This window comes from Eleutherodactylus coqui, chromosome 8 (assembly GCF_035609145.1).
Source record: "Eleutherodactylus coqui strain aEleCoq1 chromosome 8, aEleCoq1.hap1, whole genome shotgun sequence".
Lineage (NCBI taxonomy): Eukaryota > Metazoa > Chordata > Amphibia > Anura > Eleutherodactylidae > Eleutherodactylus > Eleutherodactylus coqui.
This window is the reverse complement of record NC_089844.1, coordinates 76628894-76762399: the sequence shown is the minus strand read 5'-3', so window position 1 is coordinate 76762399 and position 133506 is coordinate 76628894. Positions and strand designations below refer to the sequence as shown.

Genomic DNA, 133506 nt, shown 5'->3' with positions numbered 1-133506 from the left:
TCCTACATGATGAGGTTATGTCTGTGTGTAACAGAGACCAGAATTCCTGCAGTTCAATGTGTATAGTCTATAGAACAAAGTACAGCAGCCAGGCTCCTCCCACCAGACCTCAGAGGATGGAGAATCTGATGTACACCCTGCAGAGGGGAAAATAGGGAAACTGTAGGGTACAAGTCATATAATGGCCAGAAAGAGTGCTATTCCGCATTTGCACCCACACACCACAGCTTTTGATGACAAGTCATCTGAAAACTCTGGTATGCTCTAAGCTATTTAATCAGTATAGTAGCTGAGGGGGTGTTCAGAGGTGAAAGATTCCATTAAAAATATGTGGTTCAAAACAAGTGGACTCAACTTTATAGCAGCATTTTTTGTCCAAAGTTAAAAACATAAATTTTAAGAAAATTAAAAAATGTGCAAATATAAATATTCTGGTATTTTACAGGAAAGGGAATCCCTGCGGGCAAAAGGTTCAGTGGACGGAGCCGAACACCACCAAGCAGACCGCATTGACTATAATGGGGTCCGCCCGCTTTACGACCCAGCTGCCCAGTCTTGGGACGTAAGAAAAAGTGCTGCATGCAGTGCTCTTTCTTCGGTGTTTTGTACCGGATCCGTGACATAACCTCTGACAGGTAGTTCCAGTGCAGATATGAAACCACCTTAGTTTGGTCAGCAACAGTTTTTCTGGAATCTGCTTTTATTTGTAAGACAGATTTATATATATATTCTAAGATAATTTAACATTGCAGTCACATCGACTTGCATGACATGCCTCCAAGCTGAGCTGGTCACACCATCACGCTCAAATGATCTCAGATTTGTTGTGTCCGAGGGGTTTCAAAACACTGTCCTTTTCATGACATAGTGTACCTTCCAGCTATCCATGTCCTTATCATAGGCCCTTTGAAGAATTAACTCTGTGTCTATCATTGGACAAATGACAGTGTTACTATATGGAGGCACAGGATCAGGAAGAAAGGTAGGAGCTACCTGTAAGTCAAACACAGGTGTGTGAGCTCAGATGGGAAATCTGCAGAAGTTACTATACAAGGTCCTGCAAAACCTGACACTAACTATAAACTGGATGGTGGATGATTCAACCCTAGCGATGAAGTTGAAAGTAGTTTTATTTATAACATAAGGCAGACAATGGGTGTTGCATAAGGCCAAGATAAAGCCCTTTATCAAGTGGCTGCCTTATCTTGGCTGCTCGTTCCTCATTGTTTATGAGCCATGTTATAAATACAAGCTCATAATTCATTAGAGCCTCTGGATGTGTGCTGGATCATCTCATTTTTGGTTATGCTTTATGGAGCAGCTGGCTGTCTTTTTGCCTGAGGTCTGGGCCGGGGTGTAGGGTTTTGTTTACAGCTATACAGTCAAAGCAAGATTATTTTGCTGAATGTAACTTACCCGTCAGTAAAGTTATTTTATTCGTTCCACAGTCCTGTATCAGCTGCAACGTATGAACAGATATAGAAGAGACACAGTAAGCAAAAAATGTTTCATTATTTCATCGGTTTGCTCGGCTTTTCTTCTCGTTGGTAAAAAAAAAAAAAACAATTGCTGATGGTTTTCAGTTTTTGGCTGCCTTCACACACACGCTTTTTCTGTTTACTCGTGAAAAACGCCATAAATTTAAAGAATTTTTCATTGCGTTTTTTGCAAGCATGTTTGGTGGCATTTTTTCACTTTCTTTCATTTTGTAACGTTTTCAAGTCCTATTGTGATTAATTTGAAAAACAAGCCATTGTCCCAAAAGTGCTTTTAAAAAAAAAACGCCAACAACAAAAATGCAGTTTGTAGTGTGTTTTACTGTTGACGTTCATGCAATGTCTGGCTGCGGCGTCTTGGGCCATTTTCAGGCAAGAGTATTGTTACACATCCATAATACGAATCTATATTGCACACGTATCGCGGATGACATTACAGCCGTGTTTGTTGTATTTTCTTAGTATTTGATCTGTTTTGACCTTTTGTATGTTTTATTTTCTATTGACTAAATGCAAGCCGAACAGTATAAGACTATCTCCAAAGACCTTGGTATCCCAACTTCAACAGTTTAAGATGTTATCAAGAAGTTTGCTACTCATGCAACAGTTAAGGACCTTCCAGAGCTTTGTGATAGGTGGTTCGAAATGTAGCAAAGAAACAATGCACAATATCCAAAGAACTTTAGGCTGAGTTGGACACATCTGGAGTCCACCCGTTCCATATGCCACACACTGAACAAAAAAAAGGGCTCTACAGGCGAAGGACAATGAGGTCCCCACAGTTTTCCAAAAGTTACATAGACAAACCACAATTCTTCTTGGAAAATATTCTATGAACAGATTGAACTAAACTAGAGCTCTTCAGCAATGTGTACCAGCATTGTTTATAGTCAAAGAACATGATGAAATTGCCTACCTAATGGAGCCTTGTGTGGTGCAGAGTGTTAAGGCAGCAGTTGAAGGTTGCGGGTTCAATACCCGCTTGGTTCAGGTAGCCGGCTCAAGGTTGACTCAGCCCTCCATCCTCCTGAGGCTGGTAAAATGAGTACCCAGCTTCCTGGGGGGGTAAAAATGACTGGGGAAGGCAACCACCCCACAAAAACAGTCTACAAAGAGACTCACCCTAGGAGTCGGTTACGACTCGGTGCTTGCACCAGGGGACTTTACCTTTAGTTTTACCTACAATGAATCATGATGGAGGATCCATAATGTTGTGCGGCTTCTTTGCTGCCTCTGGGACAGAAGATCTTTGAATATGTTACAGGAATATGTGTTTCAAGTGTAAGAAAACTGGGTTTGACTCAAACAAAATGGATCTTACTGCAGGATAGTGACCCAAAGCACACATCCAAAAGTACACCGACATGGTTAATAAGGAAACAAATTGCCTTTTCTGTTCTTCTAAGTGGCCAGCATTGAGTCCTAATTAGAGATGAGCGAACGTACTCGGATAAGCACTACTCGTCCGAGTAATGTGCTTTATCCGAGTACCTCCCCGCTCGTCCTGAAAGATTCGGGGAGCGCCGCGGAGCGGGGAGCTGCAGGGGAGGAACGGAGGGGAGATCTCTCTCTCCTTCTCTCCCGCCCGCTCTCCCCTGCTCCCCGCCGCAACTCACCTGTCAGCAGCGGCGCTCCCCGAATCTTTCAGGACGAGCGGGGAGGTACTCGGATAAAGCACATTACTCGGACGAGTAGTGCTTTACCGAGTACGTTCGCTCATCTCTAGTCCTAATCTCAATCCAATTTAAAATCTTTGGAGAGAGCTGGGAAATGGAATCTGCAACCATTCAAGAGCTTGAGCGAATTGCAGTTGAAGAAACTCCCAGCAGAAAGGTGCAAGAAGCTTACAGATGGATACAAAAACCATTTACTGGTTGTCATTGTTGCCAAATCTTGTGATATCCCTGAGATGGGATCTTGTATTCAAATGCTAAGGCTGTGATGCCCTGTAAACAGGCTGACTGCCACCTGTAAACACAGACCCAGCATGGAGAACCGAGGTGCAGCGCTGGACATGCGGGGATCCAGGAGAGGTGAGATTAGCCTTTCTCAGTATGTTTAGCCATGGGCAGTAGCAATTTTAGGATATAGTATTACTCCCCTGTTATCCTGGCCATGTCATAATACTAGGGTTATTTTATTTCTTTTTTAGAAATGTCTGCATGCACGTTGGCAAGTAAACTTTTTTGTTGAATTTGTTTGGAATTGCTGTTAAAATATTCTAATGATAGAAAGTTAGTACTTATTAACTTATTTCTGGAGATATTGACTTTTTTATACTAAAAAAATCAAAGACGACGATAATGTTGACCACATCTATAGCTGTCTTCCCTGACCTTGCCTGAGTGGAGAGGGGAACAAGCTGCTGCCAGACATTTCTGACACTGAATTAAAGAGACTTGCCATTAGAAATTGGCCTATTTGTTTATATTAAAGTTTTATTGTAAACCTTTTTTTTCTTGCACGTTTTTTGTCAAATCTGAGCCTCATATCAAGGCTTTCACAAACTATAAGGGTGGTTTCACATCTGTGTCTGTCTCTCAGTCTTTATTTTTTGTTTTTTTTAATAGAAAAATTAAGCAAACTGAACATAAGAGAGCAATACTTTTTTTTTGCTCTCCATGTGGGTTCAGTTTGACTCCATTCCATTCACTTCCAGTTTTTTTTTTTTAATGGAAAAAAGTCCAGCTTACAGCGTTTATTGTTCCTGGTAGGTACTGTTGTATTATGTCGCCACCAGAAGTAAGGGGTGGCAACATAATGCAGCTGTCAGAAAATTTATTAACACTCCCAGCCTCTGATTGACTGGGGGTTTGTCACCGGTAAAGCTGGGAGCGGCAGCCTCACCTCTAAAGCTGCGGCGCTTAGGGCTGTGGAACAGCCTGTCACATGCTGTCCCCAGCTTTAGCGGAGGCACCCACTGATGGCAACTCTGCTCCCCTGCCTCCACTGCCTTCAGCAGCTGTCACGGGCGCCGCTGCCGAGAGGACTATGGGGAGCTGAGTAGCCGTCAGCGGTCGTATTTTCCCCCACGCTCCAAAGGCGCTGATGCCGACAGACGCACTCCTTTGCCCAATGGAGCACAGGGTATGGATGTTAGCACTTGCAGCCAGGAGCACAGAGGGGAGACCGCTGGCGGGGGGTAGACTGCGCGTTCGGCCATATGCGGTTACACCCCACCCCCGGGGACTGTGACAGCTGGGCCGCCGATAGCAGAGATGCGAATCCGCCAGGGGACTAGTGAGAGTGGACCTGCGAGAGCAGGTGACAGCAGCGGGGTAGGGAGCTCCGTCCGAGACGCCGCAGGACACCAGCCTTTGAACACTGACAGCGCCAACAGGGACAGGGCGCTTTTCAGTGTGATGTGCAGCCGGCCCCTCTCCATCATGCTCCCCTCTGCGCTCTGTGGACCCTGCTGTCGGTGAGTATGGCCCTCGCCTTCCCCACTCTTCCATAGTGTGCTATGCAGCCAATCGGTAGCTAGGGGCCTGACAGGGGCATTCCCTCCTGCTAAGGGCTGTCAGACCCCTAACTTCCGGTAGTGTCAAGGTACAATAATACCAGCAAACTGAAGGGCTTTTGTCTGCCTTCACTGTTGAAAAGCAAAATAGTAGGGGACCTCAGAGGGGCAGGGATGAGGAGGGAGAGGGAGAGGGAGAAGCCCAGCCACCATCCACCAGTCAGGAGTGTGCATTGTGTATTTTGTGTATTGTGCTGGCTTGGGGGAAGAGCTCTGGCAAACCTCCCAAAGTGAGACTTGTGGAGTGTGCTCTGGCCTGCATATCCAATAATCAGCTACTCTACACAAAAAAATATATTTGCATGTATACATCAGTTCTGCTTCAGTTTGTAATCGGTCCACATTCAGTTAAAAACTGATCAGTTTTAAAAGGACTCCAAATACAGATATGAAACCACCCTGACTTCAAGTCCATATGTAATGGGGATTTCCTTTTAAGTAGTTGTACTATTTTTCTTCTGTAACATTTTATTTAAGTTGTGTACTTCCAGAGACCAGGGAAAGGACATAGGATGGTTGGGATGGAATTCGATGTGGAGAGGAAAAGACGTTCCAGTCAATGTAACAGTGGTATCCTATGTACGCTGGTTACTCAGGAGTTTTTTGTGCCGCTACATTGTGCCATGAGAAGCTTCATGTGAGGCCTCTTCTGGTTGTCCCCCAGCCTGTGAGCCCTGGAGATGTGTTGGATCCAGAGCAAATCGTAAAGGTGCACTGCTGCTATTTTCGCCATCCTGATCCGGAACCGAGACAAATCGGACTGAACCACAACGAGTTTATTGCTGTAACCATTAATAAAGAAACTTACTATTGGAGCATTCATCCAGAGATGTCATCCTTCCAACCTGCCACAAACCTGTGCTGTCTTGCGATAGAGCTTTCACCCAGTGATTTCCTTTCCTGGAGGTGCTGTTGCATTACTTCCTGGGAAGCCTCTGTGGTCTCTCCTCCACCAAGCCATTGGGCGGACATGCTTGAGGAAGAATATCCTATAGGCACTCACTGGTTTTCAGAGGCGATAGGTAATGGGATCCATTGATGGCCAGGACTGTAGCTGATAATTCTTCAATAAAGCACTGGGAAGAGAGTTCCCCGTACTACATCTTACCTAATGGGACTTAAAAAAATGGGCCCGGGGGGACGCTTCTTTAAGCTGTCTCTTAACTGTTCTTTTCCATGCTGCTCCTATCGCTGGATCTCAGATCCGCTAGGTACAGACTATGGATATAATCAAGGGGCATTGACTTATACAGAGAGAAGATTTTACGTACGGCCTAAACATTTCTTCCATATCTTTGTAACAAAATGTCACGAGGGTCACAAGGTGCATTTTTAAGTGAAGTCGATGGATAAAGCAGTCTATTTTGCTTGCAGTGTTGTCGCTGAACTAACAGAGAAATGAAAGCTGTAAGAGGAATAAAATGTATTAACGATACAAAATGTGAGAGAAATGAACTTTTCAGAAAGTGCCAGTGCATGAAGCTGACATTTCCATATTATGAGTTCTGGTTTGAAATAAAATCTTTTAAAATTGGTTTCAGATAAAAGAAGAAAAACTCTATACAGATGGTTCTACATAATGTCATCGGCACGTCTCACTCCTGCGCTCGGCACTTCGTATGACATTCTGCCGTGTCCTTTCCCTGCTTACAGTATTTCAGAGGCTTTGAGGCTCTGTACACCTTCGGCATTGCTAAAGGAACCATGACAGCTTTGCCAAATCCAATTGTAATACGTGATCCACGTTGACCTTAACCCTTTAGCGACCAACCTATTTTGCACCTCAATGACCACCAATTTTATTTTTATTTTTTTACATCGTTGCGTTCCAAGAGCCATAACCTTTTAATTTTTCCATTGACAGTCATATGAGGCCTTCTTTTTCTTGGGACAAGTTGTATCTTTTAGTGGTGCTACTTCAGAGTACATATAATGTATTGTTTAACTTTTATTAACTCTCTTAGGGGAAAAAAGAGAATTCCACTTTTTTTTTTCTTTTCCGGATTTACAGTACGGTAGGAATGAAATATTCCCTTTTTATTCTGCTGGTCAAGATGATTACAGCAAAACCAAATTTATATATTTTTTTCAGTCTGTGTTCGTACTATCCACAACTAGGTGATATACCCAATTGGGGAAATCAGTGAGTTATATATATTTTCTTATTAGTTTGGCACAATAAAAACCCTTTTTGTAAAAAGAAAAAAATGCATTTTATTTCCATCACCACTTTTCACGGCGCATAACATTTTTCTTTTTCATCAGATAAACTGTGGGAGGCCTTGTTTATTGTGAGCCAAGCTCTAATTACGGGGTTAAATGGTTGGGACTGGAGGTCTCTCTGCTACAGTTTGTTAGAACCATAGCCCAGCTGTCAGTAGACAGCGAGCCGTAGCTTTTGCCGATATAGGACTTCTGTGACGGTCTTAGACTAGACCGCCATGTATTTACAACTGCCTCAGACCCCTTAATGACTGCTGTAAAAACCTGTGGACTGGTCTATACGGGATAAAGGCGATTGCCTGGAATCCAGTATCATTGACTGCAAAACTAGTGCTGCAGGCTGAGCTGTTCTTGCAGCCAAAAGTACTAAAAAGGCAGATGGAGCCCCCAACTAGAAGTGCGTTCAGAGTTTTACTACTTTTCCTGGTGGACATGACGGAAATGAATGGGTCAGCTGTATCAATTTGGTTGCATTATTAAAAAATAGCTAAACATTGGAAGTTCTGTGCTTTTAGGCTACAGTTAAGAAACATCACATTGCAAATGTCCAGGATAATAATTTTGATGCTCATTCACTTCTGATTTTTGGTCATCAAGGGCAGAAACTGAAATGCTTTGGTTTGGCATCAGACAATTCAGGCAGGTAATATTCTAGGGTCATCTTTGATTCACGCGTGAATATGTAGGCATCTATAATTGGTACACTAGTATAAGGCCTGTTGGCGGTTCACTATTATCTGGGTGGATGACACATTGTTATGGGAGCATCGATGATTGACTCAGTGTTAAGGTGATTGCTATTCCTGAAAACAAAGATCTGGTACCGTGTTAGCCAGTAGAGCAAACTGTGATTGTTCCCAGCAAGAGAAACCAAGTAATCTTGTAGATATGATACCTTTTAATGGCTAACAAAAATACATGATGTAGTAATGGCAAGCTTGCGGTTTATGCGTAATTGGGAAGTGTGAGACATTTATTGCTCAGATAAGACCCCCATCAACAGTAATTTAGGGACCATAAACTTTCACTCCCTTATCAGTGTTTAGCTAAGAATGTCAGTGTACCTCTTGTAGCAATTCTAGGCTGCCGACCTTTCCCCCTCCCAACAGTAATTTAGGGACCATAAAACTTTCACTCCGCTATCAGTGCCTAGACAAAAAAAGTTTGTTTGCTGTTGCAGAATTCCTTTTAAGTGCGAACCAATCACATCCATATCTGTGCCTTGTCATAAGTATGTATGTTGTAAGTGTGTATAAATATTCATGCCTCTTCAGATCCAATCCATTTAAGCCTGAAGAAGAACCCTGCATTGGTTCGCAAGCTCGCTATTATTACATCATGTATTTTTGTTAGCCATTAAAAGGTATCATATCTACAAGATTACTTGGTTTCTCTTGCTGGGAACAATCATATTTTGATATTCCTGAGACATAGGAGACTGTTGCACTGTTATGGGGACATCTGTTGCTGGTACACTATTGGGTACAGTTATGGCCACACTTACGGCAGGAGGACACAGTCTGATCAGGATGCGATTGTGATGCATTCAAAAACTGAAAGTAGTTAACTATATGCGTTTTTTGTCACCAAGTTGAGGTTGCATTGCACTGTAAGGGTAGTGGAGATGGTGTGGGGTTTTTTTTGTGCGGCAGAAATCGGCACCAAACTCCACATCAAAAACAGCACCACCGTGGATTTTGACGTGGATCCGCAGCCGACTTCAACTGAAAGGGTGAAATCTGCTGCTGATCCTCCTAAAATGAAGTCAAATTCTGCACCAAAGGTGGCCAAATGCTTAATCAACAGCCGACAAAATCAAAACCTCAATCGAGCTCCGTCTCAATATATGTGCTGCATATCAAAATTGCCATATAAGATAATAAAAAATGGACTTGCTACAGCTCAAAGCCGCATCACAACTCCATCCTGACTGATTCATGTGTCCTTACCCTTAGCTTTCTAGAAATTTTGTTAGGGACTCTAATTTTTCACTAAACAAACTCAATATATTATCACTAGCAAAACACTTGAAAACTGCAATTGACATCACAACCCCTGGGTGCCCACACCTAGATGCACATCACATAGCCCTAAACTGACAGCGTATTGCTAAATCATGTTGTTGTTTTTTTCTTTCCAAGCTGGGCATCTCATGCCACAGATTTTGGGATATATTGAGCCAAGAGGAAAGAGAAGGAAGGACACATCTGTAGATGTGTCAGTGACACATTGTTGTGGAGACATGAGGCTGGAACATTGCTGTTGGCGAATTTTTGGGTAAATGTGCCACATTGGCCTGCAGTTTGCTTGCTCCACTATGGCATTGTGGGTACCATCATACCTATTTTTGATTTCCATATCCCTTCATTGAGATGTTTACACCACTGACTTCAGTCTATTGTACACTATCCTACCAAAAGTATTTGGGCACCTCTATCATTATAATGGATTGTTTCTTATTAGCATGTCACAAGTCTTAAACCAAGCTACAGAAGATGCAGACCCGTGGAGATGTCCTCTCTAGTTTGTGACGGGAACTGCTCGCTGTAGGATGTACGGGTTATGTCGCTGCGCAAAAGCCAAGCAATGCATCAGCGCATCTACAATGGTGCAAGGAACATAGTAGGGGACAGTTAAGTAATGGAAGAACATTCTATGGAGAGATGAATCACACTACTCCATCTTTACACCAGATGGATGTTCCTGGGTGTGGAGGACGCCTGGGGAAAGCATTTTGTTTGAGTGTGTTGTGGCCCGGGGAATGGCTTATCTAGTATGGTCTCGGTTCTTTTGTTGTAGTGGCAAGAACCATGAACATGGAGGTATACCTTGACACTCCGAGTGTGTTGTGCCAACAGTTAAGTACAACGGAGGTTCCATTATGGTAAGAGGATGTTTTATGTGGCGTGATCTTAGTCTGCTGGCTGTAATGGCAAAGACCATGAACATGGAGGTGAACCATGACGTTCTAGATTATTATGTGCTGCTGCCAATGTGGTAATACTCTGAAAATGGTCAGCCATACTCCCAACAGGACAATGTGCTTTGTCACAAATCCAATGCTGTTTTACATTGGTTTGAGGATATGGATCTTCCACCATTGGACTGGCTGCATAGAATCATGACCTGAACACTACTGAACATTTTTGGGATGCACTGGAATGTCGAGTCAGGAAATATGAACAGCGTCCATGTTCATTGAGAGACATCGCCAGACATTTATAAGATGAATGGAGGGAAATACCAGCTGAAGTGTTTCCGACATTCGCAGAAAGTACAGTAAAGAGAGTTTTCGATGACAGGGCTAAAGGAGGCCCCACTACATGTAAATAAATGCTACTTTTGATTCTGGCTCAGGCATCCAATTACTTTTGGTAGGATAGTGCAGCTCTAGTACAAGCCAATGAATGTATGAAATGTATCTATGTTTGTAGCACCCCGACACTATAGCCCTGTGTGAACCCAACCTATTATTATCACATCTCCCATAAATACATTCGGGTTTTCATCAGCATGTAAAGACAGAAACAATTTACACTAAGTAATGACTGTTCCTGGAGCGTGAAGAAAAATATAATTTATACATAAGTGGATTAATAAATTAGGAAAAACTCACACCACATCTTCTATCCCCTAAACACAGAAGAGATACGGCACAGGCAGAATTTCAAATTCGCTCTTATAATGATCTCCCCATATGGATTATCCCAGATTAGGCCTCAGAGGATCATTCTAATGCTTTTTACTCACTGGCTTTCTCTAATAAAATAGCCAACTGGGATTTGACTTTTAGGATTTGGATAATAGATTTAGAACAGCAAGCACTGAATCAATCCTTAAATGTAACACTTTGAAACAGATCCTTTCAGTATAAGTACACAATACCTCAAACAATAACGCCATAAGTGGCACATTGCACCACATTTCTTGAGATGGACCGTTTGTTCGTATATTTTGCTCACCATAAGCATTTAGTCAGTATATGAACTTTAAAGGGGTCTTGTCACATTGAAAATGCATTCTATTCTGCAGGCATGATGTTCTAGATCAGCAGGAGAGGAGCAGATTGATATATAGTTCTGTAGGAAAAGATTCGGTATCCTTTTTAATATATTGATCTAAACCTCTGCACTTTCTGAGTCCAGGAGTCCAGTGGGCTGTCCAACTTAGTGGCTGACAGCTATCCTTGTATGTAAACTCATGTGTGCAGCACTGTGGAATATGTATGCGCTATATAGATGAGTAAAATAAGATAAATGAGTAAAATAAAATAAGGAACAGTTGTCAATCAGTGAGTGAGACCGCCCACTGGACTCTTTAAGTCCAGAATGAGAAGAGGTTCAGATCTATAAATTACAACATATGTGGAATCATTTCCCATAAAACTATATCAGTCCGCTCAGCATTTTTTACTCTGTGCTGCTTACAGAACGAACTGTATTTTCAACATGACCGGTTACTTTTAAGGATAGATTTGCCTTTACAGGACATTGGGTAATTGGCCAAAGCAGTGTAAAAGAGAGGGAAACTGAAGCAAACTTTAAAGTTTCTGCAGTTTATTAACCCTTTCCAATCTAATTTGTATCCTGGTTTTCCTAGGGGGCTTACTCTTTTTCTGACGTTATACAATGGCGCTATCTGCTGGCTAAAGCCAGTACTGCAGGAGTTGACATGTTGGATTGGCTCCGACAGCAGAGAGGCTGGCAATATATAGTAAGAGAACCCCGACGGATGTCTTCCAACATCAGAGCTGTACAGCCTTAAAATAATGTCTTCAGTGGTCAGACAGTGGATTAGAAAGGGTTAAGCAGCAGCCTCCAAAATGTTAGTTGTTACATAGCAAAGGAGAGCACAGCATGTGGGTACTGCTGGTAAATCTCCATGCCCATATGATGTCTGTACGTGCAATCTCTTTCAGAGAGGGTCAAAATGCTAAGTCTTGAGAGGTGTATCCAATATGCAATGATTACTAGACCAAAAGTAGTCCAAGGAAGGAATAGCAGTGAAATGGCGACAAGATCATGTGGGCACTCAACGCTAATAGATGCATATGGGGAGCAAAGGCTAGTCCATCTGGTCCAATCCCGTAGAAGATCTACTGTAGTACAAATTACTAAAAAAATGAATGCTACTTATGATGGAAAGATATGATGCCCAGCTGCGGCTATATGCTGGTTATCCATATGGACCCCTCTCTACCGCCCAAAACACCTACCATGTGCATCTGAGTATTCGCACTGAACCATGTCGCAATAGAAGAAGGTGGCCTGGTCTGGGCAGAGCAGTCATATTTCCTTTTACACCATCTGGGTGGCGGTTTCAATTTACTTACTGTTAAAATAACAATGTAGTAAAGAGTTATGACATTTACTTATATAGTATTGTGCAATCTGGTGTTTTAGGTCCACCTAATGAGCTGAGTGTTGGACAACACACATCCTCAGTCAGAGTCCCCAAAGCACAGTATTCCTCTGTTCCCTACAGAGCAGCCATAGAAATAGCTACCTGCCCTGCCTATCAAGGAATGAGCAGAGACTTTGCAGTACATGTCAGTATAGCTGAGAAGACTTCTACAGGGGAAGTAAGAAGGGGTTATATTTAGCCAGCTGCCAGAGTGGAAAGGAGATTGATTCTGCCTAGAGCCAATCCTCCGCAGCACCAAAAAGGGACACAGCAAATACAAATATGCTAATGAAAATTTTTAATGCTAGAAACACTGCAAAATACTTTGAAACAGCTATTAACAACCTTACAGAACTTTTAGTGTGAAAATGATTTATGAGATAACCCCTTTAAATGGGTATTCCAGTTACAGGACAAATTTTCACCTATATACTGAATGGGTGAAAACTGATAGAGCGGGGGGGACGGTCCAACTTCTGAGACCCCCACTGATCCTGAGAAGAGGGGGCTCGTTTTCCCTGTCTTACTCACTTTCTGGTTGCTTCCCTCACGTCATTGAATGGAGGGCAGGTCACGCTAGTGCACTGCCGATCCATTCACCTTCAATGGAGCTAACGGAGATAGCCAGGTGTATAACACTTGCGATTTTCGTCAGGCCAGTGAAATCAATGAAAAAAACATGCAAGAAATCGTAAGCAGCAATGTTTTTGCAAGAAAAAACAGCGCGAACGCTCAAAAATCGTGGGGAAAAAACATTTTTTTCCGAGGCAAAATCGCGATCACCACTATGAAACCACCCTTAGATGGGAATACCGCTTTAATTAGACTACATCTCCAGATCTGCACTAAGTTCAGTCGCGAGGATTCCTTTACTATACATTACTATTAGAGATGAGCGAACATACTCACTAAGGCAAACTACTCGAGCGAGTAGTGCCTTATTCGAGTACCTGCCCGCTCGTCTCTAAAGATTCGGCTGCCGGCAGGGGGCGGGGAGCAGCGGGGGAGAGCGAGGAGGAACGGAGGGGGATCTCTCCCTCCCCTCCGCTTCTCACCTCTCGCACGCGCCGGCAGCCGAATCCTTAGAGACGAGCGGGCAGGTACTCGAATAAGGCACTACTCATTCGAGTGAGTACGCTCGCTCATCTCTAATTACTATGAAAGGGGCTTTAAAGGCAGACATGTTGATGTAATCACATTGTAGCAGTGTAATTAATAGTACTGGAAAAGTTACAGAGAACTTATTTATACAGGATCATTGTCTTGCTTGGCAGTGTACAATGTCATATATAAAAAGGGGCTTCATAGGTGGGAGAGAGGCTTTTGGCCCCCTTTAAATTCCAGGGCACAGGTGCAATTGCTTCCTTGGCTGCCCCTATGGCTTTGTAACTGCGAATGCAAAAGCAGATTCAGGTATATAATAAGAGGACAAAGTAGGATAAAAACCTGCCTATTTGAGTTCACAAAATGTAGAACATTACTTTTTAAATCTATTTTTTCAGACAGACAATGGAAATGTCAGAAATATGCAAATGCATACTGCATTCTTATGTAGCTGAACTGTATGGAAAGCATTTTAATTATCCCCACCGATTCCATCCCCAGTGGAGCTGACAATCTAATTTCCCAAACACACACTTCAGTTTCATGGAAAACCAATTAACCTCCCAGTATGTTTTTGGACTCTTGGCACGAACCGAAGTGCTGGAGGTAATCATCTGACCACTGGAGGACGAAGAAACTATGCAGATGGCTCATGAACCCAAGGAAGCTGAACTGCAAGGCACCAATGCTAATAACTGTTTTCCTTTAGTTTAAAGGAGAACTCACTGTTGGTCAGTTTCTGTGTCTCAGTAGGGGCAGGTGACACAGGAATCGGTGTACGATGCAATCACCAAGTCTACAAAAAAACTTTTTTTTATTTTAACAAACTTGGAGATGAAGGTAATAAGCTTCTGTTAATAGATAAGCAATATGTGGTTACTCACAAACATTAGGCAAACTGACTCTCACTAATAATATGCTTAACTTAAATGTGAGTGGGGTATAGTAACAATATTTTTTTATAAGTCACAAAGATGAGCAACACCCTTCAACCGTAGAACATGTAGTACCACTGAATGTTTTTACCCAGCAATGGTAATCGTCCACACACAGTCCAAAAGTATCGCAGATGAATATGTGTTCCTCTGGTGTTGACTCGAGCACACGTATTTTAACTAGCAGGCCTGCATTTAAGTCACTACCCATGTGCACACATTGGGCCTTTTTTTGAGGGCCTACCTCACTTACATATCTCCAGCGTGTTCGGTACCGCAATGGAGGTGATGTGTCTCTGAACATCTGTTGGAGATACCCAAATTTGCAACAGCTGCAGGACGAGGTGAATAATTTGTAGCATTCTCTCTAGGTTGATTCCCTGCAGCTTCCTTCTCTCTGTGATGTTGGTTCTGGTGCATTATGGAGCTGCACTTCTCAAACGCTGGCTACCTCCTTTGTTGCACCCCTGTTCCTCTCCAACAGGCACAGATTTATCAGGACATGTCTCAAATGACTCTCTAAGCTGACTCCTCACTCCTTTGGCAGCTCTCTCTTCCAGCAGTGCAGTCTCCCAGTACCACTGGAATTGTGACCAGCTTGCAGCTCTGTATGATCTCAAGTTCTTCAGCTCTCCTACCTGACCTTTGCAGCCAATTAGAAGTCGCATATGACACACCACAAAATACAATGATGTATTATGGCCAGTAGAGATTGCTCTAATACCATCCAAATGACATAGCTATAGGAACCATAACATGGCTCATTACAGCACAAACTCTGTACTGGATCTCCTCACCCCCTAAAACAGGGGCGGCAACTAACCATGGCTTGAATCCATAGCGGCCATGCTGATCTTCCTCTACATTATCTATGAGCAGTGATGTGCTAATTCCAAGATCTCATTAATATTATCTTATTGAATGTCTCCCTTACATTGCAGGTGTAAGGAGGGAGTCCAGGTTTGGGTTCACTTCTACAAAAAAACACCTTGTAAGCAAGCAGTGAGTGGGAAATTGGCCCAACCGTCATGGAAAGGGTGTGTAGGTGTTATGTAATTCGTCTGTCCAAGCAGGGAAAACCACCTGGAAGGACTGACAGCTGACCCGGATGCTCACTCCTCAGCGCGTAGCTGGTACGAGACAGAGACTCAGGGCGAGCAGGAATGGGGTAATAAAGTCCCTGCCTAACAGAGCAGAGTAATTGTCCCGAAAAGGATAGCCCTGAGCTGAAACCTGGGCGCTGAATAACCCTGTCAAGGCCATAACCGGAACAGAACGTACCAAACAGAAATAAGAACTGAGGAAATGAGCAGGAACAGAAGATCTGGGTAAAGCACAAGTAGCTTACAGCTACAGCAGATTTGAGATCTGTTGCCACAAAGATACTGCAGGAGCAGCAGCTGCGACTTATCCTAGAAGAACAACAACCGGGAAGCACTGGATACCAGATCTGAGGAAGCTATATAGGGGCGTGATTGGCAAACAGCCTCCAGCTGGGTAGTTGCTGGAGCAAAATAAATACAAACTCAGATAACAGACAGGGCAGAGCAGCAGACCTGTCTGCTATACCTAACAGTAGGGGAAAAATAACACCAGCCTCTTCTATCCTGAATGGTATGGTTTAGGCACATGATGATGGTCATATTTTAATATTTGCTATCAGGCCCCTGTTACGATATGCCATCCGTAACAGGTATTAGAACCAGCGTGGTGATATTACGTCAGCCTGGTCCACGTGGCTATGCCTTTAATTCTGCTATTTGCCTCTTACCTGTCACTGCAAAAAATCCCTATGACATTGTCTGTTGGAAATACCTCACTGAGGCCCTCCTCTCCACTCTGCTAGAACATCTCCTATGGTGTATGGACTGATTGGTGGACAGGGAGGTGTGCCCCCTGGTTGGCAAATTAGACCTGGAGTGAGTATATTTATCCCGGTCCTGGGTATGGTTCATTGTGGAGTCTGGCTGCTTGTGTGCTGTGCAGCTCTCTGTCTGGATCCAGTTTGGTGTGGTAGTCTAGCTCTATGTTGTGTCAGATGGGTGTACTCTGCTTGTTGGTGTTTGAGTCTAGACTCTATGTTCTGTTGGTGTTTGCTTGGATGAAGATTAGAATTCATGTCTGGTGTTGTTTATGCCCCTCCATCCATAGGTATGTAGATATCTGAATCCTATCCGTCCATAGGTGTGTAGATAAATCCCATCTGCCCGTAGGAGTGCGGACACCTGAATCCATGTCTTGTGTGATGTATGGTATGAGCATGCCACATCTGTGTGTTGAGTACCTATGGAATTGGTCTTGTTCTGTTCTCTTTCCATAGGGACAGACTTGGACCTTATGAACGAGATGCAGGGCCATTCTTGTTAAGATAATTGCCCTGCTTTTAGGCAGGGTCCACATCCCCAAAAGTTGCTAGAGATAACTTTCCCTTTTTACGCATGTTGGTCTATCTTGTCCATTTTGGATCATTGCGTCTTGGTGTGAACTCCTTTCTTAGTTTGCTCATGCAGACAAGGTGGATAAGCCCTGCATCAATGTAACAGTCCCTCTCTTCTATGCTGATTGTATAGTGGACATAAAGTTCAATGTATCTGGTGCCTTCATTTCTGCTGCCAACTGGAGGTCAACAGTGGATTCCCTTTAGATCATTTTCAGATTGCTCCTGTTTTTAAAATGTCAATTACAATGAAACTATTATTGTATTATGGAATTGCTAGTTATGCAATGCCATACTTTCCAACTCTCCCAAAATGCCTAAGAGTTTCCTGGAAAAAGGAGAGATCTCCAAAACCCCTGAAAGAGCCAAGAAATCTCACAGGTTCTTCACCTCTCCCCTGGCTGAATGTTGCAGCTTTGCACCAAAATTAACCCCTCTTCATCAACTGTGTACTTTGCCACTCAGTTTGTCCAATAGTACCTGGAATATGTTGAATTGGTCAGTCCTAGCTGTCCTTGTTAAGCGATTGTTGCAGTGGTTTTAGGATCTGTTCCTTTCTAGTAATCTGGTTCAGATCTTGTATTTGTTTCTCTTCATCTTCTGGCGGGAGTGGTTTTTGGTGAGACTTGTTGAGTTTCATCTGTGGGTAATTTGGGAGTACCAGTTAACCTGGCCTTGCGCTTAGCTTATTGCTGTTTTAATTCAGTCTCCCTCTGTCTGTGGTGAAAGTCTGAGTTTGGTGCTTGATCTCCTGTTTTCCTGATACTTTACAAAGCTAAGTACTGAGGTTACTATTTTTAATATTTTGTTCTCTGTGGTTTTCTCCTCTCCGACGTAGGATCTGCTATTGGGCTAGGTACGTGGTCAGGTTCACCCTTGTTAGGGCGGGTTATCTGCGTATAGGCAGGTCCCTTTCCTAGGTAAAGGGTTTATAGGGACAGTGTTTCCCTGGTGTCTGTTTTCTTTATTCTTTACCACTGTTTTGTGTGCAGTCGCAGTCTGTTTTGTTCACAGCCCATGAGTCTTTCAGGTTTTCGGATCCATCGCGTCCAGATTGGATGTGATAGTGTTGAGATCCTTGTCAGGTCATAGTAGTATGATCAAGGTTCTAACAGCATATACCAAATAGTGATAGATTTTATAAATTTACAAATAGTGGAAGCCCTACCATATCCACACAGCTAAGCCAAGGCAATAGACCGCTGCAGTCTATGTGTTACAAGTAAAGAAGTGCTTCTCAAAAAAGACTAAAAATATCTGGGGTCTAAATGTTTTAGGGGGTCTGGTCTGGTGTTTGTAAACAGCAGGTGTCTGACCTGGAAATTGTATACAGTCGGGACAAGTCTGGAGTCTATAAGTGGGAAACAGGAGAGGTTTAATCTAGGGTCAGTATACAGTCGCTAGTATACAGTCTGATCAGGGGTCTGTATAAACCTTGGACTAGTCTGGCATCTTTATACAAGGTGTCTTGTCTTGTATCTGTAAATGGCGGTCTGGTCTGAGGTCTGTATTTTTCAGGGAGTCTAGATTTATTGGGTTTGTATTTAGAGGCTCTGGTCTTTGTATGATATTATTTTAGGGGGTCTTTATTTCAGAGACTGTATTTGCTTAGGAATTCTGGCCTGGGGTCTGTAAATAGAAAGGGTCTAGTATGGGGTTCGTATACTGTGGGGAAGACTGGTCTGGGATCTGTATATAGGCAAGGTCTGACCTGGGGCCTGTAATTCAGTTGCGTGATATCCATTCCAGTATCGGCTTGATACTGACAAAGCTGATACTGGCATGAATATCACACAACTGCAAGAAGCAGTGCAAAACCGAAAAACATGGAGGGAGCTCGCCTCTGGGGTCGTGAACGACTAAACGGCTAACAACAATACTGTTGGGGACACTGGTCTGGGGTCTGTATATAGGCAAGGTCTGACCTGGGACCTGTAAATAGAAGGGGTCTATATACTGGGGTGCGAATTGGTCTGGAGTCTGTATATAGGAAGGGTCTGGCCTAGGAGCTGTAAGTAGAGGTCTGTATTTTTAGGGGTCTGAGGTCCCTATTTATTTACTGAGCCTGTGGTCTGTATTTATTTACTAGTTTTCTTATTTAGGGGTCTGTTCTGGGTACTCTATTGGTTTACAGAGAGTCTAGGAGAATCTGTATTTATTCATGGATTTGGATTTTGTTAAGAGGTCTGACCTGGGATCTGTAAATAGGATCGGTCTGGTATGGGGTCTGGATACAAAGGGACTGGTCTTTATATAGGGAGGGTTTGGTTGGAAGTCAATATTTGTTAGGAGATTCGCTCTTAGGTCTGAATTAGGACTTCTACCTACTAGCGTTTTTTTAATGCTGCAATATCGCTGCGATTTTAATGCAATTTTTTTAATAAAGGGGACATGGTGTGGGCTTTGTATTTGCTTAGGGCGTCTGGGGTGTGGTCTGCATTTATTTTGGGCTGTTCTGAAGGGGGTCATATATACTATATGAGATTGAAAGAACAAAATTTGGGGGGTGTTTTATGTTAATGAGTAGAGCTTGAGAATAAAATACTGCATGCGTGATGCTTTTTCTTACCCTCTTGAGAATGTCTCTTCTCAAAGGTTGGCAAGTATGTGCAATACCCTGAATATGATCCTTAAAGGTGCTTCTTACCTGCTGTCTCATCCTGGATCAAACTTTTGCCAAATGTTTAACACCATCATCTTCATACTTGCCATTACCGAAGGCTGCCTGTCCACCGGTGTTTTTTCATTGCGTTCCCCGCAGCAGTAATCTGGTCGCGGGGAACGCAGTGCACGCTTTCCATAGAGTTGCTACGGAAAGCGCAGCCCCCCTGTGCACGAGTGGAGAATCATAGCGATTCTCCACTCACGGGTGGCAATTTCCAGCATGCTGCGAATTGCCGCAATTCTCCACGGTGAGCCTATTTGTCAGAAAGGCTCACCGTGGAGATCCGTCTGCTGGCTCCTGCTCCCGGGCGGCGGCTCCCACGGAGGAGATCCGCCGCGGGATATCGCAACGCCCGTGGACAGGCAGCTTAAAGGTAAACCAAGGCCATGTTTCATGCGTGTGACAATCTACATCCACCTATAACTGATTTATCAGCAATGAAAAGGCTCTGGAATGTACCTCTTTCTACTGAAACATTTTACGATGTACTAAATAAAATGAATGGAGGTAAAAGTCATATTGGGAAATCACTGCTGTAAATCTAGGAAGACGATGATAGTAATTATTCAATGTGTAGGGGGGCGGCGATACAGTACATGATAGAGTGATAGTAGTAGGCACAACCTTGTTCTGTGTTTAATGGCCAATTGACCAGACTTTGCCAGTAGTTTGGCCTAAAATGTGAGCACTAGGTAAAATGCAAATGGGATATCTTTATTAAATATAAACTAGTTATTTTACATTTTCAACTTTTATATACAGAATAAACCTGTCTTACATTTTGGAGAATATAGGGAATTGGGAAATTAGCTTTCATTTGCAAAACAGAAAATTAAGACATACTGCCCTCTAGTGGAAGATTGATTTTATTTTTGCAATTTAGTGTTAAATTTGCAGTTTTTTAACTTTTTCTTACGTACTCCACATGTAGTAGTAATAATAATAATAATAAACTTTATTTGTATAGCGCCAACATATTCCGCAGCGCTTACATAGACAGGGGGAATACAGAAAGACAAAATACAAAAATTACAGAACCACGGTTACATAGTAATCAGTTGGTGGAAACAATAGGGGTGAGGGTCCTGCTCCAACGAGCTTACATACTACAAGTAATGGGGTGATACAGAAGGTAAAGGGGCTGTATACAACTGCATGCGTATAGCTGTAAACTATGCTATTGACTCCCACTAAACCCCATATATTTTTTGCACGTGTTGAAAAGCATAATAATAAAAATTATCTTATTTATATATAGTGCCAACAAATTCTGCAGCGCTTTACAAATCATAGCCGACAACGCTTTCAATATAGTTGAATTGAAGCTATGCTAAGGGTGGTTTTACACCTGTGCTTACGGTTCCCCTATCCTGCTCTGCTCAGGAAGCAGGAAAGGGGAATCCTCATGGTCGAACAGACCACAGTGACTATAATGGGGTGTGTTCTAGACTTGGGGTGTTTTTCTAGACTTTTGGACAGAAGAAAAAGCACTGCATGTATTTTGAGCTGAGTCTGAGATGAAACCTCCAACGCAGATGTGAAACTAGCCTAATATATATCAGCCCAGCCCCAACAGGATACTCTTGTGGCATATGCCCAGCTAATATATGTCTATGGTCAATTTAAGTGTATACATTCAACGAGGAGGTAAGTTCTAGACTGGACCAAGGAGAGTCATTGGATCTTGTGTATCTGGACTTTTCCAAAGTGTTTCATACTGTGCCGCGTAAAAGGTTGGTATATAAAATGAGAATGCTTGGTCTGGGCGAGAATGTGTGTAAGTGGATAAGTAACTGGTCAGTGATAGGAAGCAGAGGGTGCTTATAAGCGGTACATACTCTGATTGGGTCCACCTGTACTGGTAGAAGGATTGTGCAGTAAAATATCAATATTTGCAGATGACACAAAACTATGTAAAGTAATTAACACAAGAGAGGACAGAAGGAGATTGCAAGAGAATCTGGGGAAGTTGGGGAAGGAAAGGGGCAAAAGAGGTTTAACACTGATAAATGTAAGGTTCTGCACATGGGCAGAGGAAATACATGTCACCATTACACACTAAATAGGAAACCACTGGGCAACACTGACATGGAAAAGGACTTGGGGGTTTTGGTTAACTATAAGCTTAACTGGAGCAAACAGTGTCAGGCAGCTGCTGCCAAGGCAAATAGGATCATGGGGTACATCAAAAGAGGTCTAGGGGCACATGATGAGAACATTGGTCTTCCTCTTTACAAGTCACTGGTCAGAACACACATGGAACATTGTGGACTGTTTTGGGCACCGGTACTCAAGAAGAACATATCAGCGCCTGAGCGGGAACAAAGACGGGCAACTAAAGTAATAAATGGAATGGGTGGACTACAATACCCAGAGAGGTTATCAAAATAGAGGTTATTTAGTTTAGCAAAAAGACTGTGATGATTAAACTACTAATGATCACTTGTCTGTATGTATGTGTGTGCATGCTTCTCATGCTCCACCCCTGGTAACGTTATCGCTCAACCCCCTGGTGACACCATCAAAGGACCTATAACATATATAAAACACAGAGTCTGACCAACAGAAGAACAACACAGTTAGGGCTCTTGGAAGGGGAGGACAAAAATAATACACTGAGAATACAACTAAGCCGTTATTATGTCAGGGTTCTTTACTGTAAGAGCAGTGAAACTATGGAGCTCTCTGCCTCAGGACAAGGTGATGACGAACTCACTAAAAGAGTACAAGAGGGGCCTGTATGCCTTTCTTGAGTGATACAATATTACATGTTATAGTCACTGATTGCTTTAGACGGGTTGTTGGTCAAAGGATTATTCTGATCATCGGATTTGTATTTGGGGAACAACTTTTGACCTTAAATGAGAAAAATTTGCTTGTACCTCATGGTATTATTTGCCTTCCTCTGGATGACAGGAGCTGCTTCACAGAGCAGCAGTCACACAGCAGAGGACAGCGTCATCCATGTATGTGTGCAGAGAGTAAGCCGCAGGACAGAGACACTTGTGACATGGCAGCAGTCACTAATGAGAGGGAGGTGTGATTGCTGCCCCAAGCTGGGGAGCAGGACAGGCATCAGCAAAAAGGCCCTGATGACAAGTGCATAGATGATAGACTAAAAAGGGTTCTGAGGACCAGGGGGCTGAGGGTTCCAGATCAAATATGGACCAAGAGACAGAGCTCCTGTGTTTTGGTCCCATGTGGTGGGACAATCGCATTAGGATGGCATGGGCCAGTAGGGGACACTTAACTCACCTGAAGGACATGTAAGTGAGGCTCAGCCTCAATAAGGTGTGCACACCATGGGACTCTTGTTGATACAGAGACCTGTGACAGGAAGAACAGGTTCATTGTAGGTGTTATTTTCATGTGTTATGTTGTGAGTGATGTACATGTATGATGTAAGGGTGCCGCAAACCCACCTGCACTATGGAGAAAAAAATGTGAAATAGCCTGGGATAGATCTAGATATATTGTCTATGTTACGTCTACAATGCGAGTGTTTCTTGATGAAGCGACACAGCTTAGACGAGGCAGGATAAGGTCTTGTCTACATGCAGCAAATTTGATAATGGCCAACTGAGTGAGCAAGTGAATTGCTGTGGCCCAGAATGGAATGCAATGTACGACTATGTACCAAATGTTTCATCTCACTGTGATGATTATGCCATGTTATGTTTATGTAATGTTCAAGTATTACTTACCCTTCAGTGGAGGGAAAACCCCATTTCAAATTGCTCATGTAAATTAACCCATTGGAATAATGGGTTCTGTATACGCATCACACAGAACTCTTGTTATTCTCGCTCGTGTAAATACAGCCTTACTTGATGGGTTTTTTTTCAAGTTTCACCATCCACTAGGTAAAAACTCACAGATTGGTGGGGGTCTGACTACTGGGACCCCCACAATTACCAAAATAATCTGAAGTTCCCCAAATGAATAAAGCAGTGGCTGGAAGCAATCCGTCAGTGGGACTGCCAGAGTTAGCCGAGCACTTGAATTGCGATTAAAACAAATGCAGCAGTGGTGCAAATGCGCAGCCACTACTCTGTTCATTTAGGAAACTTTGGGCCCCCTGTTCTGATGAGCAATCAAGGTCCCAGCAGTTAGATCGATCTATCAGTTTTCACTTATTCAGTGAAATGGTTTGAGGTTTTATTGCACAAACCTCCAGTAAATACCAATTGCTATAGCCTATTACACCATAAATTATGTGCGACATTGTTTTTATATATGTACTTGTTATAAATGTATCACCAGCTAATATACAGTACACAGGGGAATGATGGGGTTACAGAAGTTATTCTTATATCGCCACAAGTAATTAATTTTCGGTTGGGCAGATGCATCGAGGGCCTGTTTATTAAAGCAGTATTATTGTCAAGTGAGATGATATCGCCCTGCGCGCTGTTATTATAGGGCTCATTCATCACATTGTCTTACATTACTGCCTGATTGATGAATCGGTCCTACTGGATGCCCCGGCATCATGTGATATTATCTCATATGTGATAATATTAGCCATTTAATAAATAAAGCCATGAAGTGTGTGGCATTTGATTGACGGGTTAAAGGAGCAAAGAGTTTTTATGATTAAATTTTTTTTTTCTATGGTTTTTATAATTGATGATCTTGTGACAACGGGGTCCGTGATGATGGTGCTGCGTTATGCATTTCTCAACAAAATGCCTAACATTTATTTATTTTAAAGGTATGTCCGCTTATAAAAGTATTACTCAAATCTCTCTAAAAAAACTGGATTTGGAAACAGTCTAGTAAAAATATCCCATTGTTTTGCGTCCACAGCTCATATCTAGACTCATTTGTCTCCATGGCCATAGACTATATATCCTCTCTAATGCCGTGAAATTTCATTTCGGTTTATTGGGGCTACCACGAGTCCTTCACAGTCACCAAAATTACAGAGCGCTGTGTAGTCTGATCTTGCTCTCATCCACATGTCCCCTATTTCTAGCTAAGGGCTTGTTCACATGAGAGTCAGAGGTTCATTTTGAGTACCTCCATCTCTGTTTTGCACTAGAAAACAAGACAAAATAGCACAGCAAGCAGCGTTACTTTATCCTGTAAATTTTGGCAAAATTCCAGATTGCTGGCCGGAAATCGAATGGACCTCATTATAGTCAATGGAGTCAGTTTGGTGCAGTTCAGGCCTGCCATAACATGGATCCGTTCATCCAGGGGGTTCAGCCTCATGAACGCTGATGATATCCAGCCCCAATCTACTAAATGTAAGATAGCAAGCAATAGGAGAAATGAACATGCAGGATCCGACGACATGGGGTTTGTAGTTTATAACCATTGCAACAAAAAGTTTTCCACTGTTTTCTATATAAGATGGAGTCGTTTATGTTTTGGGCTAAAATAATATGTCTAAGAATGAAACAAACAAGAGGTCAGATGATAGCATCATAGTTGATGGTAGACAGTCAGTGTCTCCTAGAGACCTTGTAGCCTGAATTCTCATGAATCCTGGTCCAACCCAAAAGTTATCGACTTCAGCCAGATGCAATTAATCACATACAGACATGTAGATTCAACAAGCTGGGTCCTTTTCTCATGACATCACAAACCTTCCCGTGTGCATTGATTCATCGAGAAGTACATACATGTCCAAAACAGCCAGGTGAGCTTTGCATCTTCTTGTTAACATTTGGGTAAAAAAGCTCTATCTTGAAGTCAAATGTATTATATATAATATATTATATATCAGGCCAAAAGACATGGGACAGGAACTACTATTGTGTAGGACACCCTTTAGCCTGGCAAAATGGTGCAGCAACTTGATGTGGCATCAATTCCACAAGTGGATGGAAGTCGTCTGGAGGGATGTTGAGCCATGCTGTGTGAATAGCCACCCGCAGCTCTGTTGTATCTATAGGTACAGGATCACATGTGCAAATGCACTTTTTCACCATATCCCGTAGATGCGCAATTGGGTTAATGTCAGGCCAACGTGCAGACCACACTATTTGTACGAACTCTCCAGAACATTCCCCAAACCACTTCTGAACCTGCCGGAATATCCCATCACTGTTGGGGGACACATAAAAATTCATGATACCATCCCTTCTCTCCCATGACCTTTGGCATGTGTGTGTATATATACAGTATATATATGCTTTCCCAAATAAAAGGAGTATGGAAGTTGCTACCTTTTAGCCTTTATAATTCCTCACTGTCCTGGAGATTATGATCAGAATGCAGCCAGAGACAATCACTCCCCTGTTTTAGACAGGAACAAGGTTCAAGTGAATGGGGGTGGAGTGAGTTGGGTATCTTTCTGGCCTATCCGCATCAATTCACTGTAACCAGGCAGTCATCCATATACTAAGCGACTTCTGCTTACACTGAGAGAGAAGCCATTCAGTAGTCACTCCATTTTAGTAAACTGAAACAGAATGACTAGTGACAACTGTGTGACTTCTCACTCAGTGCTGTGTCGCTCGCCGTCTGTGCACTATTGGCCCGTGTAAAGATAGATTAAATGGCATCACATTAGCATGTCATCTTTGAAATGGTGAAACTTCACTTTTAAGTTCTGCATAAGATCAGGGGTGAGTAGAGATCACGGATATTTTTTTTACCTCTCATGGATATCCTCCTCTTCCAGCTATAGCAAAAGCGGTTACAGCAGACAATCTGGCACGCATCAAGTAAGTCTAATCTTCTTTATTTTAGCAGGAGACAATAAAACTAAGGGGTAAATTTACTAAACCTGGTATTTACGAAGCCTCTTCATATATTCAGCACATCCCAGCAGCTCTGAGCACCTTCTCAGAATTGTGCGCCAGGTCCAGCCTGGTGTCCATTTCTGGTATAACTTTATATATAAATCCATTGGTCCAGAGTGACCAAACACCTCCTCACAAGCCCTGCCCAATTTTCAAAAATGTCAGGGCCGACTCATAAAGCTAATAAGTCACAGATTTCAAAAAGCCAGCAAGTGGCTTAAAAGCCTTCATAAATATGCCACTATACGTTCAGGGATGTACCGGACCCTTCCTCGGGTCTATCTGTGGGTAACAGACCTGAGGAAGAGGCTGGTATGACCCTGAAACACAAAGTTTTATTGTATCTTACTAAAATAAAGATGATTATACTTCCCTCCTTGTGGTGTGCGCTGGATCACCTGCTGTGATCTGTTCTGGACTGTATAACCGCATGAGCCCTGTGGATAACAAAAAGCTGTCCTAGCACTACAGACCGCAGCTAACACTATCTATTTCTCTACTGGGCATGGACATAGCAACTGCAAGTGCACAGTAAAACCATCAATACCTGAAAGATTATATTTTAGGGGCTTCACATATAGCGATTCTCTTATATATTTACATGATCTTCAAGCTGGTAGTGGACATGGGTTCTCGTCCTAAACCTTGATAAGACAACCCCTTTCCCTATTTTCCCAAATAGACTCGCTATTCTAGGACCCTTCTTTGAGCCAGAGTGGACAGCTACTAACCTCGATCGGTTCTAACTTTGGCAGTCCCAGCCCATCCATTAATTACATAATTGACCATTCAATGACTACTGTATTATATTTCCCCTACAGCGGTCCACAGAGGGTCGCTGTGATGCAACAGGAAGAACACTGAACATAAAATACCCAGTGTTTTCCCAGAAGGTGTTTTCTGGAGTTTTTATGCACTGTGTTACTTCATACAAGGGACTTGTTACATTGTGTTACATTGTATTAGTTGCATTGGGACACAACGAGGCTTGAGTTCTGAAAAGTAGCAGGTTGTACCTGCAAGGATGTGAGCAGAATCCAGGCTGCCCCTTCTTCAGTCTGATAGAATGTTTTCGCTATGAATCTCAGTCCTTATACAGAGCATAGGATGGATTTTGCTGTACATAGCTCTAAACCCTCATGATACACATCTCACTGTATGTTGGGACTTATCCGTATTGATAAACAAGTGAAGGGTACACTATAGAGTTGAAAGACTTTATAGAAATTCACTTTACAGCCATATTTGCTGCATGTAAGACAATACAGAATGAAAAGCTGGAATATGGTTCCGGAACATAAAATGTGCCCAAACATGAAACCTAGATGAGACATTTTCACTGATTTCATCATTTCCAGTAGACAGGATCAGCCTATAATGATCATATAGGTTTACATAAGTGTACCCTTCTGCTTTGTAAAGCTACTTTAGGCAGGGTGATTATTGCTGAAAACAGCGAATTTGGATAATAATCATCCAGTGTACACGCGGCCGCAGACATGGCATTGAGCGAGAAGTTGTTCACTTGTTGGAGTCACTTGGTTTTTGGCAGAACTAAAAACAAAGCAATTGTAGGCTGTGTAAACAGGAGCCACTCAATGCTTGAGCAACTCCTGTTTGCTATGAATGGAGGCGGGTGGACGGGATGATCCCTGGCTGCTCCGCCATCATTCACTTGAATGACTATCACTGCTGTGTAAACCACAGAACGAAAGTTGCTAGTATTTTTGCCAGATGCTAATGCACCTAACAGTCATACCATGTAAAGGTACCTTAAGGCTGGCTTTACACGGGCATAAGTGCATTTACACGTGTATTTGTGATGAATATTTGCACTACCCGGTCCCCCCCCCAAAATAAGACCTACCCTGAAAATAAGCCCTAGCCTAACTTTCGGGTGGGCTTGAAATATCACCTTACCCTGAAAATAAACCCTAGTCACACTACATTAAAAAAATAAAAATAAAGTTACATTACCTAGCAGGCTCGGTCCAGGTCCCTCCCACTGCTCTCTAGATTTTCGACGTGGTTCCCACAGTCCTCAGCTGCTTGTATAACAACATTTCCTGGTTATGGGATTCATAAATTCAGCGTTGCATTGATTGGTTCTTTGAATGCTGCTCAGCCAATCAATGGAGCACTGGATGAACCAATATGATGGCTGTTGATTGGCTGAGCAGCAGTGGAAGAACCAATCAATGCAGCGCTGGATAAACTAATCACAGGCATTACATTGGTTTATCCAGCGCTGCATTCAATGGCTGAGCAGCGATCGAAGAACCAATCACAGCCATCGCTTTCTGGAAGCGGGATTTATGATTCCCGTAACCACGAAGTGATGTTGTATGAGGGCCCGAGGACACTGGGAAGCGTGTTGTAGCCTGTTAGGTAAGTATAATAAGACCTCCCTTGAAAATAAGACCTAGTGCCTCTTTTGGCGCAAAAAAAAATAATATAAGACAGGGTCTTATTTTCGGGGAAACATGGAATGTGTGTTGCGTTTTTGTGCACACCTGTGCATGTTTTACTGTATTTGTTGCGCACTCATGTCGTGCATATTTGCACACACAAGCATTGATTTCAAAGGGCAAGTATGTTAAATTAGTTTAATATGTGCCCAATCTGCACAAAAATAGAACATACTGTATTTTTTGTGCAATCAAAATGCAGTACAAAATATAGTCATGTGGGCATAATCATTGAAATCAATGGGTTCTATTCACTGCGCAATACACTGAGAAAATGCTTTTGTGTGAATAAGCCCTAAGACCTCATACTGATTTGGGGATCTGTATCACTATAATACATTTCCAAGGGGCTCCAGCTCAGCTCTTTGTTACCACCAACTGAATAGATGTACCACTGAAAAAAAGTAAACTGAGATGGAAATGTTCATTGTGTGCTAACATGCATAATGATGATACATGTTAAAGGGGTTTTCTGAGAAAACAATGAACACAATATTCATCTCCCGCTGCCACAATGCTGCTTTTCTGCAGCTTGCTGTAATCCAGTCTTCTGTTTACAAGCGCTGCAGCAGGCACGTGGGGCATTTACCCATGTGACTGCTGCAGCCAATAGAGGGCCCAATAGGGACGTCAATGATGACGTACCGTAAACCTGACAAAGCTTCTACATTAAACGACGGTCCGCTGCTGCGGTGAGTATATTTATTTTACATAGTTTTGGGCACGGGTGGGCATGGGGGCCCCCAAAACTGTATAAAATAAATAACTCGGAAAACCCCTTTAAATAAAGACGCTTTGCTAAATATGAATTATTACAGAGAGCGCTGTGGATTTTTCAGTAGTTGCGTAGACTTTTATGTGAAGTCTGCAAAGACAAGCAGCATCTCACATCTTAAAACCTCTAAGGACTCATTCACATGACTGTGATTTCCGCATGTGTTATGGCCACGACCCGCTTTGGAAGAAAAGCTGAATACTCTATTCCTGGTGATCTGCTGTTAGAGCTAGGAGAAGCCACTATACATGTCAGGTCTACCAGACTGAGACCATTGGCCCACAGTGGGTGGGGGGGGGGGATGGGCAGGTCCCAAGGAAGATACTCCTATCTGTATAGGATAACCATCTAATAGGGCATTTGGAAAGGGTGGTCTTCATGAGGCAATCCTTTTAAAGTAGATATACACCTATTCTGCAAAACTGCAATGTTGGTGTAAGTTGTTTTCTCCAATGGGTCCTTAAGGAGGTGCCATTATGCTTTTAATATCACTCCTAAAATGCATAGAAAATAACATGCAAGCAATATGACAGTAATTTTCATAAGATTTGATGAGTCTCATAATTGTCCAGCCAGATACAAGTGAATTATGGAATGCTGACACTTTATGAAATCATTAACCAGGAGGTCAACAAGCATTTTGAATGTAAGAATTTAAGGTGGTTGATGCAAGGGATGGGAAATGGGGATAGATTTCTAATAGGCATGAACCTTTTTGTATCTTGAGGTATTATTGTATAGGGCAAAATGAACTTCAAAAGAGCTCACTGGCACTATACAGAACACATAGAGGTATACTTAGGGGATGCAGGGGTTTACAGTCACACTTGCACACTGGTGCTTCAAAGGTACCAAAGTTCCCTTTGCACCTGAAGCATGCTAAGTGTCCAGAGTCTTGCATTGGGACTTCAGGTTACCCCTCAGAGAAGAAGATACAAGTGATTCTTTCAAAAGTATTGAGCAAGAATCCATTCCAGGTGCCTCAGAAGTCAATTCAAGCAAGTTTTACAGTCATAAAGAAGTAACTAAGTCATAACTAGGGATCATTCCCTTGAGATAATGATGCTGTGTTGCCCCAGTCCTAGTCAAGGAAGAGTAGTTTGTTGGCGCCACGTGCTTACTCCACTTCCTTTAGCACCCCACTGATAACCACGCTCCTCTGTTGAACTAACCTTTACTAATCCTGCTGCCTGCTTCTTCTCCAGGAACTGCTTATAGTAATATATCATCAGCTGCCACCAAGATAGAAGAAATCCACATAATGAAGAAGACAATAAATTAATCTTTTACAGATGATTAACTTATTTTGCTTAGGAAAACATATTTAAGTATTTCCCCTAATCCATAGCTGGGCATATCCCATTGTACGCCTGACATAATCCTACCATTGTTGAGGAGACCCTATGGTACAGAACATACATGAGCAGGACTTATAAACATCCTCATGGTAACATCTTCTAAACCAGTGAAGAGTTTGAGGGGTTAATGACTTTATTTATAGTCTATAAACATAAGAATAAATCCATTGAATTCCTTCATACTTTTGGTGCTATAGACTATTGAGCAGGTAATAAAGCAGAACACTTGCCAGAGGACGGTCTGGATAATGCGCCCAGCAGTCGGGATCACTGTCCATGGTGCTGGACCTTTTCCTAGCCCATCTATAGCAGTGTACTAGGTACATACCAGATATAAAATAATGCACCCAGATAGACATGTCAGATTGCTGCAGAACTGGTCATGCAGTTATGTCTCCGGCAGATATGTAAATTATTACAGTTGTTGTTTGATTAGATTCTAGGTCTTGCACCAGAGGCCATAATGTGCTTCCCTCATTGCCCTTTAAAAATGCTCTTAAAGACTACTTTCGTCCATTGTATCTCTCATTGATAGATCGTTGACCACTGGACGCCTCTACGGTACACTCAAAGACATTTTGCCCTATTAACAGGCATTAAGACGGGGGCATCATTGGAATGAGAGATCCTGGATGGTTGTTTCAATGCTTTTGCCGCCATCTAGGCTGCTCTGGCAAAGCTGTTAGTAGGTGTTGGAACATTTTACATGAGGGCACACACACAGCAAGCAGACTCCGGAGGGCCCAGGAAGACCACCAGTATAGAGGATCATTTCCTCTGCCGACAAACACAAGCAGATAAAACAGTTTTGTTGTTCACCATTCAGACACAGGTGGCACCTTGATTACAGACCCATGTCTCTGCCAGGAACATTTCCATGCAAAATTTGGTGTCATGGCGCTCATTATATGTCCTGCCATTAACATCCCATCACAGTCGCCTCTGTTTTCAATGCTGTCGTGAACAAAAAACCTGAACAGGATCTGTATCATCTTTAGTGATAAATCCACGTTCTGTTTGGTTGCTGACGATGGTCGTGTCCGAGTATGGAGGCCTCGTGGGGAGCGCCTCGATGCTGCCTTTGCTGTGAAGCGACATACTGCCCCCACTGCTGGTGTGATGATCTAGGTGGTGCGATCACTAAAGATAGTCAGTATTCCTATGGTAGTAGTTATCATAGGATAATGACAGCTGAGCGATATGTTCAGGACATCCTGCAGCCACATGTGTTCCTCACATTGTGGCTTCCAAGAGCCATTTTCCAGCAGGATAATGCTCGGCCGCACACACAGGGGGGTCACAGAAATGCCTCCACCAGGTTGCCACACTTTGTTGGCGTGCCCAGTAGGCAAATTTATTGCTGATGGAGCATTTATGGGACCTGCTGGGATGCCAGCTTCAGCAGGCTAAAGAGTGCCGGAACTAGAGGTCTAGTTGCAACATCTATGGACACATGTACCACAGGATAACATAAGGAGCCTGTATGCTTCAATGCCTGCCCAAATCAGATCCTGTATCCAAGCCAGAGGCGGCCCCACAGGGTACTAGGGCCTCTATGCCCACCCATGTCACATCTTGCATCCAAGCTAGAGGTGGTACAACAGGGTGCTAGAGCCCCCATGCCCACACGTATTACATCTTGTATCCAAGCTAGAGGTGGTACTACAGGGTACTAGAGCCTCCATACCCACCAGTATCACATCTTGTATCCAAGTTGGAGGTGGTACAGCAGGGTGCTAGAGCCTCCATGGCCATCAGTATCACATCTTGTATCCAAGCTAGAGTGGTGAAACAGGGTACTAGAGCCTCCTTGCCCACCTGTAATACATCTTGTATCAAAGTTAGACGTGGTACATCAGGATACTAGTGCCTCCATGCCCACCCGTATCACATCTTGTGTCCAGGCTAGAGGTTGTACAACAGGGTACTAGAGCCTCCATGCTCGCTTGTATCACATCTTGTATCCAAGCTAGACGTGGTACAACAGGGTACTAGAGCCTCCTTGCCTGCCTGTATCACATCTTGCATCCAAGCTAGAGGCAATGCAACAGGGTACTAGAGCCTCCATGCCCACCCGTATCACATCTTATATCCAAGCTACAGGCAGTGGTACATCAGGATACTAGAGCCTCCTCTGAATTGTACATTTCTCCACAATAAACTTATGCTGTTGCTCTAATATTGTAACCACTTACCTATTTCATTATTACATTCACACATATAGCGTTTCATTCGATTCCAACAACTCCTTCTTGGTACATTATTTTTTTTTGTCATTGAGCACATTAGATTTTGCTAATAGTTTTCTACTTAATGCTAATTTGATTGTTATATGTATTTCCTTTAATCATATGAATATAAAAAGCAATAATGACAATGCAGATGCACCTTAGAAACTTCAAAATAAGGATCATTTATTTGTAAGACATCTATTGGCTTTGGACAATACAGCAGGAGGCAGGAGTTACTAATGTTTTTCAGATATATTTAATATTCAGGACTTGGCAATGCAGTGCATGTGGCTAAATAATGTCTATGGAGATAGAGGTAGGACCTGCTGGGACTTGTTGTCCCCCACTATGGAAGAATTAGGTTACATGCCTTTCATACAGAACAAATAAAATAATGTGATTACCTATAATTAATTGCTAAGTCTCATTTATTTGTGAGCTTCCTATAAGTACTTCACTCATTTTATTAGTGGGATTGTGATGCCCCCTTGTGTCCATTTAATGACACTGTCATATTCTACTCCACCGAGTGACATTTCAAGACATGTACAGCACAGGCCATTTGGTAATATTAAAGAAAACCTGTTGAAATAAAGAAATCTCTCTTATATCATTTCTACACCCTGTTTTATAGTTGGCAAGTTCCTAAAAATAATATTACAAAGATTATTAAACTGTTCAAATAGTATTTGCTAAGAAAAAAATGTCTATGGCTGCTATAGGGTTAATGAAGATCACTGTCACGAACATCCTAAAATCTAATGAAGGGGGATTCTGTGCAGAGGTGGCTCCCCCTCCTATAGAAAAAAAAACATTCAAGGCTCTGAGCTCTGCAAATGTCAGGCAATACAATATATAGCTCATCCTATCTGGGGAGGGGGGAGGTTAGAATTCTTTAAACATCCCCCGGAAGACCTGCAGGCAACAAGGACCCTACATACAAGTCACGTTAGCCATTTGGATATTGAGGGTGGCCAACTAATAGCTTCCAGCAGCAGTAACAGGAGCAAGTGATGCGGTCGATACACTCATACTGGACTAGGGGAGGCGTTGCACTGAGTCATGTCTATGCTCAGGCATTAACTGCTTGCCTGGCTTTAAAATAGAATAGCCAAGTACTTGTGGAGAAGATAGGGGCAACCCCAATCCATACCCACATCCTACTGAGTCTTATCTCTCTCTGGACTTCTTATAAGACATCGATATTTGGGGGTGAAGACTGCAATATTTAGGATCTGGATGAACTCCTAGCAGTTACCTGTAGTGGGCAATCATTAGGTAAGCATCATTCCCTGTCTATATCTGCAGTGCATATCATTATTTTGTTTGTTATATCATTGCAACATGTAGCTTTTTATTGCAACCCAATATAAAGACATCGCAAGGATATTTCCAGGTAACCTGTTACACCGTCTGCTCTTCTGCTTCCATCCAGGTACACAGCCTGCTATGATACAATGGGATTGTTTTATTGTTAAAGAAACCCATCTACTCGGTAAACTGGGGATCTAACAATAAAGAATTGATGTTGTGATAGTAGGAGAACGAATCTATTAATATAATGATATACTTCATATGTCGTTATCAAGAAAGGGTCAGATAACTGGTAAAATAGGTGATTGATATTGTAATTGGTCATTCATTCAGTGATGTTAGAATTGTGTCTTAAATAATACATGTTACATTAATTTAATCTAGAAGAGGTTTGTACTAAACATTGAGCATTTTCATGTGATGTTATATAATCATTAGATTGTAATTAATGACTGTAATATGTTTGCATTGCATACTGTGAGGGTATATAACTAGTTTGCCTTTTTAGTAAGGCAAGTCATTTTCTTGATCATTTCCCCCTTTTTTTCTGGGATGGACCTGACACAAGTCATTATTGAAGAAGCTCAGTGTTCATTGATATAATTCCAGGAGACTGCATGGTCTGCTGAGCCAGCCTATTCCTCATAGGACAGGAATCCTAGGGACAGGCTTGAGATAGATTTGACTTTAGGCTACCCCTTGATACCTGCCCTAGCATATAGCCTCAATGCTCTACTGTAGGCTTCAACTCCATGTTCTCCACATCAAATGAGGTTTCCAGCTTAGGTTGGATTTAGGTCATTGTCAACAGGAATTGAGATTTCCAAGGTCACCCCAGTACAGGTGGATTTCGTTCTTGCCCATTGCACTCTATAAAGTGAATTTCTTCTTCTTCTTTGAGGTGGATCTCCACAGCTTCCCTGGACAACCAGAAAGGGGATATTGATATCAACTAAAGTCAACTAAACAAAAGGACTTTGTCACTGGAGAAATGGCTTCTTCTTCTCCTCCTTCTTCCAGTGCCAACCAGGACACCAACCCATCCAACCTGCGACCTACAAGTAGGAGACTCATTTTATTTGCACTTATTTGATATGTGGTTTATTCTGAGTTTCTGTGTAATAGATAAATGCGGCTATGGAAATGTTCCATATAACAGAGATTATATGGATGAAAATGCATTATGTGGAAGCCATCTGAAGCAATTAAATATCTACAGCCTTGATTACAGCAAATGTACTGTTATTAGCATTTCAATGAGTCCTTCTTGTTGGTTCTTCCAGGCTTTTAGTGAGTTCTATAATCAACCTTCATTCGGTGATAATTGCAGCTTTTCAGGGAAAATTGTTGTGCGTTTATGGGATTTCACAGTATTTTAGTTGGAGGAGCTTGTTGCATTCAAGTCCACTAGATCTGGTCAGTTCAGGTAATGCTAGAACACACACACATATATATATGCTGTATACAAACATACACACACATATATAAATCCCATCTGTATATATATTGTATACACACACAAGTGACATAATGATAACAGACAAAGAGGAGGAACACAAGACATAAAAGGCTGCCAGCCACTCCATAGCCTGACAGGGCTGCAGAAGCTGTGAGGCATGAACACAGGGTCATTATCCTGATTATTCTAGAGCCAAAGAGGATGGAGGCAAAGTGCACTGAGAAATATTGTATCGTAGAAAAACATATATTCTTTGTATTTGAGGATTTATTCTAATCGACAGAATGTGTGAATATTAATGGATTCCTAAAGAAAGAACATCTAAATATTGTTGGACGTTTTCTACAGATCGTGCAATGCTTTGTATGGGATTGGAAAGTTTTAGTTTTTTATTGCATTGTGTTGTATCTATTGCTTCTAAAAGTAACAATAATGGTCTTCATAATAATAAAGAATGTTTGAGATAGACCATAGATAAAGGCTGTGTGAGAGCAGGCGTGTGTGCATGTAAGAATGGGTAGGTAGGAGAAAAACTGGTAGCATGCATGTATGAAATATGTAGGTGTACGTAATCTATATGTAGCTGTGTGTGTATGTATGTAGTATGTGTGTGTGTAATGTGCCTGCGTGACGTTATATGTGTTAGCATTTTCATATATGTGTATTTGTATGTGCATGTATTTGTATAGGGGTGTATACATGCAATAAGTTTTTGTGTAATGTGTTTGTGTACATATAAGATCAGATGTTTTCTATTTGTATGTGTTCGGATAATGTATTTGGATATGTGTCTATGTATATGTGTTGGTAATATCAGTGGGTATGTGATATTTGTTGTTTGTATATATATAGTGTATGTACTATGTATTTGCAGTTATATATGTGCATGTAATGTGTGTCTTTATTTGTGAGTGAGTGTGTGTGTTTGTATAGCAATGCATCAATGCAATACGTATTTGTGGTGTTTTTGTACATACATGTGTAATATCTGTAGTCCGTATACAATATGTATGACTACTATGTACTTAGGTATTTGTTTATGTATTGGTAATATCAGTTTGTGTGTTATATTTCATTGTATTTATATATGTATATGTGCTTGTAATGCGTATGTAATGTTTGTGTATTTATTTAACATGCTGGAAATGTATGTCATTTGTGAACTTGTGTGTAATGTGTGTATAGGTATATAGAGTATATGGCTAGATTTCAGCAGTATGTGTCTGTCTGGCTGGTGGGACTTGCAACAGACACGCTCTATTTCTCTCTGTATAGGGTCATATATTTCTCCCTGATACCTCATTCCATTTGCTGCTCATATGATGCTTAAAACCACTTTCCCCAAACCAAACGGCTTCTCCCTCACTTGGCAAACTGCCCCTACCTCCCTATACACCTACACGTTCAGCCCCCTCCCCACCCCATACATATAACTAGATCTACAAAAATAATTTCTATAGTTGAAAACCATTCAGTTACGTTCTTATATATTTATATGAATGTATAAGTAGAAAATACTCCTATCTTTATATGTCGCTATTTCGTTTTTGCGTGCAGAAGGCTTAACTGGGTCTCATATTACTTGCAAAATCTTTATTTGTAGTTAGAAACCCACTTATTCTACGAATTATGTATGCTTGAATCATTTATCTGACGTCATTGCAAAATGACGTCATTGGCGTGCACTACACCTCTCCATACATTCTCATGTTCACTCCCCCCACCCACCCCAACCAACATCACCAAAAAGAGCATTTATATTATGAACTGAAAACCATTCTTAACAGGTTCTTCTATTTTTATACAGATATATAATCAGAATATACTCATATTTCCCATTGTTCGGGATTCATTATTGCGTGCCAAAGGCTTAACTGGGAAATCTATTACCGTAACTGCAAAACCTTAATGTGCAGTTAGCTAACCAACTAGAGTATTAATTAGGTGTTTGAATTACATATCTAATGTCATTACAAAACGACATCATTGGTGTGCATATATGTATACACGTTGACACTAATAAGCGTTGCTCTTAATCTTTCTTCCAAACATAAATCCCTCAAGTATGCAATAACAATAAATCTGTCTATTTCATATCTATCTCCCTCTCCTTTTTAACATCTAAATCTATCCATCTCATATCTAAACTATCTACATCATATCTATCAATCTATCTATCATCGATCTATCGATCACTATCGTCTTTATCAGCTCATTCTTAAAGAACATAGGAAGGATGCAATCTCCTAACAATGCTTTTCTCCGACAGCAACGCACGTTGTCGGATCATCCTCAGACAGTGCGATTTTCATGCGCTTGCATACTGTCTTGTCCCACATTGCTACAAGATTAGAAATGCGGAGATAGTTATATAGATGAAGACTTCTAACACATACGTAACTACACTAGATATATATAAATACAAAGGAAGAGATTAAACGTGTGCAAAAAAAGCTAATTAGTTACATGACAAATACAGCTCTGCTACATCCTTTCTATATCGATATATTTCAATGTAAGTCGAATGCTTTTCTCTCACCCTCACACACACATACTGTGCATGTATACATATATATGTATATCAGTGAGCACCGTGGGAGAGTTTTGGAGTTTGGATACAATCATGTCTGAGGACACAGAAGGTGTAAATTGAAAAGATAATGAAGAGCAGTGAACGCAGCAGAATCAATAAAACAGGGCAGTTTAGATAATCTATTGTCTTGTACTTCTCACAGGCATGAATATCATTAAAAGAGGCCAAAACCTTTACCACACAACGTCCTGTAAATAATAGTAGCTGATAATGACAAATACTGTGTAGAAGCAGTGTAAACATACAATATATACATGTGTAGCATGAAACTACATAAACAGACGACAGATAGATAGATAGATATGAGATAGATAGATAGATAGATAGATAGATAGATAGATAGATAGATAGATAGATAGATATGAGATAGATAGATAGATATGAGATAGATAGATAGATAGACAGATATATGCAAAAGAGAGATACTAGAAAGGTGCATTAGAGAGATGGATGCGTAGATGGATGAATAGATAGATACTACGTATATGAATGCATTAGACAGAGATAGAGAGATGGATAGATACTAGAGGGATGCAATAGATAGATAGATACTAGATGGATAGATAGATAGATAGATTAGATAGATGTGAGATAGATTAATGGATTAAAGGTAGGTACATTAGATAGATACATTTGATTAGATAGATAGATAGATAGATAGATAGATAGATAGATAGATAGATAGATAGATAGATAGATAGATACATTAGATAGAGAGGTAGGTTGATAGATACTTGATCGATGTATTGGAGAGATAGATAGATAGATAGATAGATAGATAGATAGATAGATAGATAGATAGATAGATAGATAGATAGATAGATAGATAGATAGATAGATGCATTAGAGAAAGAGAGATAGATAGTAGATGGATGCCTAGATAGATAAACAGATACTAGATGGATGTAATATTTAGATGGAAGCATATGAGAGAGATTTTTATTTACAGTAAATTCTGAGGGAAGGAAAGAAACTAGTAAAGCGTCTCGTACATCAATACATTTTGTAGATAAGGACTATTCACATCTGATCTCTGCATTAATTCGTTCTGTCACAAATCTCCATGTTTCCATCAGGAACACAAATGAATCTCTGAAACTTGTATGTCCCATCACAGGAGTGAAGTTTGGCTTTAACCCTTCATTATCTCTAAATGGCCTTGCTCATTGTAACCTGCTATGGGATATAAGAACATGCAGCCAAATGCACTATACTGTGTACAGTGCTGAACATAATTCTATTGCAGCCATTTGAAGTTATGTAAAATATGTATAATAGTGTATATACTGTATGGTTCGTGCCTCTTTAATTTGAGGCTGTTGGGGTTATGAGTGCAGCTTCTTCCTCCGCATCCTATATAAGCAGTCAGCCTGATCAGCCAGTCAAATACTATTTTTCAGCCAATTAATTCCTGCTCTGTTCCCTGACCCCCATTTCATGGCAGTTTACTTGGCTGGAGCTGAACCAAGGGATCTTAACTGTGCAGGACACAGATGAGATACATTGATGGAGCAGGAATTATCTGGGACAGTCAGTGATTTGCATTGTGTCTGTTTCTGCATAGATAACCTCCCCAGTCAGTGTCTCTGCTCAGTACACGTCTATCTTACACACTCCAGATATTGTTCTCACTTCAATCAACTGATACATTAAACATAATACACATAGAAAACTGATACAAAGCAGATTTTTAAAAATATGCAAGTTTTGTTCAACAAAAAGTTTAAAAAATGACCATTATTTTAAATAATAACAATGTTATGGTATGTGGTGCAAGAAATTAGGGCTTGTTTACATAACTGTTTTTGATTTCCGTTTTGCATTTCCATCAGAGGAAATCAAATGTGTTTTTTTGCATTTTAGTGAATGGCTGAAAGAACTGAATGGAATGGCTTCCATTGTTGACTCCGTTTCATGCTGGTTTCAGAGGAGCATATTGTAACACGTCCGTAATACGGATCCGTATATGTAATAGATGACATACATTACAATATGTCATCAGTATTTGATCTGGATTTGCATCCATACTGGTTTTATTTTCTACTGGGCAAATACTTATCCGTATTCGCCCAATAGAGAATTACACCAATGCAAAGGCAAAAATGGACAAAATTAGGTCTTGCTACACTTTAAAAGAACAGCTGTGAAAAATACAGCTATGTGAATATATAGATTTACATTACCTCCATATTATGGTCCGCAAAACACGGACCAAATACGGAGCTAGATACACTTGTCTGAAAACAGTGTAACTGATCCGTTTTTAAATAAACATGCGCAGTAGGTTAGAAAGACAAGACAATAAAAAACGGATCCATTAAAAACAAGTATAAACAGAAGCAAACGGAAACAAATTGATAGAAAATGTCAGTTTTTTTAACAGATCTGTTTGCTGAATCCATTAAAAAACCGGAAACCATGGTTTCCGTTTGTTTCCATTCGAATTCTGTTTTGCTATCAGTTCCATTTTTAGAAACACCGATCTGGTCTAAATGGAAATAAAACCGCTGATGTGAACGAGTCCTGGAGACTGTCGGGTGTGTTCACACGGTGCACCTCAAAATAGTTAATTCATGCGCTAGTTACCACTGGGATTGCGATTTTCCTTTATGATCACTGCAACAAAAATGTGTTTCCTGATGTGGTTTAGTAATGGTGCCATACAATGTGAATACAACTACCATGATGGCAATGATTGATCTGTGTTTTCTGCATCAATATTGATACAATATTTGCATGACATTTATATTCTGTATTCCATTTGCAGCCTATGACACCTGGTGTGGGGTGGCACATGGATGCACAAAAAAGCTGGGACTAAAGATATGTGGTAGGTGGTAGATCCTTTGTTTCTTGATGTGGACAGGTTAAAAAAAATAGATGTACAGATGTAGCAGAGTTGAATTTGCAGCATGCAATCTGCCATTCTTTTGCAGCACCTTGGCAATTCAATGAGTCAACATAACCCATTAGGTCTACCTGTAGCAATGGAAAACCAAAAGTAGTACATTAGCACAAGCAGTTGTATCAACCGACAAACTCAGTTCTGCTGCATCTGTGTGTGGATATGTATAAACATCTAATGTTATATTGCATTGAAGAAGGAAATATGGTGTAAAGGCAGCCGTGCGATGTTGAAATATCGAGACACAAAAGAAAATGTCTGTTCATGATAATAATGTCATTAATCTCATTTATTGAAATAAATCAAGTCCACTAGATCCATCATTCCACCTTCACCTCACTGACAGCCTGGGTCTGGAAAGAATGACAAATACCACAGCTCCCCCTAGTGGTTTTATAGAGAATAGCTGAACTCGTTCATCAAGAAACAGAAATCAGGCTGAGAAAACAATGATATAGAAACAAACCCATGATAGTCTGTGTGTTGGGTGGTTAGGAATTTGCAGAACCTGTGAGTTTTAATTTCCTTTTTCATTTGATTAGCACAAGAATGGCTTAAAGTAACTGCTTGTCCTATACAAGGTGTAGTCAAAAAGCCTGATCCAGTGCTATATCTGAATACTGGTGTCCTATACTGAAATAACATTATTGTACATAGCTCTCCAAATTTAGCTGGATCTGCCAATGATCTGCAAATAAATAGCTCCTGTCTATGGCCAGCTTTTGTATGGGATAACTTATGGGTGGTAACTCACAGTTTAACCTACTGGCCATGCATTTACAATTGTGATCATGTGTGTACCAATGGAATCACTGTGATGCATCGCTTCATATTCAGGGTGTAGTGAAGAAGACAATCCAGCGCTATATCTCAATATTGGTTTTCTATGTTGAAATAACAATAGTGTACTTGAATAGGAAGGCATGGAAGTGTTACACAATGGTATCACGGGTCCCGGGGGCGCGGAACATGGATTTCAGTTTTGTGTTGTGGCCCCTGTAAGAAATGGAGATTAAAACCCAACTGCAAAGTTGAAGAGTAGCACGTGAGAAGCAGAAAGCCGCTTTATACATCTTTAAGGCCTCCTTCCCACGAACGGATTTCCGCCGCGTAATTCACGGCGAAAATCCGCTGCGTTGCCCGCAGCTATTAGGTTCTATTGAACCTAATAGCTCAGGGCACACGGTGCGGAATTCCACCGTGGAATTCCGCACCGTGAAATCTTCCGTCCTCACCCGTGGGTGTATGCGCTGACGGCTTCCATTGCAGTCAATGGAAGCCGTGCGTTCATGCTATCTCCCGCTGTAACACAGCGGAAGATAGCGTGAAAACGCTTTCCGGCCTACCGCTGCCACGTCATATGACGCGGCCGGCACGTCACATGACACGGCCGGCCGCGTCATGTGACGCGGTGGGCGTGTCATGTGATGCGGCGGCGGTGGGCGGGGAAGCGTCATGCGGGAGCGAAGACGTCGGATCCGCTGGTAGGTATGGGGTCTCTGGGGGGCGCTGTGACTGGCTTCGCCGCGGAATATTCCACGGCGGAGCCCGTCACGCTCGTGTGCAGCCAGCCTAAGTCCTGTGGAACTGCTGCTGTGGCTGAAGTAAGGAAAGCATGCTTGAAGCAACCTCCCTTTGCTACGGCAGGGGCAGATCATCCAGGACGTCATCCACCGTCATCTGCAGGAGATTCATGTACCAATCCGTGTTGAGAGTCCCTGGAATGAACACAGGTCCAAAGAGGTGATCTCGCCAAATTGCAACCCACATGTTCACACTGAAATTTGCATTGTCTTCTGATTGGGTCGTGCTCTTGCATCTGCATTGAATCGGCACTTTGCCATTCACTAACACGGTCCCGCAATGACAACATCAGCCCTGGACTGCACTGTCGAATGGTTCCATGCATGTATTGTAGCAGAAGGAGGCCTCTTCCAGTACGCTTTCCCTTACTTCAATCATAGCAGCGGTTTCACAGGACTTAGAGAGACGTGGAAAGCGGATTTCTGCTCCTCACATGCTACTCTTCAACTTTGCAATTGGGTTTTATTCTCTCTCCAAGTTCCCCAGGGGCCACACGGGACCTGTGCGCCATGCCATCGTGTAGTGCATTCATGGCTTCCTATTCAAGTGCGCTATTGTTATTTCAGTATAGGACAACCGGATTGAGCTATAGGCCTGGATGTGGCTTTTAGACTACACCTTGTATCTGAAAAATTTATCACAGTGATTTTATATGTACATACTTGACCACAACTGTAAACTGTATGGCCCATATGTTAAACAGTGAATTACTACGCACAAGCTATCCCATATGAAAGCTAGCCATAGACATGAGATATTTATTTTTGGATAGCTCTACTTCCAATTTAATATTTATGGTGATGATACATTTAAGGGTATATACATATGGTCAGTATCTCTGTCTGATTTTCAGCCCCCAAAATCGTACAGCAATAGCACCCTTCCATTTGAATGGGTGTATGCACGTGGGCTTTTTTTACTCGGACAGGGAAGTCCAAGTAAACAAAATTGCAGCATGTCCTATTGTTGGATTCCTAGCCGAAAATAGCACATGTACCTGATGCGGGGTCCCATACATTGGACAGCACACGGACAGGATGCGAGTTATGAGATTATTGGGCATGTACCCTAAGGCTGGTGGTAGATCCTATTAAAATAAGCTTAAATATCTAAGTTCTGTAGGCAACTAAAATAGCATTATAACAATTCAGCATCAATCTGCATTTGAATGCAGGTCCAATACATTATCCTAAGAATTAAAAAGATGTCACTTGATCATATTTCATAGTTTTGGTACCAGGCAAGCAATGCACTAATAAAGTATCCATTTGACTAGTTTCACCCATACATCTTGGTATTCTTAAGGGTGACCATATACGGTACATTCAATCTATTGTCTGAACCCGCTGATTTCAGCAAGACCGGACGATCATCTGCTATGTATGGTAGCCTTTTGAACCCCCCTCCCCCGTGGCAGATGTTGGTGAGATACGGATCGGAGTAGTTGGATTTCAACTGCATGATCCTTTTCCTCTTGCAAGATAAGCAGCTGCCAGAGGTGTCTGGCAGTGGCTTTCCCTTCTCTCTGCAATTAAAATACATGCATGCTTGGCTGAGGCCGGGTTCTCACATACCCAGCCATCCAATTTTTTTCCCCTCTGGCATTGAAGTGAAACTCTGGAAGGAAACTGATAGTTCTAGATCTGATCCTATAGTTGTCAATGGGGCAGTTCCTGGTACCAAGCACATCAGTTTTGATGCCGGATGCTTTCCGCTGCTGGACATAAAAATGTTGCATACAGTATTTTTCCTTCTGACATGGACACCGGACCAGAGCCTAAAGTATATCAAAGTAGTCTTCTAGCTTATTGGTTTGAAAAAGGGGGTATATTGCTGTAAGCACCCGAAACGTATTGCCTCTTGTTACCAGACTTGTTCTTATCTGCAAACTATTCCAAATGAGCCCCATCGGCTTCACTTTCCTTTAAAGTGGTTTGTCCATTGGCAACTCTCCCTGGTTAGGGTGCTTTTAGACGAACCGATTATTGTTCAAAAAATCGTGTAAACAAGCGAAAGTGAACAATAATCATTCAGTCTAAATACAGCCAACGACTAGTGATGAGCGGGCATACTTGCTATGGGCAACTGCTCGAGCAAGCATTGCCCTTAGCGAGTACCTGCCCGCTCGAGAGAAAAGGTTCGGGTGCCGGTGGCGGGCAGGGAGCGGTGGTGGAGAGCGGGGGGGGGGGAACGGAGGGGAGATCTCTCTCTCCCTCTCTCCCCCCCCCGCTCTCCCCTGCTGACTGCCGCAACTCACCGCTCGCCCGCGCCGGCTCCCGAACCTTTTCTCTCGAGCGGGCAGGTACTCGCTAAGGGCAATGCTCGCTCGAGCAATTGCCCTTAGCGAATATGCTCGCTCATCTCTACCAACGACCGAACGCTAAATGATAATCATTCGCTTTTCGCTCATTGGTTATTTTCTGCAGGCATAAAAATCATCATTGGCTCGCTCACTTATTGTTCGGTTTAAACAGCGCTCACTCAGTCACTCTCATTCGCTTAAACAGCACATGTGAACAACTAAACGATTTCTCGTTTGAACAAGCCAATGATGTGTAAACAGTCTGCCCGAGCGAACGAGCGAGCTCTGACATCGTTCGAACGACCAATCGGCTCATCTAAAAGGGCCCTTATATGTGAGCATTATCAGATTGAGGGGGGCAATATGGCTCTGCGTATCCACCCTTGTAAAGTAAGTGCATATCATATTCCGCACCTTACTCCATTTGTACTCAACACCCTGAGCGCCATCATTTCGTATGTCCCTATCTAAATGGCATCAGTTATGTCCGCCTCCAGCATGAAAGTACTGGCTGGCACAACCCATGTATGTGAACCCAGCCTGAGTCAAGCCTTCATGTCAGATGGGTACGGAGAGATGGCTGTCAGACGAATGACAATTCGGCCAACCGCTGTGCAAAATTTATGGGCAGCCTGAGGTGGTGAGAATAAATAATCCCGGTGAAGTTATTTATTGCCAACTGTCTCTATCTCTGTAGAGCCTTTGTTTTAGTAGCATGCATCGCACAAAATCATGTTTTTTGTGCGATGCTACTTTAACATAAGAAACCCATACCCTAATGTATCTGGATTTCCGGGAGGGGCTTGAAATATAAGCCCTACCCCAAAAATAACCCCTAGCTGCATTACTTAAAAAAATAAATAAATTATATATATATATATATATATATATATATATATACATACACATACACACACACATACATTACTTAACAGTCCCAGTCCTCCTGCTCCTCTCCAGCGCTTCGGTACAGGTCCTGGCAGTCCTCGCTTGCCGACAGAAGCTCGCTTCCTGGTTACAGGTTCATAAATCTCGCCTCCATGAAGCAAGGGCTCTGATTGGCTCTTGAGCACCGCGGCTCAGCCAATCAGTGCAGTGCTCGATGAACCAATCACAGTGATACATCTGGGTATGGTTTATGTTTGGGGTAGGTCTTATTTTCAGACAAAATCGCACACAAAGTCGCGTGAGAAAGTTGTCATATCGTTGGGAGAAAGTGCAGCGATATCGCACAAAAAACAACCTATTGGAATCAATCATCCATATCACTATCGCACGAAACTCGCACAGGAAAATTGTTTCTGTAAATACACTCCAAGCCATCTGTGAATAAGTCTGAGCTGACACGGATGCAATTTGCAGTGTGCTGGGGCCGTGTCTCTCATGCATAATTGCTATGTGCCGCCAATCACCACTACTGTATGTTGGCATGTGTGCGCTCATAATACGTGGCAAGATACAGCAGGCCTTGATTCTTTTTTTTTTTGCACTTGTACTTTGCGCAATTTGTGTGAGTGACAACATGGGAGCATTTGGGAGATTACAGAGGATTATGCACGTAAAACCTGTGCATGTAATATACTAATACGCTCGTGTCAGCCCGGCCTAAGATAGACTGAAGGGCAAATACATAGATTGTCTAGAATATGGTCTGGCGAGTGCAAATACGCAACACCCGTTGGGTCAATGGATTCGCTCTCATATTTTGCACATTTCATATTTTGGCATTTTGTGCAGAAAACTCCCCAAAGAAGTTAATGAGAGGTGCGCAAATACACAAGTGGATGCGTGAAACACCGCGCAAAATGTGGGGAAAAGAACATGATTTTTGGTGCAAAATATTTGGCAAATGTGTTCAGAAGCCGTGACCCACAATACTGAGGAACAACGTGTCTAACATACCACGTGTGTCGCCCCAAACTGACCATACTGTGGACGCCATACACACGAGCGTTTTTACACGGCTATTAAGCCGCGATAAAATGTCGACTGAAAATCGCGACCATCTGAAGCAATGGTTTTCATTGTATCCGTTCAGATGACTGATGTTTAGCCGCATAAAAACGTTGCGTCGGGACAAATAGGACATATGTGACCGAAACTGGTGACCAAAATTTTTCGCTGACAGAAAAGATAGGTCTTGCTCTATCTTTTGGCTGATATACGCTGCCGGCTCCCATAGACCCCTATGGGAGTTAAACACAAAGAGAGGATGAGGGAATTTATCTGTGTCCAGCGCTGCTAATACATGACAAGTGCCTCTATTTAGGCATTAGAAGTAATTCCGAGGATCTGTGTCGACGAATGAATTCCGGACTGTGGCATATATACACCGCCCCAGGCCATATGAATGAACAAGAAAACACTAAGGCTGGATTCACATGGGCGATATATGCTGCCCCTCTGATGCATTGGTTTACACTGCATCAGTGCACATCAGCATATTTTCCATGGTATAAAAGAGCCTGGCCGGCTAAGATAGTGCATTGCAGCCGGATGCTTTTTCGCCGCCGCCGGCTGCATTGACTCCTATGGGTGTCTATGGGAGCTGCCGCAAAAGGGAGGTGGGAGGAAAATTTTGTAGACTGACTGCTAAATTCCCACCCCCTTCCCTGCTCCTCTCCGCCCCTTGCCGGCTGTTTGCAATGGGAGGGGCGGAGCTAAGCTCCACCCCCTCCTATTGCTGGCTGCAACAAGGGGCGGAAAGGAAGTGGGAGCTTAGCACACTTAGCTCCCACCCCGCCCCGCCTCCTCCCCTTGCAGAGAGCTGGCGAGGGGGAGGGAAGGGGAGACAGCTTAGCAGAGTTAAACTGTCTCTCTCCACCCATCGGCATTCCGGGCTCAACGTATATGCGCCGGGCTCGGGCCATCTGAACGGGTGCAGAAAAAGGTTAGCTTTGTGCGCCAATTCACACATTTTTTACGGTGCCGGTGGGCACACGTAGAAAGGCCAACGGCAGGGTGAATAAACCTTAAGCTCGGGACTTGATCACAGTTTTTCTCCATTCATGTGATTTTCGCCTGCGATGCGGCCAGCTTGAAAGCGCATACGCTCGTGTGAATGAGCCCTTAATATGATATGCTTGTATACCATCTTCCCTGAGGCGTCATTGTACGTCGCACAGGCTCACACATACATAGGAAAATAGAGTAGACTCTATTTTTTTGCACGCGACCAAAAAATCATTAATGTGAAAGAACCCATTAACATCAATGGGCTCTATTCTCTGCGGATTGCGGGCGTATATTTTGCGTGCACAAATACGTCCATCTGAAGGAGCCCTAAAAGTCAAATTACTTTAAAGAATGATGGAATCGGATGATTACGATCCAGCAGCCACTTCATTACGGGCACTTAATGATGTGACGTTAATCAGTGAGATAATGCGAGCCTGCTAGGGCAATCTGAGCGCCGGCATGGGTTAATGTTGTAAATGATTTGGAGACCCCTGAGGGGATCTGGTAGTAATGATGAAAGCAATGGGATCATAGAGTGTTGAAAATTTCTCAAGCTTATCTCCCAACAAAATACTGCTCTCCCGGGAAGAAAGATTAATGAGAGGCGCATCAGACGGGCGCGAGGCAGACCTGTTTGGGAGAGATAGGCTTTCCCTGGGTCCCCTTCAATGCAATCACTCCCCCCTATTCATTCCCCCTAGTACTGGGGGTCCATAATATAATATACTTGGTATCTGTCTGCTTTATATTCTGTAGATGATCAATTCTTTGTTATCTTTGTAGCAAATCATGGAAAGACCCTTCCTGCCCCATAATAGGTATTATCTGGGAAACACAGAATTTATGTCTTGCGCTGCTATCTGCACATATGTTATCCTGGTCTTCAAGGAAATGGAAGTTCAGCATATTGAAGGCACACTAGCATTTGCGCAAAAATGCTCACCCCTGCGCATAAACGATGCTGTTGAGGTTGATTTGCGTGCGTATCTGTGCATTTTACTGTACTTTTTGCGTATCCAGTTCACACCCTTTCCGTAAATTTAATGGCCTAAAGAGGTCCAGATGTGTTCTTTTCCCTGAATTTTGCGTGTGGTTTCACCCTCCCCCTTGCGTATTTGCACGCCTCCCATAGACTTCTATGAGACTTTTGCTGCATAAAACACAGAAAGATAGAGCAGGTCCTACTTTTTTCCATGTGCGCAAAATGTGCTTATGAGGACAACCCATTGAAATCAATAGATTCCATTCTCTGTGTTTCGCACACGCAGATTTTGCTTGAGCAAACACAGTCGTGTGAAGAAGCCCTTGAGGGTCCTGGCAGTGCAGTATTAGGGCCCCTTCTCACGAACATATTTGCACATGCAATATGCAGAAAATAGACACCATTGCCTACAAGGGGTTCATTCACAGTACTCTTTATGGCGTTATCTCTATTTTTTGCGCATTTGCACTCCAAAAGTCCCCAGAGAAGTCTACGGAGGTGCGTAAATGCGCATTTAATACACGGACAGTTGCGCAACGTGCTGTGCAATTCCATGGGAAAAAGCACACATCTGGTACTAATTAAGTTAAATGCCTTTAAAATCCCAGTGGGGGGAGGGGGTGTTCCATGCCCATGTGAACTGGCTATGTAAGCACAAAAAGTACAGTAATATGCGCAAAAACGTGCACAAAAAGCAGCATTCGCATTCGCGTGACACAGGCTTTCTGTACATGCAATTGCTATTTAAGCCTTAACCCTTTCCAATCCAATTTGCATCCTGGTTTTTCTAGGGGGCTTACTCTTTTTCTGCCATAATACAACACCGCTATATGCTGGCTAAAGCCAGTACTGCATGATGTGACACGTTGGATAAGCTCTGAAAGCAGAGAGGCCGGCAATATACAGTAAGAGAACCCCGACGGATGTCTTCCAGCATCGGAGGTGTAAAGCCTTATATCATAATGTCTTCAGAGGTCAGACAGTGGATTGGAAAGGGTTAAGATGTGTTCTTTTTCCTGTGTTTCGCTCATTGTTTCGACTTTCCCCTTGTGTAGACTTCTATGGAACTTTTGCTGCGCAAAATGCAGACAGACAGATCCTACTTTTTTACGCGCGCGCAGAACACACTCATGAGAATGAACCAATTGAAACCAATAGGTTTTATTCTCTGTGTTCAGCACACTCAAGTACCTGTGCAAATACGATCGTGTGAATAAGCTCTAAGTGCGGGCAAAGTGAGGGCGCATTCACGCACGTGATATTCTTGCTCGAGTTTTGCGTAATGTGCACAGAACTCACACCAATATAAAATCCATTCTTTAGAATGCATTCATTCACACAAGCGATGCATCGCCATGAAAATCACACCTTGGCTACACTCACATGGGCGTAGCTCGGCCGATAGTGATGGTGCAAAAGAATGGATTTCATATTCGTGCGAGTTTTGTGCGCAATGCATCGCACAAAACTCGCACGAGAATATGGTTCATGTCATTCGCCATTAACCGAACAGTTACCGTAAGGGAAGAAAGAGAGTTCTGGTGAATTTTGCTTTATAAATGGCAGCTGGTGCGGATTTAATGGAGCATTTTGTTAGCCGCTCGTGCCGCGTCTGTGGAGGGGTCTCCTTCCATCATCTTTTTCATTTAGTAAGAGCAAGCCGAGCTGATATAGTAACGCATCAGTGAGCCTGTCTGCCAGATCCACCGTCCCAGGCTTTGTGGAAGACCCCACCCCCCTGGAGCAGGTGCAGCACCATATGGGGGTACTACACAATCATTAGGTGCAGGCGGTATGCTCAATATAATCCTTGCTCTACAGACCTGTCAGCAGACACCGGCAACTGTAAGGCCTGGGGCACGCGAACATTTTTGCACAGCGCAAAATTTGCACTTGCAATGCGCGGTGAATAGAACCCATTGATTTAAGCGTATATTGAGCATGTATTTTGCTCGCACAAAAAAATAAGCATGACGCTATACTTTTTGGTGCATTTGCGCACGAATATAGCACATGTTGAACTAATTAACTTAATTGCCCATTTTAATGAATGGAAGCATGGTAGCGTGTTTTGTTTTTTTTTCATGCGCACACATGCATGTGCAAAACTGCAACACCGATTGCGCAAATGCACACCTAAATGAGCTTACGCCCGTGTGACACTGGCCTTAGTGTAGCTTCACATGACCGTGTTTGCGCCTGCAAAATATGCGTGCCAAAAACACAGAGAATAAAACATTGTTACAGTGGGTTTGTTCTCATTAGCGTGTTTGGCGTGCGCGTTAAAAAGTAGGACCTGCTTCTTTCTGTCTTTCGTGAGCAAAGGCCCCCATAGAAGTCTATGGGATGTGCACAAATACGCAAATGTAAGCGTGAAACACCACGCCAAACCACAAAAAAAGAACATATTTGGACCTAATTCTTTTCCTATCTTGGGAGTTCCTTCGGCCCAAAATCGCACTCGCCCATGTGAAATTAGCCGTAGTGCCTCTTTACATCCATATACACTGAATGGCAACTCTTCAAGTCCATATTTGCATTAGTATTTGCGCACACAGTTCAATCACATTTCCGTATTTTTAATGAGCGTTTTGGTCATGCAAAAAAAACGCAGCTTGCTCTATTTTTCTGCGTGTTCGCGCACCAAAGGTCCCCATAGAAGTCAATGTGGGGTGCACAATTGCGCACGCAATACACAAGGAGATTTGTGAAACATGGCGTAACTCTGCTGGAAAAAAAAACATACAGAGCTAATTAGGACTAATTAGCCATTTCAATCAATGTGTCTTTGTTTGCCAAGTGCAAATGAGCACACCATGTGGGTGCAAAAAGAACAGTCAAATACGTTGATGTGCGCGCAAGAAAGCATCGTTCGTTACTGAAATGCGTTACACTGATGCATGCGCAAATACGCAGTCACACGAGTGTATGCATTTTCATGCTGGCCACATCGCAGCCGAAAATCGAATCAATGAAGAATTGCTGCAATGGAGTCCTGAGCTTACTTAGCGCTTTTTCGTCCATTCACGGGAAAAGTACGTCACAGCACAGAATTGCATCGGACAACGGAAATCCTCAGAATAGCTTCAATAGCTTAAATAGCGGCTTCTGTCTTCTTTTCCGAGCGCTGGATGCAGGTAAACTCACTCCCTTTATTTTCAGCTCCCATAGGAGTCTACGGGAGCTTCCAGCGTTTTCCGGCAAAAGATAGGTCAAGACCAATCTTTTGATGCACCTATAAAAATCATTTCATGTGTCAACGGTGCTATTTGTTTTTCACGCGCCTGAATATCGTTCATGTGAATGAATGCATTGGAATCCAATGCTTCACATGGTTGTGATTTTCAGCCAAAAGCCGCATAGAATTGCTTGTGTGAATGAGGCCTAATAGTGTGTTGGGCCTCTTTTGGCCTTCAGAAAAACAGCAATTCATAGTGGTGTAGATTCCACTGGGTGCTGAAACTGTTCTGCAGGAATACTGGCCTGCACGGACAGGATAACTTCTTGCAGCTGCTTCACAGCTGACAGGGAGGGTTCATCGATTCATGCTGCTTGCGCCAATTTCTGACTTCCCATCAGCACGGGGCAACAGAAATCTGGATTCTTCTGATCCGGCGATGTTTCTCCACTGCTATGTGAGCCAATTTTTTGCACTCTTTTGCCAACTAGAGTCTTGTCTTTCTACTTCTATTATACAATCATGGCACCAAAACTGGTTATCTGCTGTTATAGCCGTCTAAGGAATGATGAATTTGGACATTAGTTGGAGCAGCAGCGTTAGATTCAGCTTCAGTTTATTTGATTGTGTACCACCTGATCATCAGAACGATTCTTGACACCTTCCTCTGACCCCTTTTATCGACTAGTTGTTTATGCCCCCTGTTGCTGAATGTTTTTCCTTGGTCACACCATTCTCTGTATACTCTTGACACTATTGCACAAGTACAACCCACAAGGTGGCAAGTCAAATATTTGCCCCAGCTAGTCTAGCACTGATGACCAACCTCGGATTGTTCAAATTTCCCAGTTTAGGCTTCTTTCACACAAGCGTTTTATTGCAGTTGTTTTACCGTGATAAAATGCTGGCCGAAAATCTCGACCATCTGAAGCATTGGATTCCAAAGCATTTGTTCAGATCGGCGATTTTTTTTCCCTGTGCACGGAAAAGATGGCACACGCGATGCGCATTCCAGCCGGCCACTTTTATGCAATGCCAGAAAACATAGGACTTGTTCCATCTTTTGCTGGAATACGCCAGCTGTTCCTATAGACTCCTATGGGAGCCTATCGGAGCTGCCACAAAGGGGAGCTGGGTAGAGAGTTTAGCAGCCGCTCGCATTGCTAAAGTCTCTCCCCCTCCCCTTGCCGGTAACTCCCATAGGTTGGGGAGGGAGTTTAGCACGACTAGCTCTGCTAAGCTCCTGACCCATCCCCCTCCCCCTTGCTAGCAGCCGGCAAGGGGCGTAGAAGGGGGGGGGGAGTTTAGCAGACATGACGGTATTTTGGGCAGCAGTGTATATACGCTGCAGTCCGGCCGTCTCAATAGGTGTGAAAACGGGAGATGCAGCCACGACTTGGTCCCAGCTGTCTCTCGTTGTTGCGATTTTTGGCTGCGATACAATCGGCCGAAAATCGCAGCGCCCATGTTAAAGAGCCCGGAATGTGTAGTCACACTAAAACTGACCCATCAAAACCGAGCTCACTTGATTTCCATACAGAGAAGCTCACATCATGGAACGGGTGTCTGTAATAGGTTAAGTTTCCTCACATGACCCTTTACAGAAGAACTACTTTGGTCACCTTTGGTGGTCTACACGGGGCAGGGACAGTAATCCAGCATTAGATTCATCCACTCTCCTGACATGTTTCTTTTAGTAAATCTTTGTATTCCCCATGAAATCACATTTTTCTAACATCTTTTCTTATGCCTCATTTGGACAAGCTGATTCTTGTAATTGCTAACTCGCTTGCGCAGAATGTTTAGACAGGCAGATCATCGTTCAGGGTTTCACATTCCTATGTAGAACACCGAGCGGGGAGTGTTTAAACTCAACGGGAAATGAACGAGCTGCCGATAATTTTTAGCCCTATTGAAAGTGAACAACAAAGCAAAGTGCATGACTAGAACAATTCTCATTCGTCATTTGGCTCACATTTAAACCAAATGATTATCATTCACTTTAACTCATTTTAACGATTTTTCGGACAATAATCGTTACGTCTAAACACAGGTGCAGAGCTCCCTATGGAATGCTCTGCACCAATTTCACCCCACTTGGAAATTTTAAAAGGTTTTCTGCTACATTATATGGTACATTAAATAGTACAATTGAAAATGGAACTCGTCACGTGAAAACCAAGCTCTCAGATAGCTACATCGACGAAAACAAAGAATTATGATTTTTTGAAAGTGGTAAGAGAAACTAAAAATGAAAAAAGGCTTTGTCCTTAAGGGATTAAATGGATTGTCCATGCTTAGAAAAACTTGGCTGCTTTCTTCCGAACACAGCGCCACCTCTGTTCATGGGTTGTCTCTGGTATTGCAACTCAGCTCCCATTCCCTTTAAATCCCTAAAATCTTGTTATTTGTATAGCACCAACTTATACCGCAGCACTTTCAGGTAATTTCTATTTATTACCTGCCCCAGCAAGCTGGGTACTCAGTTTACCAACCGTGGAAAGATGGAAGGCAGAGTCGCCCTTGAGCCGGCTACCTGAACCATGCGGGGGTTGAACCCGCCTTTAATTGAGCAGAGCTGCAATACCACACACAACCCTGGGCAAAATTGGCTTCTGCCTCATCTGTTTTTTTTTTTTGCCTTCCTCTGGATAAACAAGGGAAGGGGGGGGGGGGGTGGAAACAGGCTGAACTAGATGGACATCGTCTAACATACTATGTTACTATGGACAAGGGTTGGGTTGTATTTGGAAGAAATCAGACAGTTTTTCTAACTCTAGAAAACCACTTTGAGATAGGAGCAAATATCCAAGTTTCCCAGACTGACCATATCAGATAATTTATCACATTCTAATATTCACTGGGAATAGGAATTTACAGGGGTTGGAAGCCTTCCAGTTATGTACCAAGTTATCAACACGGTTGGACTGCAACCACCGAGTTCAATAGTTGTTGTCATCTTTGTCACTCCCTGATTGCAATCAAAATTATTCAATCTTTATTGCAAATTAGGCTTATTTGCCAAATTTACTAACTTTCAGCTGTTTCCAAAAAAACAATCAAACAAGAACAATTCAAATAGTTCAGCACAAAATGCCACTTATAATGACTACTGCAGTCTTTGAATGATTCAACTTGACAAGCATCTTTAGTACTTAGTAGAGCACCTTTTGCTGTTAGAACCTGCTGCTAACATGATGCACAGCCCGACACCAGCTTCTGCCAGCCTTAGCCTCTCCTCATTGGTAGTGGCCTCCAGTTCACTCATGCTTGGGTTTGTCTGCTTCAACCATCTTCTTCACATCCCACCAAAGATATGGTTCAAGTCAGACGACTGTGACGACCACTCTAGAATCTTCAAGGACTTCTTCTGAAACCAAGCCTTGGTGGACTTTGAGGTAGGCTTGGGATCATTGATCCATTGGAAGTTCCAATGACACCCAAGCTTTAGCTTCCTCACAGAAGGCATTACGCTTTCTCCTAGGATTTCCTGATACCTGATTGAATCCATCTTGCCTTCCACATGCTGCAGGTTTGTAGTGACAGAGGAAACAAAGTAGCCCCAGGACATCACTGATGCTCCTTTTCTTCTTCACAACAGCACAATACCTCTGCAGCACCAGCTATTGAAAGGTAGTATTCCTGCAAGTCAATGTTAGACTCTTTATACAAGCCTTGTAACAATGACTATGAATTAATACAAGGCTTGTATAGAGTCTAACATTGACTTGCAGGAATGCTTCCTTCTAATAGGTGGCGCTGCAGAAGAATTATTCCATCTCCCATATTTGCATATTACCCAGAGGAGCATGAATGGCCTTATAAGTCTCCCCACTCACTCACTCACCTTCTAGGTGCTCTCCCTAAGGAGAAAAGATAGTGTTCCTAACCTGCTGTAACATGATGCACAGCCAAACACTAGCTTCTGACAGCCTTCCTGAGAAGTCTTAGCCCATTCCTCATTGGTAGTGGCCTCCAGTTCACTCATATTCTCATATTCTTGAGCTTGTCTGCTTCAACCACCTTCTTCATATACCACCAAAGATTTGCTATGAGGTTCAAGTTAGGTAATTGTGACGACCACTCCAGAATCTTCCAGATACTTGATTGAACACGCTGCAGGTTTCCAGTATCAGAGGAAACAAAGCCGTCCCCAGAGCATCACCGAGCCACCGCCATGCTCCACTGCAGGCAGGGGTTTCTTTTCAGTGTATGCTTCAATCTCTCTTCTTCAAACATACCACTGATCAGCCAGCGTAAAGAGGCAGTTGATCATTTATGGACGACTGTTTACTGTGAGTGGTCTCCAGCCCGATCCAGCTCCGTTCACTAGCAATGATCGTTCCTATGTAGAAGCACAGAAATGATCATCGCTGTTGCGGCCTGTCGGGCATCTGCACCCGACAGGTCGTCCTGTTAGACAGCACCCTTTATGCCTACTGCGATCAAATCTTGCTGCAGGTCTTTTGCAGTCACTTTAGGGTTTTTACCCACTTGCCTTCTCAGGAATCTGGTGACAGCAGGTGATAGATTCCTCCTTCTGCCACATAGCGCAGCCAGTGTTCCTTTAACTTTGAACTTGTATTAGTCACAGCGGCAGAAAAAGTCCTTACAAATTATACCAAATCACTGAAAAGAAATAAAAATTAACTTTTATTCAATAAATGTAAAATATCATGGTGTGTACACTAATTTAACAATCAATCTATAATCATGTGTAAATCCCCTATTCCTATTATATCATCAGGGACCACATTTTCTGATATCACACAAGAGAGATAGGTGCTTCAAACCACCCAGGCAATCTCAATTGGTACTGTGCTATGAGATTGTAATGAGAAAACTTTGAACTTGTAACCTATGCTTTCAACTGTATCTCTGGGAACATTCAGCATTTTTGCTATTTTTTGTATCATTTTCCAAGGCAGTGATCTCTTCTCTTAACTCTTTGGACCACTCTCTTGACTTATCCATATTTCTAACATGCAATCAAGAAAAGCCCTAACCAGTCCAGGAATTTGATGTGTTTTATCTCAGGCACACCTGGTGTAACTAATGAAGCCCTTGATTAGTCGCATCAGGTGTGCTTGAGACAATACCCGATCTGCAAATGTGTTCTCTTATGAGGGATTCTGTTCTGAGAGTTTAAAAATTCTGAGACTGCAGTGGTCATAAAAACTGGCATTTTGTACTTTGTATTTGGAAAAATCACTTGTTATATTAGTAGCAGTGAGCCATTTAAGGCCCAATGCCCACAGCCGTATTTGCACTGCGGGATCCGGAGCAAGAGTTCGCCTACAGATCCCACAGCAAATACTGCCCACAGGACATGCAAGGAAAACTGTTTTTCATGCCCAGCAGCGGACGTAAACAGCGATATTCCGCTCATGGGGGGAAATCGCAGCATGTCCAATTTTAGTGCGAAGCTTGCACAGGCTCATACAGACGACTTCCATTGCAAGCCGTCCGTCCTGTCATTGCGACATCCGCGGCACAATTCGCTGCACTACACATGTGCGACGGCGTGCCAGCCGGCACAACCGCAGAGCAGAGAGAGAAGACAACTGACAGAGGTACGCTAGGGACACTGCCGGGCACAGAGTCTGATTCCAATGCGAGATTTCGCAGTCAGACTCCAACCCGGACGTGGGCATGAGGCCTAAATTGTTCTTGTTTGATTGTTTTGTTTTTTGTAAATAGCTGAAAGTTTGTGAATTTTGCAAATAAACATAATTTGCAACAGGAGGGGGTGGAGGTGGAAAAGTTTTTATTGCAATTGTAATTGGAGCTTTGTTTCTGCAGCTACACAGGCATTACTGGTACCATAGTGTTTAAAGTACATGCCCCCTCCTCAGAATTAAAAAGTCCTTATTCAGTCCTTTTTCAGTAAGATCATTTAAAAATTCTGATTTCCCACATCACTGTTATACTTCCCTATTTTTTATGGAATAGCTAGATGACAACAGTTATGTCTGCCATTATTGTGCCTAGATAGTTTTCACCCAGCTTTCACAGAGGTCTCAATGTCATACTGTATCTGCATAGTTATACAATGACATTTGTGCAAGGAATGCTTCACTACATTAGTATGCAGATTAGGCCTTTTAGGACTTGTTATGACAATTGACAGTGGATTGGAAGCTGCAATGGTGGCCATATTAGTTGTCTCTCAGCTTCCTAGAACTAAATGAATGAATATAAATGTTTAATTATATAGAAGAGAACATCTCAATGCTCTTGGTTATCTTACATTTTGCTATTCAAGATTAATGCCCAGAAAAAGGGTTCTGCAATTTGCACCTTTGTGTGTTTTGTAAAATTAGAAAGCTTGGTATAAATTTTGGACTCTGAGTTAACAATTACTAGGCTTTGTTACCCAGGAGGTGAGAAATGCTGGAACTGTAACTATAAAGGCCCATTTACACGGCACAATGATCGCTCAAAATTCACTCAAACTGTCGTTTGAGTGACAGTTTTGAGCGATCATATTTGCATAACTCTAAGTAGCTAATTAGCTACTTAAAGAGTTAAACGCAGGCAGAGCAGGACACCGCTGATAACTCTGAGAACAGCAGCTGTTTTGCATATGCAAACAGCTGCTTTGTTCTCCGCTTTTTCAGCTGGTGTCCCGCTGAGAACTGCCAGTGGGATACCAGCTGAAAGAATGCTATCAGCACCGCCCACTGAGATATCAGCATGCAGCGCTGATAAGGCTCATTGCTCATTTCTAGCTGGCTAGAAATGAGCAATGAGCGAACAGTGCATGATGCCGCGCATTTAGATGCAACGATTATCGCTCAAAAGATAGCTTCTAAATGAATTTTGAGCGATAATCCTTAAGGCCTTAAGGTATACGGATGATAAAGTTGCACCATTGCCCTGTTGACTTTGGGGGAACTCTATTGCCACATAGAAGGGCATTAGTACTCTAAAAGGTGTGCAATAACTGGAAGGCTCAGTGATAGTTCATGCATCGGAATCCAGAAGCCAGACAAAACTTAAGTTGATTGGTGCCTTGCGTAATACCTTCTGATTATTTATCATATAGTGACCAAATAATACTGTCCAATCAAACTTTGGAATGTTGCTGCCACTCTTGTAGCTCCCTTTCCATAGATTTTGGGTCAGGGGAGCAAACTCTGTGTGCTCAGTTTATCAAGGCCAGTAGCACCTACTAGGGTATCTACAAATGATGTGCCCTGTGTCACCCAACACCCCATGTCCAGCCTTGGCTAAGAGCCTCGAAAGAACGCCTAGAGCATGTTGTGTATTCCAAATGGCAGTTCAGGCCTAGATTTTCTTTTTTCCCTGTAAATGAAATGTTATTGAGATGTAAATGACTACTTACTGTGTTGTATGCGCGCCAATTTAATGTGAATATCTCTCTCTCTCTATTATTATCATACTCCGCATCTGCCAGCAGGTATTAAAATGTCTGGTTATCAAGACAAATACACAGGTTCTCTCTTTGGCATCGGAATTTGTGCCAAGTCCTTGATGTGACATCTTGGATAAGGAATTAGAAAATGGATCTGTATTTGAAACAAAAATTCTCACTTATCATGCTTATCCGGTGGAGAGATGGCAGAGAACAGCACTTTGGATAAAATCTTGTCTGCCATCAGCGTAGGTTGACATCTGAGTTAGCAGGCCCCGTGCACACATCACAGCCTTTAATTTGGAATAGATGAAATCATTTGTAGTCTTTTTAGTCTTTTGTACACTTGCAGCTGTCAGGGAAATGGAACACGACACAAAAACATGATCATAAACACTGTAACATTGTGCCTTATACTCTAAAACTAGTACGGCATCCTTCAAATATTTCCCCAAACCTTGTGCCCCGTGCTAACCTATTCACATATTCACTATATGGTAATGGGACCCTGGATGACAACCATGTGCTGATTGTTACATGAAAGCAAAAGTCAGATCACCACATCAAGGTGGGCTTCATTTTAAATAGGTTGGTGCATTAGCCTTTGGAAGTTGTTGTGGGAAGTCTATAAACGACTGTTGCCAAACCAGGCTCAAAATGACTATGCCTATTAGGACCTTTGGAGATCATAAAGGGGGGTACACTGCTTGTAATCCCCCTCAGTGTGTCAAAATAAAGACCTGTTGTAGCAGAGCTGGTGAATCTTGCATTACATAGACAGTCACTGCAGGGTATATGTACACTATCCTACCAAAAATATTTGAACACCTGAGCAAGAATCAAAAGTAGTATCTATTTACATATGGTAATACTTAGTGAGGCTCCTTTGGCCTTAATGACATCGGATACTCTGCATACTTTCTACTAATGTTTGATACACTTCATCTGGTATTTCCCTCCATTCATCCTGCAAACGTCTGGCAAGTTCTTTCAAAGAAGGTGGACGCTGTTCATCTTTCCTGACCCAACGTTCAGTAGGGTTCAGGTCGGAACTCTGTGCAGTGAGTCCAATCATGGAACATCCTTAAACCAACATAAAACAGCGTTGGATTTGTGACAAGACGTGTTGACTTATTGGAAGTATTCTTGACTAGTCACAGAGTATTACCACATTGTCAACAACACATTATTGTCTACGATGTCAAGGTAGAAAGCAGATCCCAGAGCTGGGAGAGAAAGCGGAGGTATGGGATTATCCCCCATAGCAGGGAGAGAGCGGGGCTATTGGTTAATCCCCCATAGCAGAGAGAGCAGGGCTACGGAGGATTAACCCATAGCAGGGTGAGACAGAGCAGGGCTATGGGTTAATCCCGAATAGAAGGGAGAGAGAGCAGTGGGACTATGGGGGATTAACCCATTGCAGGGAGACACAGAGTGGGGCTATGGGTTAATCCCCCATAGCAGGGAGAGAGAGCAGTGGGGCTATGGGGGATTAACCCACAGCAAGGTGAGACAAAGTGAGGCTATGGGTTAATCCCCCATAGCAGGGAGAAAGAACGGGGCTATGGGGGATTAACCCATAGCAGGGAGAGACAAAGCAGGGCTATGGGTTAATTCCCTATAGTATAGAGAGAGCAGGGCTATGGGGGATTAACCCATAGCAAGGAGAGACAGAGCAGGGCCATGGGTTAATGTCCCATAGCAGGGAGAGATCGCGGGGCTATGGGGGATTAACCCATACCTGGGAAAACAGAGAGGGGCTATGGGTTAATCCCCCATAGCAGGGAGAGAGAGCGGAGCTATGGGGGATTAACCCATAGCAAGGAGAGACACAGCGGGGCTATGGATTAATCCTCCATAGCCCCGCTCTCTCTCTCCCTGCTATGGGGAAATCCCGAAGCTCTGCGGGGCTTCTTCTCTCTCTCTCTCCTTCAGTGAGCCAATTCACGTGATTTTTTTCATGAACCTATACTGCTCTAAAACCAGGCTCATGTGAACGAGGCCTTACACTTCTAGCCTGAACTATCGATCACGTCATCTTGTCCTAATGACAGACAGCCAGAGGATAAGCTGATCAGCGTGGATCCCCAGCAGGCGGTTCTCCACCAATCTGCTTTCGATGTCCTGTCCTGAGGAAAGTTTATTAATAGTAAAAAGTGAGAAAATTTGGCCATAAAGACAAGAAAGCTGTCTCCCCTTACCTGACCCATGAACATAGACACTCAGACTATGTTTATTTTAGTAGCAAGGGGGCAATTTGCTACAGCCAGATACTTCCAGCAATGTTAATCTCTCAGAGGACATGTGAATCCAGTGTGTCTGATCCTTCTTTCCCCCAATGATAGATGTTGGCGTTAGTCAGGTTGCCTCCATAGACATTGAACTGTTGACCGATGCTGCCCAAACCGCTGGGTTTGTCTGATTGTTATCTAGTGTGTATGGGCAGGTAGGGAGGCTGTCTTGATAAAACCATTTTAGAAATAAGCTGACTTTTCCAAACAGACATTACTGCTTTAGTGCACATTGAATTATAGATTGCCCACAAAATTCAGATCATTGCAGAAATACAAATTCCATGCAAATTCTTCGCACATTGCAATATAAAAGACTGTGACTTTTGATCAACCAGCAACAATTTTTTTGTAAGCTGATACAAAATGACTAACGACTTATCACTCATTACCCTGTCGGTGGCCATGTTTACTATCGACTATCGTTTGAAATTACTCTTTTGAGCAATTATTTGGCCAATCATTGTCCTGTGTAAAAGTACCTTACCATGGTGTTAGACATGAAAATGAGATAACACAAAAGGTTTGTGTTAGATATAGGGCTACCACTAGGGGCACCGGTTTGTTTGGGATGCCCATCCTGGTGCTGCTGGGGCCCGGGCTGGTGCCTCTGTCCGTGGTTTCCCCACTCTGGTGGTTGGTCGCGGCGGCCGGTGGCTTTTGACTTGTCTGCCTACACCCGCAATTATTGACCTGACTTCAGTGTGTTTCGACTTCGGCCTTTCATTTGACCCTGCCTTTGTTTTGCCCTCCTGTACTTCGCATGTGTCTTTCGTTTGACCCTGCTTGTTTCACGTCTATTCTCTGGTCTGTTCATTTGTTGCCTCCAGTCAGCTATGCAGTGCTCACCTGCCGGTTTCCTTGTCCCTCTTTCTTTGGGGTCCCTGTCACTAGTGCAGTGCAGGGATCGTCGCCCAGTTGTTGCCCTGGGGCCTAGCCCAGGGGGGCAAGTAAGTAGGGACACGGGAGAGGGCTGGCTTAGGAATCCCCTGTCCATCTGCCCCTGCCAGTCCTAACAGTTTGTTTGTGTTTTGTCCAGCAAGAGCGGCACTCTAGTCCATTGGTTTTGCTCAGGTCCCTTAATGTGAATAGGGCTGTCAGACAGGCAGATGTGGATCAGCCTTGCCACACACGAGATTGGCTTTGGATTATCTAAGGAGTAAACGCTAGGGGTGCCCTGGTTTTCACCACTGACCCTTCCAAACAAGATTTAATCTTTGCTGTGTGGTCATCAAGCCATTACTTCCACAGATAGTCCTGCTAATGTGGCTGCTGATGCTACACTGTGCCGAGGGGTGGTACCTCGTGGTGTGAACAGATGCGTAACCAGAGAGCTTGCAATAGTCAGGGCTGACCACACAATATAAATAACAAGGTTCAGGCATAAGGTCAAAGCAGGCGGCAAGCAATAAGGAAGTCCAATAAACAGCCAAGCTCAGAAAATACAGAGGTCAGGCAGAATGGGAACAGAGGCAGGAGGTCAAAACCGTAAGAACACACGGGGGCTTTGTCACAGTTGGCTAAGGAGATGGATTGCTTAGGCATCCTTAATGATGGAGGGATGCCTAATATAGTTAGCTGGTGATTGGAACTGGAGAGAATAGGTGAGAATAGGTGAGTGTGTTCTGGCCCTTTAAGAAAGGAGGCAGAGAGTGCATGAGTCCTACGGACAGACACCAAGGAGGCAGAGGAGAACAGAGCACAGTCTGCAGCGCGTGTACAGTAACGGTGCCGGACAATGGTCCCAGCAACAGGTGAGCAGGGGTAGTGGCCGCGGTATCCCATTTAAAGAAGTTTTAAACCTGATTAATAAACCACCCTTGGGATAGGTAATGATGACACAACTGTGCCAAGCTGACCCTTCTCCATCCTTCGCTTTCTCCACTACGTGGTTCTACTTTGAACTGAACAGATGAGTTATGCCCAACGGTCTGGCTGCTAAGGATATTTTGTATATAAACTGTATGTTTTTGGCTGAGTTGTCATGAATCACTATCAAGCAATTACTCAAGTCTTCCGTTCAAGCAGAGTTGGTGCTCAAATATTATTCCCCACAATATGCCACAAATATCAGACAAATGTGGGTCCCACCCAGTGAAGATGCCACTGTCTGCCACATCCAGGAGGAGAATGAATGAAGAAATGGCAGCACATGTCCTTCACTCTCTTCATATACTATTGTGGCAGTCATGAAGCCATGCTCATCTAATTTCCATAGAAGCAAAAGGGAGAGATTCATGCATGGTCATCCCTCCATTCATTTGTAAACCAGGATATGGCAGCCAGCAGCAAAGGATGGGGTTGGTGAACTCCTATCCTGAAAGTAGCTACAGGTCCTAGAGGTGGACCTCTTACCTATCAGATATTTATGGCATATTCATAAATGTCTAAGATGGAAATACCTCTTTCAATTTATATCAAAATTGGGAGCTCTTGTTGAATATGTGCTACACAATGCCAATAAACTTTAAATGGTGGTGAGAAGAAGAACAGAAGTTTAATTCTGTATCCACACTGCAGCCCTTTTGAGGTCTGCTTGAATTTTGTAACAAGCAATTTGAGATATCACAGCACAGGGTGATGTGCAATACAACTAGCAGGAAGTATTACACTAGATGTATTCCTAGCAAAAAGCTGTGTGATCCTATATCAGAGTTTTATAATCAAGAGTTCAAAAAATACAATTTCTTTTGTTGACATTATTGGTACGAGCCTTGTTTGTTTTGTTTCTGCTTTGAAAGGGGTTGTCCCACTTCAAGCTGTAGCTCCGTACATTGTGCAGTGGCCTGAGTTGGTACTGCAGGCTGAGTCTCATTCACTGCAATAGGAGTCAATCTGTAGTATCAACCTCAGCCACTGCACTATGTACGAAGCTGCAGCAAAATAGCTCAAAGTGGGACAACCCCTTTAAAGCATCACAATTATAACATTTCACTACAAATATGAATGCTACATTTTAAGTTGATTAACTGAATAGAATAGCATATTGTATTAGGCAGAGATGTAACTTAAAGCTATTGGACCCAAATGCAAAATCTGTAACATAGAGACCTTATGGGGTCCCTAAGGCTTTAGGGCCTGCGTAAGACCGTATCCTCTACACCCACTATAGTTCTGCTCCTGGCAGTAGGTTTCTAGGTAAATATTTCATGGCATGCTGCTGTTGCTTCCCTGGCTCACCTACTAATGGGACCATGGTTGGGCGCCACCAACCTCCACGTGCTGCATGTCATGCGTGTTCCACCACTGGGTCACTCCTGTCTGACTGTAGGTTGCACACACACTCCCACCCCTTCTCTTAAAGGGCCAGTGTGCATACTCTAAACACGCCCAAAACTAATCCCCATCCAGATCCCACTATATTAGGCTTCATCCCCATATGGAGGATGCCTATGTAATAGGTCCTATCAGGCATTGTGATGAAGCCCCAGTTTATGTTCTCCAGTTCTGACCTTTTGCCAGTGTTCCTGACTGTTCTGATGTCTGTTCTCCCTGACCTCGGCTCTGTATTCTCGACTTTGTTATTGCCTGCTACCTGCCCTGACCTTCTTCCTGGACCTGGTTATTGCATCTGTGTCACCAGCCCTGACTGTAGCCAGTCCTTTGGATATGTACCTCACCTTGGCCCAGTGTAGTAGCAGCCACATTATCAGGACTATCGCTGTAAGTAATGGCTTGGAGACCCTGCAGAAAAGACCAAATCCCACTTTGAGGGGTCAAGGGTGAAAACCAGGGTTTTCCAAGGGCTGCCTCCTCAGATAGCCCAAAGGCAAACCGTTGTCTGTCTGACACTATAAAAATACATTAGATACACTGTACATTAAATGTTCTTTAATTATTGGATACATAGTTACAAGTATAGATTTTACATGTACTAAAACTAGCGAAAATTAGTGGAGCTAATGCTATACATACACCCCAGTCAATGCAACATAACCTATATTATCATCAATCTGCAGACACATCGACAACCAAAAGAACCAAGCCATAGCTGAGCTTATCTGCTGGCATGATGCATAGTAAATTAACTTATGGTTTTAATGTGCGGTTGAGCTAATTTTGTTAATGTAAATTACCGTCACTGTGTGTAGCTTTAATATGCAAAAAAGAAAAAATCCTGTTGCCTGGCAACAGATCCGGTCCCAGTATCTGGATGGTGTTGAAGAGCAATAGGCAGCAATAAATGAATGCCCTTGCTGGAGATGTGACTAAATCTGAGGCAATGAAAAGATGCAATTACTTGTCCAAAGGGAAAGAAAACCAGCAATGTCAAATTATGCTACAGTCGGAATGGTTAAGAGTGACAGGGTCCACAATAAAGGCAGCAAATGAAGTAGAGTAGAGATTTTGGACATGTAATGGTCAGTTTGTTATTCGGCATTTTCATCAAGTCGACTTATAAACTGATCTAGAATTTAGCATTTGTTTAGACAGTTTTTTTCTAAAAATCCACATGTAAACTGGTCTAGGTTAAGGATCACTGGCAGCAATTAAAATGTTATACCAAGTCAACAAGCCCTAAAGGCCCCTGTATTTGATGCCATGTGGCATCTGTGTCCAAGAACCGAGGGAATGGATCTTTATTACTCTTGGCAATACTCTTGGCATAGACATTCTGTCTCTGAGGGCATAAGAGCAGTCAGTCAACGATACTCATTGCCCAAATGATGTACTGATTCAACATTTCGGAGAGTTATTGGGGAGTTATAGAAGACTTGGGACACAACTGATGAATCATCCTAATTGACTATCAAATTTCAAAATCTATCATGCTTGAGTACCTCGTACTGTATGTCAGTTTTGCATGTGGTCTGATTGGCTTACAAGAAAACAGCCAAAATGTTTCCCGAAACAATATGCCATAAAAGCTCAGAACAGGCACATATATAGAGGAAAAGGGCCTCAGTGCAAAATACGGTCTTCTGCCATTGGTTCGTGCCACACCCCTATCTTGGGCATGAGGGCCCTGCAATTGTTTTCACCAAGTGCCCCTTTCTGGCCATTACTCCTTTTTGATAATGCTGTGATGGGGATGCCTGCTATCACATCATCAATTGGGAAGCTTTACACATATAAACTAGTCATGTGGAATGATTTACTCTAGCTATCAATTGTGATGATTTTACAGAAGTGTCTAATTTCAAAGATTGCACTGTCCCCGAAGGTAAAAGCTGCAGGAGGGTTCCTGCAGAAATGTGAAGTTATTTGGAGGTGCACATGTTTAGAATGCAGTACTTTAATAGGTGGCTATGGATTTTGTTTGGGCCCCTTGAAATGGCCAATGTACCTTACTCAGTTTCACCGTTTTGGGTTTCATTTACATTTTGCAAACCACAAAAATTGAGCAATAACAGTAGATGTTCAATAGAAGGTCCCGATTTAATGAAGGGCATGTGTACCATAGTCTTCTATAATGGTTGTGGACAGAAGGGTCAAGGTTGGCTGGATGTTAAGAACCTGTAAAAGATTAGCTTCTCCATAGGAACTACAATGTTAGCCAACAAGGCACAGGGGGATCGGCATAAGGGTAATGGAATGGGGTTGCAGAACTAAAACAAGCACCAGGCCCATCTATGCTGGTTGATCTTATGCAACACCCATTGATTGCCTATTTTGATGACTCTATAACTTAAATAATGGAGGAAACACTATGGGCATTATATGAAAGTGAATGCGAACACAATTGGGGCCACCTCTAGTGTGGGGCCAAAAAGTTAGATGCTATTGTGATAATCTTAGAGTGTTGTCTCACATGATTTTTCTCTATTGTGCATTTGACCACTTTCTGCAAGTCAGTATACCCTGCTCTTCACAATCTAAAGATATTAATGATAAGCAATTCTTTGAAAGTATTATACATTGTGCTCATAGTGCGTCGAAGTTGTAATCCGTGCACTAAAACTATTGTTCAGAATAGTAAATTCCAAAATGAATTAATGGCATTCCCTCTCATCAACCAGATAATACAAGGCATTGCAATTAATTACATGTCATTTACCATGTCTCTGTCCTTTAGTACCAGTATTGACCGGAAAACATATGACCCACATCCTTTCGGAAGAATCCAATTCTATTATGTCTCTAATAGGCTGTGTCACAAATATGTGAAATTACCCTTCTGGAATGTAAGGGTATATAACAAATGAGTGCCTGTTATAGAGGCAGTTATGGGGGAAGATAAGGATTTTATTATCCTTTCTTTAGGAATCAGAGGAATCAGCAACAGGAGGATGAGTGAAAGTGGTCCAGCTATTAATCACACATGGCTTCCTCCTCTGTCTGTCTGCTCAGTCCATAAACTTTGCCTGCAGGCTGTAATAGCATTGACTCATCCTGAACCGCTTCCCAGTGGCTGATTAGTGAAGTGGAATCTGTCTGATCAACTTAATAAGAATTTACCTCTGCATCAAATGATGGAGATACATTTGTCCTTTGCATGACTGGATTTCTTTTTTTTTATGTTGGCTGATGTCATCTGTAGATCAGCCTCCTATAGCCTGATAATCCCATAAATAGCCCTTTCCACAGGTCCCATTAGGAGTTTGTATGGTAACCTCACAGTTGATCTTCCGTTCCAAAGCTAGAAGTTGTGTCCACTGTCACCATGCTGCGAGATGACAAGAGCCTGCCCGTGACTTGCTCTGTTTGTAATAATGTAGGCTTCCTGCAGAGGAATAACAGTTTGGAAGACAAGAGCAGAATTGTGAGCTCCTTCAAAGAGAGACAATCGTCCAAAAATCTCCTGGTCTGCGAGAATATTGAAAAAGAATCAAGGTTCAGACGTACCGAGACCGACTTCTCCAACCTGTTTGCCAGAGGTGAGACTCTTAACTCCTTTTTCGACTCATACCACAACTCATTGGCTGGTAAAACTCCACAATAATGATGGTTAACTTTTTGAATTACAATGAATATGTAAAACATTATTTCTAAATGCAAAATGTAGAATATTTTTTTAATTAAAAGTCTGTACTGTGTGAATACATAACCAGAAAATTTGATAGTTTGTGTAGAGTATAATAGTTTTCCATATTTTATGTCATTTGTTTTACATTTTTCGACTTTTTATATGTAACATTTTTTGAAGTTTAATGTTCACATTTTTCGAATACTTAAAGGTTTTCAAAATTCAAATTTGGCGTCTAATTTTTACCTTTTTTTATAAATGGTTGTGCTGGTTATTATTACAACTGGTCATGACATAATATAAATGAAAGAGTTTATATCTTTGTTATCAAGCAACTGAAAATGTCAAACATTTCATGTAAGAGCATTTATATTACTGCTGTAATAGTGTAATGGGATATTAGGGTTTCAGAAAATAAACCATGACATCATTTTCATCCACTGGAAGAAAACAATACTGGTTCCAGCAAATGGAGATCTTGAAAATCTTGAGGAATTCAAATAGAACACATACTAGAAAATCGTATGACTTTTCATGCTACGAAGAATAACCTTTATTTGCTGAACCCTTAATAACAAATAATGTTTTGGTTACTAACCATTTCCACAAATTTACTTACACATTGCAGTCCATGGTAGCCAATATCCTGACAGGCTTTTCTACTAGTTCATTACCTGCCAGTAGAGATGAGCGAACGTACTCGGTAAGGGTGATTTCGCAATCGAGCACAGCGATTTTCGAGTACTTCACTACTCGGGTGAAAAGTACTCGGGGGCGCTGTGGGGCGGGGGGTTGCAGAGGGGAGTGGGGGGTAGCAGCGGGGAACAGGGGGGAGCCCTCTCTCTCTCCCTCTCCCCCCCACTCCCCGCTGCAACCCCCCGCTCACCCACAGCGCACCCGAGTACTTTTCACCCGAGTAGTGAAGTACTCGAAAATCGCGGTGCTCGATTGCGAAATCGCCCTTACCGAGTACGTTCGCTCATCTCTACCTGCCAGGTATGATAGGTAGATATGACTCCTAACAGGCTCATAATGCTGATATTCAATGCCATAGTTTATGCGACATATTATTTTAAGTTTTGGTGTGAAGTATTACGATGCAGAGCACTTTGTATCATTTGTTTTGAGGCCATTCTGAATTAAATTGCTTTGCTGCCTATGAAAAAATATCTGCTACTTTGTAAACCCAAAGTGTCTGTATAATGCCCAAATACTTAATCATAGTAACACAGAGATGACTGGCAGTGAGAAGAGATTAAACAGAGAAATATTGCTAATTCCAAATGAGAAACGGCTACAACTGTCAGGGTGATGTGTGATAGCGCACTTAGTATTTTGTGCAGACAATTTGTATTCTCCTTGCCCAAGCCATATATAAAGATCCTAGCACCTAGCTGACACCCGCCACTTAGTGATCCATCTTCTGCTTCTGCAGATTTTAAGGCCGGCCCGCTAATAGGTTGTTTGTTCTGCAGATTTACTGCCTGCCAAGAATGGAGAAGAACCCACCATGCAGTTTCTTCTGGAGGTGGTTGACATTCTCCTCAACTATGTAAGGAAAACCTTTGACAGATCCACCAAAGTCCTTGACTTCCACCATCCACACCAGCTTCTGGAAGGAATAGAAGGCTTTAACCTGGAGCTGTCGGACAACCCTGAATCACTTGAGCAGATCCTGGTGGACTGCAGAGATACTCTTAAGTATGGAGTTAGGACAGGTATGTTACCTTTATGGACAATTACACATAATTATTACCGCTATAATAATTACAGAACAGAAGAATAAAATGTCAAAGTTGCATTGAGTATCGAAGTATGGATTTCAATATCCCAGTGAAACATCAGGTTGAAGGGACCTTTCGTGTATTCTCTTGCGACTCATTAACATTTGGAACTGGTATTTGGGGAAGAAAATTACATTGTAGATCATGATTAATTGGAAGAAAACATACAATAATAGCATTGTTTTAAAGCTACATACAATGCTCATTATTACGGTTTTGTTTTCCGCACTTGTAGACAATCAAGCTCAATGGGTAAAATACAGTATTTTCTACAAATGGATTCTTTTTTAGAGTAAACAAATTGGACATAGGCCTATTAAATAAAAAAGTTGGGCTTTTGAAAAAAGTCCCTATAGATCAATAGTTATTGTTGCTATACAACAATGAGCCGGACCCCTGTCCTGCAGAAAAATAACATCCAAGGGCCATCCTTATACAATAGGACCTGCCTTCAAAATAAAGTAGTCCTAGAGCTAGATGAGAAGACAACATGGTAACCCATGGACATTTTTTTGGCAATGCTGCCAACTTAAAGAGGACTTGTTACATCCTCCGAACATTGCAGGCTTCATACCTTTTATAGCTGCTTTCCTGCTGACTTTTAGTGTCTTTACTTTGGTTTTCGCCCCTCTAATCATCCACAATGGCTCCATTACTTTTGGACCCTGATACTAGTTCACTATCAAGTGGCCGGTCCACATCCACCCAGTGTGAATCTTGTATCTACTTACAATAAAATGCTAATATTTAGCCATTGGGGCTGCGATTTGGCCCTTTGAACCAAAACCCCGGAACATCTGCTGAGTCTTTTGTTCTGTAAGCAATCTATATTTAATTATAATACAGGTTCTTTAGAAGCGGCAGGTCTCTCCTTAGGTACCACTTCACTAAAAGAGTGCAATTCTCATAAAGAACAAACTTAAGATATACCAAGGGAAACATCTCATTAGGTTAAACAGCAGCGCATGTGAATGGATTGCTCTTCCTGTACACAAGGGGCCTGGATATATAGACCCTCTGTGGGACGTGAAGCATATACTCTCTTTTTGAAGAGACAGCTCCACGTTCATTATCCACTTTATGGAGAATCAGATGAAGCTATTCACATAATGTGGAGTCTAAATCTTAACGAGAATAGTTTTAATACGCCAAGTTCAAAATGACAAATCATTGCATGGTTAACGTTCCTTAAAGGAATCACAATGGCTGTAAAATCTGGACGTGTTTACAAACCGGATGCATTTGCGGATTTATTTCTGACAGATGAAATCTAAAGTAATTATAACTGCCTAAGATGTTGCTTGGCCCAAACTGATTAACTATAGTAATAAGTAGGCGTTCGTTAGAGAAGAATGAAAAATCTTCTCATTTGTACCACTGAGGGGATTTCACAGCACATTTCAATTTTCTGCAAGATTTCCCACAGAAGGCTTGGAATGACAGACAGACCCCATTATATTTACTTATTTATGTAGCACCAGCATACTCCATAGCACAATCCCACACTCCAACTGGGCTCACAATCTAATTTCCATTTTTTTATTGCACACACCCGTGCCAAGGCTAATTTACCTATAGTTTTGAAATGCAAGAGGAAACTCATACAAGCATGGCGAAGACATACAAAATCCATGCAGAGGTTGCCCTGATGAAGTTTTGAACTCAGGATGTCAGTTCTGTAAGCCGCAAGTCCGTACAAAATCATGGACATCGACCAATAGATTGCAGTGCAGAATTCCAAAAGATGGTCTCAATCAGGCTCTTTCTGAACTTTGCTATTACTATGAGAATGACTAAAAAAAGTTTATTACATGAAGATTCCATATCTTAAAACTTAGTGCATATACTTTGTGTCAGACATTAATCCACAACATTAACAAAATGATGCATCACAGAGATGTTCCCTCTTTCTGAACGATGCCCCCCGATTGCTGTATGTCCATTTTCTGAAACTGTTGCAAGGGAGATATAGTATTGCACAGCATTCATTCAGATAAATGGTTAGTGATATATTACACGGATGAGCTAGGTAAGCCAAAGTGCGAGAAGCTCTTTCTTAGTGATTCTCCACCCTGGCTTAAAGGGTTGCAAATGGAATGTGTTTGGCATTGTAAGACAACCCCTTTAAAGGGAACCTATCACTAACTATAGTGCAGTCTTCATAGTTCAGGTGACGTGGACCCTGGGGAGCCTTTTTTCATACTCCCTCCATTCCTGTGGTGCCCCCTGGAGAAGATAGTGTGTGCACAGCAAGCGGGACTCTGTTGAGAAGGCTGTAAGCATGCACTCCCATAGTGATGAATAAGAATAGGCGCGCATTCCCTTCTGAAAAGAGTCACACTTGCTGTGTGTGCACTGACTTTGCCAGGGGACGCCACAGATGGAGATCCAGGTTAGAATGGACTCCTTGTCACCTAAACTATAAGCACCATAATTAGTTTTGGTGTTTATAGTTGGTGACCATTACTTTTCACCAAAACAGGGGTCCCCCAAAAACCTCTATCCCACCTGGTGAGATAGCCACTAATCTTCACATCCAGGGTCGGGATGAATGGAAGGGTGGATGCACACACTTGCTTGGCTTTTTCCGTTACTCCTATATAAGGGAATGGAAGTCACTTCTCCATTTATTCCCTACCTAGATGAAGTGGTGTGAGGCCACCTCACCAGGCTCGATGAGGGTGAGGGACCCCTGCCTAGAGATAGGTGCAGGACCTACAGGTGTAAAAAAAATCTAAAATAAAATGTGGCTTTCTGGCTGCTGGTTGCATAATTATTTACTGGACACTTATCTACCACCTCTGCTGAGTATAGCATTAAACAGGATGTCCCATGAGGACAACCTATGCCATTGAGCACTATTAAGGGTCCATTTACACCAAACGATATATGGTTTGAACGAACGAACGATGTCAGAGTACGCTCGTTCACTCGGGCAGCCTGTTTATACTGGCAGATACATCAGTGGCTTGTTCAAATGAGAAATCTTTCAGTCGTTCACATTCACTATATTAGTGAATGACTGAACAATCGGTATTTAAACCGGACAATTAGTGAACGAGCCAACAATGGTTTTTATGCCTACATGAATTAGGCGATGGCTAATTGGCTGATTGGCTGCGTTTTCAGTGAACGATTATCGTTTGTTTTAACTATTTTGTGAATGGTAATTGTTCCATAAGGAAGGGTCTTAAGGCTTAATGCAGCTTTGGCAGATTTGTACTGTCTATGCATTGCATGCATTTGAATGGCCACCATAGTAAAACTATGGCAGCTGCAGGAAAAAAAACGTGTTATCTGCTGAGAGGCTTTCAGATTAAAGGGATTATCCAATTACCCAATCATTGTTTTACAGGTTTAGTAAAAACTCATACATTGATTTGAAGGAATGCTGCCATCCAAAAGGTGGCGCTGCAGAGGTATTCTTTCATCTTCCTTGTTTGCAGATCTTAAGGAAAGATTTCAGATTCCTTTCACATTCCTTGTCACTGGACTAATTTATTACTGTTATGTTCATCCCTCCCTATTATTTATCTAAATGCTATTGATCCCAACATGTCTGTGCCCTGTCATCCTCTGTTACTGGTATTCACCATGTTCACCAAATCTTTAGATTTGTTCCATTATTGCCTGAGGAAGGACCCTGTGAGGTCTGAAAGCTCATTATAACATGATATATTTTTGTTAGCCATTAAAAGGTATCATATCTCCAAGATTACTTGATTTCTCTTACTGAGAACAATCACATTTTTATCTCTAATGACACATCCCTTATAACCGAAAGTATAAGGCTGGGGTCACACGGGACAGAATTTCAGCAGAATTCTTGCAGAATAGCTGCACCAAAAAAACGCAAAAATTCCGATGGAAAAACGCAGCTTCAAAACGGTAGCGGTTTTGTAGCGATTTAACCGTCTGCATTCCGCTGCGCCTTTCTCTTCCCATAGAGAGGAGAGAGCCCGCTGCGGAAAAGAGAAAAGAATTGACATGCTGCGGAATGAATTCCGCGCTGCAAGCCAGTTTTCGTGTGGCTTGGCCTCAGTGTGTGGGTGAGATTTTTGCAAAATCTTGTCCACTTTGCTGGCTAATCCCTGGATTAGGATCCGCGGGTGGAATAGCCGTGCGGACATTCCGCACGGAAATTCCACGGCAATTCCGCCCCTTGTGAACCCAGCCTAAATATTCTTAAAATTCTCGATGATAAATGCTAAGCACAAACACATAGAGAATCTGTATAAAGAAGCTGTTTCCCAGTTGCTGCAGCAGGTGGCTGTAACAGCTCGGCAACGTACGTATTTTATTGGAGCAGTAGACAACAAAGCGAACCATAAAAGGCCAGACATTCTGCCTCATTGTTGGGTATACAGAAGACCTATATAACTTGGCACCGAAATGTCTAGGTGCGGTTGCCTATAAAAGCAATAGTCGGAATGCACCTGCTGCAAATAAACATACTAATTCCAGGCAGATGTAGTGATTATTAGCACAACCCCCATTTTCCAGGTGTATTTACTCAATGAGCATGAAGACTATCTCTCTGTTACCATAGCTGTATGATGTCTGTCGGTGTCTATATGTACGTGATATACTCAAAACGGCACCATTTTTTTCTCTCTCTTCACACCATTAACTGTAATCAGAATGTGCAGCTAATTAAAGCAGTTCACTCTCGCTAATGGCAGCCCTTCTAGTACATACTCCTAAGTAATCTTTTCTGTCATTAGCATTAATAACCCCAAGCTTTTCAAACCGAGAGCCGGAGTTTGTTTTTTAGTGGCAGACATGTCAGTGAAGGCAGATTAGGTTGCTGCTAATATTGCACAAGCTGTTCATGACCCAGCCATCTGATTTATGGAGCAGTATATGGCCTGAATGGGTTTTCTTTTAGCGCTTCGCATTTCATGGAGATTTTTTTTTTACCTTTGCCAAAAAACATTTTATAGGCGCAGATGTCTGAATTTCCCATTACATTAGAGCTTACTCTCCCCAATAAATATGAACGTTTTCAGTGGCCGTATGACCTGTGGAATATGGTCTAGCGGTATGAGCCATCTCTCTTCTTCTGTTTTATCCTTTGTGTACTGTACCGCAGAATATGTTGCCGCTATATAATCACTATCATCTTATTCAGAGCCGTCAATAACGAGAGCATACTTTCTGTAGAGGCAGACCATATGGCTGATATGGAGCTATTGGAGAGAGGAGGCCAAACCTTGTTCCCCCCTCTTTTATACTGGGGGTGAGAACCTTTTTAAGGATTCCTGCATTGTTGGCAAACAAGGAGGAATTGGCCCAAGGGTATGGCTGGGATGTTAAATGCCTGAACTTTACATGGTGGCTGGCTGGCAAAACCAGGCATCATAATTGGGGGTCCAGTTGATCTTTGCTATTGTACCCTCTGTTCTGCTTATACCGCAGGACAACTATGTTATGATCTGCCGCATCGGCCCGTACAAACTACCGGATAACTATGGCATGAGGTTTAATGAGGGGTAACAGGCTAGTCTTCATTCCCATAAGGCATACAAAGAATGATTATTTTCTCCTCACCTTACTAGGTATCATTGTGGGACTATACACTATCCTGTCAAAAGTAATTGGACACCTGAGCAAGAATCAAAAATAGTATTTATTTCCATATACTTAGTGGGGCTCCCATTGGCCCTATTGACATTGGATACATATTTTCTGCTAATGTCTGATAAACTTCAGCTGGTATTTCCATCCATTCATACTAAAAAACTTCTGGTAACTTGTCTCAAAGAAGATAAATGTTGTTCATATTTCCTGACCTGATGTTCCAGTTTGTCCCAAAAATGTTCAGTAGGTTCAGGTTGGGACTCTGTACAGCCAGTCCAATCGTGGATCATCCATATCCTCAAACCAATGTAAAACAGCATTAGATATGTGACAAAGCACATTGTCTTGTTGGAAGTATTGCTGACCCTTCCCAGAGTATTGCCACATTCTCAGCAGCACATTATTGTCTAGGATGCCAAGGTACACCTCCGTCTTCATGATTCTTGCCACTACAACCAACGGACTGAGGCCATACCACGTAAAACATCTCCAGACCATAACGGAACCCTCGCCGCACTTAATTATTGGCACGACACACTTGGGCATCCTCCACACCCAGGTACACCAGTCTCATTTGAGGATGGAGTACAGTGATTCACCACTCCATAGAATGCTCTTTCATTGTTCAGCTGTCCAATGACGAAGCTCCTTGCACCATTGTAGATGGACTAATGCATTGCAGTTGATAGACAGCTTATGGGCAGTGGCATTACCCATATATCCAACAGCATGCAGTTCTCACCACAAACTGTGGTTGACACCTTTCAGAGTCTGCATCTTATGTAGCACTGCTTATGACACGTAACAGTGCTAATAAAACACAATTGAATCTACTGATAGGGGTGTCCAAATACCTTTGGTAGAATAGTGTATGGCAAAATCGAACCCACAATTCTTTATCTAAGATGCAAAATTTGAATTGAAAAAAAGTGCAACGGAGATTGAAAATCTGCATAACTGTTGCCACCCCTACCCATACAAAGAACAGGGCCACCTAAGGAAACGATCTTGACTCAAGTATGGTGCCCCCTTTATATCTCACAGGAATGGATAAAATGAATATACAGTAAGTATGTACAAAAATTGAGTCCATAATAGTACACAGTGCACTACTCTCTTGTATTACACATACAGGAATGTCTCAGCCCCCTTGGCTTTTTCCTGATACTATGCCACCATCTTGTGCGTAATCTGTCTGTTATTTCAGTTCAGTACCATTACAATGAATGGGGCTGCACGGCAATACAGGCGCAGCATATAAATGAAGGTGATGTTGTGTCTGGTACAAGCTGAATCGCTTCAGTGAGCACAGTGCCATCTTCATCCATGTGATCGATGATGGTAGTATTGGTCAGACTGGTACTAATCACATATTGATGGCAATGCCAAGTGATATGCCACAAATCATGATAAGTACAGAACTCCATAAATAAACGTAAGGGATTGTAATTACAACTAGCTACATTTTCAATATATAGTAACAATGTAACTGCTTACTTCACAGGCCATCCCCGTTTTTTTAACCAGCTGTCTACTGGATTGGATATGATTGGTTTGGCTGGGGAATGGTTGACATCAACAGCAAATACGAACATGTAAGTTACATAAAGTTCATTTCTTTTAATTGTGTCTAAGTGATTTAATGGAAACGTGAATCTTGTCCATATCTGAACAACCAGGATTGAGTTTCAACAACAACAAAAAAGCCATTTGAAGAGAAAAATAAGTTATTCATACCCGTATGAGATATAATAAAATCATTTTTCATTTGCTCTTTGCTATCATTTTATCAATAACTATGTACATAGCATATATATTTAGGATGCAATATACCATCAGAATAAAAAAATTGCTTCAAACAACCTTTCTTGAATAGCCCTTAAAGTAACTACATACGTCCCTGTTGTCATTAAGCACTTACTTACTGTAGCACAATATTTCCTTCTGAGATTCCTCTAGAGAAGGATATATTAAGAAATGAAAGAGGTTTCCCAGGAACTTGCTATTGATGACCTATCCTCTGAATAGATCATCAATCGTTGATCGTCGGGGGTCTGCCACTTAGGATCTCTGCCGATTATCTGATTCTTTGGCCTGCTGTCAGTGCAATCAAGCTGGATGTCCACATTGGGATTGAAGCTGAAATTGTAATAGAAGGTTTGGCTTCCATTGAAATCAATGGAAGCAAATCCTTCTATTACACTTCTGGCTCCAACCTCAATGCAAACATCTAGTTCGGCTGCACTGACAGCAGGCTGAAGGATCAGATGATCAACGGTAATCCAGAGAGGTGGACCGCCGCCAATCAACTATTGATTACCTATCCTGAGGAAACTTCTTTAATCAGCACACAAAGTTGGGTTTATCAATGCCATGGTAGTAGAGGTTAGACATTTACTTCAAAGGAGTATTCCCATCTCAGACTTTCTCATCTGTATTGAGTTTGGGCCCCCAACCACCTTGAATGCAATAGCCGGGGGTGGTTGAGAGGACAGACATAGCCGAGTGCCCTGTGCTAGGCTGTTTCCATAACTCCCATGCAAGTCAATGGGATTTATGTAGACAACGTAGCACAGTGAGCTACACCGTTTCCGTAACTCAAGAGCTGTAGAATTGGCAACGCTCAGTGTGCTATGTTGTTTGCATACATCCCATTGATTTTTATGGGAGTTACAGAAAGGGCATAGCTCAGCCAGGCTCATCTGCCTCCAACATCCCCACTGCCCAACCACCTCGTAGCCAGTGGTATTTCAATCTCATCCATGGTTGACCAAGATGAGTATACCTCTTTAACTTAGCTGTATTCAGGGAAAGTCCTCACACACACCCACAAGGATACTGAGTAATGCAAAGATCTTCATATATGAAATACTATATTATACATAATATAGAGTATTATAGGTCATATTAATAGTAAGAGTAGATCATTTAAGAGGTTGTTCCACAAAACAAACATATCCCCTATACTATCCACAGAATAGGTGATAAATTATAACTGGTTGATAATCCAGTATGTGCACTGCTGCTCTATTCATTTCAGTACGGGTGCCAGAGATAGCCGAGAAGTGTACATAGGGGATAACTTTGTTTTGTGCAGCAACTCCTTTAATAATGCCAAGAATATTGCTCATTTATGTATAACTCAAGAAATTGCAGATCCGTAGCAACTGGAATTGTATAATTTTTATGGACAATTGTAAATATGTATCTACTATACACTGTACCTATATGTATAGATAGAAAGTATATAGTAATTTGCAAATAGATTGAGAGCCAGTGCAGTAATTCAAACAATACAGCTGTCGGCAATTTTAAATTGTGTATTGATTTCTGTACAGTTGGCAAAGGAAATGGATAAGACAGAAATAGAAAGCTTTCATTTACTGTTATATCTCCATCCAAAACATAAAAAAACTCACTGCACAACCAGGTAGTGTTAACAGCTGTGATCTGTTTATTACTAAAAGGGACCTTTATAGAAAATGAGAAAATTCATATATGTAAAGTGTAAGTGCTGCTGGTGTAACAGGTGTGGAATATCACAGCGGTGATGGAAAGGCACCAGTTCAGTTGAACAAACAATGCTTTAATGAATGTACAATAAAGAATAACATAGAAATAACATACAAAACTGTATTATTTGGATACAATACAAACAGTTTACTAACGTTTGATTGATGTTATCCGTACCATACGAATAGGGTGTCCTTAATATTGTACAGAATTATCATGATTAGAGATGAGCGAGCGTACTCGCTTAGGCAAATTACTCGAGCAAGTACTGCCATTTTCGAGTACATGCCCGCTCGCCTCAAAAGATTTGTGGGCCGCCAGGGGGCGGGGGTGGCAGGGGAGAGCGGGGAGGAACGGGGGGGGGGGGAGATCTCTCTCCCCGCTCCCCCCTGCTCACTCCAGCAACTCACCGCTCACCCCCGCCGGCCGCCGAATCTTTTGAGACGAGCGGGCATGTACTCGAAATGGCAATACTTGCTCGAGTAATTTGCCTTAGCGAGTACGCTCGCTCACCTCTAATCATAATCAATAACTGGTTTACCCTGGCACGGAGTAAATGGCTACAGAGATCATGGTTGAAAATAGGAGTCTTCTTTGAAGTAACTTAGTCTTGCAGAAACTTCAGTTAAGCAAATGACTAAATCCACTAAGTGAAATATGCAGTCACTGTCCCCTGAACAAATTTTTAGCACACTATCTTTGGGGAGGCTGTACACTGATGAAGTTAAAATAATTTGTTTTCCATTGAAGAGCCTGGGTGATGGTACTCCCAATTACGCACCACCGAAACTTGAATATCTGGACACCAGCTGTCAGTTTAACTGTCCTCGCTGGTGGTATTTTGCCCAGTGACAGTTCAGTACATATGGTCGGTAATTGTAATTGATGTTTCCTTGGATGATCAGCAGTCCTCCCTCTGGCACATGTGTTGCAACAGCTGGGTAGTGCACCCTCTGGAACAGGAAAACCCAGCTCTCTAGTAGCACTGGGGCAGCTCAATCCTCACAAGGCTCTCTGCAAAACTGCTGAATCACATTAGAACCTTAAAACAGCACTTGCTCCTTACACCAGGCACTTCGGCCAATCAACAGGCAGGCCAGGTTTGCCAATTCAAAGTCAGAGTAAACAAAAACACAGTCATCAGACTTCTCTGAAGGTCCCAGTAGGAACACATGAATAGTCCAGCTATAATTTACATAGATATAAATGCATAGGTTTTAACCCCTTACACAGAGATTAAAACAACCCTTCCCCAGTTTACTTCAATGGTGCGTTTTGCTTTGCATATAAATGTTCAGTGTGATGATAAAACTGCTCAAAATTTTCATAGAGTAGTATGTTCTGTCCTATTGGCTCCTGTGATCTAGCTATCTATGGGATATCTATTCATTATTGGTCTGTCTATGTAATATCTATCTACTCTATGCAGTGGTGTAGCAAGGTCAGGTGGTACCCCCCCCCCCCCCTCCCCTCCACTGGACATGTACAGTGAAGCCCATTGCCTGGCACTGGAGGAGCTGCTATCTGGGGGTCCCAAAGTGCTGCTGGTCTTTCTGCAGCTGGAGAAGGTGCTGGGATTCCTGTTCGAGGCGGAGATTGCAGAGATCCTGAGCTGCTTATTTTATATAGTTTTGCCTTACCCATACCCAAAACTATATAAACTAAATATATTCACTGCAGTGTCAGACCGCAGTTTCAGCAGTCAAGCACTGCTGTCTTGGTGACGTCCCATAAACTTGTCACGTGGACTTGAATTGTAGATGCTCCAAGGCAGGTTTACAGGACACCACTGATGATGTTCTTGCTAGCCGCCTATTGGCTGAGGTGGCCACGTCAGTAAATAACCAACGTGACCACCACCGCCGATGTAAACAGAGCACCAGAGTGGCGTTCAGAAGCAGCGGGGGAACAACACACAGTGGGAGTTATTTTACACACAACTCAGAAAACCCCCCTTAAATATTATCACCATGCTGTGATTACATATTACCTCCATACTGTTTTTAAACAAGCACTCTATATAGTGACCAATATTACCAATAATACCATCACACCATGCCCACTGCCAGTACCACTATATAGTGAGTATTATTATCAGGACATAGGGGAGACATGGGGTATGAAGGAGAGGGAAAAGCAGCTTGATGAACTCAAATTAAAACTTAAACGGGTTGTACTATCAGACAGAGCCCCCTTAAGAATGTGTCACACAGCACAACCAGCACCCAGCATCCTTGGCAAACAGCTGAATTTGAATGAGGGAACCGTGGCCAGGCAGACATTTGCTGTGAAACTTATTGAAATATAAATAAATATATATATCCCGTAATTGCGACCTCCATTGCTATGCCACTGCTCAGGGAGGGTGCCGCAACCTGTCTGTACATTTGCACATTGGCAAGTCTAGTCAGTTTCCAGTATGCTCCACCCCCTAATGCCACCCCCTAAAATCAGCTAACCTCCAAATGGATAAAGTCAAAAAGAGTTTGCACCCATCGACTCACTAAGTGCTGCTTACTTCCTTAATGGTCTTCACTATAAATCTACTTGAGTAAGTCATGCTCCTTTGTATTGATTCTTCACCTTAGTATAAATGAAGGGTTGTAAACCTACTGTAGAGCTTGATGACATTAGATCCATAAGACCCCCCCCCCCCCCCCCCCATCAGTAGAAAGTGGTACATGACAAGAGGCTGCCCATTAGATGGACATTTCAGCTGATTAAACATCTTTTTGTTTTTTGGTCATGAGTAATTAAAAAATGTCATTATCTGTAATTACTCCTGATAGATATTGATTTCTCTGTATTGTAGAAACAAAGTTGTCCTTAGGGGGTTGCAGGACGGTGCGGACGACATAAATAATTGCATTTGGATTTTTAAAACTGCATTCAATATTTTTAATTAGATTTTTGTAGTTTGTGTTAATGTAAAGCTCAACCCATTTGAATGACAACTCTTTGTACTTTCATTCGCTGTGTTTATGTTGAGCATTGTAGAAGCCATGTTACCTTCTGCAGGTACAGAACCAAATGTTCCAATTTCCCAGAACTAATTTAGTTAGTTTACACAAACCATTTCTATTAAATGATATAGATCTCGCTTTGCCTGATACATACATATGTATATTTGTTTTATGAAGGTTTACATATGAAATTGCTCCAGTTTTTGTCCTAATGGAACAAATAACACTCCGGAAAATGAGAGAAATAATTGGTTGGAATGGAAAGGATGGAGATGGCATTTTTTCACCTGGTAAGTTTCCCGAGCGACTTTACTGCTCTCAAAGTAATAGGGAGTTTATTTTCAATCTGAATTGTGTACCAGGATGCTCTCAAGCAGAGAATGTACTGCTAATAAAATGGAGGCTAAAAGGCATGATTTCAGCCTAACGTTCAAATGGTAAAATAAATAATGGCAAGACAACACAGCCTGACAACTATCAAGATGTGGAAATGGATGATTCAAGGTTCAAAGGGATAAGGGACATGGAAATGGGAGTTCAGCGTAGGTTGTGTCGACTGATTAGAATATTCCTCCTCTCTAGATGTGAACTCCCTGTCTTCCACTTCATCGAATTGCCTTCAACTAAATAAATCAAATTATTCTCTAAAATAATACAAATACGATAAGATATTCCACAGTGAAAATGAACGATATTGCAAAAATAAAAATGGGATCCTACCCCTTACCATTAATTTGCTGGTTCTCCAACACAGCGGCTTGGGTTCCAGGCTAGGGGCTTACATAGAAAGGGGATCCATTTTTAGTCCTTTTCTAACTAAATTACATACTTATGTCCCCTTACTGCAATACATGGACATATTCTACATATAGATTTATACATCTACAGTAGGTGGTGTTATGTCTGAACCGGCCACCAAAGCATATCATTCTGGATCAGACATAATAGTTGTCCAACAGGACGGATATACACATATTTTGAAAACTTGGAGAACAAAACAGATAATAATGTAAATAAAGAGTGAAAAGGGGAAATCTCAACCTATCACACTAATATGGGAAAACCTTGTCTACAAGCAACACGAGCACCCCTGAAATAAAAACTAGGAAGCAGACATAATAATACCAAGTAATAGAGACCAGGGACTTATCTGACAGTTGGTTACACCAGGAGGATGCGGCCCTCACCAGACCAGAACTTCACCATGCAGAGGAATAACGGGCACCCTCTGACAGGAAGGGCCGGAATATATACACTATCATAATGGCTGATTGGCCAGTTGGGAGACCCACCTTCCCAATGACCAATCAAGCTCTACACTGGTAGATAGTAGTTAACTCATTGGCGTCCAGTGCTGAATGACAGGGCCACGATCACATGGCCCAGGCTGACAATGTGACATAAGCCTATGTTATGGCCACTGCGCTGCTACAATGTAACGGACAAAGTGCCATGACACTAGTATTGCTCTCATATATAAGTCTATATGCAATGAGGTCCCAATTGTAGTAGCTGCTATGGCAGTCAGGTCCTGTATTTGACCACTCTCTCATTTGGCCTCATAGCAGTCATGTGCCTAGTCTCTGTAGCATTTACACTTCTGGATTTTGTGCTTAGTCATCCTCATGATTTCCAATCATGGTTCTGCTTGGCCATTTTGTTACAATGTATCTCTCTTCTTTTGTTTTTGTGGAAAGGTTTAACCTGGTAAAAGTTTCATTTACTCATTGGAACGAAGATGGAAACCAACTTTAGCTGGGTCCCTCTTCTATGTGGGCACCATTAGTAGTTGTAGTGGCCTACAGCACACACATAAATCCTAGGACTTTGTCAGTGCCCTCCATGACCTTAAACTCCTCAGACAAGCCCATGGAATCAACAATAATATTCATATAAATTAATTTTATGCTCAAATGATTATATTTCTATGTTCTGTTATTAGGAGGAGCAATATCCAACATGTACAGTATCATGGCCGCTAGATACAAGTATTTCCCTGATGTAAAAACCAAAGGTATGGCCGCTGTCCCCAAACTGATCATCTTTACCTCAGAACATGTAAGTAAAATCAATCTTTAATGTATTGTCACATGTTCACTTAAAAATGGTACAGGGAGGAAACTCCTAATTTCAGAGAACTGAAGAAAAATGATGAATGAACTCCTCACTGCAACAATTAAATACAATAACTATATAGTTCTATAGACATATAGACATGGTAGCAGCAAATATCACTATAGAACATATATACACTGATATGCCAAAAGTCATGGGACAAGAACTTATATTATGTAGGACGCTCTCTAGCCCGGTGAAGTGCAGCAACTCCATGTAGCATTGATTCCAAAAGTAGACGGAAGATGCCTATAAGGATGTTGAGCCATATCATCTGGATAGCAGCCACAGCTCTGGTTATTTATAGGTGCAGGATCTGAAGAACAAATGGACCTCTTCACCACATCCTATGAGTGCTCAACTGGACCCATGTTGGGCAAACATCCTGTCCATACCATTCGTGGAAACCCTCTAGAATGCTTCTCAAGCCAATTCTTGACAACCTGGGCCTGATGGCATTGTACATTATTCTGCTGGAATATACCATCATTGTGGGGATACGCAAAGTCTATAAAGGGCTGCAAATGGGTCACCAAGTGGTGAAATGTAAAGGGCATCAATGATGACTTTAGGTAGAGCAGTAGATCTAACCCATGCCATGAGAACACATTCCACACCAGTATTGAACCACCACCAGGCTGCATGACAATTTGAGTCTATGGATTCATTGGATCTGCAGCACACACGAACCCTACTATTAGCCCAAAATAATTGGTGCCATGATTCACTGACCCATGCCACATGTGTCCAGTCCTCTAGGGTTAAAATATCAATGTCACAAGCACAGATGAGGCACTGTGTCCAGTGTCTTGGTGTTAACAGAGGTATTCTGTTGGGTCTTCTGCTGCCAAAAACCCATGGAAGCTAAAGAACATTGCACTAATTTGCCAGATATGTATGTTGGGCTTCTTGCATTGAATGTGAATGCTTTTTTCTGCCAGAGTCTGTTCACATGGACAGTACTAGCCAGACACCACCAGTCACGATCATTAAGCACCTGTGGGCAGCCACTATGCTGTCCACTGTTAGTCATAATGCCTTCTATTATGTATTCCCAGTATACACGTGAAACTGTGAATTGAGGAATATTAAATCCCCCCCAAACTTCAGATATGGAATGTCTCATCCGTCTGGCACTCACTATCAGTCCTTGTTTGAACTCTGATAATTCACATTGCCTTGCCAAGAGCACACCAATGTTCAACCTCATTCACAAGATAATACATCACAGCTTTTACAGGTGTGGCCATTTCCAAACTGTCATCTGAGGTAACAATTCATATTTAATTTATGTACTGCTATCCCATGACTTTTGGCATGTCAGTATATTGGTGTGACCTACACATTAGTATCACAAAAATCATGCACATATATAAACACATTTAAAGCAGTTCAATGAAATGGTATTTCTCAGCAGAATAACACTGCTGGTTAGGACATATGTGAAATGCTCCTACAAATGCAACTCAATGGGAGTGTCAGTGCCCACCAAATGCCTCCTCTAATTTGGCCAGTTTTAATTGGTGTGTTATGCTAATAAGCACACTGGCCAAAATGGCTCCAAGTTGCTATCATATTGATATAAATTATCATACTGTGCTGCATTTCAAACAGCCGCCACCCATTTGGTGGTGTAAACACATGTATGGCCATTTCACAAGGTGATTTCAAAAAGTGTAAATGATGACCACATAAAGTGAATGATTTTTTCCCCAACCATTAATGGTAGGTTTGGATAAATGAGATGTGCCCTAAAATACTTAAAGAAAGACCCCCAAAAAAGTGTATGACCGTTTTCTATGTTTGTTCGCTTGTACACTCTAAAAAAAGGATTGACGAGAGTAACCATACATTTTTCAGAGTCATTACTCAATGAAGAAGGCTGGAGCCGCGCTGGGATTTGGTACAGAGAATGTGATCCTGGTAAAATGCAATGAAAGGTAAATAAGGACTCTATATTGAAGGTGTAATATATAATGTTTAGAGCGGGGGAGGGGGTTCATTGTCACACAGCTGTCATTAAAGGGGTGGTCTCGTGAAACCAAGTGGGGTTATACACTTCCGTATGGCCATATTAATGCACTTTGTAATATACATCGTGCATTAAATATGAGCCATACAGAAGTTATTCCACTTACCTGCTCCGTTGCTAGCGTCCTCGTCTCCATGGTTCCGTCTAAATTCGCCGTCAGCTTGCTTTTTTAGACGCGCTTGCGCAGTCCGGTCTTCTCCATTCAGCACGAGCCGCTTCAGTGTGCTCCCCGCTACAGCTCTTCTGCGCATGCGCAGACGAGCTGTCACTGCTCGGGAGCGCGCTGAAGCGGCCATTCTGCACCATCCTCTGTTAGAGGAAGGTGCAGAAACTGGAGCTGCCCAGCGGAGAAGCCCAGCCCAGTCCAGCAGCCCCGAGAAGCCTCCCAGGTAAGTGATGGGTCGGGGGGGGGGCTGCCGCTGCGCCGGGCTGCGCCGGGGGGGCTGTCGCTAGGCCGGGGGGGGCTGCCGCTGTGATGGGGGGGCTGTCGCTAGGCCGGGGGGGGCTGCCGCTAGGCCGGGGGGGGCTGTCGCTAGGCCGGGGGGGCTGCCGCTAGGCCGGGGGGGGCTGCCGCTGCGCCGGGCTGCGCCGGGGGGGCTGTCGCTAGGCCGGGGGGGGCTGCCGCTGTGATGGGGGGGCTGTCGCTAGGCCGGGGGGGGCTGCCGCTGCGCCGGGCTGCGCCGGGGGGGCTGTCGCTAGGCCGGGGGGGGCTGCCGCTAGGCCGGGGGAACTAGCGCTGGGCTCCGGAACCTAGCGCTGGGCTCCGGGGCCTTCACCTGGGCTGAGGGTCTAGCGCTGGGGAGCCGGGGGCTAGCGCCGGTTACCTGCTGTCTGGTCGGCGGCTGCGGGGCGTCTGGTCGGCGGCTGCGATGCGTCCGGTTGCCATGGAGACACAGCTGGCGGCGTCTCGGGAGCGCGCACGTCGGGCTGCAGCGAGCGACGGGGAAAGAGGCGGCGGCCATCTTGAGGAAACTTTTATAAGTTGCTGAAACGCTGGAACGGTAAGTACGAACCAGCTAGAAATGTCATTTACAGGGGGGCTTTGTAATGTATGTTTAATGGGGGGGACTGGGCAAAAAAAAAAATTAACTGCTTCCTCGAGACATCTCCTTTAATATTAATAAAGACCCAATAAGCAGATCCTGAAAGTCTCATGATCAGGCTTTATTCACACGAGCGTATATGCATTCATTCGGATGGCCCAGCGTATTCACGCGGGTAAATAGCTGCGTCTATAAGCTCGTATGGCTAAAGCCTCAGTCTGTTTTATCACTCGCTTATCAATCACTGTTATAATTACAGAGGGAAGATCATTCCTGCAGACCTGGAGGCCAAAATCCTTGAATCTAAACAAAAAGTATGTAGAGCCTCTGAATTCTTTGTGTGTAGCTAATCTTTGTGTGACTTTAGAAAAGAGTTAATTATTAAACATTTTCATACAAGAAAGCAAAGAAACAGCACCACTCATAACCATAGCCTGTGTCTGGTATTGCAGCTCAGCTGTGTTCATGTAAATAGCCACTTTAGCAAAAACACATCCCTGCACCCCCCCCCCAGCTGATTGCCTGTCACACTCTGGAGGTCTCTTATGTATATTTCAGTCACTTCTATACAGTGCACCCCCTTGATATTTAGATTTCTGCCTGCTCACTTTCTCTATACTATGCTAACACTGCCATGAGTGTTAACATAGTATAGAGAAAGTATGCAAGCGGCACAGCATCAGCATCCCATCAGCACAGCATTGCATGACAAGCTAGAGCCTCTACCATCTCTGCCTACAGGGAGGACACTGCCATTACCATTTGTATTCACTTAAATTAACTTCAGACCATAATTATACAGTCAGGAGGATGAACTGTGTCATTAGCATTAGTAACTGTCATAGGGGTTTCTGTGTCCCACTCTAAAGGGCTTGTGTGGTAGGGTATAATTCACAGGAGGTATGCTGATCCAAGTAAATCTCAGGTGGTCAGAATGAGATCACATGACCTCCCGAGGAGAAGGATTTCAGGAGTTTCAGGTAGAAAGGAATAACTAAAAAATGTAATACTAGATAACATATATACTGGGGGACTAGTTACACAATGAATGAAAAAATTTCACTGGAGTGGCCCTTTAAATGAAGCCAAGCAATAATACCAGACACAACCTATAGACCAGAGTGGCACTGTTTCTAGACAAAAAATTATCCTTTTTTGTAATCTCATACAACCACTTTATATAAAATGCATAACCTTTTTTTGCAGTACCAGTCAAACGTTTTGACACACCTTTTCATTGTATGCTTTTTTTTTCTGCATTGTAGATTTGCATTGAGGACATGAAAACTATGAAGGAACACATATGGAATGGCGTAGTAAACAAAAAAAGCGTTAAAAAAACAGAATATGTTCTATATTTTATATTTTTCAAAGTAGCCCCCTTTTGCTTTGATCACCACACTGCCCACCCTTGGCATTTTCTCAAATCAGCTTCATTAGGTAATCACCTGGAATGGTTTTTAGTTAACAGGTATTCCTTGTCAGGAGTCAATTTGTGGAATTTCTCGCCTTCTTGATGTGTTTGAAACCATCACTTGTGTTGTACAGAAGTTAGCTTGGTATACAGTTCCATACAGTGTTTTGCCCTATTCAGCTAATGTTCTAATCCACATTGTGACAAGAACCACTCAACTAAGTAAAGAAAAACCACAGTCCATCATCATCTTAAAACATGAAGATCAGTCAATCAAGAAAATTACAAGAACTTTGAAAGTTTCCTCAAGTGCAGTCCCGAAAACCATCAAACACTATGAAGTATTTGGCTTTCAAAACGTCTACCCCAGGAAAGGATGATCAAGAGTTACCTCTGCTGCTGGGGAGAAGTTCATTAGGCTGGGTTCACATGGGACGGATTTGCTGCAGAAATTCCGTGCAGAATTTCTGTGTGGCAAATCCGCTCGTGGCTCCTAATCCCGGGATTAGCCAGCCATGTGGACGAGATTTTGCAAAAATCTCGTCCACACGGGGCGGCCAATCTGTCGTGGCAAAGCCGGGCAGAACAGTTGATGCGGCGCGGAATTGACAGCCGCAGCATGTCAGATCTTTTTTTTTCCGGTTGCGGCCTCACTCCTCTCTATGGGAAGAGAAAGCCACAACGTAATGCCAGCATCTGAACCACTCCAAAACCCATGTCAAAATGCTGCGGGTTTTGAAGCTGCGGCTCTCCCGCGGAAATTTTGCGCTTTTTGGTGCGGCCAAGCCGCGAGATTTTCACAGGATTTCCGTCCCGTTGGAACCCAGCCTTACAGTTACCGGCCTCAGAAACTGCAATTTAACAGCACCTCAGATTAGAGCCAACATAAGTGCTTGACAAAAATCAAGTATCAGCCACATCTGAACATCAACTGTTCAGAAGAGACTGAAAAAATCAGGCATTCATGGTTAAATTGCTGCAAAGAAGTACTTCTGAGGAACATGAACAAGAAGAGAAGAATTTCTTGGGACAAGAAACATAATAATGAACATTACCCCAGTGCAAAACTGTACTTTGGTTTGATGAGTCAAAATTTGAGATTTCTTGTTCCATCGCCATATCTTTATGAGACACAGAAAAGGTGAACGTATGCTTTCTACATGTGTGGTTCCCACCATGAAGCATGGAGATGGAAGTGTGATGGTGTGTGTGTGGGGGGGGGGGGTTGCTGGTCACCTTGTTCGTGATGTATTCAAAATTTAAGGCACACTTAACCAACATCTGGTTTTCACTTAGTGGGACCATCATTTGTTTTTCAACAGGACAATGACCCCACACATGACTCCAGGCTATGTAAGTGCTATTTGACCAAGTAATAGAGTAATGGAGTTCAGTATCAGCTGACATGGCCTCCACAATCACTCAACCTAAACTGAATTGAGATGGCTTGGATGATTTGGACCACAGAGTTAAAGGGGTTGTCCCGAGAAAGCAAGTGGGGGTAAGCACTTCTGTATGGCCATATTAATGCACTTTGTAATATACATCATGCATTAAATATGAGCCATACAGAAGTTATTCACTTACCTGCTCCGTTGTTGGCGTCCCCGTCTCCATGGTGCCGTCTAATTTCAGCGTCTAATCTCCCGATTAGACGCGCTTGCGCAGAAGGGTCTTCTCTCTTCTCTTGGTTCTCGGCACGAGCGGCGTTCTGGCTCCGCCCCCTTCTACGCGTCATCACGTAGCTCTGCCCCATCACGTGTGCCGATTCCAGCCAATCAGGAGGCTGGAATCGACAATGGACCGCACAGAAGAGCTGCGGTCCACGGAGGGAGCAGACCCCGCCGCACAGAGCCCACGGTGCACCATGGGAGAAGACCCGCGGTGCATCGTGGGTGAAGATCCCGGCGGCCATCTTGGTAAGGTAAGTAAGAAGTCGCCGCAGAGCGGGGATTCGGGTAAGTACTAAACTTTTTTTTTTTTAAGCCATCCCTTATGTTTGTCTCGCGCCGAACGGGGGGCCTATTGAAAAAAAAAAAAAGCCGTTTCGGCGCGGGACAACCCCTTTAAGTAAAAGCAGCCAACAAATACTCAGCAACTCTGGGAACTCCTTCAAGACTATTGGAAAAACATTCTAGGTGACGACCTCATGAAGCTGATTGAGAGAATGCTAAGAGTATGCAAAGCTGTCATCAAAGCAAAGGGGGGCTACTTTGAAGAATCGAAAATATAAAACATATTCTGGCTTAACACTTTTTTGATTACCCCTTATTTCCATATGTGTTCTGTCATAGTTTTCATGTCTTCAATATGAATCTACAATGTAGAAAAAAAAAACAAGAAAAATCATGGAATGAAAAGGTGTGTCCAAACTTTTGCCTTATACTGTATGTGATGATTACACTTTACTAGACTGGAGAAAAGCTTTTTAACTTACTGTATAGTGAGCTTGTTCCTATAGAGCATTTGTTTTATAGGTTTTGTGTTAGATTTTTGAAATAAGTAGATGATTAGTGCTGCATATTCTTATGACATTCTTGCATACTTTGCAGGGCCATGTTCCACTTTATGTGAATGCCACTGCTGGAACCACAGTCTATGGAGCATTTGATCCCATTGATGAAATAGCAGACATATGTGAAAAGTACAATATTTGGCTTCATGTAGATGTAAGTCATAGTCACCTTGCAGTGATAACAAAGATATTAAGCCATTTAGTCCATGGCATGTAACTGATGCTATTTTTATTGATACAGGCTGCATGGGGAGGTGGTCTTCTCATGTCCAGGAAACATCGTCATAAGTTGAACGGGATAGAAAGGCAAGTAAATAGGAAATGGAGAAAGTCACTACCCAAGGAAATCTATGAAAAGACTGTGGATAGGTTTTTGTACAATTTATTGGTCTATGACACCAGCCATGGGGGCTATAACCCCATCATTGAATACTATATCTTGCTGCGAGCGCCCATGATGGCTTGCTGTGTGCTAGACATATAGTGAATTTGATGTGGAATTTATGTGTTAGTTTTGTCCTTTCTGTGGTTTCCTTTCACAGTGTCAACAGATACAATGAAGGGAACCTGCCACTATGAAAATACAGTCCATTCTGCAGGCCGGAGGTTATAGAACAGGATGAGCTGAGCAGATTGATATATAGTTTTGTGAAAAAATTTTCAGTCTACCTTTGTACAATATTTTATTCATTTAAAGTTTGCTCATTCTGAGCTTAGAGGTCCAGTGGGCGGTCCTACAAGGAAGACTGACAATCACTGATAGGACCGCCCATTGGACTGTTCAGGCCAGAAGAAAAAAATATAAGGTATAGTGAATCTTTTCTCATAAAACTATTAGAGATGAGCGAGTATACTCGCTAAGGCACATTACTCGAGCGAGTAGTGCCTTAGCCGAGTATCTCCCCGCTCGTCTCTAAAGATTCGGCTGCCGGCGCGGGTGACAGGCGAGTTGCGGCGGGGAGCGGGTGGGAGAGAGGGAGAGGGAGATCTCCCCTCCGTTCCTCCCCGCTCTCCCCCACCGCTCCCCGCCCCCGAATCTTTAGAGACGAACGGGAGCGGAGAGATACTCGGCTAAGGCACTTGCTCATCTCTAAAAACTATATATTAATCTGCTCAGCATCTGCTGCTCTATAACATATTGCTTGCATGGACTACATTTTCATGGCGACAGGTTCCCTTTAATTACCTTCCAGTTAAATCTCTTCTAGCATATATAGGGAAAGCATAGTATAATTTCCATTGTGGCAGAAACAATGTGATCGAATATATTCTTAATAAATTATCATAGAATTAGTTAACAATAGACAAATAATTGCTGAAATTAAATGAAAAAAAAATGTAAGGTAATATATTTTTACACAGACGTCTTAGACACATACACACAGGCATGTAGCAATATAACAGTCCCAACCACAGAATAGTGCCAAGAGAGTTCTTGTAATAGTGCCAGCCACACTAAGGGTGCCTGTCTACAGGCGTGATTTCGCTGGCGGTAAACCGCCGGTGAATCACACCAGCCAAAGCTTTCCATAGCATTGTTATGGAAAGCGCCGCCCGCGTGTCCACGAGCGGAGAATCATTGCAATTTTCCGCTCGCGGCGGACAATTCGCAGCATGCTGTGAGTTGCCCCAAATCTCTGCGGTCAGCCTATCTATCAGATTAGGCTGACCGGCGGAGATTCGCGTGCAACTCCTGCTCCCGGGCGGCGGCTCCCGCAGCGGAGGTCTGCCTCGGGGCTTTGCAACGCCCGTGGACAGGGGGCCTTACTGTATAAGAGTTCTAGTCATAATGCCCCTAAAAATAGTGACCACAGTACCACCATAAGAATGAACTTACCCATGAGTGCCAGCTTTGGTACTTCCTTAAAGTAGTGCCAATCAAAGTATTTATTTAGCATTAATTTACCTGTTCCATCACCTAATCAGCCATTTTCTGCTGACAGGCAGCAAGTTACTCATGATCAGAGGCGTAACTTGAATCTCCTGGGCCCCAATGCAAAACCTGTAACTGGGCCCCAACTACAATGCTTTATTCATAGTACTGGGCTCCCTATATGGAGAAGAGTGGCCTTATGGGCCCCCTAAGGCTCCTGGGTCCGGGTCCAATCGTATCCCCTGCATCCCCTATAGTTACGCCAGTGCTCATGGGAGTCCAAAGGCTTCTAACGTGTAACTTCCAGTTCCTGCACTGACAATTATAATCAATGCAGGACTCAAGAATGTAGTTGAGCCTGCGCCATACACTGTTGCAGTTAATATCTGCCTGCAACAGACGCAGTCAGAAATAACTCAGATCTTGACTGTTAACCCTTTCAGTGCTGTTGTCAATTCTGATAGTAACATTTCGATGTCCTGATTGATTGGGATTTAATTGTCCCGAAAAGCCTCGCTGTGATAAGATTGTGATGGTGCCATCCAGGTGTCATGGCAGCCTGGGGTCTATTGAAGGCTCCCAGGGCTGTTACGATTGTTTGCCTACTATGATGTACATGTGGCACATCTTTAATGAGAAGCCTATTAAAATACAGTATCATGCAATATCATAGTATTGCAATATACTCTAAGTAATGAAACAATTGCCAGTTCAAGTCCCCTATGGAGACTAAAAATGTTAAAATAAGTAAAATAAAACCTTTTAAAGTACTACAAAAAATATAGAAATATTAAAAGTTAAAAAAACATTCTCAAAGTTGTTGCATTGGTAAAAAAAATATATAATTAAGAAATCTAAAAATTAGTATTGCTGCATCCTTAAAGGTCCCATTTATTAAAATTTCGCATTTATTATGCATGGTGAATGCCATCAGAATTGTGCTTTTTTTCGTCACCTTGTATTCAAGAAAAAAATGTAATAAAAAGCTAACAAAAAGTTATATGTACCCCAATAAAGAAACAGATCACCCCACAAAACAAACCCCCTTGCCTTAAAGCCCCTACCGAACAGCTGTTTACCAGGCTTGTGCACAGGCTTGAGTAGATTTCTGCAAGAAGCAGACAGCTCCATTCTTACAATAGTGGCCAGGCTTGGTAATTTAGGAAAAGTTCCCATTCATTTTATTGGGAACTACAGTAAGAACAGAGCTATCTGCTTCCTGCAAACTTTAGTTCAGCACATGAGTGTATCGACCTGGTGAAAAGCTGATCAGCAGCGGCCCAGATAACAGAACCTATAAATCTACTAATAATGACTTAGCCTGGGGATACCCCTTTAAAATGGTGCCATTGAAAAATACAACTCATCCCACAGAAAGCAAACCCTTATGTAGATCTTTCACCGGAAAAATGAACAAGAAAATTTGAAAGTGGGAATACCGGAACTGCAGTATGTGGCCTGAATGCAGGAGCATCAAAGACCCTTGGTCATGAAAGGGTTAACAAGCAATGCTATTTAAAATCTGGAGATTTCAGTGTATAACCGTAGAGGAAAAACAGTTGCAATCAAATGCATAAACTGGCATATCCTTGGCCTTTGCACTGCCAGTCATAGATGACCTTTTAAATAAACATTTCTAGTAAGACGTGAGAAAAAGTCACATTTTGCATCTTCTGTAAGGATAACAAGTGCAAAGTGCAGACATTGCAATACTGTATCTTTGTAACCATGAAATACAAAGTGACAGGTTTGATATCAGTGTTCTCATCAGCATGTATTGATCAGACAGTAGCTGACATGCCAAACTTACTGCTTTGCTTTTTTTTCCATTGCCTGGGGAGAATCAACTGCGACATGACCTCTTTATTTGCCCCACTGAAACTTGACAAAAAACGTCAGTAAGAATAAGGTTGCTGGGATTATAAATGAGACACAATCTATTGCTGTACACTTCAAGGGCTCCATTCTATGAGAGCAGCAGTGCTGGTGGCAAGGGACAATCTACTGTGTCTTATATAAGGGAAGCACATTGTATACTTATTTACAAAACATGTTCTTAGTTATGGAAAGCCTCAAGCTACAGAGAAGAAATGTCAGTGAAGACGTAGGAACGCTCAGCACAACAGCACACATAGCCAAAATCACTGATTTAGGTTATTTACTTTTCTTATTAGGCTAAGAAAAATCATAACCCGAATGTTCTGTTCACATATCCTTATAGACATTTCTATTCTAATTATGGGGTTAAACTATTAAACGAGCAAAAAGGCCCCATTGCAGAGGGTACAGTGCTATATGCCACCCGTTGCTAGTTCTAAGCTCTAAATCAGACATAGTACACAGTAGACAAAGCTTGTTATGTAGCATGAAAAATTAATCAGAATTTCCTTTAAATTTATATATACCTCACGGCTTCTTTAAGCCCTTAACCCTTTCCAATCCACTGTTAGACCTCGTCAGACATTTAGATTTCCCTGTATAATTCCAATGTTGGGTGAGCTCTGCCACATGTTTCTTTCACTATGCAGGACAGCTCTCCGATGTCGGAGGCTGTTCTACATATGAATATTATACTATGCAAGACAGAGCTTCAGAGTGCTGTCCTGCATACTATAATATACATATGCAGAACAGCCTCCGGCGTTGGAGAGCTGTTCTGCATAGTGTTAGAAATATGTGCCATACACATTGTATGCAGTGATAGGATGGAACTGCATACATTCTATGGCACTGTATTAGATAGATAGATAGATAGATAGATAGATAGATAGATAGATAGATAGATAGATAGATAGATAGATAGATAGATAGATGTTATATCAATATACATATATTTACAGGATTATTACAAATGATCTTTCCGACGTGAAACACTCATAACTCACATTTAGTTTTCGAAACATTGCTAATGAAATCATCCTGACGGGTCATTTTTATGTGTTTCTGTTGAGTAATTTCAAGGAATCTATAGCGCGCTTTGCTCCCAAAATAAATAAGAGCAGGGAATTGTGCTGGTGGCAGAGAAATTGGATTGGAAAGGGCTGGAGATCAGAGATTTGCCATTTTTTTCTTTTTGTTTTTTCATCCATGCCTTCCAAGAGCCATAACTTTTTATTTATCCATCCACCTAGCTCTCTGAGGGCTTGTCTTTTGCAGTATGAGTTACATTTTTTAATGGTACTATTTAAGTACTACATAATGTACTGGAAAAAAAATGTAAATTTTTTAAGTGGGGTGAAATTAAAAAAAATGCAATTATTCAATTTTTTGGGGTGTGTGGGGGTTGTTTTTATTACATCATTGACACATCAATTTTAGGGTTTATTCAGATGATCATATATCGGTCGGGTTTTCACGCCCAACCGATATACACTGTCCCTCTCAGCAAGGGGAGGAGGCGGGACGGGAGCTAGTGCATTGAGCTCCCGCCCTAGGCTCTGCACTGTCAAACTGTGGGGAAGGAAGGGGGGCTCCATTTGACTGTTTAGACATGCAGTCAGCTTCGACCGCAGCATCAAAACAGTGAACTGCCATGATCAGAGCTAGCTCCGATTGCGCCAGTTGCAGGCAGCTGTGAAAAACAGCTGATAGTCCTGGTATAGAGCAGATTTGACTCCTGGACCTACTGCATACACCCTTCACGACCACAAAACGTGTGTGTGTGTGTGTGTGTGTATGTGTATGTGTATATATATATATATATATATATATATATATATATATATATATATATATAGCCACCATGAAAGGGTTAAACTGCCACTTTCTAAATAGATATGTGTATTTTATCCCTAGACTTCACAAGAACACATACACCAGTTGGCTGTAACATTAAAACTGCTTGCCTAATATTGTGTACATCCCCCTTGTACCAGCAAAACAGGTCTGTAACATCTGGCACCAGGAGATGTTATCAGCAGATCATTTAAAGGGGTTTTTCAGGCTGCTCCGGCTGTCAGTTGCTGGATACACCGGTGCCAGAGCTGAAGCTGGTGCTCTGACCCCTGTGTAGTGGTCGGCGCATGCACTTGCAGACGCAGCTCTTATGGAAATCAATGAGAACCCAGCCTGCAATTACAAGTGCAGCTTTCATTGATTTCATTGGAGCTATGCCTGTAATTATGAGCGCCAGACACTTCAAAGAGGTCCGAGCAGCAGCTTTCGCTCTAACCCTATGTAGCCCACACTGACAGCTGGTACAGCATGGAAAGCGCCCTTAAGCCCTGTAAACTGTGAGGTGCGGCATCCATGGACATGTTTGTCTAGCACATCCTACACATGCTCTATCAGTCTGTGGAGTTTGGAAGGTAAAGTTGTCACCTTGAACTCTTTGTCATCTTGCTCAAACTATTCCTGCAGCATTTTTGCAGCATGGCAGAGTAGATTATCTTGCTAAAAGAGGCCACTGCCATTAGGGAATACTGATGATGGGGTGGACTTGGTCCGAAACTGGCATTGCCAACCTGATTATTTCTTTTTTTGTAGACAATTTATCCAACAATCATGACGGCTATCATTTTATATGGATTAACTGGGGATCAATGATAAATCATAGCGATCACTAAAGACATGTATCTATATAGGTGAAAAACTAAATACAAATGCATTAACTGCATCCACCTTGACCTGTAAAATAATCATAATTGCAGCCATAATAATATGCACATGCTCCTCCAGATGCAAATTAATCACAGACCCATCAAATTTTTCTTCTGGACTCTAGAAAAAAGTGCCCTCATGACCACGTCACTGGTTCACCGTTTGTCCTTAGTTTTTAGGAGATTTTGAGCACCTGTAAAATAATCTAACATGAAGTTTTATGTATTCACAATACATTACGATTTAATGCACAATTGAGTGAAGAAGCTTGTGACTATAAAGTCCTGGGTGGCATTTTCACAATGGGCTTGATTATCTAGAAGCAGAGAATATATGACTATGGGGTTATAATATGATTCTTCTTCTTATTATTTTATAATTCAGGGTTTTTTTGTGTTTTGGAAAAAATGTAGGAAAATTATCCTGGCAATGAGAAGGTTGATAAAAGCCCATACAATATGAATCTTCTAATATACAGTATCATAGAGGCTGTAATGGAGAAACTAAACTCCTTTGCTTTAGTTTAGAGCTTTCTGTTCCAATGTTTCAGCGCCCAATGATCCCGTATGATGGTGTAAGGTTCTAGAAATAAAATAGGTTCACTTAGAATAAGGTTACAGAATAAACGCAGATAGAGAAAGATATAAAGACACTATAAGTGAGGCTGGCACAGAGACGGGCAACACACTAAGTATACAGTCTGGTGACGAATTGCCATGGTCGCTATTTAGGGTACGTTCATACGTTAAAATCTTCCACAGCAGAAAATTCCACTGCGAAATGCACAGGATTGCCACATAAAATCCGCAGCATTGGAGCAGATTTTGACTGACATTGAGATCCGCAGCTGATTTGAACCCACATCGCTGCTCCTCTCACCTCATGCTGAGCCCTGACTGCAGTGTATGTCTTCACCCAGCAAGCTCTACTAAGCGCCACCGTGGCCATGTGGAAATGCTGCAGATTTTGCCTCAGATCTGCAATATTTCTGATAGGTATGAACGTAGCCTTAAGCAGATTTCCCAGTGGCGGCATTGGTTATCTGTGAGCATCTTATCTACTCCGGAGGTCCAGCACTGCCAATGGGCAATCCTTTTCCTTTGAACCTTAAATTTATTCCAGTGGCCCACAGCATATCCATCTCATCTTAATCCATCTTGCAAGAAGTTAGACACTTTTTTCTCTTACACATGCCAACAATTGGTTGGTCTACTTCAGGTGAGATTTTTGAGCCAAAAGTTTGGTGTAAATCATTAATAAATTTGGCACACTTTACAAATCCACTAATCCATGCCCCTGTTAAATCCACTAATCCATGCCCCCTTTAAATCCACTAATCCATGCCCCCATTAAATCCACTAATCCATGCCCCCTTTAAATCCACTGATCAACGCCGCCTTCTAAAAGTGTTTACTGAGTTGCAAAGTTCTGGCTCAATTTAATTAGTAAATCTATCCCAATATTTAAAATAAAAAGTATTCCATTCATTGTTTTTTTCTAAAACCATGGTGACAGTGATTCCCACTAATGAAGCGGTACGACAGTCCATGTACTTATTTGTTCTAGAAATCTTATGGACTCCTCCAGTGTATAACATGTCAGAAGATCATTTTTTATAGGATATGTCCTTTAACTAAACATTTGAATATGAACTTTTAGTTTCAACTAGAATAACAAAGGTCTTCATTTTTTGTTTTACAGGGCTGACTCCGTGACTTGGAATCCCCACAAGATGATGGGAGTTTTACTCCAATGTTCTGCAATTCTTATAAAGGAAAAGGTAATAATTTACATAAAATGAGTAGGAAACATTTTGTCACTAGTAATTGGTAATACACTGTTTCCCCAAAAATAAGGCCTACCCTGATTTTTGGGGTAGGCTTGAAATATAAGCCCCACCCCAAAAATAAGCCCTAGTGGCTGTCCAGAGCTTCGCCGTGTGTTCTGCAGTCTTTGTTCACCCACAGAAGATCACTTCCTGTTAACGGGATTCATAAATCCCACCTCCAGGAAGTGATGGCTCTGATTCAGAGGCGTAATTTAAAGATTTGGGGCCCCAATGCAAAATCTGTAACAGGGCCCCCCAATTATAATTCTTTATTCATACTACTAGGCTCCCTATATGGAGAAGAGAGGTCTTATGGGCCCCCTAATTCTCCTGGGCCCGAGTGCAACATATATGTGAAAAATATATATGGATAGCTCACAGATTATCATGGTGATAGGAAAGGAAGTGATGGTTAGTAGTAATAGATATAACGATGGGTTACTTATTAGCTTAAACTCTAAAGGCCCTTTTACATGGGACGATTATCGTTCAGAGTTGTTCAAATACAAGCACTCCCGCAGGAGTTTAAATGATAGTCGTCCCATGTATATGCATGCAGAAACCTGAACGACTGCTTGCTTACAGTGAATGGAGGCAGGTGGGGGGAAAGTGCTCTCCAGCCACCCCGCCTCCGTGACGGCAGCACTTTTAGTGATGCTCAATCCTGTGTAACAGCACAGGAGCGAGCATCACTGGGACGCACTGGCAGGCATCTTTGCCTGACAGTTCTTCCCATGTAAATGGGCCTTTCACATGATGTACTATCACTGTGTGCCATGTTATCAGGATGGTTTATTTCCACTTGGAATTACTTTACAATAGTTTTAGTTCTGTTAAGATAAGAGAACCATAGCTTTTTATTGGGTTAAGGTAACTTTCTGTGCCCTGCTGTCACAATCAAGGTAACAGTAGTTGCATCTGTACATTAGCATTTTCTTTCTATTCACCAGGGTATACTGCAAGGATGCAATCAGATGTGTGCCGGATACCTCTTCCAGCAAGACAAGCAATATGACATATCATACGACACTGGAGACAAAGCAATACAATGTGGTCGCCATGTGGATATATTCAAATTCTGGTTGATGTGGAAAGCAAAGGTAGAAATACTGATTACATTTTAATCTTAAAAGGAACGTGTTATTGCTATCCTGTTAGTTACAGTCATGCAGGAGATGATTTATCGTAACCACCTACGTGGCTGTAGCTAACAGTATAGCAATAACATAGCAGTTTCTATAACCCCCCCCCCCCCCCCACTATCACTTCACCGCATTCCCCCTTAGATGGCCCATCTCTATTCAAGTGACAGGGAAGAGCACAAATAGGCGGTGGAGAAGAATGAATACATGGGGACCAAAGAAAGGAGAGTAAGACGTCAGGGCTCAGTGTGGGTACCAAAATAATCAGATTTCTCACGCTGAACTCATTTGCGGCTGATGTGGATCACAGCGGAGAGGAGCTCTTATACAAGTTTTATTATGGAGCTTCAGGGCTTTCTTCGCTCCTGATCATTTAAATTGAGCCTCAAATGAAGATTTCAATATAGTTTTATAATTTAATGGAGTTATTTTCCCATTTTTTTCATTGTCTCATAATTCTAGGTTTATTGGAAATATCTTTTGCAAAAACAGTAATATGTTTCAAAGGGGTTGTCTCAAGAGTTTAGCTAATCCCTTATTCGCAGGATAGGAAATATGTATTTAATTGGTGGGGATCCAAGTGCTATTATTCCCACCATTCCCAAGGGCTCTCAAGTGGAACTGTATGAGTAGAGCCAGACAAGTATGAACACTGCCACTTCATTCATCTCCTTGGGATTGTTGAAGATAGTTGAGAGCCGTACTTGCCTTCTCTTTAGCACTGGTTGAACCATGGACAGACATCTGACAGAACATCATACAGCAGCAGGCCATGTGTTTGATCCTAGAGGTGAGCGTTGGGTGGTACGTCTGGTACTTTAGCACAACTTGCCACATTGGACCAACTGACCCAGCAGTACAACAGTGTAAAAGTTATACAAATTTCCACAGTCACCATGCAGTGCACCTTAGGTTGACTGGAGTTCAATAGCCGAAGACCGACAAGAGTGCTCCTGATGACCCCATATCATTACCAAGAAAACCTCACATACACCCATGAAAGACGTCAATGGACTTTGGACACATGTCACTCCAGACCACCTTGTGCCAAGTCCCAGTTCCTGCTGAACTAAATGGATGGCCAGCTCCACATCTGGTGTAGACAGCATGAAGCCATATCCCATGGATGCATCATTTGGGTTTTACAGACTGTATGTGTCATAGTTTGTGGAGCATTTCCCTGAGATGACCTAGGGCTGTTGGTCATAGTACTACAATCCTTGAATGGTAAACACTACAAAGACCTGCTGGCTGAATATCTGTATCCATATCTTCAGGAAGTCTTCACTGACCACAGTGCTATCTTTCAAGAGGACAATGCTCTGTGTCATTGAGTTCTGATTACTAAGTGGAGGAACATAATAATGAATTCTTCACACTGCCTTGAAATGATAACTACTTATTGACAATATGTCAATATGAGGGTTAATTGAGACAGATCATAGAGCACAGCACATACAAACATTTATGACTGTATTCTCTAAAGTAACCAAGCATTGCACCACAATTACTGCTTATACGAGTGCAAAGAGTCATTCTCTCAATGGTGCAATGAATGGAAACCGCCATTAATTAAACAACATATTCACTCATACATTTTCTTGAGTTATCTGTACATCAATTCTGTCATGTTTCCTTCCCAAACAGGGTACTGTAGGGTTCGAACAACAGATCAACAAATGCCTGGAGTTGTCAGAATATTTATATTCGAAGATCTGCAATCGGGAAGATTTTGAGATGGTTTTCAAAGGAGAGGTTCGTTTTCACACATTACTTTCTGATTGGCCCTCATTAGTCTTCTCTGCTTTGTTCCATTCAATCTTCTTGATTTTTGTAATATCATGGCAGTTCCTGATGACATAAGAAAATTTGTTATTCTGTCAACTATTGGATGACTAAATTGGACCTATATTATTTTCTAGCCTGAACACACAAATGTCTGTTTCTGGTACATCCCCCCAAGCCTTAGAGATGTGCCTCCAAGTGAAGAAAGGCAAGAAAAACTGCATAAGGTGAATTTTCTCTGCTTTATAATGCAATTGTATTAATCAGCCTATCAACCCGCATGATAATGGCAGCCAAAGACTGGCCTCAATGGTCACATGGGTAGTTAGGTATGCATCAATCTAGCTACAGTGATGATGTAACCAACTAAACATGTGTTTGGTGCTCCCAAACACTGGCTTCAACGGTCTCATCAGTAGTTACACCAACACTGCAGCCCTGGAAACAAAGACCAGTAGGGAGCACCAGAGTGGCAGCTCTGGAAAGGCGATAGAATGAGCAGGTGCTTCTTTTCTGATTTTATAACCATTCCATTCCATTTCTGGTGGTCTTATAAAACCTCTTCAACTCAAATGAGCTCATAATCTAATTTCTCTATCTTGTAAAAAGACAAGAAACAAAGGAAACCCACTTGAATAAGAGAATTGCATTTCTTGAACCCAAAGCTGCGTTAACAGGGCTATCCTTACAATACTATTATGAGTCCACAAAATGACAAGTGCAGTAATTTATATTGTATATGGGTGCTGATCCAGATTTTGTTTTTTGAGACATGGTTCACATACTGCACCATGTAACTACATGGTAAATTAAAGAAAAGCGTTGGCACCACCTTCTTACAGGAAATGTTTATTCCATCAAAATTATCTTGCCAAAATGTAACCATTTGATAAAATAAACATTTCCTGTCTTAATATGCCCACTAGACTGTAAGGAACTACTCGGGAAGGGCGATGGCCTTTCTTTAGGCTTAAAAATAATTCTTTGAGCATAGTATTAAGGCTTCCCATATGCCATTGTTTATATCTATATGTTTACTTATTTCATAGAAAATATAGAAATTGAGGACAAAAAAGAGTCCACTTAGTCTGCCCTTATATTATTTCATTTTTATTTTTTTCTATTAGACTAGATCTATGGTATTTCCTGGTTTGATATCATTTATTGTTGATTTTCCAACCATGTCTGCTGGAAATCTGTTCAAGCATCTACTACTTTTTCAGTAAAATAATATTTCCTGACATTGCTTCTGATTTCCCCCTTGTTCTAGTGATAGAAACATAGAAATTAATTTAGGGTGCATTCACATGAGCGTGTGCATGTGCCGTGCATAGGTGTGCACAAAGCCACGCACCCACGTACATGAACAAACACCTGGATGCAGGTCCATGCAGCATTTCTTTCAATGGGGCCGCGGCTACTGCCAGCGGCCCCATTGAACGCAATAGAATGCCGGCAACCCCTGCAGTGATTTTCAGGAAAGGGCTTGAAGTATAATTCCTTCCCTGAAAATCAGCCCTGGTTTGTGTAAAAAAACAAAAAAACATATACATACTCACCTCTCCACCGCTGCCGTGCAAATATTCCCCGAGTCACAGTGTTCAGTGACAAGGGGACTCCCAGCAGGGAGTAAAGAATGCCCCTGCCACACCTGTGCAAGGATTTTCGGGAAAGGGCTTTAAATATAAGCCCTTCCCTGAAAATCATCCATAGAATGTGTTAAAAAAAAAAAAGTATAGTCACCTCTCCTCAGCTACCGGGGCTCAGGCATATCTAGCCTGTCTTATCCCTGCAGTGCTCTGACTCGGTTTCAGCAGGCGGGGATTTAAAATCCCCGCCCGCTGAATGGACTGTATCTGATTGGCTGAACGCTCAGCCAATCACAGGCAGCCCTCAGCCATTCATAGAATTCAATGAATTTGCGCATGAAAAATGAATACAAAAATCAATATCTTACTAAGTTTCTGTAGAAATAAATGATGCACTTATCTGTTTTTTTCTATTGAGTTTTCTTTCATATACTTGGTTTGCAGACTCTCCTACATTCAAATTTGTGGCTGGGGGGGCATTCGCAGCACCAATAAGCTGGTCTCTCAGATGCATGTGCACAAGCTCAACTCCACCTCTCCTCTTCTAGTTCAGAGGCTGTGTAGCATAACCAAACCCACTCAATACTACACAGCTATCTCTATCTATCTCATCCTGTCACTCAGTAATTGCTGGTCAATTTTCCCCTGTAAAAGCTCAGTGGAAAGGCAGCGAACACACATTCACAACAGGGGAGCAGGCATGGGGAGGAGCTAAAATTTCGGTCCTCCAGCATGCAGTACTTTGGAAAACAATACAAGCATAGAAATCAAATAATCAGAATTTTTTTAATGAAAACCAATTATAAAAAGGCTTCATTTCTAAAAAAAACTTATTGATTTAAAAAAAGAAAATAAAAAAAGAGTGCAAAAGTGTACATAGTCATGCAGATGTTTGCACTGATCTATTGGGAACTGAATAAACACTAGAAACACCATTAATACCAGAGTTTCCTCAGCAGTCCTGTGGTGGTCACAGTTGTTTTAATATGAGTATGTTTTCTTCAAGGTTGCTCCAAAGATAAAAGCTCTAATGATGGAATCTGGAACAACAATGGTGGGATATCAACCCCAGGGAGACAAAGCAAACTTCTTCCGGATGGTCATCTCAAACCCCGCAGCCACCAAATCAGACATTGACTTCTTGGTGGAAGAAATTGAGAGATTAGGTCAAGAGTTGTAATAAATGTACCAAATACATTGAACCCTCTCTATGTTGGGGAAATTTACTCCACCACCCAATCGGTCGCATAGTATTTTGTTTCTGGTGAAAGAAAAGAAAATCGTTAAAGAAACCTTCCCTCAGTACAGCTCTTCTCTGGCACCTTAACAAACATAAATTACTAAAGTGTTTCTGTAACTCATTGGAAAAAGAAAAATATGTCCGAGACAAATGGCATAAACTTGTTTGTTAAGGTTGTCAGATATGTACAGAATCCAAGGTAACTGAGTGTTGTAATATGTATCCACTTGTATGTCTGTGTGAATATTTATGTACAGGGCCGGCCCTTGACATATGTAGTGTAGGCCTTTGCTTAGAGCAGTAAATGCTGATAGAGTAGGATTCTCGATCAGTTAACAAGGCGTAGTACCAGACAACCAGGAAAAAACTAAAATATTCCTGAAAGCTAAGGAGCTCAGATGATCTAAAAGTTTTGCTTGTATGGCAAATTGAAACTTCTTTCTAATATGTAATGAGACATCAACACACTTGTATATAGTCACTCATTAACTAGACTTAAACGCATTACAGTTCTAGCATTCTACATCACATCTACCATTTTTATCATATTTTCCAAGTGTTAAGACTTACTGGTATAATGATATAAAAGAAATGGCTAATATGTCTTAAGATGGAGTCCTGTTGTCTTGTCTATTTTGTTAATTGCTAGAAGTCTAGAGTCAAGAGTGCAGAAGACATCACCAAAAAGTTTCTTCATCACCCTTGCAAGTGCCATGTAAACACCTCAAGAAGGTTATTGTGAAATGTGTTTTAGCATTTATGGTGGTGTGTTACTTTTACTAAGTTAAATATTACCTTGTATATATTAAATTATGTTTCTTTTCTTGTAGCCGTCCTGCCATACCATATTGTGCAAGCTTGCCTAGAGAGCATTTGACTTCCATTCCATGTACAGAAATGGTCAAAGGAAGTGTCATGTCCTATATTGTACAGGTCTTATTTAGGTCTCTCCCACTCAGGCTACAGAAAGCATGAGAAAATTGCACTCAAATCATGATTTTTAGGCTATGAAACAATACAGACAAGGGCATGGAAAAAAATAGTGGAGGCATATGTAATAAATAGAAAAAAAAGCTTAAAGGGGCTGTCCAGTTGTAAACTATTGATAGCCTGTCCTTAGGATAGGCCTTCAATAGTATATCTGAAGAGGTTTGTCATCCGGGTTTCCCATTGATCAACTGTTTGTTGAGCCAGTGTGCTCATGGACTAAGCTGATTCCTACAGGAAGCAGATTTCTCTGTTCTCACTGCAGTGGCCAGACATGGTATTACAGGCAAAGTTCCCATTCACTTTAATGGTGTCACTTCCCACAATGCCAAGTCTGGCCACTGCAGTGAGAACAGAGCTGCAGAAATCAGCTCAGTGCATGAGCGCACTGGCACAGAAAACAACTGTTCAAAAGAGGGTCCCATGCAGTGTACCATGGCAGATCTACTATTGATGGCCTATGCTAAGGTTAGGGCATCAATAGTTTACAAATGAACAATTCTTTTAAATTAAAAGGATTATAGCACGCCATAAAGAATGCATACTCATACGTCACTGATCATAATACACTTCTTAACCTCAATTTGCCAAACAAGGAAGCCTGACAGAATCCTGCTTTCAGTATAGATTCTTTCTTGGATTAGCTTTTCTCCATAACATAACTAGTCTGAAAAGCATTAACCAGTAAATAGTTGTGCGTCCCCGTCTTAGTGTTTTGGGGTTATAGTAGCACAGTCGTTGTAACAGGTATACTCTTACTGTATTTTTAGGGATTATTTTGTGTAGATTGTGTATATTATTGTCGAAAACTTTGTGAACTGGGATTAAATGTCATAGTTTTACAGCAATTTAACTGTTAAAACATAGGTATATGAAAATACTTGCTTATTTATATGCAGAGATTTACCATGTTAAAGAGGTGTCTTGTATTTTCCTCCATTTGTATTGTATTCTATTTATATATATAAATATATATAGTATATATTATTGAGGTAAGTTCTAAATAATGTTTATTGTAATTTAGTGTCTTTGTGAGCCAAAGAAATAAAAAAAACATATATATAGTGGAAACTGTATCTATACTATAGTGCCCTCAAATGTAGTTCAGAAGTTTAGAATACATGTCTAGGTTTATCAAGGGGTACCAAGATTTAGCTTCTATTAATGCTCATTTGCATGATGGGGATATAAGTCATGTAAAACCGTGTCCCCCTTTGAAAAATCTAGGACGTAGGCTCATTAAAATTACAATTCTAGCACTTTAAAATTCATCAGCATTGAATTTCTAGAAATGAATTCATTCCAATATGCTGGACCAGCACAACGATTTTTAGTTTTGTTATTTATTTCTATCCATTTTGTATGTGAACCCATTGAGTTTTCCCCATTGTTGGTCAACTCTCCATTGATCCAATGTCAGCCCTTCTTTGTTTAAAGCTGCAGATCTAAAATAAAAGAATGGAAATTAAACTAGGCTGAATGATTAGTAATGATTTCAATTAATAACAGTGACCCTAACCTTAAAGGGGATAAGTTAAATCTCTTTCCTGAGGTCAGTATATGATAGAACCATGGACGCTGAGCTCGGTGATATATAGTTTTCTATGGTTTGATTCAATATTACATAGTATGTTAGGCTGAATGAAGACAATGTCCATCTAGTTAAGTCTGTTTCAACCCCCCCCCCCCTTGTTGATCCAGAGGAAGGCAAAAACCCCAAAAGGCAAAAGCCAATTAGCCCATTTGGGGGGAAATGCCTTCATGACTCCGTAATGGCAATCAGAGTAATTCCTGGATCAACCTCTGATAATTCCTACCTGACTGTAAGACCCAGAACTACAAACCCGCAGGTCACCTAATGTCTATATCCTGTAATTTCCTTCTGCTCGAGAAAGACGTCTAGTCCCCTCTTAAGCTCCTCAATGGATTTAGCCATCATCACATCCTCAGGCAGAGAGCTCCACAGTCTCACTGCTCTTACAGTAAAGAACCCTCTTCTATGTTGGTGATGAAACCTTCTCTCTTCTAGACGTAGCGGATGCCCCCTTTCATATTTTCATATGAAAAGCTGTTTAAATGTTCTCAGGTCTTGTAGAGAAAGCCTGTGCGTCCCGCTTTCCCCGCCCATGCACAGTGATTGATACCGCTACATATTTACAAACTCATACAGGAAAAGTTGTCAATCACTGTGTGTGGGCGGGGAAAGTAGGACTCACAGGCTTTCTCTATGGCGGCCTTTACACAACTTTTTACATGAAAATATTGAATCAAATGATATAAAACCGTATATGGCCAAATTCAAGGTTTCCTGCTCTATCCTGTGCAGCCCTCAGATATGGAGCTTGACAGATCCACTGCAATATAGTGCTTTATTTACAAGACATGTAATCAAACAAGGCAATAACCAGCACTACTGCGCAGTCCATTTTACTTTTGGTATGTCATCTTTACCAGCTACTTATTGTGCCAAGAAGGCATATCTAAGGTTCACTGCTTGTATCTAATATGGCCATGCCTAATATCTCATATGGCTATGACCAGTCACTGACCATCATCTCTCACAGTACTGTGATACCACAATAAATAAGAATCCTACTAATATTTTAGAATCGGCACAAAGAAGTAGAAATACATAGAGATCGCTACCACACCACTAAGACGAGTGTCTCTGACTTATTGGCAGAATGTGGTAGAAACTTAGTAGATATGCTATCCACCTATATTCATAGCCCCCCATGTTGGCTATGCCTTTGTGTATTGAGGGATGTAAATCTGTGGAGATCATAATTACTAATATAGAACATATTTGACTACAGTAATACAGGGGTTATCCTACCATGAAATTCTATAAACTATCCACAGGATAGGTGATAAATGTATGACTGCAGGGGCGTAACTATAGAGGATGCAGGGGATGCAGTTGCACCCGGGCCCAGAAGCCTTAGGGGGCCCATAAGGCCGCTCTTCTCCATATAGGGAGCCCAGTACTAGGAATAAAGCATTATAGTTTTGGGCCCCGTTCCAGGTTTTGCATTGGGGCCCAGGAGCTTCAAGTTACGCCTCTGTATGACTGCTAGGGTTCTGACCACTGGAACCCCCAAGGATCATGATAATAGCAGCCCCAAATTCCTCTAGTGAATGAAGTGATGGTGCAGATGCTTGGCCACATCTCCATACACTGTCAATGGAGATGGGCTTGGCTATCTCCCCCATCCCATAGAAGTGATCCCCTATGATCCCTGCAGTTGGAACCCCAGAAATCATATCCTGTGGACAGTTGATAAATAGTTTTGGAGGGATAGCCTCATGAAAAAGCTCTTGAGTTTGTAGCTGTTCCAATTGTTACTGGACATCATTCATGTATCAAGATGGATTTTTCCACTTCCATTTTCTATCCATATCATTTGGTCACATTCATTAATCCATATTTAGAAACATCAAAACATGTTGCTCTTATGGGTTTTTTTCTATATAACACTTAATAATGCATTCCAACAGCCATAAGTAATCCATCCATTCTCATGTCCGATGACGTTGTGTGTTGTAAATGAATAACGAGTGCCAAAATGTCTCCTGAAGTTTAATTGGTTGTGACAATCTTGTGTTCACCTTGTAATGTCTGTCAAAAGGCTTTGTCTTGTCATTATATGTTCGATTTCCTCATCCTATTAGGTGAAAGCACATAGTGATGTCATAAGTGAAACATTATATAAGTACAATAAACTTTTAATAGATTAAGTGCCAATGTACGAAAACCACAGCAGGACTCATTATTGGTGAAGTGGAGTAATCAGTCTGGAATTAATTAATAAAGCGAACATTGATGGGAAACAAATGCATTTTTGACAGATTAGTTGCTAGGAAGGAAGCCTAACCGTAACCGTAACATGGGTTGTTAAGCAACTTGTTACCTAGCACGAATGATCCTACGCTATGAATCATCATCCAGTTGTTCGTTTCCTGACAGCTTCGCTCTTATCCATCTTTGATATTACAACTCTGCCCTATTGACTTGAAGGGGGATGAGTTGCAATAACAGATGTGGCAAGAGTAGCACCATTTCTTAGGACGCATTCACACATGGCAAATTTGATGTGGATTTGCATCCAAATCTGCAAAACATATTACGCTGTGGATTTTCATGTGTATCGAAACCAAAATTTGGGTCCAAATCCACACCATTTGGCGTAGACTTTGATTCAGATCGTCAGATTTCATCCCTTTAATTCTAGGAGTGAAGTTAGCTGTGGATCTGTGTAAAAATCCATATCAAATGTGCACCAAATGGTGGGGATTTTTATGTGGATTTTACTATGGATTTTTCCGCATGTGAGATCGCACCCGTGAAAGCAGTCCCTTTATTTCTAAGGCCGAGTATACACAAGCGTTAACTTTTTCCATTGTTCAGCTCCATCCTAGGAGCCAAAAAACAGAAAACAGATAGTGCCAGATCCAGCATATGCCTGACTTGCAGGGTACCTGGTGATCCCATTGGCTACAATAGGTATCCATTCAGCTTCCAGCATGTCGACTGGAATTTTCCTGGATGAAATAGCACCGCTTGCTGCTCTGCATAGTTTGCCCCATCTGACGGTTTTATTATTTCCAGACTGATACAAGAGAGGACTCCATGTTGTCTCAGGAGGAATGTCAGGGATTGTAGCAATAGTCACACTGCCATATTCGGGTTTGTCAGGGCACAGTATGTGTGAAAGTGAGAGATTTGGTGTGGTGTGATTAATGGACTCTTGCTATCCTGTGACTTATAAGAGATGTTTAACTATTAAAGATGATATGCAATGCAGTTTTAATTTTTCAATAAAAGTCTACCTTAAAACCGCTTTTTGTGTTGCTCTGTTTTGGCCTTTACTAATAACCATATGAAATTTTTTTTTTTTAAGTCATTTTTTCATATTTTCAACTGCAATATGTAAAATAAATGCAAACATACTGTACACATTTTTGATAACCGTTATATTTCCATTTGTTTACTTTATTCTGGAAGCACATTTGAAAAATTTTAACCATTTGAGAGACGTACAAGTTTAACATTGATTGTTAAAATTTTGAGGAACATTTTCTTTTCCTATACCAAGCCAAGATTGCAAAGGCTCATAGGTGTCAGAATGATAGATACCCCCATAAATGACCCCATTTAAAAAAAATACACATCTTAATATATTCACTGAGGGGGGTCATGAGTATTTTGACCCTGCAGTTTTGTTTTTCAGGAGATAATGAAATTCAGAGGAGAAAAAATAAAATTTCATATTTTTGCAAATATGTCATTTTAAAGACAGGAGTTTTTGTCTATAGTGCACATGAATGGATAGCCCTGCTTGTTCTGTGTTAAGAAACATTCCTATTGTGGCCCTAATCTTATGTCCGTATGCACAACGGGGCCCAAACCAAAAGGAGCAGCCAGGGGCTTTTAGAACAGAAATTTTGCTTGAAGGTGTTTTAGGCCTCATTACACACTTGTAACGATCGAGAACCCCCACAAATGACCCCATTTTGAAAACTAGACCCCTCAACAAATTTATCCAGGGGTATACTGTGTAGTTGACCACACAGTTTTTGAATGAATCCAAGCAAAGCAGAAGGAAAAAATTACGATTTTCATTTTTTTGCCAATTGTGTCATTTTAAAAACAGTTTTTTTTGTACAGCACACATATGCATGAAAACTTACAGCCCAAATATGGATACCCCGGCTGTGACCCTACGTATGGCTGTGTAATGTATTGCGCATAACTGTACTGCGCAGAACTGCTGTCTGTTTTCTGCAAATAGATTATGTAATTCCGAACCACTAATGTGAGTAGAATTGTGTAATCCAATGCATTTGATTGATTACTGTGGATTAAACGCATACGGAATCCACAATTCCTATCCGGTCATGTGAGACCGGCCTAAAGTAGTTCACTACCTTTTTATATCATTTGATAATGGCGATCACGTGAACGGGGACCGCTCAATGTGGCCTCCGGTTACTGCTCCGGCTCTCGGCTACCTTTGGTAGCCGAGAACAAGGAGATTGTATTTTTCCTGGGTCCCTCCCCTTCCGTGGAGGCTGATTGCATCAGGTTTTAAATGCGGGGAGGCCTGCAGTTGCATCGGTGAGGGGAGATTAAACTTCAACTTTTTAAAACTTTTACGTGATCGCCATTATCCATTGGATAACGATGGATGATGTGACCGTGGATCGCTCACCATGGCCCACGGTCATTACCTTAGTAGCTAGGAGCCTCTGCGCTTGCGTCTGCCATTTTGCCTACAGGCACATGCGCTGAAACAGGGGAAAAGCTAAGTCAGGAGACATCACTGGAGGCCTTAGGTAAGTAATTGCCCCTCCCCTCACGGATCTGATCTGTGAGGGGAAGGGTGAAACTAACTTTATTTTTCACTTTTATATGATCGCCGTTATCCATTAGAGAATGGCAATCATGTGACCAGGGACCACTTACCGCAGCCCCCTGTGAAATCTCCAGGCTCTCAGCTACCTTTGGTAGCCAGGAGCAGGGAGATTTTAAATTTCCCAGGAAATTCTTGGCTTTTGCGCATGCGTCCACCATTGTGCCAACAGGCGCATGCGCTGAAGCCGGAGGAAGGTCTGCGGATAAAGGTCCCGTCATGAGACTAATCCGGGGGCCTTAGGTAATTAATTTCATTTCCCCTCACAGATACGATCCGTGGTGAGATGAAACACAAACTTTTTCAACTTTTTTTTAACTTTACATGACTGAATACCGCAGGCCCCAGGTGACATCTCCCAGCTCTAGGCTACTCTTGCTAACCGGAAGCAGGGAGATTTTAAATTCCCTGGGCTCCCTGGCCTTCTGCGCATGCGCCCAACATTTTACCTCTGGCGCGCATGCACAGAAGGCAGTACAGATCATTGCAGGACCAGATTGCTGTGGGACATCGTGTAGGCCGGAGGTGAGTAGTTTCAGCTCCCATCACAAATCCATGAGTGGAGATGAAACTTTAACTTTATTTAATTATTTTACTTTTATGCGATCGCAATGGATAATGTCGATCATGTGACTGGGGATCGCACACCGCAGCCCTCGATTACAGCTCCCGGATACTGGCAACAGCCATTTGCAGTTAGCTGTCACATGTACAAACCCCGCAGCTTTACTCTATAAGGCTGGCGTCTTTTTACGGCACTGTTGATTAAAGCCCAGACACCCAGGATGTGATAATACATGTGGGTGGTCACTAAGGGGTTAAAAGCATACTAAAAGGGCTACTCCAGTGATTTTTTTTTTTGTTTATTCATGATTAGGGCTGTGGCTGTGTGATTTTGTGAAAAATAAAAATTTCGATTTTTAAATTTATGGACAATTCTTGATTTTCTTCTCAATTTTGATTTTCATTCTTAACCAAATGAACTGAAAAAAAAATTCTGTATCAGGCCTTGTTTTTTGTGGGGTGAGTAGTACTTTTTAGTAGCATCACTTTGAGATACATTTGAGATACCTAGGATGCAGCTTGTAATGTCACCAATGGAGCTGGTAAGCTTTGGTGGAATACAGAATTAGTGAAAGGTCCACTAATTCCAAATTGTACTATACCTGCTGTTTCATCACATACCATGTTGCGAAAGGTTCATCTAGGGCTAGGTGCTTCTCACATCAGTTCATGTCTTACAGTTACAGAAGCACTCAGTTTGGATAAGAAATGAATGAATGTGAAAGCTGCTGTACATTTCCAAATATCTAACGCTGCCTGGCTGACAGGGACGCTCATGGAGTGCTGGGGGTGGCCAGGTGGCTGTGGTATTGCAATTAAATATATTTGGTAAAAGGTATGTGTTAGATTTCCAAATGAATTGTTTATATTCGAGCTCGAAGTAACTTGCAGACCACACACACATTGGAGGTGATTAAAGGTCATCCGTTTATTGCATTAGTAAGCACCAGTATATACACAAAAGACATTTGCTATGAGGCTAGAACATGCCTCACTTGTAATAATTATAATTTATTATCATTGGTTTGTAAAACTAAACAAGAATATTAACATCTTAGTTGCCAGGCAGACTTCTCTCGAGCGGATTAGAACTATGTGTAATAGATTTCTCAAAATGTACACAGCTGTATAAACAATAAGATTTAGGAACATGAGAACAGACTGTTTCGACACACGGGGCCCATGAGTCTGCTTCTTTTATCTCTTTGTACAGAATGTACTAAACCATCAAGATCCTCTTTGAACTGTTATTGCATATCTGCAAAATTCTTGTTAAAGAGAAATGCAAATGATATAACAGGCAGAAGCATACAAAATGGATACAAGATATATTTACTGCCCTAACAGCTGCTAGCTTTCACACTGAGGCAACACCCCTTCCTCCACGCTGCCCCTGCTGTCGCATATGCTGGTCTGCTCCAGATTCTTGGAGCTTTAAGCATGCCCGGTTGCGAGGGTGAGTAAAGTAATAGCAAGGCAGTAGTGAATGTAGGCTCCCTGCTGGTCACGGATCATGGGGACGGGCAGGAAGTACAGGCTGCTTCTACCATATTGGCTTCAGCCTCCAGCGCACCAGGGCTTTGGGTACACTATAAGTTCTCTCCTACATATACCACAGTTCAGTGCTCTTCAAGCAGGAAAATCGAATTTTGAGATTCTGTATAAGAACAGAATCGTGAGGCTCCTAAGGGGCAAATTAATCAAATTAACTTGAATAATCGCCCATCCCTATTTATGATATAGCTATCCCCCACTATATATAAGTGAGCTAGTGTTACCTTGGTTAGCTATTTCTTACTGTTTGAAACTTCTGGCCTCTTCTCTCCCAGATGGTTATGTGATCTCCATTCTGACCAGCAACAATCTACTTGAGGTTTTGTACTCATTTTCTAGTCAGATTCTCATTTTGTGGTAAACCACACAAACTGCCTAGACTGGTACACAGACATCACAGTTACTGATGATGGACAGTACAGAAAAAGAGATGGAGCCACCCAAAATAAGAAAAAGGATGTGTAGACTATATCCTTCATGGGGCTGTGTTGGTTTGATTTTTGAAAGGAGATGTTGCAGCGATATTGAAGTCTTCGCCTTGCTTTCAGGCCTGACCAGGTTTTAGCAGTATCTCTGTCTTTCCTGGGGCTGGAGGGCGTGGTGTCCAGTGAGTGATGTCTCTAGTTGCCCTGCCCTATGTCAGTGCAGGTCAATTCAGTTTGCTGGGAAGGAGCACTGCCTGTCTCTGGAGCTCCATTTCCTTGCTAAGACTACTGCACCAGCTAAGCACCACAGTTTGTTACCTTGTACTGTTCATTATTGTGTTCAGGGCTCCTTGGTAGGAATTTGTTCGTGGCCAAGGTACACGTGGGGGCCCACACCTTTTAGAGCAGTCGGCCTGCCGATTAGGCAGGGATGACTCCTTGGGTAAGGGTTTTCAGAGAAAAGTTTTCCCATATTTTCATTTTGGATTTACGTTGTACTTATTGGTTGTGTTACACACAGTCGTGCTTATTCTTTTGTTTGTGTGCGTCACACATCTGGTTAGGACGCAGCAGGAGACAATTCTCTGAATAACAGGTGCAGCCAACCTCAATTGACCTTCACAACCTTCAGGGTGGATGTGTGAACAACAGATACCAAAAAGTTTGAAAAATCGGGTATAGGCCGGAATCAACCGAGTGTATTTGTATTTGCGTGTGCATGCAGCACTGCGTTTTGTGCATCATGTGTTACGTATTTGAGCGTGCCAACAGCGTTTTTACTGTACTTTTGAATGCACAGGTTGTGCACAGCTGCACATGCGAAAAAACATACACTGATGCTCTCAGACATTGAAATGGTCAATTAGTTTAATGAGTTCAAGATGTGTTCTTTTCCTGCACAAATGCGCAAGAAAATAGAGCATGTTGCATTTTTTTTTGTGAGACGGAATTGCACCGCCAAATACGCACATGTGAATGAATCTATTGAAATTAATGGGTTCCACTTTCTGCATAATGCATGCACTAATTTTTTGTGCACAAATACGTTTGTGCGAATCTGGCCTAAGGTGGCACCTAGGTATTTTAACTTAACTTCTCTGCGTATTGCATAATCAGCATGTTTTGCGTTTCGAGGCTACCAAGCCTCTTCCTCAGTATTTGCTGGCGGCACACTATACATGAAATTATAATCACAGAAAGGCGATAACAGCAAGTCTAGTGTGTTATAGATGATACAAAGTATAAAGACAAGTATGGAAGAATAAGTGTAACATAAAACACAAAAGTAATCAATTAGTGATAGATACATAATAAAACATTGAACTAAAGCACTAAATGGGAAAAAAAAAGCATTTTTTCAACGACATGGTCAATTATGAATTGCTGGGGATTAGAGATGAGCGAGCGTACTCGTCCGAGCTTGATGCTCGTTCGAGTATTAGGGTACTCGAGATGCTCGTTACTCGAGACGAGCACCACGCGGTGTTCGAGTCACTTCCATTTTCTTCACAGAAAATTTTGCGACGTTTTCTGGCCAATAGTAACACAGGGAAGGCATTACAACTTCCTCTTGTGAAGTTCCAGCCCTATCCCACCCCCCTGCAGTGAGTGGCTGGGGAGATCAGGTGACACCCAAGTATCTAAACTGGGGCCGGCCGCGGCTCGCCACAGATGCACGCTGAGAGACATTAGGGAAAGTGCCGTGCTGCTGTAGCTGCTATAGGGAGAGTGTTAGGCTGTTCTCTTCGTCTTCAAGAACCCCAACGGTCCTTCTTAGGGCCACATCTGACCGTGTGCAGTACTGTTGAGGCTGCTTTTAGCAGTTTTGCAAATTTTTTTTTTGTATATCGGGCGTGCAGACCATAGCGTCCTTAGTCTGCAGTCATTTTACTGAGTATAGGGGCAGTATTGGTGAGGCAGGGACAGTGGTACAGGGAAAGAGATACTGTCTATATAGGCAGTGGGCTTTTTCAAAAAAATTGGAAAACAAAATCTTTGGGCTGCCTGTGACCATGTTCAGTTTACTGCGTGTCTGCTGGGGGTAGTAGTCGCTCATTATTACCCAGCTAAGCCTGTGACCGTCTACAGTTTACTGTGTGTCTGCTGGGGGTAGTAGTCGCTCATTAATACCCTAGACTGCTACTACTACTGAAATGGAACTAATACTATGCTCCCCCTATACTGCTGCTTTGGAATTGTTACTGGGGCCTGTCTTGACTGCTACTATTACTGAAATGGGCGGTTGGGCAGCATGTTACCCAGGAGAAGTGGCAGCGGAGTGTCATGCAGGCAGTGATTGTGCTTTGTTGGAGGTAGTGCGGTGCTTAGCTAAGGTATGCCTTGCTAATGAGGGTTTTTCAGAAGTAAAAATTGTTGGGGGGGGGCCCACTCTTGCCGCTATTGTGGCTTAATAGTGGGACCTGGGAACCTGAAATGCAGCCCAACATGTAGCCCCTCGCCTGCCCTATCTGTTTCTGTGTCGTTCCGATCACTTTCTTGAATTTCCCAGATTTTCACCAATGAAAACCTTAGCGGAGCATAGGTCCCATACAAAAATGCTCGGGTCGCCCATTGACTTCAATGGGGTTCATTACTCGAAACCTCAAGCATCGCGGGAAGTTCAACTCAAGTAACGAGCACCCGAGCATTTTGGTGCTCGCTCATCTCTACTGGGGATGCATAAAAATGAATAAATGGAATAAAGATTCTATGAATTATCTATATATTTTGTCTATTTAAATGATTGTTAATAACAAGGTCATAGAATACATGATAAAAGGAATAAAGATAAAAAGGACACATTCATGAATTACTGGAATTGAATTAAATGAATATTGAATAAAAATTTAATTCATACTAATATTATTAAGTAACTCTGTTGGTCTGTTTGTTACCTTTTCACGACTAAACCACTAAAGCGATTTTGATGGAATTTGACTGGGAGATAGCTTGCATCTTGAGGAAGGACAAAGGCTACATTTTATCCCGAAAATTTATAGAGTTCTCTAGGAAGCGCAACAAGACAGATTTATTTGGTGACAAGCAGGCACACCTCCACTGTCAGTGCCACATCGTGCAGCGAGGCAGAGGGGAAGGGGGTGCACATCATAAGCTATGCCTACACAAACAATCAGACGTCACACATATGCGATTATTAAGTGCGGCGGAGCAGAACGGAGGGGGGGGGGGTGCACATCATAAGTTAGGCCTCCTCAAATGGGCAGATGCATGACGGCAGACCTCATTGCTGCACGTATGTGATTATCAGGCTAGCAGGGATACCCGGCGTTGCCCGGGATTAAAACCTGAACCAAAGACACATTAGCATGGATTGAGATTTTAAAGAAAATCTGTGTGTTAGGTTGTGTTTAGGGGACTTGTAGTACTATGGATTACCAGTGTGGCATGTTTGTATTGCTGGGTGTGGTGTTCTCCAGCCAGCGAATCTCCACTGCTCTCCTGCAAATATGTACCAGTCCATCTGCAAGAAGATGCCGATATCCCTTCACTCTAGGGTTTGATTTTCTTGGATGCCTGTTATGTTTTGTGTGTGTAAACAGTGTCATGTTCAGTGTCCATGCAGGTAAACAGACATCAGGTGTGAACAGGCATGTTCAGTGTATATGTATGTGTTCTGTGGGTCTGTGCAGGTGGCTAGACATGAATTATGAACAGTCCTGTTCTGTTTTGCATGCAATCCCTAGTGTGTTAGTGTGAACTGTGTCCTGTCCTGCTGTGGGCGAGTTAGGTGCTTAGATTCCAGTGTGGGGCCATCCTTATCAGGACGATCACCCTGCTTGCAGGCAGGTGTCATGTGGATGTTGTCTCATTGGAGTAGGAACCCGCAAAACAACAAGGACCCTTGAAGTAGGCCCATGAGTTTAAGTGACTTGGCTAATCTATGAACTAATAACTCATACCTAAGTTATTCCATCTGGTTATGTGTGAAGGTATACAAGGTGCTGGGTTTTGAGCATTTGTCAGTCTTTGTGTTATGTCTGTCCGTGAGTCCAGCTTCCCGGTTGCAGTTCACTTTCCCTGGGTATTTTGTGTGTGCGTTTGGGTCTTATCTCAGGTTAACACTTCTGTTAACTTACAGCACACTTCCAGATCTTTAAACCTGACAGCAAGAAAGACTACCAAGTCTGTGGAATGCACGCCAAATAGAGGGGTCAGAGCTGTCAGAGCCCCAAGCAGTATATTTCAATGTCACAGCAATAGAATGGCAGCATCCCAGGCATATTGCAAAATGGTAATTTATTCCTCCATATACCTGCTACGTTTCGACCCTCTTGGGGTCTTTATCAAGCATAAAGAGCATTTTGAGCATTTGCCAGTCTTTGTGTTATGTCTGTCCGTGAGTCCAGTTTCCCGGTTGCAGTTCACTTTCCCTGGGTATTTTGTGTGTGCATTTGGGTCTTATCTCAGGTTACGCAGCCAGCGCGCCCTTGTTTGGACGTGATTCCATCCTTGCATCTCTGTTGAGGTGTGGTGCGCCCAATGGCTGTAACACTGTGTTATCCATAGCAACCAATCATAGCACCGCGTTTATTTTACCTTAGCAGTATAACAAATAACAACCAATCACAGGGCTGCTTTTATTTTACCTGAGCTTTGTAAGAAATGAAAGCTGATCTCTAGAAACCAATCACAGCACAGCTTTCATTTAACCTCAGCAGTATAACAAAAATACCAACCAATCACAACGCAGCTTTCATTTTACCTTAGCTGTAACACTGTGTTATCCATAGCAACCAATCATAGCACCGCGTTTATTTTACCTTAGCAGTATAACAAATAACAACCAATCACAGGGCTGCTTTTATTTTACCTGAGCTTTGTAAGAAATGAAAGCTGATCTCTAGAAACCAATCACAGCACAGCTTTCATTTAACCTCAGCAGTATAACAAAAATACCAACCAATCACAACGCAGCTTTCATTTTACCTTAGCTGTGTAAAAGATTGTTTCCTTTTCACAATCGTATTTCCTATCCATTTTTTGGTCTTTTTTTAATATGCCATGTAAGCGGAAGTCAGATCCAGCGCATAGCTCGAGCAGTGCTTGAACAGTGAAAATTACTAGAACCCAAGAATCTGATGACCACACTGAGGCAAGAAGGCATCAGCAATCTGAAAGACAAGCTGCTCTGGGAACAGTAGAGACCCAGCAACAGTCTCCGGCCCATCAGTCTTTAGATTATGAGCATCACGTGTCTCTTAAAGCTACAGAGAGATTGGAGCAATCTCAGGTCCGCCGAACACTAGATGCTGACCGTCACGCATCTCTCAGAGCTAGAGATACATTGGACCAATGTCAGGTGCGCAAAACTTTAGACGTTGACCTTAATGCATCTTTTAGAGCTACACAGACATTGGAGCATTGTCAGGGCCACCGAACCTTAGATGAAAATATTGTAAAAGCCATTATTATGACTGGGATAGTAAAAGGAAAAAGTGTTTTAATTCCACGCATTCCGATAATACCGACAAATTTGCCTTTTCAGTTCAAAAGGGGCAATTCCCTCTAAAAATAGTATTTGTGATGGCGATCAATAAGGCTTAAGGTCAAACACTTAAGGTAGCAGGTGTACATTTAGAAAAAACATGTTTTTCTCATGGGCAACTGTATGTGGCGTGCTCATGTGTATACAGCCTACAAAACCTTTATATCCTAGCAAAAGATAACAAGACCAAAAGCATAGAGTTTTTCAAACGTAGGTTTGGGAGTAACGAGCGGAAAAAAAACTATTATCTTCTGGTCCTTGTCAAACAGTCTCCAAAGCTTCGCTTAGGCCGATAGGTGAGAGGGTGTGGAGTTTTTGTATCCAAACATCTCTCTTTTCTTGAGGGTTCTGAATCTATCCGTTGCATCTACAGATATTTGTTATGTTTGAGAACTGAGTGCCGAGATACGCTGTGTTTGAGGAAACCGTGGGTGACGTTGAATCTGTTTATTTATTCTACAACTTAAACTTTGTGGAGTGCATCCTACATACTGAAGCCGGCATGAACATTGTAGCTTGTAGATCACATAATTACAGGAACAGTTGATAAAAGATTTTATCTGATAGTTCTCGTATGTGGTATAGCTCGTGAACTTGGTTGTCTTGTTCATACTTGCAGTTTCTTTTAATGCATCTGTAACAACCCACTACATGCTGGAAGAACTGTTGAACACTCGTTTGGCTCTTTTTAACTTGTTTCAGCTTGCTGGGTGGTAACCTAGTCGTCAAGGATATAATCCAAGGTTCAGGTGGAATTACTTTCACAAGGTAGGGATCTTGTATGAGAACAGACCAATATTTTTTCCAGAGTGTTTCTAATAATCAAATGCGAGTGGCTGTAAGTAGTGATAAAGCAGAGACTGAATTTCTGTGACTACTTTTCACCCATTTTTTTTATTTAGAGCGTCTGAACCAAACAGACACTCTAAACTATGTAGCTATACCCCCAGTTTGTATGGGGGCTCTTTCACATGGGCGTATTTTTCCTTAGTATTTTGTGAGCCAAAACCAGGAGTGGAATGTATTGAGAGAAAGTATATTGGGAAGTTTTGCATTTCTTCCGTATTTTGGACCCGCTCCTGGTTTTGGCTCACAAAATACTGAGGAAAAATACACCCGTGTGAATGAGCCCTGAGTGAGCCAGTGTTAGCTAGGTTAGTTATTCCTTTTTATCTGAAACTCCTGGCCTCTTTTTTACCTTTTTCATGGTCATGTGATCTCAGTTCTGCTCCAGCCCAGATTTACTTGGGGTTATGTATTCAGTTTTTAGTCAATTTTTATTATTCTATGTGATCCTGTTGTATTTACCCTAACACTGAAACTGCCCAAAGAGGGACACAGGCACTCCTATCACAGCTCCCGTGACAACAGTTGTCATAGAGGAGATCACCATTGATTCTCCTGACTGTATACATATGGTCTGTAGCTTATGTAGGGGAATATAGAAGGTAATAATAGTTAAACTGTTTCCCCAGCAAGCAGAAATGGGACAGCCTGTAGCTAATACTGCACTGATGCATCACGGGATTGATTTGAAAGTAAAAGCATAAAATCTCACCATCAAGATGGTGCCTGATAGGCATCAGACAGGAGACTGCACTGCATGATAGTAATTGGTGAGGGGGGCAGGGATGGAAGAATGTATTTTTGTTAGAATGGCCCTTTAACCCCCAAGTAGGCAGTTAAATGTTATGATATATAGAGAGCATTTCTAGCAATAATGTAGCATAATACAGATCAGAGAGTTTATGTAAATGCTAGAGTTTAGCTCATAAAGTATTATGAAAGTCAGAATTTAATGATGAAAATAATGCAAATGATAATGAATATATCGGAAGAATATGCTAGTGAGCAAAATGCTATAGTCATAATGAGTATTGCATAGTGTGAGACACTGAAGGGGTTAATAATGGACTGTTGCTATGTTTCGCCTGGATTCAGGTATTACGCCCATTAGGTGAAGGGAGTTCAGGTCTCACTACGTGGGACAGGGGAAAAACCAGGGATGCAATAGGTAATTGCTGGAGATGTTTTGTAAAACATGTTTGTGCCTGTTTTTTTGGAATGGATGGCAGGCTTGGTAGTGGGGCTGTCCATTCCACTGCCTCCACTCCAGGTATTATTTTGGGGAGGGGCTGGCTGATTAGCGGAGCCATAAAGTCTGCCAAGCGGCAGACAGAGAAGAGGCCGGGTGCAGCTAGGAATGCTGGATGCTGCTGGTCTCAAGGGATGCTCTATTCCTGACCCAGGAAAAAAACTGGACTTTTTGCAACTGTGTGGTTTTTTTTTTGTGCGGCTGCAGCGAGTCGTCCGTATAGTCAGGTACGGACTCTGTATAGTAAGTGCTGGATAAGCAGGATTTTATTTATGCCTGAAGTTCAGGCTGTGTTTTGTTTATTTTTATGCTTGCTAATAAACACAGGCCAAGCCTGTATGGACTATATCTGCTGTTGTGGTCTCTGCCACTCACACTGCAACCCTGCGCTCTACCTAAGCTGACTCTCCGACAATAGGTTTATTCACTGGGGAACACAATTTTTGGTGACTAAGAAGTTAGAAATTTTGGGGGGTCATGGATTATGAAAATGACATTAGTTTTTTTTCTCCATCAGGTCTGCTTATCAAGATATGGCATATGTCAATATAAATTTATACGTGTACACATACTGAATTATTTATGTAATGACTACCAATCAAAAGCTGAAGGTCATCATATGTGTATCCCATCGCCTGCAGTCCTGTTCTTCCACGGTCACCATTAGTCTGCCATCATATGCGTATCCCATCATCCGCAGTACTGTTCTTCCATGGTCACCAGTAGTCCGTCATCATATGTGTATCCCATTATCCACAGTACTGTTCTTCCATGGTCACCGGTAGTCCGCCATCATATGTGTATCCCATCGCCTGCTGTCCTGTTCTTCCACGGTTACCAGCAGTCCGCCATCATATGCGTATCCCATCGTCTGCAGTCCTGTTCTTCCACGGTCACCGGTAGTCCGCCATCATATGTGTACCCCATCGCCTGCAGTCCTGTTCTTGCACGGTCACCAGTAGTCGGCCATCATATGTGTATCTCATCGTCCGCAGTCCTGTTCTTCCACGGTCAACAGTAGTCGGCCATCATATGTGTATCCCATCGTCCGCAGTCCTGTTCTTCCACAGTCTTTATTTCCTAGTGAGATTATTCACCCCATTCATCACTTGCATCACAGAGACAATCTGGAAATAAATCCAAAATGATTGCAGGTCCTGCAATCTGATGCTCATGTTACACCCAAGGGTTCAGAAACAGAAGTGATCAGATTCTCCACAAGCTCACCAGAGTTTGCGGCTTTTTAGTTCCCAAGAAAATGCTTTACAAGCACACAGAACAATGACCGCACACGTGCCTCTGGCCACTGACCATTGGAAATGCTGATCTTTCATGTGTTTCTGGATTTGTGGTTGATCGAATTTACCTGCTTTTAGCTTCTCCATGCTCATTGCAGGAAATTTTCTACATTTGTAGCCAAATCACCTTCCATTTCTCTTCAATGACTTTACAAATGGTTTGAAACCAAGTTTGATGTGCAGTGATGGCAATATGTATCATATGTACTAATAATAAGCAAATGCTGGTGGGAAAATAAGGTAAATATAACAAAAATAGGTAATGACATAAGAAATATCTCAAAAACTAGAGCTCCTAGAATAAAAATGAGTAGAATTTTCGGAATCAGCGGCACAAAAATACCCAGAATAAGGTCTAAAATTCCAGACTCCATGAAAAAAAATTTTTTGTTCCCCTTTGAAGTGATGCTGAAGCTGATATCTAATTAAATCTAAGATATGGAGGTTTAGGATAGGAAATGTTATATTGCTGTTTGCATGAATATATAGGATATTGCAAATGTGTATTATGCTACTGATTTGTAGAAATGTGTGAAGTAGCTGACTGACACAGTTACTGCCATTTATTAAAGACATGTAATATGAAAAAAAGGTTTTGTACCATGTTAGCCAGCAAAGTAAACTGTGATTGTTCCCAGTGAGAGAAACAAAGTAATCTTGTAGATATGATACCTTTTAATGGTTAACAAAAATACATGAGGTTACAGCAAGCTTTCAGGATATCACCCCCTTTGTCATTTGCCTGATGAAGGGGGCGATATCCCAAAAGCTCGCTGCAACATCATGTATTCTTTTAGCCATTAAAAGGTATATCTACTTACTGAAAACAATCACACTTAAAGACGTGACGCAGACTGATAGTTACTGATCAATTGTTGATGATTATTGTGTGCATCCAGGCCACCAAGGAAGTGTAATTGTCTCTGTTGTGGCCTGTGTGGATATTGTGTGATTCAGTCCCAAACCCAGAAATGGTTGTCATATTTTGAGTGTTCTTTACCAGCTACCAGGCTGGATGGGGAGAGTATATCTGATGGATGAATAATTAGCCCAACATAGTGGTTCCTGCGGAGGTATAAGAAGTAGAGTGTGGTGCGCAAGTGGAGGCTGTGTTTACCATCTTGGTAAAGTGCATGACGACCTAGAAGAGATTGGATGTAACCTACAACATTGTTGTATCCCGCATGGGCAGTGAAGTCAAGATAGTGTTGCAGATAACGAAGATAGTGTTGATGTAGATTTGTAAAGGGACTGTGCTAGTACCAAGGAGTTACTGCATAGTTGAGAGACTGTACTTGACCAGCAAAAATACAGAACAGTGTTACAGAGATGCCAGAGTCTTTGTATCTGAGCGTAATGGATTATGTTAACAAAGCATTCAGAATTGCTTGTTACAACCCCCCCACCACCACCAGCACCACCACCATGTGACCACTGCTCGGACCTAATATAGCAGAGTCATCCTGCATTATACATTTGCACCAACAGATGTCAGCATAAGACAGACAATACAATATCGAATTGGCATCTTAGTTCTGCATCACAATATAGAATTCCCCACAGCATTGTACAAGCAAATATTCTACCCCTTCATCTCCCCCCACTTCATAAAAGTTGTCCTCAACCATTAGTAAAACTAACATTCAATAACAAAGTGAAGAGCACTGCACGTCCTCCAAATTATTGGTGTAGTGTCGTACACGGACGAGCACCCCCAAATTTTCCAATGTAGAAGGCAGTTTCCACCCCACAAACTTGAAGGGTGGGCATATGGATAGTGGAAGTTACATGCATGTGAACCATAGGGAAGGCCTCCACAGACACAGAAGCATGAGGGGGCTCCACTCGCTCACTGTCTATTCTTTGCCCCTGCTCTTTAGTTTCACCTTGTACAGGCTGTGCATTGGAGGGGCCCGGTGATTCAGGGAGCATCTACCCAGCAGGTGTTGGTAATAAAGGCGGTTGTTCAGCAGGGATCCAGACTTCTCAGATGTTGGATTGCAGCTGTTCAATAGCCTCTAGGGCCAGACATTTAGGTGAAGAATACTTTTTTCTCCTTGGCGTAAATCATAATCCTCTAGGGACAAGTACCAACAGGCCACAGATAGGCAATGCACGAAGAGGAGGTCACCTAGCACAATGTCCTCAACCCATCTGTACCTGTAGTGTCTCATATTGTGTAACAACCCTATAGCTTCGCAGTTTGCGATGTTCCTACGATGTCAAATGGTATCAAGCTCGTGCCTCCAATTCTTCTTGACGTTGTTTCCAAGCAGCCAACTCCTACTGATGCTGATACAATGGAGTCAGAACTACCATAATGTGGTGTTGATAGGAATGTGGTTGAAACCAAAGTCAGGACAGGTGGAATTCTTGCACAAAGTTTCCATAACACAGAAGGTGTAGGCAAAGATGTGATCATGGAACAGAGCAATGATCAGGATAGGCAATGGACAGAGCAAACGTCAATAAATAAGCTAAGGATCTGCATATAGATTTAGTCCTGTTAATGGGCAAATTCGCATGTAGAATTCGACGCAGATCCATGGCAGAAATTCCACGTGCAGATTTTGCCCATTAACAGGGCTAAATGCCCACGTGGATCTGTGGCAAAATCTGCAGCAGAATAGCAACAAATTAGACGCAGTTTTCTGCCACAGTGTCAGAGGTGGTATCTGCGCAGGAAGTTCCACATCAAATTCCACCATGTAAAAGCACCATGGCCATCTTGGATCACCAGAGCAGAGCCGCAGGGACTGGTGAATCCGCAACGTTATGGGCATAAGAGGGCACCAGGTAATAGGCCCCAGGGAGTTACTTCAAGCTGGCTCTTCACCTCCAATAGCTGTAGGGAGTCAACACATACTGCCATCTACATAAGATAGTCGCTTGGTCAAGCCAACTTTACTGTTATGAGTATGAGCATTTTTAAAGGGAACTTGTCACCTCCAAACAGCACCATAAACAAGACCTCTATGAGAGAACACACTCATAGTATTTGGAGGTCGCAAATTCCCTTTAAAAGGAACCTGTGATCACATTTGAGCCCCATAAACTACAGTATGGGGCTCAAGGTGAGAGAAAGGGAAGCTTAGGGTGCACCTCTTCATAGTCACCAGGTGCCCTGTTCATGCGCTGTGACCCTGCAATGTCGCACACAGCGTGACACTTTTCAGATGTCTGTGTGCTGTGGTACATTGGTGTGTGACAGACACACACAGCTGTGCTACATGCCATGTGCCTGACAGACACAGCTCTGCTAAATGACATGCCCGTTACCGACACAGCTTTGGTACATGACGTGCATGGTACAAACACAGCTCTGCTACATTATATGCCGTGACAGACACAGCTGTGCCACATAACATGCACATGTTACAAACTCAGCTCTGCTACATGACATGGGCGTCACAAACACAGCTGTGGTACATGACATGCACCTGACAGACATGATATGTGCATGGTACAAACACAGGTCTGCTACGTTATATGCACGTGACAGCATATAACATGCACATGTTACAAACTCAACTCTGCTATATGATATGAGCATCACAGATGCAGCTTTGGTACATGACATGTGCATAGTACAAACACAGCTCTGCTACATTATTTGTGCGTGACAGACACAGCTGTGCCACAGTACATGCACATGTTACAAACTCAGCTCTGCTGTATGACATGGGCATCACAGACACAGCTTTGGTACATGACATGCGCATGGTACAAACACGGTTTTGCTACATTATATGCGTGTGACAGACACAGCTTTGCCGCAGTACATGCGCATGTTGCAAACTCAGCTCTCCTAAATGACATAGGCGTCGCAAACATACCTGTGCTACATGACATACATCCATATTGACTATACACATTACACGCACAGCACATTAGACAAACAGCCACTCGCAGCTCTACTACATTTATGCTGACTGCACACATGACACACACAGCTCTTGGATACAGTGATGAGCCACTGGTCATGTGATCCCTAGCTCCACCCACACAGGTGATCACATGACGGTGATATCATCACAGGTCCTGGTACTTTTTGTTGGCTTATCCAGTATACAGTACGCAACAACTTCCTCCGCACTTCTGCCACAAACAACAATCAGGTTTCTGGAATTGTGAATCAGCCAACCCAAACAACCAATCAGGTTGCTGGAATTGTGAAAACAACCAATCAGGTTGCTGGAAGCCAACCCCAACAACCAATCAGGTTGTGATTGTAGCAGAAGTGCGGAGGAAGTTGTTAATATGCATACAGTACTATCAAACTCCAGAATGGCTCCTCCCACAGCAGTAACGTCACCACAGTCCTTCAGTCCGCCAGGTCTCTGTGGTGATGGTAGGTCAGTGTCTCCTGTCAGGACCGCTGAGTTGTGTCTGACATAATAACGGCTTAGTTGTATTCTCAGTGTGTTACAACCTGCCATAACGGCGCCTGGGGGTGGAGCTATGATGGCGCCAGGGGGTAGGCTATGATGTCACCAGGGGCGGGGCTATGATGTCACCAGGGTGCCGAGCTATGAGACTCACTCACTCACATAGAAACAGACAAGTGGTTGTTAGTAGTTTGATACCAGGCAGGGGCGTAACTATAGAGGATGCAGGGGATGCGGTTGCACCCGGGCCCAGGAGCCTTAGGGGGCCCATAAGGCCTCTCTTCTCCATATAGGGAACACAATACTATAAGTAAAGCATTATAGTTGGGGGCCCTGTTACAAGTTTTGCATGGAGGCCCGGGAGCTTCAAGTTACACCTCTGATACCAGGCAAAGATCTGAAATTAATTCATATCAGTCCTAAACTCAGGAATTATGTTTAATGCTAATATACAGTCATATACAATCTATTAACTACAACATCCCATGTGGGCCATACACAAGACATTGACAATTGTCCTTGACAGTTGGAACCATCTACACAGAGCAGTGATCTCCACTCTGAAGGCCTGAGACATGGAAGATGGGGATTATTTCCTCTATAGTGGACTATTCTGAAGTGGAAGGTCCTGTAGTTACCAGCCATGGTTGCATAAGCTACCCTCACGTTGCAGCCCCCCCAAACCAAAAGTGATAAGACATTCCTCCACTCTTATAAAATGTAACAGCGCTCAATAGCACAGGCCTCTTTGCTTTGTTGGGTATCTTGCCTAAAGTTCCACCAAATCATTTTCAAATTTCAGGCTTGTGCCAATAGACTAACCTAGAAGTCTCTCAGGTTCCAATGGCTTCAGATTACATTTTTTTAATTTATGGTTTATACCAGAAAAGGCTAAACTAAGGTGACCGGGCCCGAGTGGAGCTGCTACTTTTGCATCCCCTATAGCTATGCCTTGACCCTGGACAGATGCATGTGGTGTACAGAGGGCACTGTCACATATATTTTTCATGTCCCTTTTCCAGTCCAATGCCCCTATATTGAAATTCGCTATATTTGGCTATTACACTTGTTCCATAGTTGTGCTAGAGTATATACTAGCCACCAAAATGTGCATGATATCCCCACCAGGTACCGTGTTTCCCCGAAAAAAGACCCTGTTTTATATTAATTTTTGCCCCAAAAGAGGCACAGGGTCTAATTTTGGGGGATGTCTTATCATGCTTACCTAGCAGGCGTCGTCTGGGTCCCTCCCCCTAGTCTCTGCAGTTCCGGCAAGCTTCTTTGCAGCTCTCAGCCTCCAACAAGCAGTTGCTTGCATTCAATGCGATGGCTGTAATTGGTTCATCGCGCCACAGTCATTGGCTTAGCCACATCACTCGAGTTTATAAACCCCGTTACCAGCAAGTGATCTTCTGTCGGCCCTGAGAACTGCAAGAAAGCCTGCTAGATAAGTAATGCTTTTTTATTTTTCATGAAGTGTAGCTAGGACTTATTTTCATGATAGGGCTTATATTTTATGCCCCCCCCCCCCCCCAAAAAAAAAATCAGGATAGGGTTTATTTTAGGGGTAGGTCCTTTTTTCAGGGAAACACAGTAGTAGCACTGGTCAAAGCTTATAAGTCAGTATATGACTGTTAATGATTATATCAGTAGGAAAGTGTGGTGAGAGTTACATTGAAACATGTACGTGTAAGGAGGACATTTTCCTACACTTTGCAGCTGGCAAGAGTACAAATATCAAGATCTGCTGCTCTCTGCTCTCGGGTCTACTCATAGACCTATGCAATCTACTATTTGGCAACCATTGAGCTATATTCTCACATATGGTTTTTAGAGTGTCATGTTGCAGCCGACGAAGCTTCCCTCAGCAGTTACCAGCAGTTAGCTGGGGTTATAGAAGCTTTATGACACAACTAGAGATGAGCGAGCACGCTCGAGTAACTGCTTACTGGTCCGAGCAGGCTCGGGGGGGGGGGGGGCGGCAGGTGTTAGTGGGGGTAGAGAGAGAGATCTCTCTCACTCTTCCCCCCCCCCCCCCCCCCCGCCCCCCAGAGCCTGCTCGGACCAGTGAGCAGTTACTCGAGAAGAGCGATGCTCGCACGAGTAACTGCTTTATTCAAGCGTGCTTACTCATCTCTAGTCACAACCCCTTTCAGGTATTGGGAGTGAAAAAAGTGCTTATCAGCTTGTCATAGAATTTCTCTAAATGCTCCGATCGCTTTATGTTAAGGTTCTGTATTTTCGTCAATTCTGCCACTACAGCCCTAACTCCTAATGATATGGCCTATTTTGGACATAATGATGCAACCATTTTTGGGGATTTTCATCTCCACTTTTCAAAAGCTATAACTTTTTTTATTTTTCCATACACTGGAGTTCTCACGTTGCATCAAGAGGCCGGCTGACAGCCAAATTCATCTGTCACTACCATTGGCCATCCATATCACATAATTTTACGCTTTTTCAGGCAAAGCTCTTCCCATCCAGAACACACATATACGCCCTGGGATGGGAAATGGTTAAAAATCAACTGGATTGGGCTGTCCTGGGTAAGAGTGATGATAGACAGGATCAGTGCACATAAAAGCTATTGGGCTGCAGCCCAGGACATGGGAGAGATTTCTGTATAGTATGCAATTAATCAGCACTTGTACTCACTGACAGCAGCAATGCCCAATCTCTAACTTGGTCAGTGATAGCAAAGAAGAAGCTCAATAGTAAAGCTATCATGATATAATTAGATATTGTATGATGTGAGTAGGATTCCCTTGAGTTTTATCTGTTTCTTAATCAAAATGACTCCTCATTAGAATTCACAGGAAGCCATGCCCCATATTAGCTCCTTAGAATAATAGAGTATTGCTTCTCTGCACCCAGGAGGTGGGTCCGGGGTAATGCCTTGACATCAGTCTCAGCCCATGTGACTGCCCTGTCATTTGGCAGTCGGCACTGTCATGAATACATTATCTGTTGATGTGGGGTTTGATTGGTTGGTGGGAAGAGAGGTGGTTCCCCCAGCTGGCCAATCAATCGTTATTGTAGTATACTAATTCTGGCCCCTCCTCTGAGAGGGTGCCAGTTATTCTTCTGCATGATAGACTTCTCTTCTGGTCTGCGTTCTCCTGGTGTCACCATATTTTCAGATCAGTCTCTGGTGTTTTACTGATTTAATACTGTAATAACATCTGCTTTCTAGCACTGCTGTGTCATTTATATATATCTGTCAATTGTCACTCCCCAAATCATTATCTAGGGACTGTATAAGTTGCCCCCAGGGTTCTGATGTGGGGCCACCCTCATCAAATTGATCACCCCCCTTTTTGATATCGTTCCCTGAAATTAACCTCTTAGAGACCAAGCCTGTTTGTGCCTTCATAACCAGGCCAAATTTTGGAAATCTGACATGTGTCACTTTAACATAGAATGACTCAATAAAGGTTTTTCCTATCCAAGTGATTCTGACATTGTTTTTTCGACATATATTGTTCCTCATTTAGGTAGCAAAAATAGACCGATTTGTGTATATTTATTAAAAGCGCCAACATTGGGACATTTTTAAAAATTCTCATTTTTTCATATTTTTACCTGCAAGACGACAAATATGTGCAAACATACCGTACAAAGTTTGATAAGATATATATTTCCATCTGTTTGCTTTATTCTGGAAGCACATTTGAAAAACTTTAGATTTTTTTTCAACCATACGTACAAGTTTAACATTGGTTATTAAAATTTTGAGGAACATTTTGTTTTCATCAGTGAGGGGAGATGAAACTGACTTTTTTTTTTAACTTTTATGTGATCACCATTATCCATCGAATCCGATCCGTGAGGGGCGGTAATAGTTTAACTTTTTTTTGTAACTTTTACATGATTGTCATTATCCATTGGGTAATGGTGATCACGTGACCAGGGACCGCATACTGCGCTTCTCCCCTGTGAAATCTCCAGTCTCTCAGCTACCTTAAGTAGCCAGGATATTTTAAATTTCCCTTGTCCTCCGCATGCGCAGAAGCCAGCACCAGGTCCTGGCAGTTACT

General features: G+C 42.3%; 1 protein-coding gene across 2 annotated transcripts; it reads left to right on the top strand.

Annotated features, from left to right (window-relative positions):
• The first annotated feature begins 34451 nt into the window (after positions 1-34451).
• Positions 34452-112055, top strand: GAD1 (glutamate decarboxylase 1). Of its 2 annotated transcripts, XR_010786386.1 has the most exons (18): positions 34452-34648; positions 35586-35745; positions 41504-41566; positions 68974-69132; positions 70697-70939; positions 78090-78180; positions 83239-83351; positions 85004-85119; positions 87037-87116; positions 88511-88565; positions 92218-92334; positions 92422-92486; positions 100354-100432; positions 101431-101580; positions 103270-103377; positions 103545-103634; positions 106003-110090; positions 110359-112055. XR_010786386.1 is itself a non-coding variant. In XM_066575881.1 (17 exons), exons 2-17 carry the CDS (start codon positions 35676-35678, stop codon positions 106174-106176), a joined length of 1773 nt encoding a protein of 590 aa, XP_066431978.1. In that variant the 5' UTR covers positions 34452-34648; positions 35586-35675; the 3' UTR covers positions 106177-112055. The 2 variants fall into 2 exon arrangements, 1 of the variants encoding a protein (XP_066431978.1); XM_066575881.1 differs by having other exon boundaries at positions 106003-112055.
• The last annotated feature ends 21451 nt before the right edge of the window (positions 112056-133506 follow it).

What these genes read in the sequence shown, in the direction of transcription:
- GAD1 (XM_066575881.1), top strand. Translation starts at nt 35,676, where the DNA reads ATGGCTTCTTCTTCTCCTCCTTCTTCCAGTGCCAACCAGGACACCAAC. An exon ending in CTCCAACCTGTTTGCCAGAG is followed by an intron (nt 69,133 to 70,696) that starts GTGAGACTCTTA and finishes TTTGTTCTGCAG; the next exon opens with ATTTACTGCCTGCCAAGAAT. An exon ending in TAAGTATGGAGTTAGGACAG is followed by an intron (nt 70,940 to 78,089) that starts GTATGTTACCTT and finishes CTTACTTCACAG; the next exon opens with GCCATCCCCGTTTTTTTAAC.